At 44.8% G+C, this 135,741-nt stretch overlaps 5 protein-coding genes across 7 annotated transcripts; 2 read left to right on the top strand and 3 right to left on the bottom strand.

The window, feature by feature from the left end:
- The first annotated feature begins 1,309 nt into the window (after positions 1–1,309).
- LOC142767808 (uncharacterized) lies at positions 1,310–9,833 on the top strand. The gene is made up of 2 exons (XM_075870050.1): positions 1,310–1,549; positions 9,543–9,833. Exons 1-2 carry the CDS (start codon positions 1,310–1,312, stop codon positions 9,831–9,833), a joined length of 531 nt encoding a protein of 176 aa, XP_075726165.1.
- A 1,465-nt stretch (positions 9,834–11,298) lies between these two features.
- On the bottom strand, positions 11,299–17,560 carry LOC142767531 (uncharacterized). Of its 2 annotated transcripts, XM_075869395.1 has the most exons (8): positions 17,475–17,560; positions 16,434–16,563; positions 16,129–16,304; positions 15,612–15,671; positions 15,481–15,540; positions 15,311–15,415; positions 15,142–15,255; positions 11,299–14,845 (listed from the first exon to the last, which is right to left on the bottom strand). In XM_075869395.1, the coding sequence occupies exons 2-8, from the start codon at positions 16,547–16,549 to the stop codon at positions 12,684–12,686; spliced, it is 2,793 nt and encodes a 930-aa protein (XP_075725510.1). In that variant the 5' UTR covers positions 16,550–16,563; positions 17,475–17,560; the 3' UTR covers positions 11,299–12,683. The 2 variants fall into 2 exon arrangements, with proteins under 2 accessions (XP_075725510.1, XP_075725511.1); XM_075869396.1 differs by having other exon boundaries at positions 14,811–14,845; positions 15,142–15,415.
- A 9,281-nt stretch (positions 17,561–26,841) lies between these two features.
- On the top strand, positions 26,842–33,107 carry LOC142767807 (uncharacterized). The gene is made up of 5 exons (XM_075870049.1): positions 26,842–27,186; positions 28,513–28,716; positions 29,440–29,567; positions 30,888–31,116; positions 32,423–33,107. Exons 1-5 carry the CDS (start codon positions 26,842–26,844, stop codon positions 32,738–32,740), a joined length of 1,224 nt encoding a protein of 407 aa, XP_075726164.1. The 3' UTR covers positions 32,741–33,107.
- A 13,180-nt stretch (positions 33,108–46,287) lies between these two features.
- Positions 46,288–79,666, bottom strand: LOC119179162 (cytochrome P450 3A8). The gene is made up of 14 exons (XM_075870048.1): positions 79,578–79,666; positions 72,867–72,963; positions 70,779–70,831; positions 62,332–62,428; positions 61,694–61,819; positions 58,853–59,090; positions 58,062–58,192; positions 57,096–57,162; positions 54,987–55,059; positions 53,241–53,349; positions 52,444–52,535; positions 49,350–49,490; positions 48,273–48,435; positions 46,288–46,755 (listed from the first exon to the last, which is right to left on the bottom strand). The coding sequence occupies exons 1-14, from the start codon at positions 79,664–79,666 to the stop codon at positions 46,678–46,680; spliced, it is 1,554 nt and encodes a 517-aa protein (XP_075726163.1). The 3' UTR covers positions 46,288–46,677.
- A 17,438-nt stretch (positions 79,667–97,104) lies between these two features.
- On the bottom strand, positions 97,105–126,662 carry LOC119179642 (cytochrome P450 3A41). Of its 2 annotated transcripts, XM_037430761.2 has the most exons (15): positions 126,459–126,661; positions 124,667–124,763; positions 123,812–123,864; positions 122,763–122,859; positions 121,667–121,792; positions 120,440–120,677; positions 119,600–119,730; positions 116,255–116,312; positions 115,241–115,313; positions 111,203–111,311; positions 110,747–110,838; positions 108,589–108,729; positions 100,452–100,614; positions 97,300–97,403; positions 97,105–97,203 (listed from the first exon to the last, which is right to left on the bottom strand). In XM_037430761.2, exons 1-14 carry the CDS (start codon positions 126,548–126,550, stop codon positions 97,326–97,328), a joined length of 1,548 nt encoding a protein of 515 aa, XP_037286658.2. In that variant the 5' UTR covers positions 126,551–126,661; the 3' UTR covers positions 97,105–97,203; positions 97,300–97,325. The 2 variants fall into 2 exon arrangements, with proteins under 2 accessions (XP_037286658.2, XP_075725509.1); XM_075869394.1 differs by lacking the exon at positions 100,452–100,614 and having other exon boundaries at positions 126,459–126,662.
- Positions 126,663–135,741: the final 9,079 nt, after the last annotated feature.

Below are 135,741 nucleotides of genomic sequence, written 5' to 3'. Positions count from 1 at the left end.
AGCGACCGCCTGTGAACTGTGTGTGCTCACCGAGTGTGCTCGTGATTGTGTGCGCCTTCTCATCTTTGTGCAACTTCTTTTCTCCCCTTTATCCCTTCCCCAGTGCAGGGTAGCAAACCGGATGTGCGTCTGGTTAACCTCCCTGCCTTTCCTTGTATCTTTATCTCTCTCTCTCTCTATTGCGGTGTAAAGCACAGTACTACAAAAGTAAAACCAGCCGCAAGGTAGTTTTCTACTTACATTCACAGGGATTGATGCAGCTATAGGCATTGTAGTTCAATTCTGCTCTTTACACGTGTCTGGCAAACTCAAAATGACGCCCAGGAAAGCTCATGTTCAAGTTTATGCCAAACGCCGCCCAGCGGGCGCCATCGACAAGGCAAAACAAGAAAAAGAACAAGGCGAAACGCTTGCGCTCGTCTACGCTGCGTTTGACACTGTGAAACGCCAATGTTCCAAAAAAGGAACATCCACACAAAGCTCTCAAGCTGAAAACTAGATTGTCTTTGTTATTTTTTTATTGTATTGCCGCGTAATCCCGAACTATTTGCCGATATTTTAGTTCTGCTTTGCTCACTGCAACATTACTTTTTCCTGCGGAATAATGCAACCAACATCTGGTGGTCAAGGAGCGCAAAATATGCCTGTTTTTTAAACTTTATCTAATGATTCTCCGCAGGTTCATAATAGAAATTGAAACTGCTTCGTTTTTCACAAGCATCAATGAGTATGCGTAAACATAAAATTTTAATATGCGATATATTGGAGAGGAAATAAAAAAATTAGGTTTCGTATGTTCCAATTTTGGAACATTGGCAAGTAAAAGGTTGGCGTGTGTCAGAATACAGCCATGGGTGGAAAGAAGACTCCACGTCCTCGTGCTCAACGGCATAGTGGCATAGACTGCGACTCACACCAAAAAGCTATTTTATTTGTCAAAGTGGGAAGCCAGACAATACATGAACAATAATTGGTGCATTTGTGCTTTCCTTGCGAATGTCCTTTGAGTGCCACTTGAGACTGTAGGCTACTGGTATGCGTATGCCTTCTGCTTCTGTAGTCTCCTTTCCTAAAAGCATAACCTTAAATAAGGGATTAGAATGATAAAATTTCGAAGTTCTGAAATAGTTTAATTTCGGTGTACACATAAATGGAAAAACACAAGGTCTGCTTAATTAGGCATATTACATACAATATGATATGAAAGGTTGCGGTGTTCGCTTAAAGTTTCTGTTATTTTCCGCCCCAAGTGCATAGGAATACTATTGTCATCACTAATGACACCATTACACGTATGGAGTTATCGGGCATGTCACGTGGCAAGGAGATACCTTTGCACGATAACCTAAATGATATCTTCGAAAACGCTTTTCTGAATAACATTGCAGACTCCGAGAACAGTCATACACCGGCGGACGTACAAGTGGCTGCAAAGTTGGCGTCTGCAGAAAGGCTCGCCATACAGAAGCCGAACATAGGTGCGCTAAGGGCAGACGAACATTACGCTCACCAGCGGGTGACCACCACTGACGACGCGTCCTCACAGAAGGTACGACTTCTTAACTCGCCATTATGCTTGAATGTATGAATGAGAACCGAACGGTTTGAAATGGTGGCGGTGGACGTGGTGGTGAGGGTGGGGGGGGGGGAGTACAAAATTAATTTGTGGGGGCACTACGCATTCCAAAAAGTTGTTCTTGCCAGGTAATATGGAAATAAATGAGTCGCACTCTGATAACATCGGCAAAATGAATTCCGTGCTTTTATGAACGAAAACGAAGCTTTTACATGAACCACACGGTAGTGGGGCACTCCAGAGCTCCAGATTAGGTGTGACCAGCTGAGGTTCTTTACTGCGCACCTAAATCTGAGTTCACAGGTCACAGCCAGTCGCTTGAGCCGAAGTTGAGCGGCTTTCATTTGAAATTCATGGTGCGTCCTCGATATCAACAGCGCCCGACCTTAGCCTATGAGCTACCGTAGCGGGTGCTGCACAGCAAGGCGAACAGCCTTGAGCCAATGCTACCAGCACAGGACTGCCGCTGAAACTTGATCCCGTTTCTCTCACCTAGAAGTGTTTTGTATAGAAGCTGAATAAAGAAAAGAGTAAAAATTCTTCCTCATGCGTTCGCTCAGCGAAAATATTATATGGTCTATGAACTCCTGGCGTGAACTTAAGAACAGGTGAATCTTCTGCAGATGAGCACTTCTACCGTTCGGATGGCTGACTGCACTCCCAGTATAAAGTAGCAGAGGGCCTCGGAAATAAGCTCCAGAAGTGAGCCATTTAGTCGAAGCTAGTTGCAGAGGGCAAGGGTCGCAATTGTTCCTTCGTGAATGTTACGGTAGGAAGCACGTGCTCAAAGAGACAAGTTAGAGACAAAGCACCCAGACCATGGCCCTCGCGATTAGGTTCAGCCGCCCCCATCGCGCTGCCATAACTATTCGCGGACGCCACGACCATACGAACTTCGTAACGGCAGCTACCGACTGGTGCGCTCCTGTTGCAGCCTGCATATACGCTCTGCAGCGGCCACGTTTGAGTGCAGTGCTCCCGAATTGCGGTGCATCTACCAGGACTGACGAAATGCCAACGCTGGTGACGTGTGCCCAGTAGCAATGAAGATAGTGAAGGAACGCCTTGCGGATGATGCAAGTCACACTGAAACACCAAGACAGGCGCACGACCTCCGAGGAGGTCGTGGCCAGGCGACGCGTGGAAACGCTGAGTGTGTAAACACCAGGCGCAAGCAAGGCAGAAGTACGACAACGCGGAAACGAGGCGTACTGGTGACATGAACAGCACGCGACACGCCAGAGGGCACGGCGCGCGCGGTGGGGGAGAATTCAACAAAGATATGAACGGCATTAGCGAGTTCGAATTGTTGGGCCAGGTTATAGTTGGGTCGTTACGCCGGCGCACGTTGATGATGTAGATCAGTTTACAGGTTAGGAAAATTCCGCTCTGTGGAGGAGAATAAGTGCATTGCGTCGCTTCACGCTTCGCGCCTCAGGCACGCTTCGCCTCAGCATTTTCGTTGCTAATTATGTGTTGGCGCTTGCGTTTCTTGCACAGAAAAACTTCAGATCTGCTGCCCATCAATCTTCACGGCGTGGAATAAGGGTGTGATATTTATTACGAAAGTATTTAATTCCTGGGTCCAACAGGGGCAAACGTACCTTAAACCAACTATAGCTGGTTAAAGCACGAATCGTAAACATCGTGGAGGAAGAACCGCGAGCGAGTGCGATGTTCAACTAAGATTTGCAGGCGATACGTGTCTCTTGCGCGTTCAGAAGCTATGAATTAGTTTGAACTGCGCCAATCTCAGTGCTTGATAAGTTGAAAAGAAGTGGCATCCAAAATATGGATATCACCGCAAGGCCAATGTGACAGCAAGAATGGGGAATGTGACACGAAGAAGGATAAGCAGCTTGGTACTTGCATTGCTCCACTGTGGCAAAAAGAAGGACGCTTGAAAAGAACGTGCTGGTATATAAACAGGATAAAAAAGGGATAAGTGTGAACACTGAATATGTGTGAACTAGCATTTGGCACAGTTATTCTGTCTTTGTCTTTGAGGAATACGCTGCGGAGGTCGACAATGTTGAACCTGGTGCTCGTAGATACTTCTTTCTAAACTGTGACGCAATGAGTGACCACTGTGCATTTTAGGCAAAAATTCACTTTTTTAGAGTGCAGGGAAGGTTTCAGTAAGAAGGAAGAAAGGACAGAGTGCTCTGTCCTTCCTCTTTTCTTTTTCAACCGTTCCTTGCGCACTCAGAAAGTATATTTTTTTTCCAAAAATACATTACCGACCAGCCCAAGTAGCCACTCTTTTGCTGCGTATCATGCCCCGCTGTGTCGCCTGATGTAAGCTGCATCCAAGGCTGTGCCCATTATTTTTTTCTCTTTCAAGCACTTGTGGTAACAGAAAAGGGTCACTTTATTGGGCGTGGATCAAGGGCAGTGTGAGAGACGTACGGTCGTGGCCGGGTGGTTCGATAACGTGGGGAGCTCGTTTTTCGCCATGCAAGTTTAGCTTATGCCTGAGTTTTAACCACCCTAATTGAAGTTTTAATACCCGATCTAACGGCCACATCTAACAGCCGTACGCTACCATTCATGTTTTGAGCAGTTTTCAGTGCTTGCTTGTACTTGCGAGTTTTAAACAGATTGGTATGACTTGTCTAAATCCAACATTTTGTAATGTACATACCAACCGGCCCGTTTCAGTTCACTAATGAAGGTGAACTTTCTTCATTCTGCTTCTGAAAACACTGTTTACACGTGAGCGCAGCATGTTCAAGGCAATATATGTGAAGTTTATTGAAACATTTATGTTGAGCTACATTGCAAAAATATCACATAAGCAGGACCCAGAGGCAAGAAAAACTGCCGGCAACCTATTGTGAATATGCATGTTGCCTGATTGAAGCCATCCACATGAAGGCAGCAAGAGTGACTCCCAGAGAAGGCTTATTGTGGAAGCGGAGAGGAGAAGCTCCTTAATGCCTGGCCTTATCGGCTTCCGTCACGCTGCACAAAACCGAAACCAAAACCTAACACCTGCACTATGAAGAAGGAGAACATCTGTGTAAAAAACCACATTTTATGTGCACATATATAATCAAGTTTGTAACAGTAAGATACACGGTCACCTGCGTGAACTGTCGATATGTCCATCCGTGCATCTGTCCGTCCTTTATACCAGCTGGGAACTTCAACGTAGACGTTATAGACTTTAGGATCCAGCTTCACCCACTCATCATTCACTTCATGGAGATGCGTAAATTTTTTAGCAGTGAGTATTTTAGTTTCGCTAATCAAATATGGCACCTTTTTTCGCGTACTTTTACAGATATGAAGAAAGGGTGACGAATTTCGTTCTTATTTATTCATGTTGGTTTTTCACGCAATGTCATAGAAATATGCAGGAAAAATAACCTATACAACCATAGCAACCGTGGAGGCTACTCGAAATGTCTGCAGGTAGTAGTGATAATTTACTTCGCTCTGTTAGCTCTGCCATGAACCGCAGGTCTGTTTTCACCCTGGCAGATCAGCTTTTCTGTATGAACAGAGAGAGCCTTTACCACTCTTCGTAGTAGCGTATACCTAGTACATTTCATCGTGAAGCATTCTTTCTTAACAAAGATTCGTAGCATCCGGGACGGCTTTTTATTCTCCCATACTACAGTACTAAGTACTCTAAATCATTAGAAACTTTTTCTAAACACATTGGCTATCGTAATGAAATTATTCGCACTTGTACCATACATGCTGTTAGGGACATCTTACGTCTCTGCTTCTGTATGATACCTTGTAGTCTGAGGTAAAAGCCTTAAATGCCTCAGGAAATGAGAAAAGTGATCTTCGGCGTAGTAATTGCTGTCCTCAACAGAAATGTCCTCAAAGATCGCTATCATCAATATGAGCATTTTGATTATCTTCACTATAATAAAAAAATGTCAGCATATCCACGAAGTGAATGATGGAGAGTGGGGCGAAGCATTCGTCCGTCCATTCGTTCTTGTTTCCGTCCGTCTATGCGTCCGTCTGTGTGACCGTCCATGCGTCCATCCGCCCGTCCGTGCGTGCGTCTGTTCGTACGTCCGTCCCTGCGTTCATCCATGCATCTGCCCCTGCGTCCGTTCATGCGTCCATCCATGCATCTGTCTGTGCGTCCGCTCGTCCATCTATTCAACACTCCAAGTACCACCATCTCGCATCTTTTCATCATATATTCTCCATATAGAAGCCCCGTCATCCAGCGGACATTCCAAGGACTAAAGAAATGTTGTCACAGGCACACTTTTTTACGGCTTGCACTTCGTGTCTACTTTCCACTTTTAACCACCTCGAGTTCATGGTATATACTAGTTCACTGTATTCATGGCACAGCGGCCCAACGCTCGCTAAACCTTTCTAAAACCAAGGATGCTGCGCCCAGCGAGTATAACGTAGCAACCCTTTCCTGTCAGATAGTGCTCAATGTACATGCAAATGGCTGCTATTGGGAAATTAGAGACAGGATAATTCGGCTTTTCGTGAATGCGCACGCTGCGAATTTTTTATTGTTCAACAACGCACGGGAGAAATCTCCCAGCGGCACCACCTTGCAGGTCAAAACGTAATACTGGTTACACACTATGACTACGATGACTGCGAGAGACGAACAGCTGCCGCTTTAAGGAGCTTCGCCCCTAAAGAGATGATTACCTGGTAGCCACACCGGATAGGGTTCGCCTTCGAATTGTTGTCAGAGAACGCATGAAAGACAATGTGTGTTTTAAATGCGAATGCATTTCTTAGTCGGGATATGTCAGGCGTCCATCGAGATCCGTTCATCGCACTCTCCCATAGCAACAGCCATGGTCGCGCGATACCCTAGCAACTGGACTCCCCGCCATGTCACGCTTCGGCGTCAGCAGCTTTCAGCAAAAGCTGCGGGCGCGCACGCTTATCCTCGCCCCTAGAAAACGGAGCCCCCACCTTTTTAGTGGCCAAGCTCAATAAGCCATGGGTCGCGCGTCCACGATGTATGTAGTAGTAGTCGTAGTAGTAAGTAGCCACCTCCACGGCCGGACTAGAGGAGCGGCACGCGCGCACTCTATTGGATTAGGGAGAAAACCCGCGGACGTTAATCATAAATAAATAGATAAATGTTTTTGACAAAATAGCCCGCAGAGACGAGTATCGGTGTCTTAATCTTCAATAATATTCGCCTTGAATTTGATGCTTACAAAACAAAACTAGTTACAGCAAAACGCACTTTGAGCACTATCTGGCCACGTTAACCTTGCTGGGCGTAACATCTTTGCTCGTAGCAAGGTTTAGTCAAAGTTGGGCCATGAACTAGCGGCAGTGAAAGGTGGGAAATAGACACGAAGCACCGGTCGTAAGAGAGAGGATACGTGCACCTCAAGTTTAGTCCTTGGAATGTCCACTGGATGTCCTATATTATGAATGCATAATTAAAAAGATGCGAGATGGGGTACTTGTAGTGTTCAGTAGACGAACGGACGGATGGACAGACGCACAAGCAAACGAACGGACAGCAGACAGATGCGCGGACGAATGAACGGATAGACGGAAACACAGACGGTCGCTCTGAGGGATGCGCGGTCGGACGGAAGCGCGGACAGACTGACGAACACTTTGCCCCACTCATCATCATGTACTCCGCGAATATGCTGCCACCGCCTCAATGCAGCGCGTTTGAAACGCATTTCTAGCATTTGTACCGCCACCATTTGTGTAGCGCTTGTGTTGATCAGACGCTGAAATTATGGTTGTCAGGTACAATGACAGGTGCTGTGCTTCACCACTGCTTCTCTCGCCGTTCACTGGCTGATGAATGTGTGAATAAATGGTTACGGTACAAATCCTCGTCTCGTCAATAATTTACTTTTATTCAAATAAAATTATGCTCTCAGCACAAGGAATGCATTCGCATTTTTCCGCAATTTCCTCGGGGGGGGGGGGGGCATTTTTTTCGTAAGCACCACACACACCACTGTTCGTACAAGTTCGTGAAACGTGAGTAGCGAATGGTAAATCCACGTCGCTGTACGCGTAATTTTAAATCTATTTGGCTAAAGACTCCGCAGTGTCGTGACTTCCGCAGCTGTCTGTATAGCATAAAAATGTTATATTCAAATGGTATCTACTTTATTAATCTATGATACAACAAAGTATTTCAACACAACCCGCCTAAAAACATAAAAAAATCGTTCCATTTACATGACGGTAAAGGCCAATAAGCTATGTGAAGGGATAAAGTCTACCTTTCTCCAAACAAAGAAATATATCGCAAACCTATGTGCAGGAGAACTGTAATTTATTAATACACACTTAACCTAACCCACTAGTACAGCAGGCCAATACTTTAGCTATCGAGTGCAGTGGCCCCTTCTTTTTTATGTCATCGTGATTAGATAAAATGAAGCTGCGAAAATTGTGTGCGCATGTGCCTTGTGGACATGCATATGCCTGCACCGTTTATAGAACTTAAGTCATATCAAAAAGATACATAACAAATCACAGCATATCCATAGAGGGAATGACGAGGAGCGAGGCGAAGCGTCCGTCTGTCCATCCGTGCATCCGTCCGTTCTTCCGTGCGCCCGTTCATGTGTCTGCACGCGCTTCCGTTCATCTGTTCTTGCTTCTGTCCAGCTGTCGTCCGTGTGTGCGTTAGTGCGCCTGTGCCTCTGTCCATCCGGACGCACGAATAGATGGACACTCGGACAGAGGCATGGACGCACGGCCGGATGGACGGAAGTACTTACCGACGGTCAGACGGACAGATGGACAGAAGCACGATGCATGGATTAATGGAATCACGAACGGTCAGACAGATGGACGGACGCATGGACGGATATCAAAAGCACGGACGAATAAATGGACAAAAGCGCGGATGGACGGATGGACGGAAACACGGATGGCCAGGCAGACGGATGTATAGAAGCACGGACGCACGGATGGATGGACGGAAGCATGAACACACGCACAAACAGAGAGACAGATGAAAGCACGGATGGACGGATGAACGGACGGATGAACGGATTGACGGAAACATGCACGGACAGACAGATGCATGGATGCACGGACAGTTCGACACATGGATGCATGGACGAACGCTTCGCCCTACTCACCATTTACTCCGTAGATATAGTGTGGAAACCACTAATGAGATCTAGTTGTAATATTCTCAAGGACTAATACACACAAGACGCCACCTATTGAGCAAGCCATAAACTAGAGATGGCTTCATTCTACATACGGAGGAGGGATCGACCTACGCGCTCAGGAGCTTCGTCCCTGAAAGAACTGTGGCTCGTGCATGATAGTTAAAGAATTGACCGACTGTGCACGCGTTCTCGTTCTCGGCTCGCGCATATTCGTTTCAATATCATCCACATCATGGTTTGGCAATGTTTTGAGGTGGAGGACCGAGTTTCGATGAGCAGTAACGGTGGTGGCCGCACGAAAACTCGGAAATGAGGGGGGGAGGCATGGCTTTGTTGTAAAGCAGGAAACAATTTACCGATTTGGCATTAGTAATGCATAGGATTGAAATAAAAATCATAATTATAAATCTGAACTTTGAGCCACAAGGTTGCTATTTATGTACATGAGGCTAAATGAAAGAAAAGTTGAATGAAAATTTGGGTGCGGAACGCTCTTGGCCAACTCGCAAATATCTACAACACGTTTGCTCACCGAGAGACGCAGGGAGTCGTGGAGGTGTTCATCAGACAGTTCAGAATGGGAGGGGGTGTTGTAATGACCTCGTTCCGAAGGCTTCATATTACATTCTCGCTGCCTGCATGCGGCCCACGGATGGCCATTTGCCGACCTCTAATCAAGATGAATGCACTCGTGGAGCAGGTCGTAAATGCTTTTATAGCCCTTTTTGTCCCAGGACCAGTGTACTGGACACACATACACACGAAAAGAGATGGTGCAGAAAATGAAGAGACGATTTCTTTTCTCCTATTCCTGTAATAGAACCGGTCATGGCGTCTTTGTGCAGTTGGGAGGCCAGCAGAAATTGCCCGCCTTGACAGCAACAGTAGCTGGGACAACATGGCCGGAAGGAACGCTAGTCGCAGCCATGCCAGTCAACAAAAGCAAGCGGGTTTCCATCGATCCGCATCCCACCATCGAAGACCTCACACCGGAGAGCTCGTCGCCTACGCCGTCCGTGGAGCGTGGTGCGATGAAAGCGCCGCCGATGATGCGCCAGTCAGCCGACAGGGGAGCTGCTTCGGGAACCTCCAACCAACTCGGTGAGGCAGAAATCTCAAAGTCAAACCCATCATGAAAAGGTTGACGCTTGTACCTGGTAATGAGGATTCATTTCAAAATGTATTTACAGCGCATAAAATGATTAAGATGGGACAAAATGTCAGAGGAAAGAGCGCTATGCCAGTGCTCTTTGCCTCTGTTGTCTGGTTCTTTCAAAATCATTTTATTTGCTGTTGACATTTTGAAATGAATCACCTCGGCTAGTGGGACACAGTCACCAAGTTTAGTCCCAATAGGGTTGGGACAGACTGAAAAGCTGGTGCGCACGGGAGGGCGGGGGGGGGGGGGTAGCCGAGCAGAGAGTATGAGCGAAATGTGACCTAACCTTGTAATTTGAAAGATCTCTTTTTTCATATTCCACATATAGATTAAATGTAAAGAGAAATTTTAAGTCAAGTTTAATTAACGATTCCAGTTGAGTTATACATGGTCAACATAGTACTACAGGAGGGCCAAAACTTTCAGAGAAACTGACAAAGGGGACCACCTACGGCTACATGAAGGGGTTATTATAAAACATGAAAACATACAGCAAAATTGTACTAACGTGTGAGCAATGATGAACAACCTTGATCAACAATAACAATAGAGGTTTCAAAGAACATAAGGGTACTAATTATCTGAAAGACTAAAGTTTGGGTGCTGATTCTGAAAAATAAAACTTTCTTTCGACGTTGATGTTGTGACCTAGAGCCTATGTGTGCCCGTTCCCTTGTCTGTAGCTAACCAAGACACAGGCGGAAAACTTATGTGTGGTCTATAGCAAAGTTAGAAAACATCGTTCCGTGTGAATATGCGAACCGCATGCAGACCACATGCAGACCGTGGGTTGCATGATTGAGACCTCCCCCCCCCCCCCCTCGCGGTAAGGCACGCCTCTTTGGCGCTTTTACATATAGGTAGCTCGTTTCTTTTAAAACGGGCTCTGAAGAAAATCTGTTTGCTGGTCCCTTTTTGCTGTTACTCCCGTTAGTTACACTTGTGTATACATGGGAGAGCGTGGCGGCGACTATGGGCCTCCTAACCTCGGCCAGAGGGCGCCACGCCGCGCGCGTTTCGCCGCTTTTCTAGCATTAGCCGGTCGCTCGGTACATCGCTCCCGCCTTCTGCCTGTGCTATCTCAGCACGTTCACGCGCTCTGCATGCACTGTTACATAGAGAAATAAAAAAGGTGAAGAGTGGACACTCCCGTAGACCCCAGCGGCCCAATCGACTCTAGCACACCTAGTGGTTGATGAGAGCAAGTGGCTTGCGCTTCCGGTTTCGGTTTCACTGGCGCAACTTTTGAATTACTTTGCATAACCGACGTTTGGCTATGTCGTAAGTTCATAATTTCAGACCACTATTCATCGCCCAAATGGATAGTTTTTGTAGGTCGTTTTGATTTAGCGATTCCCTGTTTTGTTTTGTTCAGTGGTTCGTGCGAATCGGTCGTGACGTAATTTTTATTTTGATTAAGTTATAAAAAAAAGAGATGCAGGTAATGATAATTCACTATCGTTTTATTCATCGCGCTTGTGTTTTTCTTTTGGAACAAGTGATCAATGTATATATCAGTCAAAGAAACAGAGCATCCGCAATGTTTTATTCAAAGGCAAGGTAGAGTATGAGAATATAAAAAGCACAATATGACAAAGGTAGACAACAAATGCATCTCGCCTTACAAATAAATTGTAACAAATATTGTAACAAATACATAGAGAACACAGACAACGCACACATCGCTAGAGTTGGCAGAAGCCGAGAAACTGGTGAAGTATGACACACCGGGCCAGTGGGTAACTAAGGATCTATGGCAAAAACATAGCGCACAATGCTGATGAAGAAGGAAGAAGTGACATATACACAGCAATGAAGTCGCGAATCACGCCTGGGCTTAACTGAAATAATGCATAGAAAAAAAGAGCGCACAGAAACCACACGACACAATATAACAGAAAGGCAAAGGTGCAGTGTGCTGGCTGTGCTTAAGAACAGCTAGTCCAAAATGAAAAAAAGCAGACTTGATGCCTGCTTGTCCTCAGAAAGGTAGGGCTTTGCAGCTTGCTCACTACGTGAAAGACAAACTTTATGCTACAACACTGGCAGGTCTTGTGGCTTTTGTTATGCGTCGCCTTCATCAAAAACTTAAGATCCCAAGTGATTTGCGTTTGGGTGTTGCTGTGACGCTTGCGAGCTAAAATAGATTGTAGTCATCACTTTATCCAGAATTGTGGACTTTAATTGGTGCTACGAGAGCGGTATTACAGGGCTAATAAATAGCAGAAGGAAACCACTTTGGCTCATTATTTTTCACAAAGGCTCTACATCGTACGTTATCACTCACAAGCTATATAAAAATAAAATGGCAGCGTCCGCAGCCCCATCAAACACTACAAGTTTGGGTATTCTTTTGAAAATTTTGATGGGCAAGATGAGGAGGTTGATGAGAAGCTAAAATACGAAAAGCGTGATAACATGAACCGTGCCCACTTCATACTGTGTTCCTTACCCGCTCGAAGACATTTCAACAAGCGGTTTTGTTATCGATATATTACTTGAGCTGGAGAGATAAAGCATACACAGTGACCAAGCGACCCACAGTAAAGTGTACAGTTCGCCCGTATTTGCTACAAAAAATACAGACAGGATGCCCAACATTCTTTTTAAGGTTATGCAAATCACTTCGAGCGAATACACAGTGTTTGTACTCCTCATAGCGGGTAACCAAAACAATGAATGCAACGAAGGAGTGGTTAGTCCAGTTGAACTGAATATAAGCATATAAGACCATAATGAAGTCTGCTGTAACGAAGTAATAACATAACAAAGCTATTGCAGGATTCGGCTCAACTCCAATACTTTAGTGTAAACCCGCCGCTAATTGCTAACCTTTGAACTTGTCAAGCTGCATGCCCGAGATTGAAGACTGGAACCTAACCCTGTCTAAGTTTCGGTTCACAAAACGCACATGCCAACATAAACGAACCCGGCAAAACATTTTCAGAAACTTAGCGCGACACCCAGCAGAGCAGAAATGAAAATCGCCAACACTTGACAGATGGTGATACAAAACATCGCACACTTTCAGGTGATGTGCAGTGGCCTCAATTATGGCAAGAAAGCGAGATTCAAGTTGTTGTACGTATGCAAAAGCTGCTTCTGATGGCACAGTGAGATTCCCAAAAAGTTTGCTGGGGACGTGGTATGCTTTGAGCATTGTGAAATACTGGTGGGTACCCTTAAGCGTCTCACTGTCGTCTTTCAGTAACTGTGGGCAACTGCAACCGTCACATGCATTCCGAAGGAAGTGTTTGATGAGAAAACCAGCTACATAATATGCAGCGGAGTCATCGATAATATGGGAGTGAATGTTTGTCGCAAGTTCAGAGAGATCGTCTAGAGCGGGAAAGTCGTCAGGCTGTGGCTGTGCACACTCCTCATTATCCACAAGAGACGCACTGGTGAGGGAGAATGGCGACAGCTGTTCCTGGAGGAGGTCACATTCATCATCCTCGACATTTCCGTATTCTGACAGCTTGAAGAGTTTTCTTATGCAGATGTGCTTCAGGCCACAAATAAATTGTGCTACATTGGGGTTGGTGTTGCAACCCTGTTTTTGCCTAATGTGGCCAAATATGTTCTCCAGAGGATCCTGTTGAAGCCTGCGTGTTAACAGGTATTCAAAATTGTAATTTTTGGAGAGGTCGTCCCATAGTTGACAAATTGCCTGAATTGTAATTTGCCAACCTACGATGGTTTGTGGTTGACGTCTGCCAACAAACTGCCATGATGCAATCCAGGGAAGCTGGCCTCGGAGGAAGTCAATCAGCTCTGAATCATTTTTCATGATTGCATGCCGCAGCTTTTGCGAAGTTCTTTTTTTACTCGAGCTGTTCAAGGCATCGAAAATCCTGTCCATACGATCACAAAATTGAGCTGTAGTGATGGCCGAGGCAGGCAGCACCTTCGCATACACCATTGCCGTGATAGCAATCGAAACTGATGCACTGAAGACCTGAGTTGCTCTGCTGACCTTCATATTAGAAAAAGGTTTCTGATGAACGTGCCGTTCAGTCAACTTTGGAGCCAATCGCAACCGCAACTCATGTGAGGATTGGTAAAGGCTTACAATGTGCGACCAGTTAACGATGTCATCCCCAATGTATAACTTGTGTGCTTGGACATTATTGCGCGTTGTTTTAATTAAATGCGGAACATCAAAAATGTAATATACCCGCTCACCATTAACTTCAAAAAAAGGCTTTGCTACAGTCACTTTTAGTTGGTTAGCGAGACTTACATTTGAACTGCCCTGGTCACAAATGACTGCTTTCACTGCAATATTAATGCTCCTAAGCTCCAAAATGAGTGACACCAGCAAGTTATGCATAACAGATGATGGTGTTGATGTGTGCCCTATAGTAAAAGCAACCGGTTGAACCCACTTTCTCGAAACACCAACAAGAAGAAAAACCAGTGCTCGATCAGCGATGGTTGAAGTGCGATGAGTGCCATCATCTGTAAAACCCTGGACAACGTCTCTTGAAGCATCATAGTACAAATTCTTTTTGAGTGCTATTTCGTCGAAAACTAAAGCGCACACTCGGTCCCGTTCATTCCAAGCTTGAGTATTTGTTGCAATGGAAGAAAGGATTCCTGGAATTATGCCTGGAGTCATCTTTACATTAGCTAGCCACCTCCTTAATGAACGCCGGGAGGGCAAAGAAAAATACGGAGCCAGAAATCGGTATGCTCGCGGACCTCGGAAGTTTAAGTGAAGAGCGAATTTCTTGAACCACACGGGAAACCGCTTGCCCTTGCATTTGGGCCTCAAGCGAACATGTGCAGAAAGAAGTTTAAAAACCTCCTCGGTGACGTGCGGTCGGATAACTTCAAGGGCCTTCGTAGTCGATGACGGTGCTTGGTGAGGCTGTCTCTGCAGTCTTTTGATAGTTTTCCGCTGTGCTGCTACTTTGGCTTGCAGATGTTTAATGGTTTGCTTGTACTTCATTGATGGAGACATTGTCGCTGGCACACAGGAACGCACTGCAATAAACAAAAAAATTGATGTAAAAGCGAAGAACAACTAATCCCATACGAGCACTTTCCTCGCTCTTTCAGACCCAAGGTCTGAAACTTTCTGTGGTACAAAGTTTTCGATTCCACTACCTAAAAACAAACCATTCACAATGTTGACAATGCACAAAAAAAATGAAAATCACTGAGAGCCCACCCTTACATTTTGTAAGTGCACACGTAGTGTCCTTTTGAGGATAGTTTCCTCAGAATGTCCTAAACATAAAATAGCACATTAAAAACTGCTGCAATAAAAGCATAGTCACCATTTTCTCTAAGGCACTCAGGCGTGGAGCTGTTGGCGGAGACGTCTTCTGGAGGGTCTTGTGAAGCTTGTTCAGTGCCTCGGACAATGCTGTCGGAACAATCTTGCGAGCGGCCTGCGGAAGTCTCTATATCAATCCACTCTGGTGTTGAAGTGAACATACAACTTACCGGCCACACAAGTTCCTTTTGTGACAGCTGAACGACTGGTTAAGGTTTTCTCCGGCAAGACGAAATCATCAGAAATTCTTTCACCAGCTACAAGGGAGCTGCCACCTGCAGAGGTTTGGTCAACAGTCAATTTGGGTAAAAAAAAAAAGAAATCGCGACACTGAACGCACCCTGTTCATCGGGGCACCTCAATGTGTGGGAGCCGCTTTCTGAAGCCTCTACCGCAGGTCCTGAAGAGATGAAATTACGACAATGTGTCAGTAAGAGGCTTATAATAACACAAACTGAAGCTCATCCGCACCTTGCAGTGCAGCTTCTGCAGCCATGTCACAGTCACTACTTGAAGCGACGCTCAGAGAACCTGCATATATGTGCAGTTGGTACAAGTTACAAAGCTTGTAGCATGGGGAAGCTTAAACAGCTCTTTCAAACGCATAAATTGGTCGAACGTGGAAGAAAAGAGACGGCACCAACTAGGAAACAAGTAATTTGTGATTTTTGGAATTATCAACAGTGGCAGCTTTCACTGATGAAAGGTATACGTACATGTGCACTCAGGCTTGAAGATAACGTGAAATAGCCCTTTAAAGTCTTTCAAAACAAGTTGCGCAGGTCCAGAGCATCAAAAAATGACAGAAATGTAAAGCTGCTGTTAGGAAGGTAATAGCCCACAATTCACAGAACTTAAGACTTTCCAAGTGTTACTTCTGTAGTGAGGTTTCTCTATCGGCTACAGAGATCTTCACGGTTAACTGTCGCCACTGATTCAATACAAGTGGCTGCTATTGCACATATTTGAGTTTCAGTCAATCACTTACATGGTGCAGCTGGTTGCACACTGGGAACAGCCATTCTTGTAAGCCTTGTGTGCCCAGGGTCCATGAAACTTTGAGCAGTAAAATGGTCGCTACAAACCCTGTACGTTGCGTACAATAGGCTGGCCGGCTTACTCAGGAGATCATCGCGTCCAGCATACTGCATCCATGCTTTCATCCTGCATTGGCAATGAACTATCAGCTGAAAGGGGAAGTGCTTGAATAGTGATTTTTTATTGTTACCCTCACTTAGCAAGTACGAACAGTAAGCCTACAGACATGCAAACCATACAAAAGCTTTAACACACCTGCCGTCCCGTGGTACGCGGAAGAAACTCGTCCCAGGCTTCTTGTGGGTTCTGCCATTGTTGAAGCACCACGATACACAGCAGTAGCTGCCGTAGCTTGGACCGCCGGACGGCATGGCGTCAGCGCGGTCTGAAAATGTTAGTAAGTGGATGCTTCGCTGTCAAATTACAAAAAAGATATGTGCACGTCATAAGTGTACCAGCAAACCCCTTTGAATGATTAGCTAATCGATGCACAATACAAAACCAGTGATACATCTCTGACCCATAAAACTCTGACTTACAAAGATATACGTCAAGACCACGAACAAAGATCTTCAGAAGTTTCCAGGCCGCTATCCCTTGTAATGCAATGGTATCGCGGCCTGGGAACATTAGAACACCTTCGTGCGTACGCAGTATCAGCAGTACATTGGGAAGAAAAATCGTAGTTGAAATTTGTGCGGTAAAATTATATTGGAAACGTCAAAAAAATTTGTGGGCAGCTTGCACTAGTGGCACAAGGCTAGCGAAGAAACGAAGATGATGGCCACTTGGCTAGTCCAGATTTGCCTCCGGCACACCAAGAATTATTCGTGTTCCGAGCCTTCGGGAAATGCGTCGTGAAGCATGCGAGGCCCAACAAACGCTTCTCAATATTTTGCACCGAGCCTACGACCTAGCTGCCCAGCTATGCTCAGCGCACAGACGCTCGCGTCCGTGGCAGACGCAGCACGCGTCGCCTCGGCTTGACGCCGTGCCGCCTTTTCTATACTGCATACGTTGCACAATGTTCCCGTCTAACCGCCGCATAGAGCCACAAACTTTCTTTTTAGCGAACCTCCCAGTCCTTACAAGCTTCAGAAAAAGGTTACAACTGCGTGAATGACACGCCACGTAAGAAACAAACTCGCACACACGAAGCGCAACGTGTGTGTGTGCATCTTTCTATGTTTGTTGCATGGTGTCTTTTTCGCGCAGGCGTAACCGTTTTCTGAAAAAATGACCCAACAAGACCAACAACATGTCATTCAACAAGCTTCGCTTGAAAACGTGCCTCACCTGTTATCTCACGCTTGAAAACGCCGACGCAGCCGACGTTGACGAAAGCGACGAAAGCGTCTCGCCGTCAGTCATGCATGGGCTTGTCGCTGGATAGATGGTGTTTATGACAGTACGGCTGAAGAAAAATAATCGCGTAAGGTGTGTTGAATAAATCGTTTTTATGTATAAAGAACATACCAAATTTGGGCGTGTAATTATTAATTTGTGAAAACAATTCTGTTGCATTGATTATAACTGTGTTTTTTTTTGCGCTTGCGCCCTCTGACGTGTGGTGGGAGCACTAGTTCGTTACGTAGTCGTGACGCACTTCCTGAGGCCAGGTTTCGCGGAGTGTCCGCTCTTGTCTTCTTCTTTCTCTATGACTGTTATCTGGTCGCCCTCCACGTGCAGCATCACCTGTGACTTGCTTCGAAGGTTTCAAAAAATCTATGTAAAAACATTTTCAGGGTGTGAATCTTATCTGAATGGAGAGCGATCCCTTGACAACCTTTGCGGGACCAAGCAAGTCAAACACGATGTCTTTGAGCGAGTCCTATGTGAATGTCGATGGTGAACAGCTGCTTTTCTATGACATTAAAAGTGAGGTGATGGCCTGAATTCTTTATGTATGTTACCGGTAATACAAGCATTTGCTACGGCATTCCTGTCTGTTCAGAGCTGTTGGCAAAGTACCGCCATGCTTTCTCGTGCATTTGTATACAGCGTTCGGATTTCTATTGCTTGAATAGAAAGTTCGTCACGCGGCTTTCAACTTATTAGGAGGTCAGTGTGAAGGGACTAAACTTACGTCTGCCCTGTTCAGTCCCTGGCACCATTTGAATGCGGTGTGTTCAGTTTCATAAGAGTTTCACTTTTGCCAAGGTTTTCATCGGATGCTAACAAGGTTGTATCGTATGTTTCTAGCAGCACATGTTTCATTTCGGACAATATTCGCGCCTGATCACGCAGCGTGTTCACTGATTCGAATGTCGATTAGGTTGCTTTGACAGCTCTCTTGGTCGTTGTCATATCACACAATACCCACTAAGATAGAGTTTGTTTACAGTTACGCAGAGATGCGTCCCTGTCAACCGGGTCAAATTTCGTCAAACCATCGAAAATTTCATACCTGCCTTGGTACTTCTTTCAACTCGTTCTCATAGCGGACGCTGTATAGCGCCCGTAGCTAGGGCGCAAGCAAGGACGTAATATTTGACGTGCCAAAACTATCACACCACTAGGAGGTACGACGTGGTTTGAGACTAAAGATTGATTCTGGCCACCTGAGTTTTTTAATGTGCACCTATTTTTATTTGAAGTGTATACGGCAGGACTACCGCTGACAGAGGGTGCACACACACCGAGCGTCATTTCTTTTTACGTTGAGTGTCATACCACCGTACGCTGGAAATATGCACCACCAAAACACGCCCTGTCTGTCATTTTCGCACCAAAATCTGAGCGCGCCATTACTGCGTTTTGCTCCCGCGGTAATGCAGCTGGCGCATGTGGGAATCGAACTGGTGACTTCGATCCTAGCATCACAACACCTCATCATGCTCACTTAGCGGTGGGTGCTGCTTGCAATACCTGTACGTATAAGTGCTGAGCGTGACCCCGCAGCACAAATCTGTTTACACTGAGCGGCGACAAGAAGTCTACAGCAATCAACTGAATAAAACACTTGCAGGGCTCACAGTACGGTACTTTAAGTGTATTAGGCTAGCAAGCTTCCCCGCTTTCGCACTGTATACCAATGGTTGCCTTGGAAAGCCAAAGCCCAATCGCGAAACTTATGTACAGCGGTTATCTATTTGGTGTAGCTTCAGTTTACAAACACGCTTTTTTTCAACATGAGTCCAGTCATGGCATTTATTTCAGTAAATAATAGTTTGTTGTACTGTGCATAACAAAAAATTTTCAAAGTAACGAGACCGTTGAGTATCGGCGAACTGCCATAATCCACTCTGGACGCCTTTGCTTCTCGCACTGCTCGCACTAGAAATGGTAAAACGTGACTGGCAGTCTTCAGGTCTTCGTCATGTTTAAACTTTTCTAACAGCTCACGATGCAGCTGTAGTGCGTGCCTGTTTTCCAGAATGACGAAGGAGCATTGCCCATAGCGTGTAAAGTGCAAGATGATCGCTCCAAGCAATACGTTTTCCGTGCGCGCAATGGGAAAACCCAGCAAGCGCTGCCCGTCGGAGTGACCGGAGCTTCGTCCTTTTTCCGCGAGGGCAGTGAACGGCGCTGCGCAAACTTGAGCCTGTCCTCCCTATTCAGTGTGCTAGACGTGGTATGTATAAAAAATAAGAATGCGAAGTGGGCCATTAGGCATATTGTGATGTTTGATGTGTTTAACCATGGCGTTATGCAGAAAGGAAAAAAAATACTTGCAACTTCTTATCAATGCGACAGTTTAAGCACCCCAGTCTGCAAAATTTTACAATTTGCTGAAATATATTGTGTTTCTCTGTACATGCATGCTTAACGGAAATCTGCAATTTTTCTGAATTTTTCTTACCCGTAAGAGTTTGTATGGGCCGTATACTTTGAGTAATTAGCACATAGTATACGTACATGAACTTTCAACTTCTTCAACACTAATTTTATGGATGCACGCTGTACAAACCACTGAACGGTGACTGCAATAAATGTTAGTTGAAATAAATAAATGTTGAACCAGCACCAATGTACTACGTTGTCCGGACAAAGTACCGCAGTATGTTGACAACAAAATTATGTAAGGAAGGTCACTTGATAGAGCAAAGAAAAAAATGTCTTAATTATTGAAATACTCTCTGTTCCTAAAGAACGCAAAAATCCTGGTTCCATTTATAATCAGTCTGTTGGCCAGGCAACTTCTCACTTCTACTTTGCTTTGCACAGAATTCTCGCAATACGCTGCCATAAGACATCGTGCTGACAATTACAATACGGCAACCTATGTGAGATACGACTGCTTACGCAATGTCGCATGACAGCATGATATCCTATTGTAAACCTTCGAGCAAATGTTAATTGTTTTGTTCATTTTCATTGTATGACGAATTTCAAGTGAGAAAATATGTCTGATAATTCGGGCCTGATACATTTAAATGATTTCGACTTCGGACATTTAACGCCTCATGAATTAGGCTTAGAACGACGGGATTGAAGCGAACGCTGCGAATATGGCCCCATACAAAGAACGCACGTCGAGGTGTTTTAACTACCGCGAGCGCATCGGTTTGCAAGCTGCAACGTGGTCCTTCTATATAAAGAATAAAAGGGGCTGTGACTGTTTATAATTCAACAAATTAAAAAGTCCGAGTCTCAATGTATTCTGGTGCAAGAAGCTATCTTCGACTTGCGATAAGTTATGGTGGTCGACCAACATGCAATCAGGCTGCTTAATGCTTTCTCGATGTGCGTTAGATACTATTAGAAATCAACCGAACGGTCGAATACTGTTTAATGTGAGGCTTTGAGATCATTATCCAGTATGTGAACGCTTAACGAACACCGCACATTGTTGCGTATTAAGAAATGTCGGGAAGGTTAAATTAGCTCCATCATCCTCATTGTCATCAGCAATTTTCATGTACCCTGTCCTCAGGCGACTAATTCAGAGGAGGTGAACACCTTCACCGTAAAAGGAACTGCCGAAATGATTGGTTGGCTCGTATAAGGCGCATAGAGGTGCCAGGTCTCACGTCAAACATATAAGCGAGCTGAAATATTTGTAGATTCATTGACAACTTACCGCGTCCTGGTACTCTCTGTGCATTACCATCCCTTGTGCCACTCAACAGAATATATCATCGTCGTGTGAACGCTGCCAAATTTCAGTTTCAGGGACCGACGAGCAGGTAGAGACCACTGTGGAGTCGATCAAAGGACCTGTGCAGGCGATGCGAAGATCCTTCGCGAAAGGAAGAATATCACCAGGAAGAATGCGTGGAACACGCACTTTTGTGCACTCGGTTGAGTATCACGTATTCTATTGTACTAATAAGTCCCTTTTTTTGCAGCAAAGATGTTTTGTTTTAGCTCAAGCATTCTCAAACTGGGTCCTCTGGGCAGCGCACGTCCGTATCGTAGACAATAGTCCAGATGGCGCATCAATCAGTAGGCACAGCTTACTTGCTCCCGAGAAGGCGAAAAGACGCCGAGCGCTGATGCTGGAGTGGGGCAACAATCACCATCTTCATATTACTCTATAGTAGTATATGGCACGAATTTGGTGCAGTGACACTTGTGCAACTTATAAATTTTCATCAGATAGATGACGAATTTATTTTGCGTTCCTCCATGCATACACACTTAGTACTCCTTCCATCCCCTCTGCTCAAGACACTGTCCAGCTCTGTATTGTCGAAGAAATAGAAAACCGATGCTTCTGCTGATAATATTCGTGATAGCAAAGTTGAAAGTCTTGGTAATAGCAACCTTGGTAGCTTTTGTAATAGCCACGTTGACAGTCTTAGTAACATCAGCGGACTGTGATAGCAACGTAGACAGTCTTTGTAAAAGCAACGCTCACAGTCTTTGGAACAGCAACGCACGCATTCACTTCCTTCCAGGAGCCCGTTGTTCTGGAAATGCTGACCAACCGGCACCCACTTCTGTCGACAACGCTGGTAGCCAGGAGGAAACCACGTCAATGGAAACTCCTGGTGTTCGCCGTGGGGATCGTCGTTGTCTCCCTGTTGACGGCATTCCTCTCGTTGATGGTGATTGGCCGCAACCGTGTGCCCGTCGTGGCACAGGCATCCGTGTGTTCCACGAAGGACTGCATCGAGTACGCGCTCCACCTGAGCCTCAGAATGAACACCTCGGCAAACCCTTGCCACGGTGAGACTTCACAGTGCTCCAAGATTGGCGCTTATCACTAGACGTAGAGCACTCTTATCTCCACCGCTACTTTTTCTACTAAAGTGGTAATTTTGCTATCGCGATAGCGTGGCTTTCAATCTAGCTCTGAGGTGCCTTGATTGTATCTGAGAGAATTTGTGCATCGCAATAATGCATCTAATATTGTGGATGGCTCTAACACTGTAGGGCCGTTGTCCAAACGCATGCACTACCACTATACATTGTATAGCTGTGCCATGCTGTGCACGCAGTTAAATTTTAGCGCTGACTTTTGTCTCTCTCAATGCCACTACCATTTTCTTATGGTAGCCAGCCGAAACCACATCTTGCGATCCTTGCCTATCTACGCCCAATGTTCTCCTTCAATTTATTTATTTACCTTCTCGCTTTTGTACTTTTTTGCTCGGTCTTATCTCTGCCTGATTAAAATATGTCTTAATCTCAGGTACCCTACTTAGATTTAACACTATTTCCTTTTGTTATTATCGCCCTTTGGCTTTAATTATCTACGCGTTCATGTACACTTTCAAAATAGAGTTTCTTTTATATCTTTTAGTGCCATTCAAAAAAAAAACGTTGGCACTCCGTGATGACTCTGGTTTTCTCAATCTCTCTCTTTGCTTGGTTTTACTATTATTTTAAATACGTGGTGGCTGCATTACCATCTGTTCATTTATTTTGGTACCTTCATTTTAAACGCCGAGTCTCTAAAGCAAGGACGCCTAGCATTGGCCTTGTTTGATGAATTTTCTCCAATTGTGTTGTGGCACGTCAAGTTCTTTGAGTATTTGCTTCAGTACGTTTGTGCCATCAAGCAGCTGGGGCTTATAGCGACAATGCGCAGTGCATTGAGTTATTGAATTCACTTTACCTGTTGAGTTACTTTTACATTTATTTCGTTCTGCTGCCACAACTAATCTCCATTTTAGGGGCGAAGCTCCTTAGGGCGTGGGCTGTGCGTCCCCTGTAGCCTGTATGTAGCCACCTCTAGTTTAGCTCTTGCAGTGTTCACTAGATGGCGGTACCGTCTCCTGTATGTAGCCACCTCTCGTTTAGTTCTTGTAGTGTTTACTAGATGGTGGTACTTGTAGCTGATGATGAAAAGATGCAAGATGTTATAAACTAGAAAGCGGTACTTGTAGTTGATGAAAGACGCGAGATCTTATAAAATAGGAATGATGTCACATATGGCGCGTGTCATTGGTTGAAGGCAATCGTTCGATTTAGTGCGGCGACGTACGCTAGGGGGAGCGATGTAATAAAATCGAGTGGGCAAAATGTACAGAGGATTCATGGTTTACCAGGTTTACCTCCGGAGCTTCGCCCACTCATCATTCACTTCGTGGATATGGCGGAATTTTTTTTCTTTTGTTGCTATGTTTCACACGCAATTTAGCGTCCCGTTTGTCTAGGTATTGTTGTTTCTTTAATATATCTGCCTAAGTGTCCCCTGCCGATTATGATGATGGTGTCTCTGCGGTGGCGCAGACTTCCACGCTTACGTGTGCGGACGCAGTGATTCCGACGGCGGCACTCCAAGCGGGACGTCAGCTTGGCGTACGCGTCGGTATTCCGCTGAAATAATTCGTGCCCTGAGGCACCCTGCCTTCTCACTTTCATCGAAGCAGTCCTCCACGGCTGCATACAAGGCACTCACCGCTGTCCACACCTGCATGGCAAGGGTGGACGATAACTCGGCAGGACGCTTCGCGTCCTTCATGAGAGAACGAGGACTGCCGTGGCCACAAGCAGCCGAAGGAGTTACAAAGGTTCGTCGCATGGTGCTATTGCATTATCTCTTCTCACTTCCCGACGGAAGCGCTGGAAGCTAAGTCGGGAGTAGTGGCACGGCAAATAAAGTACCACGCCTCGTGGCCTTGAGCAATTTTTCTTCGAATGCGCGGCTTTTTCAGTCTGATCGCGCGTGCACACGTGGACAAGTAAAAGCCTCCCGCGGCTATCTCGGTAACTTGATTTTTCGGTCACAGACGGACAGATGATTTTTCGCTCACTACCAACGGGGCCGACGCCGGTGGTGGGTTTTCTGTGACACGAGCTCTTTAACACTATCGCGTTAAAACCGCTCACTGTATGCGCTCTTATTTCGTGCATACTGAGTTCATTGTCCACGAGTAGACCTTCTAATATCACTGGGGCCAGTCTTCACAAGAAAATTTCTCAAAAATGCAATCATTAGCATATTTTCTTCAATTTTTAGGGAATGGTGGGAATGGTTTGTGCACATTGTACCGACAAGTCGAGGAAAACACTAAAATCAGGCGAGATTGAGTTAGAGAAAAACAAGTTAGAAAATAGCTGTGGGCTTCACTTCTTGCAAACAGGAAGCAGATGCAGTAGCAGCACGGATAATGAAAGTTACAAGGAAAAAGTCCTCGTTAGAGTTTTTTTTTTGCCTATATGTGTGCATAGAGAATACGCATAGAGAGGTCTTGTGCCTGCTGAAGCAGTGCAGATATTAGGGGGTGAAATACCTAAAATTTCAGTTAAACTTAGAAAAAAGTGATAAAGAGTAAGATGTGGCCACATTTGGCTTTATCATTTAATGTGATTCTCTTTAGCCGCTTGACGGCTGTGTTTAAAATGAAAAGACACTATACGATACAGTGTATTACCTTGAAGCCACTAGTAAGCGGGTAAAATACGGTATACAGTATTAACCACCGACTGATAACTGCCCCAGTCGTGAAGCTCTTGATCCTCATGGAAAGCTACTGTATTCATAAAAAGGAAGATGTCTACACAGGCCGACTAAAGCTTAAAAACAAGCGAAGCTGATCAATCTTAGGGTTTTACGTGGTCTTCTAAGCTGATGCCAGGCCTTCCCACGGTGTCCGCAGAGTATAGAGTTGAGACGCAGCCTGTCGCAGACCTTGTCAAATTGCCCCAGCTACAGCGGGAAAAGATAAGGTGCCAGCCTGACTGTGGCACTCCTGGTAAAAGTGAGGACATTTCGTTGCTCGTACTCGGCTCGCGCCATGCCCTGCAGATTGGACTTGGTGGATGCGCGGACTGTCCCTGTCTGCGGGTGCGGCTTGGTGGTGGCTGCTTCTCGGCGCGTGCACAGCTAGACAGGTTAGACCCAGGTGGTGCGCAGCTGTGGCTGCGTTATTGATAGTCAATAGCGCGGAGGTTTCTTTTTTTCCTGGACGCCCAACGTTTTATATCTACTTTCAAGAGCTTCCCTCAAATAGACATTAGTATTAGGTGTGTTGGCATAGTATTATCTTTGTACGTAGTGACGGGAAAGAACGTATTATTGAAACCCTTAAAACTTGTTTGGGGTCAACTGCGAAGAAAAAAAGCGCTTTTTTGCTCGTGCTTTTCGATTTTCAATCTGTGCATGGTGTTTAGATCTGGCGATCACTAAATCAAATGATCTTTTGTGATTATCGCAGCTTGCGGGAGTGCTGGACATCCTGTTTGACTTGGCCGTCAACTGGCGGGTAACGTTGTGGTTCGACGTACGCGTCTCGCATCTCGGCGCTGACGGCGAATTAGTGATGACCCTGGAGGAGCCTGGGCCCGTTCCCCTGTACCGTATGGAACAACTTTCTGACCTCGATGAACGAACCTATGCGGACGTTGTACGCACTGTGGCTCTTTTTCTTACCGAAGGTGCGCAATGGCTGTAGTCTTTCCTTCATAAAATTATTAGGCAGATTGTACTCTTTCTGAGAATCTGTGTAATGTGAAGCAGCCGTCGAGTAAGTAAGTGTCCATGCTTTAATTTTTTTTGCTTTGATGCATACAATAGGAAGTGTATCGGCATTCAGGAAAAGCCGTATGAACTGCGGTGAATTGATTCGCGTGTTTTGCTTATGTTAACCTTTTGTCCTTTTTTCTTGTGATTATCTATTTTCTTTTTTTTATTCCTACTGCGTATATGGTCAACTGTTTTCGATAGTGATATTGTTTAGGAAACTGATGATGATAGTAGGAGTGGTTTAACACACCAAAATAACCATATGATTATGAGAGACACCGTAGTGGAAGGCTCTGGAAATTTCGAACACCTGTGGTTCTTTAACGTGCACCATAATCTGAGCACACGGGCCTACAGCATTTCCACCTCCATCGAAAATGCAGCCACCGCAGCCGGGATTCGATCCCGCGATCTGCAGGTCAGCAGCTGAGTACCTTAGCTGCTAGACCACTACGGCGGGGAAACTGTTATTTGACCAGTGAACCAAAGAACTCGTTCGGTTATGCAACGCAGAAATTGGGAAGCCTGACTAGCAAGTAAAAGCGAAGCCCAATTTTTTCCCAATGGCAAAAAGTGTCAACAAGATCATCAGCGAATCAATACAGAAAACCCATTTTAGTTTCCTAAATCGCAGTTATTACCTGTATTTCCTAATAAACTGTAGTTCGTATAATTATGAAGTGACACTTTAATCGCACAGGCAAGACCCAGCTCACGAAGGAAGCCGTAGACCAACTCCATTTGGACGAGGCAGCAATAAGGGAAGTCGTGTTGTCCAGCGATGACGACGAGCACGACGCCTGGATGGCCGCAAACGGCACGGACCTAGGCTTCAACGTCTCGGCCGAGGAGTGGGCGGCGCTCGTGAACAAGTGCCTGGCTGCCAACGGCATCTCGTCGTCCCACAGCGTCCCCGTCCTGGCGATCAACAAGCTCATTATCCAGGGGGTGGCGCGTCTGTTGAGTGGACTTCCCACAGATAGGCTCCTCGATGCGGCTGGGTGGACGATGGCACACTCGTACGCCTGGATCGTTAGTCCGTCCTTGGATACGTTCACGCCGGCTGACAACCCCGTGGCGAGTCCCACTGTCAGGGTCTCACTCATATTGTGTTTCTTGGCAGTGCACGAATCCTACGGCATTACGACAGTAAGCAATGGCTAGAACATTATGTGGCGATTGTTACGTAAGGGTATACCTTAACGGGCGACCAGAGTCGTTCATATCAGTTATAGTTGGCTAAGTTATGAGCGATATCGGCTATGGCCGGATAGTAATTGCTTGGATTGGCAAGTGTTTGTTTAGCATCAGCTAACGTTGCTCTGTATTGCCATGTATTGGTTAAATGATGCTCAAGATCGGGCTAATGTCGCTAGACGTCGGTCCAATTGACGACTATTCAGTGCTGTCGCGGCAACAGCATCTTCCTTCGATCATATTTGAATGATGCCATGCTATGAACATAGACAACGACGTTGCTTTGTTCTACCTCAATATTTTTTGTTTTGCTTCTGAAACGTTGCGAAGATGAGATGATGCGCACAGTTAAGCATGTAGAATTCTAGCACTGTGACGCTGAACGCAATACCGTAAATTATGTAAGCATAGGTGATTTGTGCGACCACTTACTTGTAGGTGTACTTTTCCTTTTGTACAAGCAGAAATCAATTTATGAATTGTTTCAGACAGTGTTACAGCTTCAGAACTTGCATGTCTAGCTCAACTTGTGACGCAGCCAACACTAGTTGAAGTTGTGGTTGCCAGAGGGTCTGCCTATGCAGCACTATGCCTTAATAAAACGCGGCCAGGCCGCACTTCCTGGTTTATTCATGAACGACTTTTATGCCCGGATTACTCATTAATGGTAAGGTTCTGCCAGTCGGGACGTTGGATGTTCGATTCGTGAAGGCAATTAGCCAATGACATTGACGAATAAGGAGATTTGTGGACTTGGTCCCTGTTGTTGAGCAAGATGTGTTTGGAAAGCGCTAGATGGATTGAGCATGATGACGATCTTTTGTCTGTTGGAGACTTAAATAATAGGAAATGGTGATGTGGGGCAAAACGAATTGGTTTTGGTTCCTTATAAAAAACCTGGAGTCCCCAGAGGAAGTCAGAGATTTTCCTGCGCGTGATACCAACTTAGAGTACACGTGGGAAATATAGAGTAAACAGGCAAGCTATACAGTATTAATTGAAAGTCAGATGAGTAAACAATGGCACTGAATCCCATAAGGGTAAACTTTGGCACTCAGGTGAACCAACTTTGGTACTATAAACTTAACATTGGCATTCTGATGAGTGGCCTTCACACAAAACTAAACGCTGACATTCCAACAGGGTTAACGTTTACAGCATGAAGTACACACTTTCGCATTGCATTGGGGGAACTTTGGCACTTTGAAATAAGCTTTTGCCCTACATAGTAAGCTCTCAGAACTTTTGAACTAAGAGGTTTTAAACTTTGGCGCTCAGATGGTGCCAATATTCCTGGAAAAGTTTTCCGTCAAGCAGCAGGAACGAGTTGAAAGCGTGCTCAAAAAGACCGCCGAAGCTTTGATCAGCGCTATAGGCATCTCCTCCACCATCGACCGTGAAGCGAAGAAGAATGCGACCGGGAAAATAGCGGCGCACATCTACCGAAACTTCTGGCCGCCGGAGCCCTTTTTTCATACTGAGGTAAAACTATGCACCACAATTATCTAGCCATTCAAAGTCAGTTATAGTAATGATACGACTAAAACAAACTGAACATAACTTTTCCTGTCATTGCCGAAAAAAAACCTCTATGGGCATGGCAGACTTCCCGGGATTCGTTAACGTGCTCTTGCATAATGATAAACAAGTACTTATGCATATAACGCTTATTAAATGGCTACCACCAAAGATAGAAATCCAGCATGCGTCTATTAGCACAAGGTACAACATGAAATCTGCCCATGTACATCGGTGCGCCCCTTGTAACCACCACTAGATGTTTGTACACGCTTGTGATAGCAATGACCGATATTTATTTCTTTCAAAAAAAGCCAGGCACGGAAATCCAGTCTGCGTCCTTGACCATGAACACAACAAGTAGTTTTGTACCAACCATGAGGTGTTTTTGCACGTTTGTAGCAGCAAGGACTGATATTTTACTTTTTCAACGATCTCTTTTCCAATACACCGTTATTTCATTGATGGTGGTTAATATAACTTTCACTTGCGCCCACGCTGTGCTTACGACTTGTGTAACAAATAGGATTCAATGACGTTTTAAAATACATTGAGGTGAGTGAATAGAGGCTGATTATTTGGGTCAGCGTCGTATTTGTTTGGAAGCCTTCGTCTCAGTCCTCGATCTCTAGAAGCCAGTTAAGATTTCTTGGTACTCATGGTGCTTTAATTTGTGTTACTTTACAGGTTCTTGATTTGGTGTATGAGAAGTTTCCCGTGGGGAGCGCCTCGTTTTTTGCCACATGGATCGATTCGCGGAAGGCTCTGAGGGCGTCCGTCACAAACCGTTACTACGGAAGCCTCATGCTAGTCAGGTAACGTCGGTGATGGCCTTATAGCCACTACTGTAGTGGTAAAAAGCTAGTTGATGTCGATAATGCCTGGCAAAATCGTGAGCACCCTTGAACTTTTCTCTAAATTATTTACTTTCTTTTTCAAAAAAAAAAGTAGAACGAAATTGCCGCGCCGTCCTGAATTCTCTGTACAAAAGGTTTTGACCAATGTATAGCTCTCCTTAAAATTGATTCATAGTAAAATAATTATTGTATTAAAGTTGTAAAACAGCCAAAAAGACTATATATTACGATATATTGCAGAAAGCACAGAATTGCAAATTACAACTAGGGAAAAACTTTGGTGCCTGTGTCTATGGCAAGTGCGACGCATAGCTCCTCAACCAGTACCGGAGTGATGAGTATTGAAAGAATTAGCCTAAGCCTCGTTTTTTTTTATCTTTTTGTGGGTACATGTGTCTTTCAGAGGCTGATATGTCGATGTGCCAGCAGAAAGTAGACGCCAACATGTGAATATGCAAAGTGTACATATTCATGTTTTATTTGTGACTCATGTTTACCTTGCAAAATTCATAAGTATATCTGTCCTTTTGTGACACATTTTTGTGTGGCTGTGTTTGTGTGAACCATCGAAAGTACATGTTCTTTCCATGTCATCTCATATCCATGCTCATGCAAATGAAGTCTGTTTTGTCATCAACGTTATTATATGTCTAAGAAGGAAATGTTGTGTTAAAATGTTATTCACTTCTGTGACAATTAATTTTTTTAAACAGATAAATGCAAGCAAAAGTTCATCATTCCTACTTCATCGCCTTGACCCCTTTAGGCTGACCTATCAAAATCAATTAGTGAGGTTGAAAAACAACGTTTTTTTACGCGAAAGAAAAGCCATCACAGAAAAATAAACAAAGCCACAAGTACGCTCAAGCGAGAAGACTATGAATATTTTTGTACTACCCATCATACCCGTAGGGGCTGAGCGATGGCAGCATAACAGTTCCCCATAGTTTATGTATTCTGGGAAACTCTGCCGCAAAAGTGAACGACGTTGGGCCTGTTACTGCATAACGAAAGGAAAAGAATTAACGCTTGACAGATAAGGTTGAGGAATTCTGTCGGTCTTTCTTGTCCTCGATTCTTAAGCTCGAGTTCAATCCTTTCGTTATTCTCTGGCAAAGATGCCACAGTTCTTCGCGCCCTTACAGGCGCTTAGTAGAAAAGCGTGTCAGTTTTTAGGAAAGGGAACGCGAGAAAAGGGGAGAGGGGGGCAGATTACGGCTACGTGACATTTACGAAACTATGCAGAGCGAGCAAACTCTTAGTCTTTTACGTGTCCAGGTGCCGGTGGCGTTCGTCGTCGGTGCTGTACCTGTACGCGCTGAACCTGATGTTGGTCGGTCTGGCCGCCGTCTTCCCGCCTTCGTACTTCCTGGGCGGGTCGCACACCATGACCTATGCGGGTTTGGGCTTCCAGTTCGCGCGACAGCTCGTGCGCACCGTAGACGAGAGAGGACGACACCTCGACTTCGCCGGTCGACCACTCGCCTCGCCGAAACATAACGACACAGTAAGTGCTGAAATCGTATCAACAAGCCACGTGGCATCATCGCTGTAGATTTGGAAAGAAAAAAAATGCGGTAGTATATAGTGACAAGTTTTGCGTAGAACGCTTGGGACTTTATACAGATGTATACCTCAGTTTTTAGGGGCGAAGCTCCTTAGGGCGTGGGCTGTGCGTCCCCTGTAGCCTGTATGTAGCCACCTCTAGTTTAGTTCTTGCAGTGTTCACTAGATGGCGGTACCGTCCCCTGTATGTAGCCACCTCTAGTTTAGTTCTTGCAGTGTTCACTAGATGGCGGTACCGTCTCCTGTATGTAGCCACCTCTCGTTTAGTTCTTGTAGTGTTTACTAGATGGTGGTACTTGTAGCTGATGATGAAAAGATGCAAGATGTTATAAACTAGAAAGCGGTACTTGTAGTTGATGAAAGACGCGAGATCTTATAAAATAGGAATGATGTCACATATGGCGCGTGTCATTGGTTGAAGGCAATCGTTCGATTTAGTGCGGTGACGTACGCTAGGGGGAGCGTTGTAATAAAATCCGTTCGCTGTTGGCGCGCGCTCGGAGTCGCCGGATGGATAAGGCTGCCCAGCGGAGAGAGCGCAAGGCGGCAGCAGCGCGCGCTCGCAGACAGAATCCCGGTGTGCGAGCGCGCGAGGCAAGGGACATCGCAAGCCATCCATCGTCTAAGAACAAATAAAAGTTGATTTGTGTATATACACACACAGCGTTTCTCACGTCTTTACATGATGATCGACTGGGCGAATCACACGGAAGATTCACAGTTTACCGATGAATCCCTCCGGAGCTTCGCCCATTCATCCTCATTCACCCCGTGAATATGCCGTAATTTTTCCTCCTCCGTTCCGCCCACTTCACGTAGCAAGTCGAACATGTTAACCAATGATATTGTCGTTACAGTAAACATGAACGGAAAACCCTGAAATCAAGAGGTACAATGGGGCGTCACTCATGATCATGTGATGGTTACGGAACGTTAAAGCCTGCATATCAATCAGGATATACAATGGGTACTGCTAGAGAATTGAAACTTTTTTTTAGATTGCGGACTTAGTGATATTTGGTTTCGTTAGATCGTGCTAAAATTTGGTTTCACTAGACCGTGTTTTGTCGGTATATGTTTTCCTGACATGAGAAGAACGCTAAAGTAAACCATTGTAGTACATGCTAATTTCTCCTAAGAAAGCGGTCTACGAATACAACTCTCGCCACGATTTGTCCAAAGTGACAAATATAGAGGAAAAGTTGTCATGCTACTGCTTAGGTGACGCAAGCGTTCCACACTTGCAGCGTCGCGAATGCCGACTGTCGATTGCGAAGACGTCGACAGAGAGGCGAGCAGTCGGAGATCTGTTCGCTCTCGACATCGCCATGGCAGCCATGAAAGAAGCGGAAGCCGCCGACTTCGTGCTGCTCCAGCTCAAGTCGCTGGAACACCTGAGTCCCGAGCAGACCTTCTACGTGAGCTATTGCGACCACTTTTGTGACGAGCAGCCGAGGGAGAGAGCTCGGTCGATGTGCAACGTGGCCGTGAACGCTTCGGACTTTGGCGACGCCTTCGGCTGCGAATCACGCGCAGACCGCGCTCGCGAGTGTCTGTTTTTCTGAACTGCGCACGTTGAATCGACACGGGTGAGGATAGGGTGTCCTTATCAAGTAGAATAGGGGCTTATGGTTGGATGCTCCTGCTTATAGGAGTATATGTCTGTCGAGTAATAAGCGTAATTTGTGTAGAATACGTATGAACTCATTTGGAAAGCAGGGATGAATCTGATGCGTATAATTTTAGAAATACTATCATTGAAAAGCACTGCTCGCCTCTTAATTTATTTCATGAATAGGACATCCTTTGTTACTTCTCGAGGAAGGAGCTTGATGGAAGTAGGAATCTGGAAATGATAAGAAATGGTTGAATTTAGGGACGGTTCCTCAAGCCAAGATTTTCCTATGTGGGCTCTTCTTTGTCAAAGTAGAGTAGCCGGCAGTAGCGACAATCCCTGTTCGATCATTTCAAACATAACATATCATCCCGATTTTAACTCCTGTCTCTGTGCTTCGTATAGCTCCATCGCTATGTTGACTGGGCGTGTACACTATGGTGGCTTCCCGTAGAAATATCGCTAAATTACGTAGAACCTTGACCAAAGTGCTCTGCAGTCGCCCCCTAATGTACTTGTTGGACACTTTTTTTCTGCAGATACTTCCCTGAATTCACCGTAACACAGTGATATAAACTTCCACTGCTCTAGCACGTGTGTTCTCCAGGGGCAGTTTTCGAATACACGATTGTTACATTGATACTTTACTTAATTTTTTATTTCAATGTTCTTGTATAGGGTACTGGCTATATAGAAAGTTCTTGCTTGGTAATGTCATCAAATTAGTCCTATTTACAGGTTTAGAATAAAACACGCTGTCTCTTCACCTGTACGCTTACTCATGTCAATTGGCAAGTCATTGAACACAGATTATTTTTCGATGTTCTGATGTTCTGTGACTATGCCTTGCTGAGGCCCTCAATTTCACACAAGTTGGCTTGATTATTTCTTCTTGACAGAAGGGGTTTTCGGTGCCGGCCAGATCACACTTGTTTTTTACTGAAGGGTAACAATCTGAAATATATTGCGTATATTGATTTAGGTTGACCACAGGGCATTTAACTGCTATACTCTACCTCCGTGTACTCTACCTTCTAGATGCAGTTAATTCTTCCTGTGCACAAAATACGACTGCTATGTTGGAGCGGAAATTCCATAAGTCATTTATTGCGGAGCATACTGCATCATTCCCACCTGAAGGTTGTGAATTTCATTGTGTTAGTGAGAAGTCTATGAAAATGATAGCTCGTACAAACATTTTTTTACCTTGTATGAAGGCCTAACGCTGTTCGTCATGCTTACCAAAACACACCTGTAGGAAACTGTGCAGGTATTTCATCAATATAGAACACACTGACAACTGTACGGATAATATTTTTCACATTAGGTCATCGCTCCAAAAAACATTTGTAGAAGGGACAAAGAAGACAAGAACGAATACTACATACTATATACAAATACTTTTTAACGATAACATGTGACATCGGCCAACAAGACGCAACATGTCACACTGATAAAGCACGTAATATACCGTAACAGCAAGTCACGTGTCTGAAAATCCATGGCGCAGTGGTGGACCGAGGATTATTTTTTCCAGCTTGGGCTCCCTAATGCACGTGCTTTTGTAGTTCTAATAAAAACGCCAGACCTGCGCGGAAGGCGCAGCACAGTCACGGCGAAAGCTAGAAGAGCAGCCTTTCACAGCCTTCTCAAAACACTCATTGGGTAACTACTGCAAGCACACTTGCTTGGTACTCACTGGGGCATTACAAATAAAAATTTTACGGCAGTAGGCCGGCACACTATGCTAGTTTTTGTCATTCTTCTGAGAAGCGTGGTATCTGCTGTACACTTGCAAGAAATTTTGTGCCAATTTTTCATGCAGTGACTGACGATGATGAGGAATTATGCCTGAAGTGGGTAGCCACCGTAGTTTATTGCTGAGCAAAAACAAGCTTTTGTAATGGTTTGGAGCTTTGGAAAACCCACTCGTTTACGCTATTTGCATTGTGCGATGACTGCTTGTTCTTTCGCTGTTTTAAAACACTTTATAAGTCGTAATAACGCGATTGCTTTCCAGACATCAAGCCTCTCTACGTCAAGTTTGCCAACAAGTCCAAGCACTAGCGTAACTCGGTGGTAGAATACTGGGCTGGCACACAGCAGACGCGGGCTCGAGCCCCACTGTGTCACTGGTGCTCGTTTTTTTTTTCTGATTTCGAGCGATGTGGTTACCGACGGTGGTGGCGGCGGACAGCTGCGCGTGACCCGAGTTGTGATCTCATAAAGGCTTTCGCCTTAGAGATATAAAGGTGAAAAACCAGCTGCATCGTGGCGTGAGGAAGTATAGGCGAATGCAACGAAAGGCAGTGCAACGTCCCAGTCCTGGTGGTAGGACAATACGTACACGAAGAGCATATCGGTTAAGGTCCGGTTGAATCGCTTGGTCAGTCCGTTAGTTTGCGGGTGGTAGGCTGTCGTAAATTTATGTTTTGTCTCGCAGGAGTGAAGCAGGTCATCGATAACTCGGGAAAGGAAATAGTGCCCACAATCTGTGAGGAGTTGGCGTGGTGCGCCATGATGAAGTATGACGTCGTGCAGGAGAAAATCGGCAACGTCCGTGGCTGAGCTGGTTGGTAGAGCCCGTGCAGTGGCGTAGCGGGTTGTGTGATCCGTCGCAACAGCTATCCACTTATTTCCAGAAGTGAACGCAGGGAGAAGGCCTAGGAGGTCAAGACCAAGTCGAAAGAACGGATCAAAGGGAACGTCAAGTGGTTGGAGGAATCCAGCAGGGCTCGCCGAAGGTTTTTTTCGGCGTTGACACTGGTTGCATGAGGCGACGTAGCTGCGGACCGAGCGATAAAGACTGGGCCAGTAAAATCGACGCTGTACACGGTTATACGTCCGAGACAGTCCGAGGTGACCGGCAGTGGCAGTGTCATGGAGCTGGCCGATCACGCTTGCACGCAAGTGGGAAGGTACCACAAGGAGCAGTTCGTTTCCATCAGGGCGGACGTTGTAACGGTACAGTGTGTCATTCTTGAGCACGAACAGTTGAGTAGACGGATCGGGTGCCGCAGAATGAAGCTTCTCGATGATGTTACGTAAGACAGGGTCTCGGCACTGTTCCTCACGGATGTTGCTTAAAGCGAAGAGAGACAGTACGCACGGTGCTTCATCGAACGCCTCAGGTAGGTCCACTGGATTCCGAGATAAGCAGTCAGCGTTATGATGCAAGCGGCTAGATTTGTAGGACACCGAGTAGCTATACTCTTCGAGTCGTAATGCCCATCGACCAAGGTGCCCAGTGGGGTCCTGCAAGGATGTGAGCCAGCAAAGTGCGTGGTGATCGGTTGTGACGGTAAAATGTCGACCGTGTAAATAGGGCCGAAATTTTACTACTGCCTAAACGAGAGCAAGACATTCCCTTTCGGTGATTGAGTAATTCGTTTCCGCCTGCGAGAGGAGACGGCTGGCATAGGCGATAACGTGGGCGCAGCCGCTTTGATGCTGGTACAAAACAGCACCAATTTCGTGGCCACTGGCATCGGTGCGGAATTCTGTAGGGGCAGCATTGTCAAAATGTTCTAGAACAGGTGGTTCCGTTAGCAATGCAATAAGTGTAGAGAATGCCGTAGCTTGCGCAGCATTCCATGCGAATAAGACATCTTTTCTCAGTTAAGTTTCTGAGAGGACGGGCTACTTCAGCATAGTTGCTCACAAAACGTCGAAAGTACGAGCACAGACCTAAAAACCTGCGGACTTCCTTGGTGCAGGTCGGAATTGGGAAGTTCCGCACGGCTTGCACTTTATCGGGATCTGGGCGTACACCAGAGGAGTCGACAAGGTGGCCCAACAAGGTTAGTTGCTGGCGTCCGAAGGGGCACTTCGACGAGTTCAGTTGGAGACCGGCATTACGAAAGACAGCCAGTATTGAGGATAGGCGGTCGAGGTGGGTCTCAAAGGTAGGAGAAAAGACGATAACGTGATCAAGGTAACATAGACAAACTGACCATTTGAACCCACGCAAAAGAGAGTCTATCATCCGCTCTCAGGTGGCCGGAGCGTTGCATAACCCGAATGGCATCACCTTAAACTGGTAAAGACCATCGGGCGTGACAAAAGCGATCTTTTCGCGGTCCATGTCGTCGACAGCAATTTGCCAGTACCCTGATTTTAGATCAATGGACGAAAAATATTTAGCGCCGTGAAGACAATCCAGGGCGTAGTCTATGCGCGGTAGTGGGTAGACGCCCTTTTTAGTAATCTTGTTCAGATGTCAGTAGTCAACACAGAATAGCTAAGTGTTGTCCTTCTTTTTGACAAGAACTACAGGGGAAGCCCATAGACTGCACGATGGCTCAATTATGTCTCTGGCGAGCATTTCGTCCACTCACTGTTCACTCACTGTTATTCAGCTACGTGCAAACCCCTCACAAACACATTTTAACCTAGCAAAAAATATGGCTTTCTAACGTACCGCGGGAATCCCCATGACTGATATTCGCGCTACCTAATAAGCCTTACTTTTTTACATCAGCGACATTGAGGAGTTAGAATCCAGCAGGCTGCACGATGGCTCAATTATGTCTCTGGCGAGCATTTCGTCGACTTCTGCTTGAATTATCTGACGCTCGGTTGGAGATACGCGGTATGGCCGTCGATGGACAGGGGAGACATCGCCGGTGTCAATGCGGTGCTTTACAGCAGTGGTTTGACCTAGCGGACGATCACAAAAGTCAAATACTTCCCCGCATGAATCAAGGACGTGATGGAGTGCGTCAGCTTGATGCGGCAAAAGGTCTGATGCGATCATTTTTTAACGTCAGCAGGTGGGCTTCCTTGCAAAGATCGAGAACGTGTAGCTACAGTGTGCAGCATCGTTCGAAGACAGAACTAAGATGACGCATTCGTCAGAGGGAGTCAGCCTGGCCAGGGCCATTCCACACGGGAGCACTTGTGGAGACAGAGCAAAGTTGAGAGCAGGAATCAAGGCGCGGTTCGCACGTAGCTGAATAACAGTGAGTGGTAAGGTAACACTGTGAGTCAAAAGAATGGATGTAATGGGCGCGAGCACATAGTCCCCATCGGATACAGGTGGTGAGGGCATTACGGTGATACAGGTCACAATTTGTGGTGACAAACGGACATGCTCAGCAGAGCACATAAGAGCTTGGGATGGACTGGGCGAATCAATCAGGCACGGTAGGTCAAGTTGCACAGTACTAGCTGAGCAGTCAATGAGGGCGGAATGAGTGGACAAAAAGTCGAGACCGAGGATCACATACATGGTGCAGTGAGAGAGAACAGTGAAGAGAACTGAAGTTTGACGACCGGCGATAGTGACGCGTGCAGTACAGACGCCAAAAACAGAAGCCGTACCACCATGAGCCACACGAACACTGCGTGAAGGGGCTGGAGTAAGGACTTTCTTTAAGCTGTCACGATTGTGCAAGCTCATCACAGAAATATGGGCGCCAGTGTCCAACAAGGCTTTAACAGATAAACCATCCACTTCGACGTCGATCAGGTTTTGATTGGTTGGCAGCGTCAACAGACGAATTGGACAGCAAGTCATATCAGCAGCGTCACCTCCAGGAACTGCAGCCGTTAGTTTTCTGAAGAAAACCGCCGGGCAGTGGATGGGGACGGGGAACGGGGCGGCAGCGGAGACCGGGAAAATCTACGTCGAGGTGAAGGTGAGCGACGGTACTGGGCAGTGGTCGCCGTGGTCGGGTCGTAATTAGCTGAGCCATCACGTCGTGGTAGTTCCTGGCCATAGAGATGGGCTGGTGAGTGGAGGTTCGAGAAGCTTGAGTTTGCCCGATACGGTGAGGTCCACGTGCTTCGGCAATGGCGGGAAATGTGTCCTACTCGTTCACATCGAAAGCAAATCAGCCTGTCATCAGGCGCCCTCCACGCATTTGGGTCACGGTTACGTAGAGCAGGGTGGCGATGATGCTGTGTGTGGCTGGAGGTAGACGAACTGACAGCGTCGGGACGGTGCACAGAACAGACTGCACGAATACCCGCGTTGGCTAGTTCTCGGCGAACAACGGTTTGTATTAGCGAAATGGTCGGATGAGGATCACTCGGTGCTAGTGCTCCCAAGAGTGCGGGTGATATGGCTTCGATTTCGCGGCGTACGATTCTCGTGATGTCACCGGAGTGTCAATTTAGCTGGGTCGCTATACGAAGATCCTCGCAAGTTGACGTCGCAGCAGTGTTGTGGAGACGCTTGAAGTGGTGGGCAATGCGATAGCTTTTAGCTTATTTAAAGCGTTGGCACTCCGAGGTAACATCTTGTACGGTAGAACAGCCTCTGCGCACAAGAAGGTTAAATGCATCGTCTGCGATGCCTTTGAGCACGTGCGCTACCTTGTCTGCTTCATGGTTCGGTAAATTTTACGGCAAAGGGTCAGCACCTCTTGTATACACGCCAGGTAGGACTCCATGGACGTCTGAACACGTGTGCCAAGTTCTTTTCTAGCGGCCTGCTTGCAGCCGGCAGATTGACCAAACAACTCGCGTAACTTGGTCTTGCATACGTCCCAGCTCGTGATCGCGTCCACATTGTTATTAAACCACGCCCTGGCCGTTCCTTGCAAATAAGAGATGATGTTTGCCAGCATCAACGTTGGGTCCCACCTGGGGTTTTCACTGACGAGTTCGTAGAGTTTAAGCCATTCATCCACGTCCTTGCCTTCTGTTCCTGAAAAGCTGCCGGGATCTTGGGGTGGAGCGGCCACGAGAAAAACAGGTGAGGTCGGCGCCGTTGATGCATTGGGCACGGCAGTTGACGAAGCATTGCTGCCAGTGGACATGTCCTAAGCAGCGACTAGGCGTCCGCTGCGTAACTCCGTCGTGCGTTGTAACCCAGCACCTTTCACTAAAATGTTACATGAAGGTATACGCGAAACTAGGCGCTTGAAGATATATTTACACAGCGCCAACGCACAAGCCAAGATGGAGAACGAGTGCTGTGCCCTACACCAAAATCACGTCGTCTCTTTCCGCGCCTATCTAACCACTTTTGTGGGACATTGTCTCATAACAATATAACCACTGCCACTGCCTTGAACGTGCTTGAAAGTGATATTGAACGATCAAGATTATTCTATTTCGTTATATTGCCCCGCAAAATGAAGTGAACAATTTATTTTTATTCCAACGAGTCCTCGAAGGGGGTGGCGGGAATGTTCGATGACACATGCAAAATCCCTACACGCCTTACTGCAGATCAGATTATTCGATGGCTGATGACTGTTCTGAAGAAAGTCAAGCCTTCTTTGCAGTCCTGCAGTGTAGATGAATTTCGTTGCTAGAGGGTCCGTAAAAAATGAGTTTCCAATAAAGCTTCATTCTCCTTTCTATTTTAGTGAAAAATTGTGTACGTATGCTGCTGCTGGATTCACCCGCAGGTCGCGGAATCAAATCCCTGCTGCGGCGGCTGCATTTTCGATGGAGGCGATAATGTTGTATGCCAGTGTGTTCAAATTTGATTGCACGAGCCCCACAGGTGGTCGAAATTTTCGGAGCCCTCCACAACGGCGTCTCTCATAATCATGTGGTGGTTTTGGGACGTTAAAACCTACATATAAATCAGCCTGCTGGATTCTAACTTCTCAATGTCGCTGATGTAAAAAAGTAAGGCTTATTAGGTAGCGCGAATATCAGTCATGGGGATTCCCGCGGTACGTTAGAAAGCCATATTTTTTGCTAGGTTAAAATGTGTTTGTTCTATGCGCCGAATTTTAGGGCACCTCGTTTGAACTGATTAGCAAACGTACATTTCTTCTACTTTTTTTCGGAACTGAAGTGTGGTAATAATGTTTACTCTCTGTCTGTCTGTCTGTCTGTCTGTCTGTCTGTCTGTCTGTCTGTCTGTCTGTCGGTCGGCTGTCTGTCTGTCTGTCTGTCTGTCTGTCTGCCTGCCTGTCTGTCTGTCTGTCTGTCTGTCTGTCTGTCTGTCTGTCTGTCTGTCTGTCTGTCTGTCTGTCTGTCTGTCTGTCTGTCTGTCTGTCTGTCTGAAGTGCGCGCCAGGAGACCACGTCAAGCCCATTGACGTTAAAATATTTATTTTGCTTCACCCGCCGCTCTTTTGATTGTCCTGTACCAGCTACTTGTGGTATCACAGGTACTCTGCTTTGAAAGATTACCAAGCAAATCCAGCTGGAGTCCTTTCGAGCTAATAAGGCTGCTTCTGGTGCGAGGTATTTTACCAAAGAAAAGCTCGACGTGGTTACTGAATTGAATGGCAACGCTTCATTGGCAATGGACCCTCCAACTGGGTCCACTTTCATAAACCTATTTCGACGAGTACACAGTAGGCTCCGTCTACATTCCGACACGGGCCAGGAAAGCAATTCTCGATGGAGACTGCAACGAATGTTGTAGGATGTGTAACTTTGCTACCAGAGCTCAGAATCCGAAAATTTCCCATCAGTGCAGTCGCAGCGTCCGAACAGTCACAAATGTGCTAAGAAAAGACAAGTTCCAACCATATCACGTTTGCTTTCATCCGGACATAAAGGAGAAGGAATTCGAACAGCGAATTGACTTCAGCGATTTGGGGCCTCATCAAAAATAATCGAGGATATGAATATTGCGCAGAATAAGTTCGACTGATGAAGTTTCGTTTGGCCGCAATGGAAGTGTTAATCTTCACAAAGGCCATTATTGTACAGAAGAAAACCCACGCTATAGTTGAAGTAGCACAAGCATCAAATTCATTGAAGAGTGATTGTCTGGTGCAGCATACTCGGGTACACAATTGTCGGACCTCACTTTTTTGGACAACTTGAACGGAAGGTTGTACACGGCAGAAGTATTACGTGTTGTCATTGATGAACTCGTCTGTGACCATGCCTTGAATGACCTGCGCCAAGCATGGTTTCAGTACGATGAAGTACCACCACATATCTCTACCAGGGCGAAAAACTTGCTGGACAGACATTTTCCACAACAAAGGATTGGGCGTACAAAAGCGATGTTTTGGCCACAGAGGTCGCCTGAAGTTTCTCCCCTTGACTTATTTTTTCTTTGGGCTAGGTTCAAGATCAAGTTTATGTAACAAAGCCCAGTGATATTAGTGATACGAAAGGCAGGATAACATCTGCCTGTGCGAGTATTGTTTCAGAAGTACTGCGCCGAGTGGTCGTGTCGACGCGCTGGTGTTTCATACTTCGCATTGCTGCGGCAGGTAGATATTTTAAACACTTTTTGGGGCACTGACGCCTTGAATAATGAATTGTTTTGGAATTTTCGCATACAAATAAGCTTATTTAGCAGTAGGAAATATGCGTCAGCAAAGATAAAAATGTTTCAGCTAATAAAGTAGCCGTTGTTGCTCTTGATTTCAATAAAAGTTACCGCTGTATTCACAAACGACCCTCGACTCGATTTTCACCCTCACTTGACACAGTTGAGCACTGCGCCACAGCTCGGCTAAAAAATGACTCTGCGCCACTCAAGAATCGCAGCTGATTATCGCTTATATGCAGTGACTTGCCATGACTAGAGACGGCGCTCCCATCGGCTTTCTCAAGTGATGGTGAAACGTTGAGTAAAGGGACGTTCTATAATATGGGGCTTACAGTACTCGGTCATGAGCAGTCACACTATTTGTGTAGTCCAGGCAAGGATCATGCACGCTTCTCTATTTATTGTTACGCACGCGCATTGGTGTCCGGATACGCAACACACACCAATATGCCGGCATGGAACTGTCATTAGGCTCATCACTGTTACTGGCTCTGCGATTGCGTGTTCGGTACTGGTTACAAGGGTTCATTATTTTCGATTTCACTGGCCAAAAGGGCAAGGGTAACTGTTATTACCACTGCCTACGCTTCCACCCTCTTACCAGCCTAAACGCCACACGCCAATGCCGCCTAGCGAAAAATTCAGGCCTGCTCGCTACTCCAGGCATGGCGTCTGACGTCACTCAGTTTTAGCCCGTGTTTTCCTGCGGAGTAGACGTGCGCATGTACGCTACCGCCGTTCGAGATGGCATGATTACTAAGCCTGATGTGGCCTGTCGCTCAGTGCTGGTGTTTCTTATGGCGAGTGCATGAAGATGGCCATGCGTATGTGAAGTGCTGCGTGGTGATGTGCTTCGTTCGCGTAATGTTCGCGTAGTGTACACCTGCAAGCCCTCGTAATAGGGCAGTGATGCGAGCCCTTGAGTGTCGGCGATACTGGCTGTGTGCTGAAGGTTCGAGTGTTTTCACTGCCAAAGGATGACTGGAAAGCGAAATGAGTATCTCGTTCAACGGAGTGCATCCCGTTCATCCATATGCTTTCAATCCGTGATTTGAAGGTATGTGTGTGTCTATACTGCTTGCTTTTTGAGTGTGAAAAGCACCAACTGTATTGCATGTTCGGTTCTTTCTGTGACATCATGTCATGTGTGCGCGCCTTAGCTGTTGACGGAGGCGCTGACATTAGACACTTCTTGACGAGCATTGCTGGCACTCGCACCCGCGACAACGTAGCATCCGGAGACAATGCTTGAAAATGCGTAGATGTCGCGCTTTTCAAGAGTGCGTTTGCCGAGACGGGGGCTGTCTCCTAAGCGATCTTGCTGAAAGCGAAGAGAGAAAGTAGAGCTGCTATGGGGGAACACGGAACATAAACTACAATACCTGCAGTGATTTCTTATGTTAAGGTCTCCAACAACCTGAAAAAAGGTAACAGGCTGTTATGAGGTAGCCATCCTGTTTTCCGTGCCCATAAAATTTGCTGCAGCTGTGTCCGAGAACTGCTCAGGAGGAGGCGAGCCATCAGGGATGCAGCAAGATGCATGGCACGACATACAAGAAATGTGCAAAAGGCGTGGTTTATCGAATTCCCCTTTCTTGGGGCAACTCGTGCATCGGGCACAGCGGACGCTGTTTTGATAACCTATTCAAGCAGCATGAATTAAATCTAATGAAATATGGTTTGGCGCATTTGCCTATGCATTGCAAAGCCTGCAAGTGTGATTCAGTTGTAAAGAAATCAAAATACTAGTGAAAGGAAGATATATAACTGCGCGTGAGTTGACGAAAGCCTATAACATTGAAAAAAAAGGAGAATCGTGTATTAGGGACAAAGTGGTGATGTTGTACGTATTGGAAAAAATATTTTCGATAGCTAGTAGCGTAAGGTTGTGTGAAAACTGCCCAGGCTTGTGTGTTGTATATTTGATTCTGGGTTTGTGCTTGGTCTACTTTAGTTGGAAGTGTCATCTGTTCTTGTTTCTTTACTTTGTGTTCATGACATTTCACGACTGAAGTATGTCATTAACCAAGTACCAATTAGGCCAACAATCAGTCATGACAAAGCATTTTGCTATTTGCGCACATCACTGTAGACTTGCATAACACCTCTCATTATTTTGCACAGAAAACGAAGGATGGCAGGTGCTTGACGTCGTACATCCGTTATGTAATAGGGAGTATTTCTTACCACTACTCCGACTATTCTTAGTGGTGTTTGAATTATGGGTCAGTCTCGTCAGCCCCTTGGTTCGAACTTTTTTTCTCTTGCAATATGTACTGCTGGTTTTCAACCGAATTGAAATGACTGCAGAGACTTCAAAGATTTTCTGTTTTGTACTTCTCTGCAATAAGGGAGTTGTGGAGCAGATTTCCTGCAATATGTTGCGCTTTTAAGTTTTCTGAAATGTGGTAACAGAGGTGAAGCTAGAAACATAAATTCAGAGGAGAAGAAAGGGGACAGGTAAGGCTTTTCAATCGATTTATTTATTGCTTACAAATAAATCGCTGAAAAATTCAAAGCGAGACGCATTCCTGTAAAATGACGCCGTTGTACATCTTAAACTCACCCCCCATGTTTTATTTTTCGCGGAAGACGATGGTAGCAGTCATCCACAGCCTCCTGTGCGGCGGGCATGCTCGGTCAAGACGCATCACGTCACGGTAGCAGTGAATATGCCTGAAAGCCTGAATTCCAGGTGACATTGTGCACGCAACAGATGCGTCCCTTAAGGGAGGGTCTTCGTCCTGACCTTCATCCTCTTGCATGCCTAATCATGCGGAATACAAACTTTGCAGCCGGATATTTAGGACCATAGGCCTGCAGAAATATCTCAAGTAAAACTGTACACAAACACCACCCCGCCGTGGTGGTCTAGTGACTGAAATACTCGGCAGCTGCTGACCCGCAGGTTGCGGGATCAAATCCCTGCTACAGCTACCGCATTTTTGATGCAGGCGAAAACGCTGTAGGCCCGTGTGCTCTGGGAGATTTTGGTGGAGGTTAAAAAACTCCAGGTGGTTGAAATTTCCGGGGTCCTCCATTACGGCGTCTCTCATAATCATGGCACGTTAAACCCCCCATATCATGTATACAAAAACAATTGCCCAATTTTTTTTTCAATACAGCCAAGTTACTGCCACCAGAAAAAAGCTGATCATTAAAATTTAGTTCATTGGGCTGCTGATAAAGATAATTATCTCGCTTTGTGTCTTCCTGCCCCCATAACATATTGACACAGGCGGTTTTCGCCTGCCTTCCAGCGCCTAAATAAAGAAGCCATTAAGGTTAACCTTGAACACTCGGTACGACGCAAACGTAGAACGCCTAATGTGCCATGTTGATAAGAATAATTGAGGTTGAAACAATGCGCAAGGACGGGGCGACAAAATTAAGCAAAAAAAAGAAACGTGTCACTTACTACTCTACATTTTTATTATCGCTTGACAAGCAGTAAATAAGAAGGCATGTGCAGCCCGCAGGAACCACGCGAACATTTGCTTTTGATGTTAAGGGGGCCTGCAACAGTTTTTGAGCATGGTCACAAAACGTTGCCCAACGGTAGTCGAGGCTGCCTAGAACACGCGAGCGAAATGGTATAGAAGAACACGTGGCCTGAAATTTACAATAAAATCTCAGTCAGCGAAAAATAGCTTTCTCTTCTCTGGACAAATCACGATACAGATTTAAAACCCCTACGTCAGGCCTAGAATCAGCATTGGCTAATTTGAAGCTGCCGTGGGAGGTCGTGCCTTGTCTACGCATAGGCACGCGATAGCACTGAAAAGCCGTGCTTTTGAAAAAAAAAGAGCAAAGGTAACCAGGCGACAATTGATCATTGTCGCAAGGCATGCGGGACGTATTTTCCTTCCGGGCTATCCTTTCTGGTTAGCTTCCAGCGCTTTCGCCGGGACCAGAGAAGGGAGAGAGCTATTGCAGCCCGCGACAAATCTTTGTAACTTCACTCGTACTCAATAGTTTATAAAAGTTTTTTGTGGCGGTAAATTCGCGAGACAATAAACTGCTTCAGCAAATACATTCTAGGCTTTCTGAGAGAGGTGTCGCAGGGACTCATTAAGCTTTTTTTTGTTTTACTAGCCGGAAACTCTACGCGATTTGGAAATCTATTTTATTGTGGTTGTTACCGTTTCACGTCTGGCACCTGCCAACTCCAAGAATCGGCAAGAAATAGTGCAGCTGTAGTAAGTAGGCGAGTATGCACATGCAACTAGAAATACAATTCTAAGAGATGTCGTTACATAGTGCACAGCAGAATAATTGAAGTTTGATGTTTATTTCAATATTTTGATAGTACATACATTCACATTTGGAGGCAAGAGATAGCAGTGATGAAATATATTTGTTTATTTTCGTTCAAGAAAGCGTATTTTATTTGCTCTATATATGATGTGATACGCTTGCATAATATATATAATCGTCATCACCATCATCAGCATCATCAAACTGAGTACGCTCACTGCAGGGCAAGGGCCTCTCCCCTGATCCGCCAATCAATCTGGTATTGTGCTTTCCGTTGCCACTATATACTTGATATATCTTCCACTGGCTGCCAAAAAGAAGCTTTGAAATAGTAAGTCCAAAAGCAAGCTCAGGGTCGCTTATGGGAATTTACTTCGTAGAACGTAAGGTCCAATGATACGGATGAGAATAAATATCACGTGGTCTTCAGATCCTTTGAAACTTTATGTATGGGCCGTTTTGTGGGGCCGACATCCCTGCGTAAAAATGGAGCTCGAGGTTTTTCTGTAAAACATAAGATACGAATATAATTTCGCATATTTATTTTCAAAGAAGCATGTAGTACTTTTTATGTTTTAATAAACTCAATATCTGAGCGTGTTGGTCAAGTTCGCTCATACGAACCGAACCAGGAAACCAGCGAGAGTAATAGAAGACGGTGATTTTGAACAGCTGTACAGGACAAACGCCAAATTAATTGCGTGTCAATAAAGTTGCACGTTGCACAGATATTTCAGGGCATTTCATGGCAATGTACCGTTAAACGCACAACTCTCAGACTCTATCAATGAGATGGCTGAGATAGCCTATTTGCACATGCGCTGCTGTTCGTTCTCGTGTGTGGGCTTCATTGAATGAATATTGTTTTAAGTCCAACGTGTCCTATGCGTTCGTTCCACATCGCTCCTTTCAATCTTTTTTTTTTTGCTGGCTCCCTCTTTCTATTGTCAAGGCCCTTTCAACGCGACAAAGTTTTGTGCAAATGAGAAACACATTTGCTTTTCGGGTATAAGGATACTGAATGTTAGACTACCCCCCCCCCCCCTAATTGTTTGATACTTACAACAAATTAAATGATTGAAATAAATAGTGACAAATTATGTCAAAAGAGGTTCGCCGCTTCTACTAGGGTAGTATAGTGAGGAGGTTACTGAAGGGGAAACACGCAAGCGTAGGCTCATCTCGACCTCCCCCCCCCCCCTATCCTTTCAAGGAGTGCACCTGATATTGATAAGCTCCTTTTCATGCTAATTTTGTTTCATATAGTCAGCGACAAGGTAAGAATAAAAAAAATACAGCTCCCTTTGCTATGAGCCAATGGTTAGGATGAGCCAATAAATAAAATCCAGTCTCATGCCCACCTACGCATCATCCTCACCGGTCGTCTTTCGATGCGGCTGAAAGTTAGTAATAGTGGCGCATTTGACGGGCACCGAAGCGGCAGCAGCTCGGAGCGTTTCGCTACACATGATCGCATTCAGTCGGTTCCGCAGCGAGAAGGAGCAACATGCCGGAAGCATGAAAAATAAGCCTAATGCAGCCTCATTGGTGAAGCGTATGCAGGCTGTCACCAATACTGTTGGCCTACAAGTATAGTTATGGGATGAAATGAACCATCCGTAAATACACTTACAAACAATACGGAAAAGTAGCACACTTTGGACTAGAAATAAAGGAACAATATGGATATAATAATCACTACTACAAACCCGCTATAGTGCTCCTTTCCTAAACACCTATCAGTACGTTATGGCTATGAATCACGAACTGGCCCGGATTTGGACGTTGTTCTAATAGCGACTTGGGGCCACGATGTCAGACTTTTTTTGTACTGTTGATGCGCGCAATTCAGATTCCGACATCCTTAATCCCACCGCAAGCTCGGCAATGCTGCCTGAATTTGGCGCGAAAGAGACCTACGCCCAGGGTAACCGGTATAGCCAGCATAGCTAGCCACTAATAAGTAAAGCTTAGTGAGCCTATAATGAAGTTTAGAAGAAAAAAAGAAGACTTTCCGATACCTTCTGAGACTCTCCTAGGGTCAACCTGTACTTCTGAAGCACTCTCGCCACTGTGTACGTAATTGCTAATATCGCCAGGCGCTCTCCGACGCAGTTTCTTGGTCCAGCACCAAAAGGTTGGTAGGCGATGCACGCCCTCGACGCTACGTTTTCGTCGAGAAACCTGCATTGGCAGATAAGTGATAGGCATTAAAGTAATGTAAATGAGGGCTTCCCCTAAATTCCTTTCCCACCGCCTAAATTCGTAGTGCTCCCTTTAAATTCCTTTCCCACCACTTTCTATACACAATATACGTGGCCGGGCTTGTATGCATACTATTATGCCTGCGTTACGACTCACATTTCTATGTTTTAGGCTCCACCTTTTGCTTCCACTAAACCTCACACCATTCTCTCACTTCTGCTTATCACCCCTTGCTGTACTGCAGTCCTGGGCGATGCCAAGCGGTGACGTGAGATGACAGTATACGGTAGTATAGGACAGCCTGGCCTCATCTGCACTCTGGGCCAGGGCCAAGAAGCAAGCTGTAGAAGCAAGCTGAACTGATGCTCTACGCTTACAATATCGCGTACGTCAACCCTGAAAGCACAACAGGAAGAATCCGGGAACTCCAATTATGTTCGAACTTCAAATAAAGGATAAGTTGAGGAAACAGCGTGTTTATGTGACTAAAACTGCTTTAGATTTTGTGAGTATGTTCGGACACAATAAATTGAACATGGTGCGGAAACGTTATTTCATCGCCAGTAAAGTGCTAATGAAATAATATGCAATGTTTATTATGAGCTGCGTGGAAAAAAAAGCTGATCAGAGGCCAACCATCTTGGTGTGCCGCCAGACGGTGGGCACAACTGGGACTGATTCGATTATTAATACTGATCTTCGATTCAGCTTTCATCGCTTCGAGTTGGTAAGTGACTGCAGCATCTAAGTGCACTAGAATTTCTGTTTTCCCCCCATCAAAATGTCTCTGCCGCTGTCTCAACCGTAAGGTCGAGTTCTGGTGCATACCGTCAGAGCTCCTGAATTACAGCAGTGCGTAGTTTTAATCGAATTCTGTCGTTATATACTCCTACCTCTCGGGGTCAAACTTGTGGGGTTCGGGCCAGTAGCGGGGATCCATGTGAATGTTGAAAGTTGGAGCCATGATCGAAGTACCGGCTTTGTACTTAACGCCGTTGTATTCAAAGTCGTTGATGGCACGCCTTGTGGTAAACCTGGGCAGGGAGGAGCACAAGGACAGAACATTTTACAGATAAGTTTTCTATCAGGACTTTTATACCGGGCAAGAGAAGATTGGTATCGTCATCTACAATCATGATTCTTGTTCATTTAGTTGCTTATATAGGTTAGACTATCCCATTGCACTTAGCTTCTGGTATGCCGCCCGGTCGTCAAATAAAATATCGGGGCTCGTTCAGTTTCACTTTTTACAGTATTTTCAACTACATTTAGCAGTTGGTTTTAATAACTTGGTATTGCGCCATATTTGAGGCACTTCTTCATATGAAAGAGCAGTAATTTGTGGCTTCCTCAGATAATACTGGATTTCGCTTTTTGTCTCAACGTATTCGTCAGGTTGTTGGCTTATTGTTGTTATGGCCATCATATTTATATTTGAAACTGCTACGTAAACTTATACTTTGTGAATTTATGGTGCATCAAGTGATCCCAGATAAAAATTGAAAAAGAAAAAGGTTAAGCGTGGCTTAAGCAGGTGCCAAGTCGTAAACACCACTGTACAAAGGGTCTGAGTAGCGAGATACGCTGACTTATTGTTGCGGGGTTGATAAAACCATAACTATCATCAAACAACTTGGGTTCGGTGGGGCTCCAGGGAACATCAGAATGCGACCCAAGGTTGTATTTTGTGGTCCATCTTTTCGCACACTACATAAAATACTTGACTTTGCTGTGCCGCGTAATGAACGTGTGAATTTCTGCATGCGATAATTCTGCAGGTGAGAGAATTATCACTTACTGTCATAGAAGAAGCCGTTGTAATCCCAATGAAAAGTGAGCCATTAGTTCTTTTAGTACGAGAAGCCAATGTTTGCGTGAGCAAGACCAAATGTTCAGAAAAGAATGTCTGTTGAACCCAGGAGGTCCGTGACGTTATTTTAAGGTGTCCGGTAAACCCGTAAGTCCAACATTGCCAAAATGGCCCCTTCTAATTTTTGTACGCTTTGCTGCATAGGACAAATAGGCTATGGCAAAGCTAACACATATTTGTTTTTATTGCGATAACAATTCTATGAACACTCTCGACTAGATTTTGCCACCGGCGTCGACGTCAGCATAGATGTCATGCACTGTATATGTGAACGTATCTATATATAATAAACCACAAGAAAGGAAATAGGTCCAGAAAAAAAAAGCTCCGGTGAGGGGAACCGAACGGGGAACCTCTGTGTCGTGAAAACAAGGCGTTAACCACTGAGCCACCCCGGAGCACGTCTTTCATTGTTCGAACGGCGAGCTATTCATATCTGACACTTACCACTGCTCACGAGCATCTCGGGGGGAATTGTTTTTTCTGCATTACCAGCAAGATGGCGCAATGAGCACGTGTACCAGCAGATGGCGCAATGAGCGCAATGAGCCTGCTCTAATCTCCTATGCGCACTTTGCACGGCTTAGAGATGGGGTGTGACGCTCTCTCACACACGCTTATCTCGCGGTTATGAGGAGGGAAGGATCGTACGCCTTGGCTGACCTCGGGCTTTATCTGGAACGATTGCGCAGTAGTTGCCGGGCGCACAAAGGTCACTGCAATCATTGCTGTCTCAATTTGCGAAAAAGCGCGTGCTTTTTAGACACGGCGAAGTAATAAATGAGACCCCCATTTGCGTGCATCCGCGCCTGTGTGCATGTTTCATGCGTCATTTTGGCGTAAGAAACGCGGGGAACGTTTAGATCTGCTTTCCATTCTGCACGTGACCTTTGAACTTCTTGCTATCGCGTTCATAGCTTCGCCTTCGCGGCAAACCTGTGACTTTTTTTCATATTATAGTTGTAAGGATATGGTTGCAGTTTTCGAGCACATATTGTCACGCAATAGAGGCCGTAGAGACAAGACAAGAACAGCGAGACAGAAAGACAACGACGTGTATCGTGAACGGAGAGGCTAACACACTTTGTCTTTCTCCTTTTCGCCCTTTTTTTGGCTGGCCACGGCTTGTCGGTTCATTACAACAGGTGGCATTATTCCCCTTCTCATTAAAGCATCGACTTAATGCTCATACAGAAGGGGACACGAGCACCACGTTGATTGGGAGCGTGACTGGTGCACGGATGACAAAGGTCCTCATTGCTTATTGCACATAATCTTCAATTTCAGGGGGCCCTTGATCAAACTTGAGTGGTGGTGAATTCGCCAGAAATCCGCGTGGTCCAAGTTGTCGGTAAGAACAATTTTGGTAGAGATGCTCAGCCTCGCCGCAGTGGAAGCAGAGAGAACGTCGATCTGGCGCACGCCAGACGTCTCATTACCACAAGGCCAGATGAGGTGTGTTGTTATATGGGCCGCTTGGACCGTTTTCAGCACAGCTGAGACTACGGTAGAATTGGGAATTGCAGGTATAACCGATTGCCCCAAAGCTTGAGCATACGATTTGTGGGGAAAGTTACTGGGTGGTTGATAATCCAGCATAAAAGGCGGTAATCTTAAGGCATTTTGGACTTCATCTCGGAAAACGCTGGACAACGAAGAGATCATGGGCTGCGAGGGCACGGACAACTTCTGAAGTTTTTCCCGAATCACTAAGCGTATGAGCTCTCGGAAAAAAGTCATATGGCCCACAAAATTTCCCATGTAGTCCGTATAGGTGAATTGTTGACGTACTATTCATACGACGAAGCCTGGTGCCTAAGAGTGCTTTCGCTGGTGACGACTTCTGTGAGAAATTCTGACACAGTCTTGGGCAGACTGCGCACAAGCTGGCTCTCAAAACCAGGTGACATATATGCAAGTAAGCATGCTTCGTCGAAGTTTTAACATTTGAAAAGGAAACACAGCTAGAAACAGGGTTAGCAGGACCGCAGCCTATCTAGCTTATAGACAAGCTGTTGAAGTTGAATGGACGAGACAGTTTAGCTTGTAAATTATTTACTAGGGTGAACTAAAGGACACTTGTTTTAGGCTTCATTTGGTGTTAGTACGGTACTCACGCTGTGCCTGGTGGGTAGATCCTTAATGTTTCATCAAGAACACTCCTTAAGTACTTCATTCGGGACGTGATGGCGTCGTAATTAATCTTCCCCTGTAATGAAAATTTGTACTGTGTTAATGTAACGAAATGATTATCTGAACCTCTGAGTTGAGTTTTCTCAAACAACAAACTCAAAACAACAAACTCAAAACAACAAAAAATTAGCTCATTGAAACTGAATTTGAAATCTGATAGCTTCGACGGGTAAGTATAGAAAGATGATTTTGATGCCCTGCAATGCTGCTTTTGCAGAAACTTTTCTTTTTATGCATATATATGTACGCATACACGATTTCATTTTCCGCTCATAGGCGCCGTCAATTTGGGATGATGAGCGATTGTTTTGGTGGTTTTTTACGTGGTAATATGAAACGCTTAGAGTCATCAATCAGTGAATGTCTCTGCCCAGGCGTTTCTGTGCGTGCAAGATTTATTGATACGGACAAAAAAACATGGCAGCGCTCAAGCGCTGCCATCTTTTTGCTGGTACCTGGCAGCGCTGCCATCAAGCGCTGCCAGGTACCAGCAAGAGATGGCAGCGCTTGAACACACACACACACACACACACACACACACACACACACACACACACACACACACACACACACACACACGCTGCAACTTAGAAATGTATGATTTGTGTATCTTTAAACGACAAATTAATGACATAAAAACCAAGGGCAATATTCTTCAATAAACGTATACATTCTCCTTATTCACACTGAAGTGTGAACTGAAAAAAATTGCTGCACTCACGTATTCTTCGACTGCAGAAGCGACATCCGCTCTAACCTTTTCTTGTATGTCTTGGTACTTGGCCAGAACGTAGAACACGTAAGCCATAGCCGCTGAAGTCGTCTCGAAACTTTGAAAAAAGTAGAAGGGTGGGTGCCGTTTATTTCTTCCCAGTCGCATCGCTTTTATTTGTCTATCTCCATCGTTTTAAAGCAACAGATATTCTGAAATACTGAACATCCGTCTGTGTATATACTCCTTCATGAGAGGCAATTTTAGGCAGACATATCAGTAGCTGCTGTTTCAGCAATATATATATATATATATATATATATATATATATATATATATATATATATATATATATATATATATATATATATATATATATATATATATATATATATATATATATATATATATATATATATATATATATATATATATATATATATATATGCTGAAGCAAGTAGATTTGATATTTTCGTTTGACAAAAAGTATTGCACTTTAAGAGATGCGAAGGAAGGTACTAGCAAAAAAAAAACTCAATTTGGACGTGCACTGCATGTTAAAGCTAAATATATAGCGTTGTGTGTCGTTTACACGTATAATAAATTACAAAATGATCTATACCAAGAATACCTAGGCGAAGTTTGTATATGCAGCAACACTGAGACAACTGTAGTGCAATGAAAAAAAATTAGAACAGAGAAAAAACCTTAAGAAATTATGACTCGTTCTATACCACATCGCGGGAGTAAACAACTTAGCCAGCCTGTTATGGCACACGTACAGCTGTGGCCCTATGATTTTTTCGAAGTTCTCGATACAATGCAAATGTGGCTTTTCTGTGGAATCACCATGGATCACAGTGTACTCCTTGGTAAGTTGGCTGTGACTTAAGCAATGCGTTCGCTGTGATTTCAGCGAGATTAAGGGGAAATGATGCAGTACGCGTGAAGCACCGATCATTTAGAACAGGCTCTGCGATAAACGCAAGGTCAACTCAACGATAAATTCCAACTTACGTTTACCGGACGCATAAAACGATTCGAATCGTCTACCAGGTGACATCGTTTTCATCTCTGATCACTCCCTCTCACTTCATTCTTTATCAGCTCACCTACTTCCCGATAGCTCTTAGTCATCCTATCTGTTTCCCCTGTCCACAACTTTCGGTCTACACGTATCAAGATGCTGGCCTTTTTCAGCCGGTTTTTGATTCTTCTCACTTCTTTTTAATTAAAAAATTTTTGTCTAGCATTTTATATCTTTATAACGTGCACTATTTTCTCTCTGCGATTATCTTAATTTTTTACGTTTGAACTTTGTTTTGTTTTACTGAGTAAACATGTTATTTTGCTTTATTTTTGTTCATGTATAAAATATAGCATGCTTTATCTCACTGTTTTGCATTTTTTATGTTGCAACCCGCTTTTATATTAATTGCTTTGGTGATGAAGGGTAACAATATACGTAAATAAATAAATTCTGCAATAAGTTTTTGTGCTACTTGCTGTGGATAAATGTTTCTTACGAGTTTCGTCCACATTGCGAAAATCCTGCTGTGTACACATCATTTAACGGCGCGGAGAAAGCCTTGCGCGACGCTCATTGGTTTGTCTTTTGGTGTCTTACTGACAACTGACGCGTCGAATAATATTCTGTGAGGTTTGCCATGGTGCGTGCTTGTGAGACATCACCAGTTGTTCGACTATGGCGCTCACGTTCAAGCAACAAGATTGGGTTCCACGTTCTCTACTCACCCGCCAATCAGATTAACAGTGGTGTTGAGCTCAACCTCCTGAAGTGTCATACTCGTTCTGTTCTTCGAGTCCTCTGTGCAGCATAGCAACAGATATAGAACGGTGTGATCAGCAACAACAAAGCATCCTTCCTGTTAGCGAGACACGAATTGGCTACACATAAAAAGAAATAGAGTTTGTGCTTCATGTCTTGAGAGTTTCAGATTGCACTTCATACGAGAAATGCATCTAACTTAGCAACCTTAACGAGATGAGTGGATAGGCTACCAATAAGAAACTGGAATAAAACACAAAAGAGTGAAATGATTACAGGAAAGAATGAAATTCTTGACACTGTGCTTGCCATTTCGGCATTTAGAAATCACGTGGAAGGTATGTAGATATATTACACGGAGAAAAAAAACAATGCATTGGGCTGCATATAAAAACGTAAATTTTTAATAAAGGATGATCGAGCGTAGCATTGAAATACTTTTAGAATCAAAACTAAAGCAGCTGAATTTAAGTGTTCTGTAGGCCAACTCATGCCACAAGGTCTTGATGCAAACATGCTCATATTAAATATGTGAATTTCGAAGTCACAAGTCGAATCTAGTTAGGCGAGTCGTTCCTCCAATTAAGTGTAGGTATACTCTTTGCACGGTAAAAGCCGCAACTGATTGCGATATTGAAAACGTGACCAAAACCCTAAAGCATTATTGAAGTTGTATAGGTTTCACTTTACATAAATAAAGCAAAATGTACGCTCTTGCTTTCAAAAATTAAAAAATAAAAATATGTATAGATTATGTTTTTCAGGTCCATTAGGTTACGCGAGTCTACATGAATCAGTGATAATATCGAATAGAATTTTGTAATGTCGTATCGTTATCAACCCGTTTGTACTTACAGGCTCATAGAGCCCATAATTTTTTCACAAACGTACAAACACCATATATGGGTTATGAAAGTTCCCAGGAAAGGCAAAGTGTTTTAAATGATACATGGCGTGCAAACAGGGACGGATGAAAGAAGCTTGGATCACTGTTTCAAATGAATATTTTCAAAATACCTTAGACTAAGGCCTAAATTGCCGTACTTTACCATACACAACAGCCTTTATTATTCTAAGTTTCACCCTACATATAGAAATAACACCGTGTAGCAATAATTATATTATGTGGGGTTTAACATTACTAAACTACTGTATGGTTATGAGAGACGCCGTAGTGGAGGGCTCCGGAGATTTAGACGACTTGGGGTTGTTTAACGTGCACCCAAATGTGAGCACGTGGGCCTACAGCATTTTCGCCCCCACCGAAAATGCAGCCGTCGCAGCCGGGATTTGATCCCATGACCTGCGGGCCAGCATCCGAGTATCTTAGCCACTATAACACCTCGGAGGGGCCACTGAGTAGCAGTGATAACGTACAGATGACGTACGCTCTACGATGTTCAGACGTATAAGGTGCCTCTGAGGTCGGCTTGACTATTATCGTGTGACGATGACACCTGATGACGCCGTCATTTGGCACCAGATTGCGATGTCAGAGTGACGTCACTGTGACTTCATGATGGCAAAAAATGTTGGGGACGTGTTTTGCCACCATGAAATCATGAGGCGTCATCATTAATCATGATGATTTTTGCAACACTTGCGTTGACACTAATATTCAGATTTTGTTATGATGGGGCATATAAAGTTTCATCTTAAGTGAAGCTGACCACCGGCCGTCAGAAAACTTGAAAGCCCCGGCATGCAACAAACAGATGGGAGACAACGGAGAGAAAAAAATCACAAAAAACAACAAACTTAGCACCAAAATGTTTTACGTATTACCTTTTATATTTTGTGCTGGTGACATTGGAAGTGAGACAATTCCAATTCGGATCTCTCTAGGAATGTAACTTTCGGATATGTCACGCGGATCGTCTACACTTTTCACTGATCAATGACGAGCGCAATGTTGGATTTATCCTACGTCGCCGCCCTACTACCCCAGGCAGACCAGAAAATTCCTAAAATACCCTATACGTAGAACAATTACCCGATAGGTGGCAACCCTGGTCTGTACACTCGAAACCCCCGAATGTTTGAGCGAAATAACCATTGCGTATTCTGTAACATACCATTGTGCTGGCGGTCTTCTTTATCACTTGCATCTAGCATGATCTGCAGCAGGTCTGGCCTTCTTGCCTGAAAAGACGAGCGTTATAGGTGAAGGGTGTTCAAATGAAACCATGAATTCCAAACGCTTCAGATTGCGGTTATTAGATAAACGCATCTCTAGTTTATTCATCAGTAGCTGGTGGCAAAATTCAAACAAGGACATTTTATATACGGAAGAAGTACATTCTGCTTGTGTATATCAGCACTATCTTATATGTGTATAAAAGAACATTCTATGGAGCTGAGTAAGTTTGCAGGTTTGAGAAGGCAGCTACATACCATTTGACCTAAACATTGAGGTTATTCTCGAAAAATTCTTACTTTAGACTACAGAAGAAAACGGTGCAAAATAGCAGCAGAACAGCGCTCATGGATTCAAATATATAAGTTCGTTTTTGTGTAACTACTAGTATGAGCAATTTATTGAGACAATCACGTCATGTCGCTTCCAATATGAACGCTATAGGTAAACTGTCGGATCAATTGTAAGTGTTCCAGTTTAAATCACGCTGTTATGACGGGAACCTGAGGATGTCAGAAATAAAAAAAAAACGTTCACTTAGGCCTATATTTTTGCGATTGCTCCATGTATGGGTAACCGTAATCGTAGTTTTGTAAAATGAAAAAAAAAATGAATTCACACATGGATCAGCCTGATGGAAGTATATGATCTCGCATTACTACCACTTTGCAGTAGTTAAAGTGAAATACTAACGTGCGAGGTTCTTGTTTTTGTGGCTTTCAAGTCTGTGAGTAAGCTATTGATTCTTTTGAATATGTTCGTCCCATAAAGCGCATTAAAAAAAGAAAGCTACCTGTTATCGAATTCAAATGCTAAGAGAAAATGAGCGAGACAAACAAACCGGCCCTGTCATCTATCATTCCTTCAATTGCTAGGTCTAAAGAAGACGGGGCTGATCCTTTACCTCGGGGTTGCGTAGTCTCATTTCAACGATCTTTTTGGTTTCCTCGCCGAAGGTGCTAAAGGTGAACGAGCCCAATTTTTCGTTCAACCAGAGAATGAGAGATGCAATAGCTGGCAGCGTACTTGTGCAATCTGTCAGAATAGAAAAAATACTGACATTGGTAAGGTAATATTCAATGTCATATACTCAAAAAGGTAATATTCAATATTATAGGCTTCAAGATGGCGGAGACTAGGCCACCACGGATGGATGGATGGATTGATGGATGGATCTGGCTGTACCCTTTAGATTGGGCGGTGGTTAGCGCCACCAAGCCGTAATACTTAATGAACCAAAAATTAGATTTATTTTTTTTTCTTTAAAAAGTGAGTTTGAGAATTCGTACTTTGCATTGAAGGGTTTAATTTTCACTCGTGCCTTGACTTTAGCCACCAATCAGATAACCTCCTTCTAGTTAAGTCTACCCGCTTAAAGTCTATTTTGCCCTCCCGGTCCCTAAACCCCAGTGCCCCTAAACCCAGGCCGCCGAAAGCGCGGAAGCGAAGAGGGTAAGGGCCTGTACACGCGCTATCCACACAGCCGCACCGCACGTGCTGGGACACCCGCCACACACAAGCGGTGGGCCCTCCACTCGCGTGCGGCAAGTGTCCCGACGCGTGCGGCAAGTGTCCCGACACATGCGGTGCGGCTGTGTGATAGCGTGTGTGCAGGCCCTCAAGGACGCAACGCTTTTACCGCATTTTCTGCCTAAAGTAATATTCGGTGCTTTCATTAGACACGACCGCACTCACGGGCGATCATATGAAAGGGTCCAGTCTGAACGCCGTGTATGACCTCGCGTGCTGCCTGCATGAATGGGTTCCAAGGGTTCCGCTGAAAGCAACAGTCGAGTCCGAAAGCTGCTCGACCAATGAAGTCCATGGCTAGACCTTGAAGAGGTTCGTGGATCGCCAACTCTCGTCTAGCGTCTGCCAAGTCGCCCAACGTTTCTAAGAACAAGTCGGCCGCTTCTGTGAGATGTGGCATCACCTGAAACGACGTGAGCAGTTTTGTAGGACAGGTCACGATGGGAAGCGTGATAAATATCACTAGCATTCGTCTAGTCTTTCTGTAAGATTCAGTTTCTATATTCAGATTCTATAAGTGCACAAAGCAGGCAATAAAAACGAAGGTATATTCGTCGGAAAATACGCTTCTGCTGAAAGGTCTCGTCCTACCATGTTAACGGTGGGCAGCAGCCATCAATGAAGCTTGTCAGAACAACCTGAAGCCGCCAATGTCTCTCAATGTCGTTTTGCGTATATTGAGCTTGTAGCGTACTCGCCCCATGGAGGTGCGAAAAGAAGGCACCTACACTCTTTGAAGTTTGGGACAAGACTAGTTTATTTTCCAAGAAAAACAGGCTTCGATAGCGACAACCAAAAGGGGCGTGGCTGCGTATTTTCCGTGGCCCTCCGGAGATAACGTGAGGCATGTTGGTCGCGTCTGAGCCGTGCGCCTCTTCATACGAATTGGTATGCGCACACAAATAAATTTATCGCCATCACCGGCGTCATCGCCCGCTACAAGCTCATAGGAGTGTGGAAGACGTTCGCGCATTAAAATATATCTTCCCACACAGCTGTTTCAACTCGTTTAACGTTATTCACTGATTAAAACATTGCTGTTAAGTGACATATTGTGGAGTCATTCACTAGAAGTGAATGTAGTATTAGGTGTATTTATGCAAAGAAACACAAACAATGCATTGACCTGTGGAAACAGCTGAGCCGTGGTTTTGCTATCATATCCAGCATGAATGCGTGGTGTGCCAGGGACAATCCATGTGATAACAAAGAAAAACTGAGTATGGTATAGTGTGTGCTTTAATTATTTGATGAAGTGACCCCACTTCTATGGTGAAATCAAAAGGGTGTTATGTTTTAAAAAAACGTGAGAACATAAACTTATGAATGACTAAAGCCAAATTCACGACGTGAGTGATTGAGAGGCACGTTTTAATCACACTTGTTGTCTTCAAGGACGATAACTCTAAGAGTGCACTGAGACCACAACTCAGCCTTCTTCTGATATCATCGTCATGAACTGTGACATCTGCATTGTCACCTTTGCGCATTGAAATAAGGTACTGAAATATCAAATTTCGATGCACTTGCCAAGTCTTTCTGAAGAGAAACATTATCGCACGTTTGAAAAGACTAATGCACGTAGACATTTCACATTTATTATTGATTTCACTGCACACAACCATGGTACAATCGCAAAAGTGCATTCTCGCAAAGAATATCAGTACACAAGGCATTATGTATGTCCGCAGCGGGACTTCCTGTTGTTTGTTTGAATCAGCGTCTCATCAGCGAGAGGGTTTCCATGTGTTTGAACTTGTCTAAATGGTTCGGTATTCACTGAAACATTTATATTCAACTAATTTTCGGCATCATTTCTTCCATAGTTTATCCTAGATGATGAAGAGCAGCAAACACAACGCCAGCAAAACTTTTGAGTTAGAGACAAATTCCACCGGACTTACGTCACGAAATTGTGGTGGTGCTCTCTTGGTAGGCAAAAGACGCTCTGCCCCTAAAGTTTTCTCATATACACTGGAGGGGACTCTGGAGCTAGTGTGTATGGGAGCTGCAACGCACGGCGCTTTAGCGAGCATGAGATTTCAAATGATGGGTAGTACACACATTTGTCTAATTTTCGTACTTCTGGCCTGCTTCTGGCTCCGTTTGTGTTCGTGTGGCTAGGAGCTGTTTTTTAACGAAAGCATAAATTAGCAAATGTTCAGCGTTTGCGCTTCAAAACCTGATTCTTTTAGGCTTATCATTTTGAATCGAGTGACAGTGTTCAAAAAGGGTTGGTTCTTTTCTTCAAAACAACACCGTAACCAGCAATAAACAAAGCCGCAAGTACGACTCGCCACCCGCAAGTGCGAAGATTAGGCAAATGTGTGTGCTACCCATCATTTCCCTGGTCGCTGAACGATCGCAGTGCCAGAATCTCCTCTAGTTAATTTTAGGAAACTCTATGGCTCTGCCTACCGCAGTTTCTGCTGAATTTTCAATGGTGCATGTGTCGTTCTTATTCAAGCAACAAGAAAAAAACGGTATGCCGACGAGCTGCGTCGCGGTTGGATGTGAGTCGCGTCCCACAACTTAGTTTTCTTTGCTGGCGCACATTGCAGCCCTCAGAACTTATGGCTTTCACAACGCTTATGGCGTCTCCAACGTCGTTTTGCTGGCGCACATCGCAACCCTCAGTGCTTATGGCGGAAGTTACGTGCGGGCGTCGCTATAATTTTACTCATTATGTCGACGTCGGCCTATCTGTGTTCACAAACATGGAATGGGTCTATAGGATGCCTGCGTCTAGAATTCAATAGTCAGGGGGTTCAACGAACCTTAACATAAGCATACCCTTTAACTAGCGTAAAAATGCACAAAAAGCGCATTTAGCACGTATTGTATGCTTTTGTTTTTGCGAATGATGGCGCAAGATTGACCGTGCAATGCATTCATGTGCCCTCTCAGTTTCTCTAGACAGTAAACTGCAAAAGATGTATACAAAGAAAACCAAGCAACAAATGCGAACAAACAAACAAATTAAGAAAAAGGGCAATGAGCACTTACTTGCTTCAGCTTGCTAGAAGTGAACGCTTGTGATATGCAGCCTCGCGTTCTTTTCCATTGTGACCCTTTGGCGTTTATGATGCTGTTTCTCAAAACAGTATGCTCTTGGTCTGTTCGCATGAGCATCTAACAAGGGATAAAAAGCTTTGAAATAGAATACGCTTAGAAGATTTGACCCAGTGACAACTTTTAGCAACAGCAACCACAAAAGCCTAAAGTTCATAGTCTTTGCAGGGTTGCAAATAGACTACGCTCTACGGAGTTAATCAACTAAGAAAAAGGGAAATTGACCATTGGTTTGTGCTTTACAATATTGCTCGTTCAGTACTTGGTTTGCAAATAAGCTTATACCCTTATGGTATCCGTGTCACTTCTATGTTTAACGTAAACGTTCATGGAGCTTAGGGAGACGCTGTTGGTCAGGTACAATGCTGTCCATGGGCATCTCACAGTCTGCGATTATCAGCACAAATTATTCAGTGTGTTCCTAAATAACGCAGCATTAGGAAAAATGACGCATTAGCTTGTTTTAATGGCCTCACTATACTAGACAGACGGAGGCAACGAGGGTTCAGAAGTCCCGCAGCAAGCGACGCGCTTTTTCTTACGATTGCAGATGCTCATGCCGTCATACTTACACCTCTGTCAGTGAAGTTCTTGAAATTCTTCACGAATATGTAAGTTAAAAAGTCCAAGTCCTTGACAACCAACATGGGAAGATCGCCATTGTAAAAGCTGTAAAAAAAACGAAAAAAAACAAAATAAAACCAAGGTTGACAGAATTAGAAAGTAGTACAGTGTCTGTTTTTTGAGACAATACTTAAAAAAAGGTGCTCGGTTTTCGGAACGCAACTGTTGGGCATTAGTTTATGCGCCGAGCGGCGTCGCTGTTGTCGGCGTAACAGAGAGAGCGAACGAGGTCGAAAGAGTGTTAATGCAGAGGTGTCTAGCCACTGTTAGCACTTGCAATGGCTCGTTTGGCGGTGCTTACTTGTGGCAGCGCTAGCATGCCCCACGCGTTCGGACACGAGAAGCTGTGTTTACGTGCAAAACTTCGGAGAAACCCTGCGTTAGCCGAAGGGTCACTGTGTGTGGAGTGCTCTAGTGGACTCTCATATACTTTGCGTAAAGTTTTGCTGAAATAAAGCTCACCCATTTTAAATTAGTTTCTGTGCGCTGCACCCAGACACCCGTTCCAGGTTTGAGCAGCGCCGGTGTCGTTGTAATCCGCAAAGCGGACGAAGACGAAAGAGAGCGAACCTGGAGTGCAGTGGGGGATGGAAGACACTGATAGCGAGGAGAGCGTGAACAGGCGAGAACGACAGTAGCAAGATTACAAGTTCCGCAGCGGCTACTCACGGCACGAAATAGTACGCGCCACCTTGTGATGACGTCATCGCTAAGGCATGCAGCGAAGGCGTCTATCGACACCATATATAAAATTAAAGTACTGCGGGAATGCAAGCATGCCTGCGGCGGCTGTTGTAAAACGCGACCACGAGCCGCCTACACCCTGGTCTCCCAATTATAACGAGGCAGTCGCGCCTCAACTTATCGCAGAATCGTGAAACCTAAATAGCTGTGCTCAGAACTCTCAATTGTTTAGGCAGTATCGTAATTGTCGGGGACTTTTTTTTTCTATTGCTGAAGCAGTAGCATCAATTCAGACTGCTCTGCCTAATGAGGAGACAATAAATATCGTTTCGAGCAGGTGACTCAGCTATTTTTAACAAAGTAATAAGAGCGACATTCGGAAAAACAAACGAACGAGTGAAGTAAATTGCACCGTAAAGTTCATTTTTAAAACTAACTTGCGAAGGTCTGTGTAGCTCGCCTGTGTACCGGGATGGATATCTATTAAACACCGTAGTAAAATCTTTTTTCGTTACACTGTTACTGGTGACATAAAACAAATATATGCCCAGTATTTGCGACCATTATTTCCTCGTAGGTGCACGTAGCTGAACTGAGTCATTTCGTTATTTCATAGGACCTTGATTGTTGTGGCATTTCACGTACAGCGCTTCTAGACTGCAGCAGTGGCCTGCGCCTTGTTGCAGTTTTGAAACTGATAGACGCGAAAAAATGAGCACAGTGTGAAATCGAGGGCTGCCGAAATTCGCTAAAAAAGTGTAGTTTTATATAATTTGTCTTCGAACACAATTTCACTTTGGATCTTGATAAAGTACTGGCCAGCACAGGCACTGTTACGAAGCGCACCGCCGACGAGGTTACGAAGGGCGCCACCAAACTCGCCACTTCCAAGGACGCCGGCCGCGCTGACTGCGAAGCGGCTCAAAGCAACGAGAGGCTTCTCTCGCACGCATACGTCGCCTTTTCTCTGACGCATAGGTCAACTGCTGGCAACGCGCCACTTGGCTTTTTTTATAGGCACCAAGAGGACCATTCGCGTCACCAATGTCCATCCAGAAGTGCCGCTAGCAATGATGTCAGAATCCTCCAATGGGGACCCGCCACTGGGCTGCGTCATGATCATCCGATTTGGAGTTGCTGCGCTTGGTTGCACCCAAGGACGAGTGGTGTTGTCACGCATTGCGCAAGACTCGCCAGACTGGAAGGCGCCGATTGTTTCAACGGGCTCGTGGGCTGAGGGAGCTCGCTGTGCGTTGCATAAGACAGACCGGCGCCGCCGCTTGATGACGTCGTTGAGTTGATCGCGTCAGGCGGGCTTGATCGCTGGCCTTGACACAGATTGCTTTTGCAGAGGCATTGACGTCCGGTGTCGACTCCGAGGCGTAACACATGCAACCCATACGTAGAATTCTACACACGACGTATACATGCACTAAGTCATTGTCCACAGCAGTGATCACTAAATGGAGGTCCACGGACTTTATTTAGTGTGATCCGCGAAGCCATTTTATATAGTTCACAAAACCCGTATATATTTCAGAATTTGGGGACCCTAACATCGCCTTTAAAAGTTGAACACGATAGCGATATCCTGCCCGTGATGCGTACTTGCACAAGTTAGTGCATGCTTTTTATTGTATGATGCTACTCGAGAAGTTTAAACTGTGTAGGATTACAATGTAATCTATGAATATGTAGGTAGCTTGTGTAAGTGAAACTTTCGCATATGGCTGCATTCGTTGTAATGCGTAGCATACTTTTAACCAAGTGCAATTACGCACGCGAAATGTTTTCCAAGTTGTATACCAACTACGTTGTCTTAAAGGGATACGCGCAGTAAGTAACCTGTGCGCCTTGTGTTATGGACGACCACCTTTAGAACGCGAAATCATTATGATAATCGTATGTTCTGGCGCCCCAAGCTAATGTACGCTTCTACCATGCATGCATTGCCACTGCGATATTACGCGTAGTGCATTGTGAAGCCTGCTTACAGGATGCATTATTTTTCAAGCGTGAGCGTTATTTTCGCTCCGTTGCCTAACAGAGGAAGCTATTTTCACCGTATTTCCAAGCAGACCCGTGCATTTGTGGTATAAAAACTGTTTGCCACGGAAATAGAATGGTTTTTTATTTTCGCTTGAACCCATAAAATTTGCTTGTTTTATTTGCAACTTTCCCGATTGTTTGGTCGCGGACAAAATGATAATTTTTTCCTCACAGCCGACGTACGTTCGCCACGCCAGAGTTTCTGCGCAATGAGCTCTTTACCGCTATCGCTTTAATAGTTTTTAGAGGCATGCTAAAAGCAGCACTGTCACGGACGGCTATTTTCGGCGACACCGCGTCACGGCAATTAACGGGCGCCGTACTCCCCGACTGACCGTGAGAAACGGCGGCACATGAAAGGGAACCGATAAGTGCAAAATGGGGGTGCTCTCCTTAGAACGTCGCCGCCGACAGTTAATCCTTTTGTAACCGTGGCGACGTCTGCAAGGTCGTAGAAGGCCGCGGTATACCCCGTACAAGGATTAGACTACAAGACGCCCGGCTGAGAGCTAAGTGGTTGACCGTTCTCACGGAGAAAAGCGTGGGAAACGCTCTGGTGGCCAAGCCGTATGACAACAACCCGACAGGTTGTCACTCTCGCTAGTTGCGGGCCCTCTCCCTATTAAAAAGGGGTGGGGTCAAAATATTTTTGGGGCGGAGTTTCCCCTCAATTAAACGCGCATGATTGGACCCAGGTAGAGGTCTCTTGTCCCCAAGGAAGAGAGCGAGGAGACACGAGGGGGATTTAAGCGCAGGATTTTGCCCTGCTAGGCAGACTAGTCGCTGACCAAGATGGTGTAGAAACAGATCAACAAGCATCTCTTCTAGAAGTTTTTAGTGTGGCTCTGTATCGGCTGGCCACCTAAACTTAGCCCTTCGTCTAGTTGTGACGCCATATTAACGTCTGCAACGTAGACATCGGGACTTCGCCTCGAGTTAGCTCAACCTGCTCGAAGTCACCTGCAAGCACTAGCCTCCCGGAGCCACCAGCGTTGCAACACCGCCGACATCGCAGTCGTGCCAGAACTCTCTTCGACTTCTCGCTTCCGATCGTCGGGGACGCAACGCTGCCGGTCATCACACGTATGCCTTCACCTGTTTATATCTTCGAACTTTCTCCTCCGTCGTTCTATTCTTGTTAGTTTGTGTAGTTTGTAATAGTTCTCTCTTGTAAGCTGATTTATTGTTTCTGTTATATATTTTTTTAGTTGTATTAAGTGTCGATGTATTTTGTTAGTTGTATTGAAGTGTTGTATTAGATCCCGTGTGCTGCAATATCATTCGAGTAAAGTTGTTTTGTTTTCTCACGTCTCTGATCTCTTCACTGTCTCTGCTTGCGTGCGGAACGAACCAACCTGCTGTCATTCCCGTCGCCGACTTCGCGCTGGCGACGCTAGAGTGGCAGCTTGTAACAAAACTGGCGTCCGCGACAGGACGTTCCGTACAAAGAGTAAGACAGTGAGGGGTGAACGAGAACCGTGCGGACAGCGTGGTGATAGAGCCGCACAGTTGAAGCAGTTGCATCCTGCAATGATTGCGCTGTTTTTATAGTGGCATTATAGTGACACTTGCAGTATGGAGTGTATGGATCTTGATAAGTGGATCGCGTACGGTAAACAGTTAGGCCTCGAGGGCACCGAACTGAGACAATGGGCTAAGGAGCAGCAGGAACAGGCGCAGGCGTTAGCCAGAGAAGAGCGGGCACTGGCCCGGGAGGAAAAAGAAAGGGAGAGAGAACGGGAGGAAAAGGAAAAAGAAAGGGAGAGAGAGCGCCAAGAAAAGGAAAAAAGAAAGGGAGAGAGAGCGCCAAGAAAAGGAGAGAGAGCGCAAAGAAAGGGCGAAAGAACGAGAAGCAGCAAGGAAAGCGGCTAGGGAAGCCGGAGAACGGGAAGTGCAGTTACTGCAATTAAAGATTCGCCTCATCGAAGGTAGCAGGGTTAGCCGATCCAGCAGTGAGCACGGCGATGCCGGCGAGAAACTGTCATTTGAGCGAGACACATGGTGTCAAGGGCTACTCACAGTTCTGCCTTGCGAGGCAAATGAAGCTGTTGCGCGACGCAGTCAGCAGAACGCGAACAACGAGGTAGTTAAGGCAGAGATGTTCCGGACGTTCGGAACTTCGGTCTCGACAAAAGAAGAGCAGCTCAGACAAGAGTCTGAAAGACAGCGCGAAACAGAAAGACAGCAGTCTGAAAGCGAGGCGCATCGGAAAGCGCTGGACGTTAAAGTGTGGCAGGAAACGCCAGAACCAGAAATCGCGCTAGAAAAGGGCCCGCATATTCTCGAATGCCTCCATATAAATGATGTAGAGAACGAGGCCTTGGCCGGTCTCGAAGTAGAGACAGTATCAAAAAACGGTCCTAGCGAGGATGAGGTGTGTGCCAGCAGCCCTAATGGACTCAGTAAGAAGCTGGAAACCATCCTCATGCCTCGAGAGGACGTCTCGAGATCGTCACATGCAGATAGGGTTAGCACAGTGGCTAAACACAGCGAGAACGCGACGCTTCAGGAGTGCAGCGATGCCATCGGAGAAGGCCCAGTTAATGGTTGCATCAGCATTAACAAAGATAATTTGGCCCGGCAGTCCGTCGTGACACCGAGTTCAAAATGTTTGAGCGTGGGGCAAAATGTAGCACAAGCTCCAACGAGCTTCCCGACTTCTGAGGTCACGACACGACATGATGATGGCATCGAGAGAAAAGAGGCAAGCAAACATCGCCGAAAAAGAAAGCGAAAGCGTTCGGCACTGCCTAAGCCTAGGACTAGTCCCACCCCGTCGCCAGAAAGACGAAGAGGTAGGCATTCAATCAGTTTTAGGAAACGTCAATGGTGGCGTTCAGCCTGGCACAAGCGGCAAGCCAGCTTTGGAGGAGGAAAGGGAGGTGCATCACCCAAACGAAAGGCGCGTTTTAGTTCGACAACTTCAGGAAGGCGACCTTGTCCGGAAGGTCAACGTCGAAAGATCACAAAAGCTAAAAACCGCGTCGGGGCGAACACAAAGGGACAGTGGCCCCAGTTTTCCCCCTGTTTCTGGCGTCCCTTTCAAATTCCTGAGGGGAACAGGCCAAAGTGGAAAATGAGGTGTGACGGCAGTGCACTGCTTAGAGTTTGTGGATTTTGTACCCTCTGGCGTGTTCGAAAAAACCGCCGGGACCGCGACCCCATCGGGTGCGATTCAGGCGAATCTATTGTAGAAAAGGGGGCACGGTCAGTTGAGTAATTGTTGCACGCGCGTACTAAGTATAATTATTCAGTGCAACATAGGAGATTCATGTTTGAGTCGTTTTAATTTTGTATAGGTTACAAGATTTGATGTAAAGTTTTCAAAAGGAAAACCGCCGAGCCAAAAGCTGAAAGTTAGCATCGAATTAGTTTAATCATGAGTGCGAAAATTTGCATAAGGTAAAACCCGAGAAAATGTGTCATTTTTCTAGTTGTTTCAAAGGTTTAGTGTGGCATCGTATGCCTCCACTGCCATGGGGATGTGGCATGAATGAGCATTTGAGGAAGATGTTAGCATAAACCGAATGATTTCGTAAATTGATTAAGATTGGCGTGACCCGGTACAGTTGTCGTTGCGCGCATTGAGACTTGAGGTCTATGAGCATGTTGTTTTTTTTTCCTTCCGTCGGTTGTTTTCTGTTTGTATGTACGTATTTCATTGTATAAGAAGTGTATTTTGAGTTATTTTCTTTTTGCTTGGTGCATTGGTTGTTTTACTTGTTGTAATGCACATTGAAAGGTTGCCCTACAGTAAAGGAGCGCTCCTGTTCCGTTTTATTTCGTAGTATACATTCGGGCAGTGTATTCTGTATTGATGGCTGCCGTACACGTCTATTTCCTCTTCTTGTTTGTATGGCGCATTGATATTGTTGCGTGTAAATGAAGCTGGTACTCTAACCATTGTTTGTTTTTTCTTTTGTTGTTACTTTGATGCACTCTGCCTAGTTATGTTGTGTATGAGAGGGACAGCCCTCATGTCTCCCTTGTTGGTGGTGTTTTGTTCCTTGTTGTCGGAAAAATTCCCCTCCGTGTGAACAAATGTTATGAATAACATTCTGAAAGTGGGGGGCAATGTCACGGACGGCTATTTTCGGCGACACCGCGTCACGGCAATTAACGGGCGCCGTACTCCCCGACTGACAGTGAGAAACGGCGGCACATGAAAGGGAACCGATAAGTGCAAAATGGGGGTGCTCTCCTTAGAACGTCGCCGCCGACAGTTAATCTTTTTGTAACCGTGGCGACGTCTGCAAGGTCGTAGAAGGCCGCGGTATACCCCGTACAAGGATTAGACTACAAGACGCCCGGCTGAGAGCTAAGTGGTTGACCGTTCCCACGGAGAAAAGCGTGGGAAACGCTCTGGTGGCCAAGCCGTATGACAACAACCCGACAGGTTGTCACTCTCGCTAGTTGCGGGCCCTCTCCCTATTAAAAAGGGGTGGGGTCAAAATATTTTTGGGCGGAGTTTCCCCTCAATTAAACGCGCATGATTGGACCCAGGTAGAGGTCTCTTGTCCCCAAGGAAGAGAGCGAGGAGACACGAGGGGGATTTAAGCGCAGGATTTTGCCCTGCTAGGCAGACTAGTCGCTGACCAAGATGGTGTAGAAACAGATCAACAAGCATCTCTTCTAGAAGTTTTTAGTGTGGCTCTGTATCGGCTGGCCACCTAAACTTAGCCCTTCGTCTAGTTGTGACGCCATATTAACGTCTGCAACGTAGACATCGGGACTTCGCCTCGAGTTAGCTCAACCTGCTCGAAGTCACCTGCAAGCACTAGCCTCCCGGAGCCACCAGCGTTGCAACACCGCCGACATCGCAGTCGTGCCAGAACTCTCTTCGACTTCTCGCTTCCGATCGTCGGGGACGCAACGCTGCCGGTCATCACACGTATGCCTTCACCTGTTTATATCTTCGAACTTTCTCCTCCGTCGTTCTATTCTTGTTAGTTTGTGTAGTTTGTAATAGTTCTCTCTTGTAAGCTGATTTATTGTTTCTGTTATATATTTCTTTAGTTGTATTAAGTGTCGATGTATTTTGTTAGTTGTATTGAAGTGTTGTATTAGATCCCGTGTGCTGCAATATCATTCGAGTAAAGTTGTTTTGTTTTCTCACGTCTATGATCTCTTCACTGTCTCTGCTTGCGTACGGAACGAACCAACCTGCTGTCATTCCCGTCGCCGACTTCGCGCTGGCGACGCTAGAGTGGCAGCTTGTAACAAGCACATTCTGCTTTTTTTTGTAACCTTCACTGCATAATAATCTTGTACTGTGACCGAGCTCATATGTGCTTACCCTTCTGTACGCTCCGAGGCTGCCAAATGCACAAGCGCTATTAGTGGCCCTCACACAGGTGCTATTAAGGCAGTCACTGAATTCTTGGTGTTGTACCTACAATTAGCTCATTCGCAAGTTTTCAGGAATGCTTATGTGACCTATTGCAAGAGCTAGCAAACTATTTGCTTTGTGCTAGAGAATGAATTTATTTGCTTTGTACATGGTGAATTCTATTGAAGTAGATGCAACTATTGCTGCAACAAGCACTTAAGTGTAGTACGATTATAGGACCATAAAATGTTCATGCTCAATCTCATTTGGAGGTTCAGATGAGTTATGAAAAAGATCCTGTGATTGCGGTTCAAGAACAGTAACGCCACTTACCCGAACACGTCCCCATACTTGGCGCCCCACTCTGTGACGGAGTGCACGAAGCCCTGCATGATATCAGATGCGAAAACATGCACTATCAAGTGTGTAGTGAGCGCTCCAAAGAAGGCGAGCGGATGCTTTACCTACACGTAATGGCACAGACGTGCTTCAGAGTTTCAGCACTGATTACATCATGTGCTACTCGAATTAGTATGACACACAACTTATGTTACCCTTACCTTGACCTGCGGTAGCGGAGGGATCTACTTGGACCCAGCTGTTCACGCCGTATATTGGAAGGTAACGCAATCGCGCTATAACAGGCACCATACGAAATCGGTGAGATCCCATGGCTGGATGCCAAAAGTGGTGAAATATTGACAAAAAATGCGTATTGAAGGTCTGCCCAAACATTTGAACGGGAAGACGAAATCTGGGTGACTTAAGTAGAGTTAGCGCATCAGGATTTAAGGTACACGCGTCAGTAATAAAAATGCAGTTTTGTAAACAATTTCCAGCACTCACTGGTATGCTATTTATTAAACACCTATAGATTACAAGGCTGTTAATATTGTGGGTAGTGCCCATTCAGTTAACATTCCAGTACAATTTAAAGTAAAATGCATAGCATCATGCACGCACAGCGAGATACGCACACATCCCACTCGATAAGCCTGGATATTCGCACAATTCTCAGTGAACAGGTATGTGCATGCTTGCCGACTTCCCAATTTTCTCTTATGTGCAGTATTTTGAAACAAAACAAAAACAAATGCATCGCGTTGAGTCGCGTGTTCTTGATATAGCGTAAGCTCCACTATTATGTAAGACGACTTTCAACGGATGACTGCGAAAAGAGTGTGTATGAAGGGACCTGCTATGTCGACTAGCTTCACCTTTACAACCACCGAAAATAAGTTTTTCGAGAAATATTGGGTGCTTGCCGCTTGTTACGACTGCTCAGAGTATAGCCTCTTTAAACCACTCAGACGGCTGCAGTGCGATGCAGAAGCAGGTTTCACCGGCTGCCAATGATTGCTGGTTGGAGGCTTCCTGTCCACATTTGTCGTCTTGATGGCAGATGACAACCACGCTTAGTGAAGAGAGATTGTTTTCGACGCTGCCGTTTAATGAGCGCAAAGTTACGCCCTCTATACAGCGTACGGTGCCTGTGGAGGAAAGAGCTCAGCCACTTCAGCACCGCGGCAATGGTGAAGCGGCAAAGCGCTTTCATGGATGACACTGACGACAAAAACATCAAATTGTTTTGACTTCTTGAGTAAATATTATTTGCGTCCCCCGTCCCATCACCCCCACCCAACCCCATATTCAAATCTCCTTGCGCCTCATCTAGTTTTTTTGGCACGTTTGGCATTGTGGCATAACCAGGGGGTGGCACACCACGCCCATGCCCCGTTCCTCCTCCTGCCTTCTTTGATAATTTTTTACCTAAATAGTGCAGGAGGAGGAACGGCTCTCGCTGCTGGTTAGGGTGCGGCTCAGGGGGGTGATCTGAAACGCCATCAGGAGTTGACCCAGGTCTGCAACCGAAAAGGTAATGACATCTGATTGCCGAATCTGTAACCACCCCTTCTCGGCTTGATATTCCCCCGTGGCTCGCAGGCGCCCTGTCCGGGGCGCGACACTGTGCAAACGGGCTTTCATCATGTTGGCTCATAGATACCACTGTTTCCTGAGCAGCGCTCGGTACTATCGAATCAGTGGCGTTAGCTTACAACTTCGTACTGCTACAGTGGCCAAAAATGTGAAGCATAACCTGTTTGCATTCGTGTGCATGTCCCTATACATGAACTCTACGAGGGCTACTGTGCGTGTCACAAGCTCACTCGGTCTGGTGTTTCCCATCACCTCATCTACTTTTCGAGGCGCGTCTGAGAGCGCTCCAGCCCGTGATGGAATCTTTCGTATCTCGTCCTTGCCCTTCCTTCCTTTTGAGCATATCATGTGGCACCGTCCCCCCCCCCCCTCCAAAAAAAAACAATTGTCTACGCCTTGGTTCAGGCGACCACATATGGAAATGAACAATTAAAAATATATCAGGCTAATTTTTTTCACACATCTTTAGACAGTGGTCTATACCTTCTTGTGGTACTCGACAAGATTCCCCCATATGAGGCTTGGTTCTGGGCCTGGTATTCCGATTTCCTTGAAGTAACTGAACGTCTTTTGGCGGGACCTGCACACAAAAAACAGATCGTCTCTTTGCTTTGCTGTGGGTTATACCTTTACGTAATCCATCCCTATTGCAAAAACCAGCGCCACTGGGTACCAGTATTCAGCGCCATGCCTGATTATGGGCCCAGTATGGCACTGGTACCAGCGCCTCCCAGCGTAGGTACTGCGACGCTGATGCGGCAGCGTCCCAGTACTCTGCGCAAAAGGGCTTCACAGGATTAAAACGGGGATGCCCATTCGCCATAAATAAGTAAATATAGAAGTAACATAGCGCGCATTCACAATAAAATTCAAAAAATAAAAAATTTGAAAAAAATAAAACACCGCTTGACGGGATTTGAACCTGCTACCTCCTGATCTTACCCGAGTACGCTACCCATTGCGCCACGCCAGACTTTTTCTTTCTTTAATGAATGAAATTATCACCAGTAAAGTACACACAGCATACTTCATCAGAAGTCAGGCAAACACACACACAAGCGTCAAGAACGGGAAGCCACTCCGGAACGGGGTGAGAAGTCTCAACAACACTGCGCACTTGAGCAGCTGCTTCTCGGAAGACAACTCTCGGCGACCGTGGTGGCTCGGCGTGTCTATCAATATTGCAACGTTTCTATAGTGAATAAAGTCCCAACAACATGAACAGGTCATAAGGAGTATTATCAGTCAGACTCTTTTTGAGTGGGAGAAACTTAATGCCATGAGCTGTGATTGAAAGTTCTTTTCTTAATATTCTTTTTAGAATGTCCAAAAAATAAAAAGGTAAACGACAATGAATAAAACAACGCTCTATAGTCTCAGGTTGGTTACAGAGTCTACAATTCACTGTCCAGGGTACGTATATTCATTTTTCATTCAGCCACGTTTTCACTGGCAGCGTAGAACTGTGCAGTTTAAAGAAAAATGTTTTCGCTGAAGGAGATATCCACATTCTACGTACACGAAATAACACATCGTGACCAGGCAAAAGCGAATATGGCTTTCGATAAACAGGTTCTGGGAAAAGGTTATTCACAAGTACAGCGGTTAAATTTGTTCTGTCAATAGTATACAAATACTCTAAGCTAAACCTGGCTTTCAAAAAATTCACAGTATCAACAATTTCTTTCACGAACTCCCACAATGGCAATTCCTTGGCAACGCTTGTTGTGACATGAATAAAAGGAAGGTGGTAACATGGACGGTTACGAAGAACCGTAAAAAGAAAGGGGTGACACACATCCTTTAGGTAAAAAATCGCAACACCAACTGTCGCAAGAACAAATGCACAAGGTCGAGGCCACTCTTTTCAAGCGGAAGAAAAAGAGTGTCTCTTCTCATGGGTTCCCAAGAAGAGCTCCAAATAAAGCAGGTAAATATCCTATGAAAGACTTGAATGTGTACACGTGAGCAGTGCAACACCTGCAGAATTTAAATAAGCTTTGATGCAAGGAATATATTGCACGCTTTTGCTCTGGCAAAAATGAAAATCTCCCGTTCTTGCCATGTTGCCACCTATCGGCATATCGTAGTTATCGCAGCGGTTCAGTGTGGGCCACTGTTACGATAGTTATCAAGAGGCACAGCAGGGTATTTCATAGGAGTAGCATTCCAATAAATATTTGCCAAGACCGAAGGAGTTTGGGCCCACATGCCTAGCAAAATCCACTACTTTTATCATAATTTATGCTTGCGCCAGCGACTTCACAGAAACGTAACGTAGTGTTGACTGCTTTTTGAACGCTGGGTTTATCAGCGCAAAAGAAGGCAATGTCATCTGCATAAGCTAGAACTTTAACTTCCTCAGCATCATATCGGTAGTCTCTGATGATAGACTTTAGAAGCACACTTAAACATAATGGTTCCAGATAAATTGCAAAAAGCAAAGGCGAGAGTGGACATCCCCGACGTACAGATGAATTTAACTCTATTATATTTGAAACTGTGCGATTTACAATTAGCCTAGTTGTGCACTTCTTATAACAGAGTGAAATACTATTGTACACTACATCACCCAACTGCAGGTAATTGAGGAGCCAGAACAAAAAAAGGATGCTGTACCATATTGAATGCTTTTGCAAGGTCTATTTGAAGTAGGGCTCCTTGGTCCATGCTACCATCAACACACTAAAGAACTGAACGTGCAATATGAATGTTTGTCTGTATAGAGCGACCAGGAATTCCACATGTTTGGTGGTCACCTGCACATTTAGTAATCACTGTCTGTAGCCGATTTGTCAACAGTTTAGCAAATATTTTGTAGTCAACGTTACATAACGATATAGGTCTATATTCATTAACTCTCTTTAATGCGTCAGGACCAGCACTTTTGGGTATTAATATTGTATGGCTCTGATAGAAAGAAGGAGGAAGTTCATCACGGTCTTAAGCCTCTTAACAAGTTGCACAAGGAAAGGTATCAGAAGTTCCTGAAGAGCTATGAAAATTCGCCACTAAGGCCATCTGGGCCAGGAATTTTGTTTTTCTGCAACGTTGTTATTGCAAATCTACTTTCCTCTCTGGTTATGGGCCCATCTACAGTGAGTCTATCATGATCTTGTAACTGGGGCACAAGGGCAATGAAGTGGTCAGCTTCTTCCTCAAAATTCTCCTGAAACTCAGCCGCGGTGATCAAACTTTTGTAATAATCTTCAAATGCGGCTCTTATTTCACATGTCTCTGTGCAAAGGGAACCCCGCGACTCAATTTGCAGTATCTGTTTAGAAAGTGCATATCTCTTTTCATCCCCAAGGGATCTTTTAGTGGGTTCCTCTTCAGTGAAATTGGTAACAAGGGAACGAATCTTTGCTCCTCTGTGTAAATCTGTATCATGTTTTTGTATCTGTGCTCGAGTCACATTTATCTCGTCCGCGTACAATCCCGGCTGTTGACTTTCAAAAGCATGAAGCTTAAGAAGTAAATCATAAAGATAGCGTTTTTCAGCTTTTTTTTCTTTGCGAAATTTCACATAAAATACTAATTGCCTGATACTTGACTCTTTCTTTGATTCTTTCCCATTGAGCTCAAATTGGGTGCTGTCGACACTGTGTTACGTCTTGTACCGATTTTTTTACTATTTTAACAAAACAATATTCGCGCAACAACAGTACGTTAAGCTTCCATAGGTCCCAATTTAGAGGGGTTTTACGAAAATTTTCAGAACACCAAGAAACAGTGACCAAGCAATGGTCTGTAAAAGATATGGGCTTTACAGCATAATTATGAATGTGAGACCATAAGCTTAGAGATACATATACACGGTCAAGCCGAGCATGAGAGATGCCTTGAAAGTGCGTGAACCTCACCGAGGAAGGTGCATGTGCTCCCACATCTATTAAATTGTGGTCATTCGATAATTTCTGCAATAAGGTTGCACTTGCATCATAACCATTTGTTATATATGAATGATCTCTGACGTCACAAACACAATTAAAGTCTCCAAAAAGTATGCGCCAGACCATACGTGTGGGGTTGTAAAATGACTATCCAAAGAACGCGCCGTTCACCTTCATGTTTACAAGTTGTACAGTGAAGACTGACACAATATTCCTTTTCAAATAACAATTGCGTCTTGATTCGACAGTGATGAACGGCTTCTAGGCACCGAATGACGTCCGGATATTAGCAAGATCGCAAAGTTTTTTGAAGCATCTATATCTTAACTATGAAAAATGTCAAATTGACTGGAGGAGCGGCTACACATTGTCAGCTGTTGCTGCCGATAGTTTGTTTTTTTCCCCTTTGATAGTCGGTTCAAGCACTTTTGCTACTGGTCAACAAGTACAGGTGATTTACATGTCTTGTTTGATAGATATCCACGCCCACGAGTGATTATTGAGTATTTTTCATTCGCGCAAGCGACGATGTAGCAGTACACATCCGGCGTGCCAGATTACATATTTGCAGTTATAGCGATACCTGCAACTAAGAAACCGCCGAAGAAATGACTAATGCAATCCGCTGAAAAAGTATGCCAGTATGTTAGTTCCCTAACGCATACCAAATTACCAACTCAAAATTGCGTGTTCTTACCTACGAGTCAGAGAAGTACCGGCTCCATTGCTCAGAAGAAGTCTTTCGGTGACGGTCTACGTTGCTGAAAGCTCGACACATCGATCGTCACCGCTCCTTGTGCGGGCATTGCACACGCGGATAAATAGTCGATTTAGGCTCAGGGATGTCTAAACTGTACTTTACAGTCACTTTTACACTTTAGAATTGAGCCTACTTAAAGTAAAAAGCACCGGCAGCAGGTACACCGACGCGGCCGGAACGATAGGCCTTGCTGTACGGGGCACCGGGTAAGGCTGTTTTCGAAGCAGCTGAGTTGCGATGCTTGAAGTTTCTGCATTTGAGCTTCGCAGTATTTCTAACTGTTGCCTAAACTGTACCTTAAGTAAGTGGAAGATCAATCAATGCCAGAAATGCATTTACGGAGCGGCGATGGCGAGTGACAACCGTTTTTCTGGCCTCCGCTGGCAGCATACAGTGGGCGTGCCAGTGTACAGATATATGCAGTTATATCAATACCAACAATTAAAAAAACATCCATTAAAATACCAATGCGATCCGCTGAAATCGTATGCCAGGGAGTCAGTCCACGAAGGCGTACCAAATTACTAACTGAAAATTGCTCGTTGTTACATATCAGTCGGGGAAGTACCGGCTAAGTGCGGCCAACAGCTTTCGGTGACAGCCCGCGTAGCTGAAGGCGTGACGTTCGATCGTCAGCGCTCCGTGTGCGAACATCGACACAAGACAAAATAGTTGATTTAGGTTCATGGATGTCTAAACTATACTTTACAGTTATTCTCACACTCCAAAGTTGTGTGTACACGAAGCAAGAAGCGCCGGTAACATACCAACGTCGCTGGCAAAACAGGTGTAATGCCCGCTGGGCCGCGCACTGGGTAAGACCGCTCTCGACGCGGTGGGTTTGTATGGTTGAAGCTTCTGCATTTGAGCTTCGGAACATTTGTAACTCTTACCTGAAGTAAATAGAACGATAAGCATGGCCAGGAATACATTTATGCGGTGTGGCGGAATCGAACGACAGCTTTTTTTTTCTCGACTCCGCTGTGAAACCTTGCGAAGCAATCGAGAGAGCTCATTTACGTTTCGTCAACTTCGCGGCAAAAACAATTTCCTGTTTCTGCTAGAAGTGGCGTGCAGCTCCAGGCTTACAAACACTGCAACTTGGAAACGTCACAGCAATACACGGATGATGCGAATATGGCCGGTTTGCGCGCGGGCATATGCGAAAAAGGTGCATTACATAGTTGTTGCGATACGTACGTGCGCAGCAAAAATTGCGTATGCTCGGTATCTGTTAGGGCAGCATCTCTCCCTGCCATCGAATCAAGTGTTTTATATTCAATGCCACCGAAACAAACCACGGCACGCGCTACAGTAACATGCACGCTGCAGCTGCGCTGGTAGAAACAGTGCGTGCTCCAGTATTCACCAGCGCTTGCCAGTGAAAACTCCAGCGCTTCGCAGTGCGCACCAGCATCCCAGCGGTTGAGCCAGCGCCCCTACCACTGCGACACAGATTTTTCCCAGTGCGCCCAGCAAAGTGCCAGTAATTACAAGCGTGTACCAGTGTCTCCAGCGTGTACCAGTGCCATAAAATTTATTGGCACCACGCTGTTTTTGCAATAGGGATGAGCTCACCTATAAGTAGAAGAAGTGGTCTTAGTCGGTTAAATTAAAATTAGCTTTTTTAATTCAAGAAATACCTAGTGAGATAGAAAACTGGTTAAAAAACCCAGCTTCGCTTCGCAAGCACCGATGAAGCGGCGAAGCTGCTGGCTCCAGGAGGGACAATTGGGCGAGCTGGTGCACTTCCATCTTAAACAAATATTAGCGCGACGAAAACAGGAACGGGAAAGAAAAGACAAACTACAGCGCTGTAATTTGTCTTTTTTTTTCCCGTCCCTGTTTTCGTCGCGCTAATGTTCGTTTAAGTTGGAAGCTGCTGGCGTTCTCCTTGTCAGGCTAACTCATTTTGATGTTCTGCAAGCCTTTCAGATATCTTGCACCACTGCTATCTTTTTAAGCCTGGAGGTAATAAAATAGACTTATTGAATCTTTGTCCTACCACTATTATACGAAGGTTTTTGAAAAAAATATTTGCTTTAGATGTTTTGATTTGTTGTATCGATCTCTTTATTCAACACTCTTGGTTAGGCTTTGAGGTGGTGTTATAGCCACCGCCTTTTATTACCACGATGTATCACATGCCAGTCCTGTGACTATGGCGACGCGCACACCATCTGTTGGGCTAAGCGTTGCTTTGTCACTTTTTAGTGGACGTTGGGTGCAGTAGAATTCAGCTAATTCACTCCATTTACCCAAAGAAGCTATATTATTTGTTGTTTTGAAAATAATAGGCCAAGCAATCAAATGTGCGTAGGTGCATGAATACACTAAATGTATACTAATTCAAGGGTGATGCTGCACACCAATATCGCCACAGTGACTGATGAAGCGAGTAGTGAGCGTAGTTTATGTATCGCAAACAAATTGCCGACAGGCTGGAAAAGCGCGTAAGTTGCCTACAAAGTTTTCGTAGTAACAGCACTCCCTTCTTTGCTATGCTTCAACGAACGCGTTTTCATTCGGACAAACGCTTACCTGATCAACCTGACGAGTACGTAGCCAAAGATAATCACTACGGCCGTCCAGCCGAAGGCCTCGTAACTTCGCAGCGAAAACTTCCACATCTTGGCGATAACTTAAAGCGATTGACTATTGCGTAGCTAAGCATGTATGGCTCAATGTTGGTACAACAGGTCTTTGAGCACATCAGGTTTCAATCTCTTTAGTTCATTTTTCTGTTATCCTTTTGGCTGAATGTCCATTGTTGAGAAATGTAAGTAAACTTATCGGATGCAGTTACTCAATGTGCACTTTCCCCTTGCGTATAAGTGTGAGCTAACACTCGTGATGAGTGAAGCGCGCTGTCTGGCATAAGTGGCCCATATAGATAGCGCACGTGTGTGATCGGGGGCAGGAGTTGAAGAATGCAGGCAGCTCTTGCAGATATCCTTTTGCCTAGCTTTTGGAAGTAATCGGAAAACAACACGCTGTTCCGGCCACTTGCGTGACACCTCTGCCCATGTTGGGGGGAAGCAGTTTGCGTCTTATATATTGAACTAACATATCGACTCGCCACGGTGGTCGGCCAAAGCCCTCGGCTGCTGACCTGCGGTATGAAATCCTGAATGCGGCGGCCGCATTTTAGATGGAGGCGAAAATGCTGTTGGCCCGTGCGCTTACACTTGGGTGCACGTTGAAGAACTCCAGCAGGTCGAAAATTCCAGAGCCCTTCACTACGGCGTTTCTCATAATTATATCCTGTCTTTGGCACGTTAACTCCAATAATTTAATAATGACCTAACATATTGAAACAAGAATAACGGCAGTATAAAAAGTGTTAGGAAGTTCAGCTGATTTGCATAATAAAGAAAGTATACCATTAGGAGTGGAGGCGTTCAAGTTTTTCGTTGCGCCGGGAAGTGCTAATAGGAATCATCGTCATCTTGAACCAGAGCGCTCTGCGTTCATCACCTGGGACTTTTGCTTGGCTCCCGCAACACGTGCTTTGATTTTGTCTGGCGTGAAATAAAATATTTGTGATGACGAGTCTGTTACGTGACTGAAAATCACGCAACAACACTTAAGAACTATAACTAAAATTATGTAAGAATGTGTGAGTGAAGTGCCATGAGATCACACGAGCACAGTCATCTGGATAATTATCACCAAACGAGACGCAACATTTCACCTGCCCTATCTACAGAATGCCGCGTAACACCAAGTCTCGTGTGTAAACATCCATGGCGTAGTGGTGGACACCTGGACTGCGGCTTCCTAATGTCCATGCTTTTGTAAATTGACCCCACCAAAATGCAGCCCCTGAGTCGGAAATGAAACAGACTTCTTACGCTGCAAGCCACATTCTTTCATTGCCATTGATACGGAGACAGTGACTATACGTTCATCAGAATGCTTGTTAAGATGCAGGAAAGAATAAGAAACGTTTATTTGCGAGGCTTACGGGAGTCAATATTCGATTTGTTGAATTAAATAGCAACGCATTCAAACGCAGTGATAAAAAAAGTGTGACCGTTATCGTTAAAAGAACTGTGAAGGGGCGATGAAAGAGGGAAATGAACGGTCTTCTATCTGCACTAGGGTGAAGCGTGGTGAGGAGGGAATCATACACTGTTTTGAGAGAGATTTTTAGGAGCGAAGCTTCTTAAGCCATTGGTCGTGCGTCCCTGATGTACGTAGTAGTAGTAGTAGTAGTAGTAGTAGTAGTAGTAGTAGTAGTAGTAGTAGTAGTAGTAGTAGTAGTAGTAGGTAGCCAGCCACCTCTCGTTTAGTCATTGGAATGTTCGTTGGATGGCGGTGATTTATATGATAGATATGTGGAGTTTAAAATCCCAGAACCACCATTTGGTTATGAGAGACGCCGTAGTGGAAGACTCCGGAAATTTGGACCACCTGGAGTTCTTTAACGTGCACCCAAATCTGAGCACATGGGCCTAAATCATTTCCGCCTCCATCGGAAATGCAGCCGCCGCAGCCGGGATTCAATCCCGCGCCCTGCGGGTCAGCTGCCGAGTACCTTAGCCACTAGACCACCGCGGCTGGGCTGGCGGTACTTGTATATGATGAATATATGATGAAAAGATGCGAGATGGTGGTACTCGGAGTGTTCACTAGATAGACGGGTGGATGGACGCATGGCCAGACGCACGGATAGATGCACGGACGGACGCATGTATGATCGGATGCATGGACGGACTGATGGACGCTTCGTGCTACTCACCATCATTCACTCCTTGGATATGCAGTGATTTTTTCTTGATGAGGATGAGGTACTAGCCTGAAACCACACCGTATGTAGGATAGGGTGTTTCCGGCGGAGTAACGCCGTCAGAAAATGGGTTTGAATGCAGCTTACCCTAAGCAGTTTCTTATTCTTATTTTTGCTTTCATGCCCGGTTTCAGATGTCTAAGGCATTTAGAGATCTGTTTTCCAGCTCTCCCAACGTTGCTGCTCTGTTGTCGTGCGAACTGTCACCTACTTCATTTTTAGAGGACCGGTAACGAGTGGTGGAATTTAACCTCTTTCTGGCGTCTACCTGGGGCCTAGGCAGACATTTCTTTTTCGGCAGGGGAGGGGGCGATACCTTGATCTGAAGTGGAGGCCGCGCAGGAAGATGGAGTTGAGTGCAATTTTGTGCTCTGTTTACAATGGCAACAAAATTTCGGGGGGGGGGGGGGGCATGGGCCTGGTATTTATATATGTCACTCTATGGCAACGCCACTGGTGAATACCCATTTATGACGGACCGTGACGACATTAGACGCTGAGAAGCCAAGACTTCAAGAGGCTTCGCACCAAAAGTTTGATTTATAAACATCTTTGTGGTGCGGCTACATGCCGTTACCACGTAGATTTTGCGTGCCCAGTGTGAGGTTTAATTGGGGAATCTATAGTTAGGCTTTAAGGAAGTACTGCAGCAGAGATTCCTAACAATCGGGCCAAGTAGACAAATCATAAAGTAGCAGCTGGGAGTTGCGATACGGTAAACCCGGTGTCGATTCACCTTTCTTGAAATAGATTATGTTCCAGTCAGATTGTTTCCCAGGGCACGACAGGAACACGCGGGCATCTAAAGAATACAGTCGTTCAGGGCAGCGAGAGGCTTGAAGAGATCGGGTGTTAAATAAACTTATTTATTGGATTAAATTATACTTTGAGCCCCTTTGTGCGTAACTGGGACGAAAGACAAGAGCACACATCAACAAGCGCAATCCAACCATGCGTTTATTTTTTCGCAAATGTTGTTGCTAAAAAACCCAATGTGGCCAGTGGCATTTCATAGCAGAACACACTCGCTTGTATAGCAACCACTTGTCACCACAAGGACACGTGTATTCGCGTCCACGATAACGGAATCCGTCAATTCACATTTATAGTAAACGTCGCAGATGATATGTCTTTAAAAGAAAATGATGGCGGGAGCGCAATTTTTTTCCTGCAAATCGATTGAAGGATGGCTTATGCCATTGCCTTTTAGTTTGAATGCAAAACAAATATCCACGATTTTTCTCGCGGTTTTGTTTGGAAGTTCAAACGTGTGCTCTGTTTCCTCTTTTACTTGCTTATTGCTCACGAAGTTGCAACAACGATGAGAAATCGTTTATTAAAAAACATGTTAAAAACATTTGAAAGAGTGCTCTGGAATGTATTCGATCCATAAGATACACAATCACCACCTGTCCTTATCAAGTGTTTTCTCACGATTTCTCAGCCGTTCTTGCAGCGAAACTCTCATGTTCAAAGCTCGCCGCGTGATGTAGTACTTCGAGAGATTCCGGAGTGCGACTTTCCTCAGGCCCTGTGGATTCATGACCTAACGCAATGCCTCCCCCATTCTACCCTGTTCACGCGGACGAAACTCGCGTATGACCTGAGTACATCTCCACTCTTATCTCCTTATCTCTATTTTTCGGCCTCCTTCAATGCCCGATTTGGCATGCCCCTTATGTCAAGCCCCCCCCCCCCCCCCCAGCCCTTTGTATTGCCCTCTTCTATTCGCGCCTTTATTACCTTTTTTTCTTCCTGCATTTCTAGTGGTTGAGGAAACGTGAGCAAAGCGTACACAGTCACACCGCTGGAACAATGTGTGTCGCATGTTCGATACGTGCAAGGTTTCATTTTGGCAGAGCGATAGAGAAGCAACACCCGCACAGCTATGTGTATTTTTTGTTTGTGAAAGACTTCATTGATTTCGCAATTTAATTGTTCTGTGCGCTTTCTTGGTGCACTTGTTTTATCAGTAGCGAGGGCTTTCCACAGGCAACGCCTGCGAGGATTAACAAGAAGACAATTGGCCTTCCGAGATAGCACGCATGGGGAGGTTGCCTTTTCTTGACACACAGATTAACGCCACCGCTTTAGTACTACAGCATGTATAAAACCTAAATATGTTACTTTTTGTATATTCGGCGGCCTGTTGCACGCATTTTGACCCTTTGTACTTTTTTCTGTATTGCTGGACTATGTTTGTGTGGTTTTACACTCGTGACCAATGTATAGGCGGGGGCTAAGAATTCACTAGGCAATTGCATTCCTTTAGTCTTTCTATCCCAGACAATGTCTCTTTAAACATATCAAAATTCAGTTTCATTCAGTTTAATTGTAGCAGCTAAATGTTTGTGGGACTTTATTCACAACAAAAGAATTAAAATTTGGGCGTGTTGGAGGCTGTTGAAGAGACTGCTTGCCGTCCTTCACTGCTTTTCTGTTTTGCGTAGCATAAAAAATGCGTACCATCTGAAATATCTAACTTTGAAGCGGTTTTGCTAGAAAGCGTGTAGAAAACATTAAAACACAATGTTCTTTATCTGCGTTTGGTCTCCTTGCATCGGTGCGATGAGAACGCACAACACTGGTCGACGGAGGCGATGACAGTTGTACGGCCGGTGGAAGTTGAAAACTGAAACCACGTGCGGTTTTTTAAAGGACTAATAAAGAGCCCTGATGTCCAAAAGCTTTTAAAGAGAAATATATGTGCAGTTTTTTTTTTTTTTGCGAACATGCTGCCGCAAGAATTTCGCGAATAGTGCTATATTAAGGAAGTTATAAGGGGTTAGAACACCGGCTAAGCTGATTAAAAATTTTCTCGCGGCCTCGCTCTCCTTCTCCCTTCCATAAAGGGGAAGGCGTAGCCCATCGTCGTGACTCCGCCCACTTCGGCAACGAGACACCACGTCACCGATTGACGTCATCGGCGAATTCGGTCAGTCGCAATGCACTTCTGCTTCCTGCGAAGCGTGGTTGTTTGTTTACTGTTTGCCTCACCAGCCGTGGGTCAACCGTGTAAGCATCAGGTGCGAAGTGTCGACCACAAACGATCAGGTCCCTGACGTACGCTGCATGGCCGACTCTCTTCCGCCATGCAGCACGCAGGGCCCCATCGTGAGGCACCCGATGGCGATGCTTCTCCACTGCCCTGTCGCTTCATTTGCAGCCGATGACACAGCAACGCTTCTTACCCGTGTTGCTCATGTCAAGGGCGAAGTACGTTCGTACATGCGCACAGGCGCTGTAGTTGAGCGAAGAGTGTACACGTGCACGCGACAACTGCGAGGCTGGTGCTTTCACCGCAGTGCCAAGAAACAAGGGGCAGTTTCGTAGCTGTGGGTGGGAACAGGAACTGACGTTGACTTCAGTACTGTTTTTTTTCACACCTGATTTAGACCAATCGGCCAGCAGCTTCGGTGAGCTGCGGGCTACGGCACGTCGCCGATCCCCGAGTTGACGTCACTGCGCGTGCAAGAGGGTCGGTCAGGCGTAGGAAAGATGCGCGAGAATCGTTTTTCGAAACAAAGGTGCCGCGCTGCGCGCAGCGCTGTAATATTCAGAAAACGTGATCGCTGCCGTCTAATCTAAGAATCGGCGACCTTGTATGGGGGGTGTAAAAAAAAAGTCGCAGCCTGTTTACTGGCCCTTTAAGTTTGATCGAGTTTTGTTGATTAAGAAAACAAATACCTTAGTGCATGGTCGTTAAAAGCATGAATGCAATTTTTTTTCTTAGTAGCAACGGCTGACGCCATGCTGGCATTTCTCCGTCATTTGTAGACAGGTATGCAGGCAAGCGAACACACCACTGGCAACGTCACCCGGCGCCTATTGGAATGCGTTAGAAAGAATAAAGCGAATATTAGTCTGTGGCGCAACTAAAAGCTGCCGGAAGTGCGTAAAATGCAATTTCAAGTTATACAGGTTTGTTTTTAAGCAAAATCAGCCTACCTGCGACGATTCGTTGTCCTGCCAGTAAATTGATCTTATTGTTGTTGGGTGACGCTAGCGGTCATTTTTAGTAGGCTTTTAGGATCAAGTTTAAAATATAATTCCTCTTATGTGACGAAAACATGCTCGTTGCCACCGAGACGATGAACGGGCTCATTTGCTCCTCAATCAGAATTTTTTTCCTCAGTGGTAGATTGTCCTTCGAAACATGTTAAGTGAATTTAGCGCCATAAAACGAGAGCAGAGGTAAAAAAGAGATACGAACACCCGCGCTGGTTTCATAACTAACTTTATTAGCACAGAAACACATATCTCAAAACACAACATACGGAGGGGTAATACACTTAAATGAAATAATAAATGAATTAATGATTCAGTGTATGTATATTACTGAGGGGGTGTATGCGGCTTGTAGCACTGAAGCGGCGTGCAAGTTATCGGGAGCCGATATATGCAATCGAAACGTTATATCGGGAGCAATGTGAGCATGAACACCGAATTTTTTATTTGTAGTTCTCCTTCCGCAAGAAAACACAACTCGGAGTAAATTGTTGCAGTTAATTATAGAGGCGACAATTTTATATTCATACATTCACTGATAAAACGAAAGGATATGTCCGTGACCATGAAAATGACACGAAACTTATGAAAACGAATCCTACCCCAATAAACTGTTTGGGGTGGCAAACAAAAAGTCAAAACCAAGCACAAAACTTGTAATAGTTTAATCTGTGACTGTGTTAATAGTAATCTGCACGCCGTTTCGAAAATTGGCCCCAAGTTCGCGACGCGGCCAAAAAAAGGTGATACTATACAGTAAAAAAGCTTGAAATATTTACGCTGCACACACGAGAAACATTGGTCAGCTGCCCCTCGTCACTTTATTCTCACTGTCAATAAAAGTTTTTTTTTCCTTTAGGATTGCTTTGGAAGGAAAACACTTTCCATACATTTCAAGAGTGGTTCGTTCCTTGTGTGGCACGCAGCATGCAGTCGTTTTGCGGGACTTGCGACGAATCAGACGGCCGACAAGGCAGCAGGCGCCGCGTACAGCGTGAGCCAAAACATGGCGGACACGCACGGAGAGGTGGCGTCGACCCATTCAAAGAATGGCCGCACTCTGAACGGAAGCACACGCATCGAGGCATTCTAGCTCGGCGTAAAGGTCGGCGCCCAGTTCGACGCTACAGTCTACTATTCGCGACGAGGTCGGGCTATAGGTGGCAGCACCATCCCCGCGCAAGTCTGAATAGGCGATCGGTGGCGCGTATACAAGTACACGCATCGGCTCTTCGTTGCGTACGGTCTGAGCCGTTTGCCGGTAAATGAAATGCATTGACGACAGTTTACTGCTAACATACGCTCTTTTCTACTGAATCGGTGCACGACGTGTATGCAGCGTAAACATTGCCTGCGAGTGAAGCGCATTGTGTCTTTCATAGGAATGGTCGTCCTGGGTGTCTTTCTTCACACTTTTGCACTACATCACGTGTTTGCTGTGTTGTTTATATGCCCTTAGAATGTGTTCCACCTGCTACGCATGGCTGTAGCGTGAGTGAACTACCTATTTACATCTTTGTCATCTGCATACTAGAAAAAAAATGAAAAATCGTAGAAAGCCGGCATATCTGTATGATTAGTTCAGTACCACCGTTCGCACCCTATACGCATATGAATTTTTTTTTAAAGACGATAGACTTTCTTGGGGACCTTCGACGGAAAAAAATTTTGTCTGTCTGTCTGTCTGTCCGTATGTCTGTACATTTGTCTGTTTATCCGCCCTAACAATACCTCAAACGGTATCAAATGGCCAAGACCATCCACATTGCCCACCAATATTGCTCAAGGTATAGCGGTCATAGTTGTGCGATTGTCAATTAAAAAGCAAATATTGCGCCTATCTGAGGCACCACAACAACGCTTCGATGTTTTTTATGTCTGCGTTTATACTAGAAGAGGCACACACAAGTAACTCTAAGGAATGTAGCGTTTAATCGCGCTGCGCTGACAGTGCAACGCGATGCTCTAAAATATGTTTCCAACGCTTTGCTACGAGGTCACGGTGGTGGCACCTGCCCGCGGCTTTGCGTTCTACACCTTATCACCTCCGAGACTGCCGCGCATCTTTCTCCGCGGGCTGCATGCCTTCGTTTTCGAAGATAACTGCCAGATGGCACTTGTGTCTAACGTGCCTAGATGCGCTCGTTCGCCATCGCCATACGCTCTAGGCACTCTACCGCAGCGCCTGCAGAATGCCATTCACCGATTTTCTTGCGCAGAACATCAAATAAACGTTTTGTTCACTCTCACCAGACGCAATACTATCGTCTTTTGATGGCATTTACAGTGTAACATGTAGATTCGGGCTAATGTTTTTCTCTCATTCTGTTAACCATGAAATGTGGGACAATCGTTAGGTCTATTCAAAAAAGCTCAATGTCTGACGGCGCTTTGCACTACACTGCGTTTACCACGTGTAGGCACATGTTCCTGCACCAGTATAGGTATAAAAGTCTCATATAGGAGTTCAACAGAAAGCTTTCATCTACGGATTACGTGCATGACAGTGCTACAACAAAAGCCTTGTTAATGGGAAAGGCATGTTTTTTTTTTTTCAGACAAAAAAATGACCACTGCCTTCCGTCGGTCACTAACAATGTCAGACAAACGCTGAAGACTGTTAAAGAAAGATGAAATTGTCCGTGAAATTATACATCATAGAAAAAGCACGCCATCTGTATTATTTTTCATATCTGGGCTCTTTAAAGCGTTCTTGAATTCGTGCACATGGTTGCACACGGTAACTCTTTTTCCAGTATAGTTTAGGTACGGATGTGTCACACTTTGATTGATAGTTATATAAGGAGCGAAAGTCCTTATTGCGGCACCTGTTCGTCCCTCGTAGCCGTTGTAGTGCGTAACAAGTATAACATTTTGACCTCCAAGGTCGTGCCGGTGAGAGATTCTTTTCGTGCGTTGTTGCACAATAAAAGATAGTTCTCAATGTGCATACCAATGGCTGCTAAGAGGGGATGAGAAACAGAAGCATTCGGCTTTTAGTTAACGCGCACGCTGCGATCCTCAATAGCAGCTATTGGCTGTACATCGAGCACTATCTGACAAAAAATGGTTGCTACGTTATACTCGCTGGGTGTAACCTCCTTAGTTTTAGAAAGGTTTAGCGAGCGTTGAGCCACAGAGCCATGAATACAATGAACTAGTATATACCATGAAGTCGAGGTGGTTAGAAGTGGGAAGTAGATACGAAGCGCAAGCCGTAAGAAAGTAAAAGCCTAATTATCCTGTCTCTCATTTCCCATTAGCAGCCATTGGCATGTACATTGAGCACTATCTGACAGGAAAAGGTTGCTACGTTATACTCGCTGGGCGTAACCTTCTTGGTTTTAGAAAGGTTTAGCGAGCGTTGGGCCGCAGTGCCATGGATACAGTGAACTAGTATATACCATGAAGTCAAGGTGGTTAAAGGTGGGAAGTAGACACGAAGCGCAAGCCGTAAGAAAGTGTGCGTGTGCCACCTCTCGTTCAGTCCTTGGAATGTCCGCTGGATGGCGGTGCTTCTATATGGGGAATATATGATGAGAGGATGCGAGATGGTGGTACTTGTAGTGGTGAATAGATGGTTGAACGGACACACAGACAGATGCATGGATGGACGCATGAACGGACGCACGGGCGGATGCATGGGCGAACGCACGAACAGACGCACGCACGGAAGGGCAGATGGACGCATGAACGGTCACGCAGACGGACGCATGGACGGACGGAAGCAAGAACGAATGGCGGACGAATGCTTAGCCCCACTCTCCATCATTCACTCTATAGATATGCTGCAAATATTCTTTAATGTAGTGGTACCACAGCCAGATAAATAAACACAACAAAGGCTTCTCGCATGATCGATAAAGTACAGTGCCGTAGTGTTACACCTAACAACAGCGCGCAAGTACATGGCCTAGAGCCTTATTTTTTTAACAATCAAGTCACTCTAAAACGCTGCATTAATACACCATTTAATAGTGCTCAATTTCGGGAGGATGCTAGGAGCATTTTGCCATGTGCTTGAAACAGAATGTGGCAGCCACTCTGAAGTTATTCCGATGACTGGAGGGTACGACGACAGTAAACATCACTCTGGAAAGTTGGACTCACCGATCTTATTACAAGGCATTAGCAGCCGAGCAAGACCAAATTCTTACGTACGTTGTTTCAGGCATACGTCGAAACAGTTGCACTCACGCTGACATGACCGAACAAACCACACTTTGAGAAAGTGCATGACGTACGCGCTAGAAACACGACATGGCTAGCAAACGGCGCACAAAGCAACCCACACTTCGCCTGTTCGGCCAGTTGCCGCCAGGCGATGACTGGGCTTGATCTCGCGGCCAATAGAGCGGACAAATGGCGGTCTCTAATGCGTGCCGCAGTCCGCTTTGGTGGAACAGTGACCACGGTGCTTGGCTGTTGACCCGGAGGTTGTGGGTTCGATCGCAGCCGTGGTAGTCATATTTTAGAGATAAAGTGGTAAGAGGTCCATGTACTATTTGATTTCAGTGCACCTTAACAAGATGGTCCAAATTTACGGAGTGCTCCTTTACGCCGTCTTTCATAATGATATCGCAGTTTTGCGACATAAAAGTGTGCGTTTTATTTATAGAAAGTGCCTCGTGATAATGTCTCATTTAGCCCAGTAAAGTCAATAATGTATACAATTGAGGTATCATTAGACTGAAAATTGGGGCACCTTTAAACTTCGCCTTAAGAGTTGAACGCGAAAGTGACATCCGGCCCCTGCTGTGCCCTTCAACCGCTAAGTGCGCACCTATAATTGTGTTTTGTTACATACACACACGCGCGCGCGCATGCACGTACACACACACACACACACCCACACGCACACAGTATATTGTGCCAGCGCGCGTGCGCGAATTGTACATGCAGGTTTTTGATACAAAGCAAGAGTCACATGGCCTCGAAGATACGCACCGCGCGCTTGCCATCTCGGAGGTCATAGTCTCATAATGGCTCACAGATAGCAGCTAGCGTTTGCTGTTTGCTTGATCAATGCCTCTGGAAAGGCATAATATGTTTTCCGCTAGATGGACATAGTGATCCATATTTAGAGCTGTTTGAAAGTTCCTGTGTGTCTTTAGCGGTGATGGCTGCACTATCCCAGCCTTTTTCGTGGTAATTTGTGGCTTCCCAAATGCGCCTACAAATCGCCGAATGGACTCGTTTTTGTCGTGACGCTTGTTGAACAAAACGCGTTAAAGGTGCCCTGGAACACTTTTTCAAGTAACCATGGAATGAATTCATTAGAAGAGCTAATTGCCTCACGAACTCAACGCCACAAAATATTTAGGAATCCGTCCAGGGTGAGTGGAGTTGCAAAGGTTTGTCGCATGCTGCAATTGCACACTCTAAGCCGAAATTCGGCAAAGTTGGACTAACTGCAGTCGTTAAACCAGTGGACGAACGGTTCGTCCAACAGGGTCTAAATGTGTGACAATGCGTGTCTTGCGCAAACGCCCGGCAATGAAGGGGCCAACGGGGAGGGCAACTGCGCCGCGATCGCCTCCTGTCGATGCTGCACTGCAATGCTCGGCGTCGTCGGCGATCATGAAAACAAGTTAAATAGGCTATACGCCACTGTGAAAGTGAAGCACTATGAAACGAATAGAAGATGTTATTAGAGGAAAGTAGTACAACACGCTGTCAGTGCACACAGCAAGTGCCCTCGCGTTTCCACCATGCCGGCACGGGCGAGCCGAAGCCAAGTGAAAGTCTCCGCAAACACGGGCAATGCCGAGAACTCGCTTTGATGTGCTGAATAAGTTCGAACTACGGTGAACACTGACAATGCTAATAAAGGTAAGCTGTTCATCAGCGGTCGTGTACCCACACAGTGACCACAAGTTCAAAGCGATATATAGGAAAAGTAGGCTTCGTACGTCATCGGTATCAAGCGGGCTGCCGGTGTGAGTGCATTGCCGGCACAAGCGAAGGAAACGTCGCGTACAAGTTCACAAAAATAGTAGCTCAGACAAACTTATGTCTTTTTATCCATGCGACAATCATTATCAAAAATCCAACGTGTAGGCGATCGCGGATACGACTAATCGTGCGGCCAGCGGTACACAGGTTGTGCCTTACCAGCACGATGAAAGAACCGTGCCTGCGAACGGTCTCGTCGCTGTAAGTATACAGATATCTACATCACTCCGTAAGACACAGCGAACATGGGGCACTTACTTATTGTTCATTTGTGACTATAAAATAACGACGACGAAAATTTCACGCGAGCCGCATGTTGCGATCGCCGGCGGTCGTTCAGCCGTACTCGTCGTAAGCCTAGCGACGCCGTCGGCAAGCCGACACGGTATGGCATCGGCGGGGCGCCTGCGGCTGCTTCGCCGGCTTTTCCGCACAAGCGCCGCTGCTATGTTTGTGTTTGCGGACTCGTGCGCCAGCACTGCGAACGCTGGTTCGGCCGACATGATCGAATACCAGCTGATAATTCGTATTCTCGGGCTGGAGGCATGTTGAAGATTAGATGGATCCATATTAAAAGATCGATGCGCATCGGTGCTACGAATAAGCCCATGTAAATTTTCGCGTTACGGTGTCAATATTTATTGTTTTCTTAAGCCGACTAAAAGTCGCCCACTGGCACTAGATGGGAGGTCAAAATACTGTGCTATATATACCCGAGAGTCTGTTCTCTGTAGTACAGCGCGGGCAGTCAGTGTTTGTGGTGTTTTACTTTGAAATAACGGTGCGTATGTATGTGTGTGTGTGTGTGTGTGTGTCTCATGAATAACATACTATAATCTTCAGTGTTGATTAAATTGGAATAAACATAAAATATACTGCACAAACGCAGTGTCGCAATTTTTTTTTGCCATTGGTCCAGACGGTTCAACTGTTAGTCCCGCTGGAGCATTCTACTGGGGCCAACATTTAAACCAAGTGGAGTAAGTGCTTGGGGTAACAGTTGAGCCCTTGCAGTTACTCCCGCAGTTAGTCCAAAATTGGTTCAAAATTTGTGGCAGCGCATTTAGACCCCTAAAGGACCAATGGCATACCCCACTTTAGTCTTTTTCGGCTTAGAGTGCAGTATCTCTTCTCTCGTCCCCACGAAAGCACTGGAAGCTAAGCAGGGAGAGGTGACAGGGGAAAAGAAACTCCTGCACCTCGTGACCTTGAGCACTTTTTTTTTATTCGAATGTGTGGCTTTTTTCAATGTGACTGCGCGCGCACGCGTGGACAAGTAGCAGCCTCGTGCGGCAATCTCCGTTTGCTTTTTCGCTCACACATGCACAGACGATTTTTCGCTCACAACCAACAGGACCGACGCCGACGGCGGAATTTCTGCGACACGAGCTCTCTAACGCTACCCCGTTGAAACAGGAACAGTTATCAGAAATCAACCACATAAATTAAAACCAGATTGGCTGAAACCAACCACGTGAGTGCTGCCACCGTTCCGCTCACAAAATAGTCGGTGGCAGTCCGCTTGATACGTCGGGCGCTAGGACAAGATCTGAAGTGTCTGACTCTGTAGCACTGATAAGCCTGAGGTATAGTGTTCCAAAAAATCAAATAGGCCAACCAAAAACAAACAAGCACGCTTTATCGAATCGCTCTGCCCTATTTCGGCATGCTCTGACCTCTATTTGTACCAGCGATAGCACAACCACAATCGTAGAGCAAACAGTTTCAGGGGCAGCTATGACGTACACGCTCGGTGAAGGCCTTTCGTATGGGTGAGGTTTGTTATGGCAACTTGCCACTTGCTTGATCTAAATGGAAGTGAGGTCCTTTGTGAAATCGTTTTGGAACGTCCGCTATCTCGCGCATTACTGATTATTGGGTGCAAGCTTCTTTCACAGGAGAGATTTGTTTGGGCAACTTGTGCCATGCGTAACCGATATCATATAGCGACTTTCTTCCTTGGCTTCTTTCAAGCGCACGTTCAGTTCCTCGGGCATACAGTTAATTCTAAAAGAAGTACGTGCATTTCACCACTAGGACATCTTGAAGGGATATGGCTTATCGGGTCCCCGCCACTGTGGTCTAGTGGCTGTGTTACATGGCTGCTGACCCGCAGGTTGCGGGATCGTTTCCCAGCTGTGGCGGCTGCATTTCCGATGGAGGCGGAAATCCTGTAGGCCGGTGTGCTCAGATTTAGGAGCACGTTAAAGAACCCCAGGTGGTCTAAATTTTTGGAGCGCTTCACCATGGCGTCTCTCATGGTGGTTTTGGAATGTTAAATCAAACATATCAATTTATCGGGAGTATTGTCCCATCAGGTGTTTATTCTGGGCTGATCAACTGATCAAGCGAAAAGACTGATTTATTTGAGATAAACGTTTCGTACACCTTTCAAGCGATAGCGAAAAATAAAGCTCCCTTTTCCAAATGAATTTCATCGATATGTATACTCTGTTTCATACATCAGGTGCAACGCTGTGAAGGCTAGGCGAGTAGTCTGTAAAGAAAACACGAGGTGTTGATACGCACGGTTTCGTAGCCGAGTGGTCTGACGCGTCGCTGCGGAGGGTTCACCGTAGTTTTGAAATGCATGGGTTCGAATCCACGTGGTGCCATTTTTTTTATATATTTTGCGAGTTCAATTCGAAATCTTGCTTTTTTTTCAGTAACTTCAATTTACTTACTGACAGCTTTGATGTGCGAAGCTTCGAAAAAATTCGCGCAAGAGAGGTGGTCGAGGACACAGAGCTGGACGCCATTTTTTCGAAGCTCCATAACAAGTAAAAAAAAACGGCGGCGCGGGTCGCATGGAGAGCGAAAACCTGATACGAAAGCAACAAACATAAATTACCAACTCGCATATTTGGATTGTTTATCCGACAACACAGGCGTTTGTTTTTTAACCTGATGACAAATATGTATGCTTAGAAGTTTCCCGAGAAGCATTTATTGATTCTCGTACACCCCAAGCGACGCACTACTTTTTGGTCGCGGCAGTACACAGCGCAAACAAGAGCGCTAGCTTTGACAGCGTTGCACATGATGTATGAAACGGAGTATAGGTCACCGCGACAAACTCAACAAAAAAATGAACCAATGAAATACCAGCTCGGCAATACTTATCCACAGTAGCATTGCGATAACACATTGACGCCCGCAACGCTGGCGAAGGCAGATGTCACATTGAACTCCGCACATTCCTGTAGAGCTGTTTTCCTTTCTTCTACAATAAAGCTACAAAACTGGTGACATCTTAGTGGCGTATCCTAATTTGCCATACATTTTTTAGGTTCTGCTTTCATTCTTTACCGCAGGTTGCATGAAGGTTGATCATCTCTGGGTCAGAAAATTATCATGTAGTTTTCCTCAAGAAAAATGAAACCATAATATTTCCATTTTTTCCCTTCATTCTGTATATTTTCTGTCTCTTGCGGATCAGAAGTTTTGCTGAAGTACGCAAAGTTGTATGCGATGTGTATAAAGTGTAAGGGAAGAACATTGACGCTTGAAGAAGACTAGTCAACTTGTCGCAATGTAGGCTTGAACATGCCGCCTTTGTTAAAAATATTTTCATTGCAAGCTTCCATCATTCTTTTCCTGCTGTTTTTATGAAAAAATCACACTTCACTGCCTGGAGCTACTGGTAGTACCTCAGTGTTTTGTGGAGCCTCTCAAGACATACCACCTATACGTAAATTCTGCATAACTAAGCTGGGCTGCATGAGCTCATAGGCTGAGATTTGTTCACACAATATACATGGCAGCGTATTGTACAGTACATTTCCTCCCAGAAGTGCATGGCGTGCTAAATGTGTCCCATACGGAGTTACGGCAGTATATATTTGCGGTAAAAAGAATTGAAAAATGTCATAACGATCGTAATTTCTCAGTGCCACCAGATATCAGGAAATAATTTTTTGCGACTTTTTTCCTGTAGCCAAAAAAACATTGCGAGATAAAATATAAATAATTGTTGTGGACATCCCATACTTGAACATTCACTGGCCATTTTATACATGTTCGTCATACTGCTCTACGGAAGGAAGAACTTTCATTATATTTGGTGTGAACTATAAAAAAATTATACTACGGAAATTTATTACACTAGGGGCGGACTATGGAAATCATAATGATTGTGTCAACTTTCCTACCGGATCTCTTGCACCCACAAAAAACATGTCTATTTGTATGTGCAAGCATGAGACCCCATGCAATATAGGGTTAAACACAACAATTATTTTGTGACATTTTGATAAAGTGTCCCCTGGTTTAAAAGTGCATTTTTTAAGGCTGGGTGATTCGCATAAAGTTTTTTAAAGTGGAGGGAGGGGGGGTTTGTACGGAATGTGCGTGGCATATCGAAAAAATGAAATGCCTGTTATTTATTTACAGTATTGATAAAGATACATTTTAATATGTGAGCTGCATTTGTTACTTTTGTTAAGGCGCTTTCTTTTTTACCTCAATAAAAAATACTTCATTCAAGTGGATATCTATTGCTTGTACTATTTCGTATATTTATAAAGTACCTTATTAGCAGAGTTGTCTTTGCGTCTCTTACAGGTGACAACATTTTTTTTACAAGGCTTTGCATATGTCTGCTGAGTAAGGTCCTCAGTGGAACTGTGGCCTTCGACTCATCTTCTCACATCATTTTGCTGTTTCTTCCAACCCCTTGTGCTACCTCTGAGCATGGAGGTTTTTCGAAAAATGGGGTGGTGTAGAATAAGGAAATTTACAAGTGAAATAATGTCCTGATAAACGCCCACACGTTATCGGACGAAGTTCGAAGTCCCGTTGTAGTATGGTGAATTGAGCAACCACAAAATATCACAGCGTATCCACGGAATGAATGATGATGAGTGGGGCGAAGCGTTCGTCAATCCTTCCGTGCTTCCGTACATGATTCCGTACGTGGGTTCGTTCGTGCGCCCGTTCGAGTGGCCGTTCGTGCGTCAATCCATTCGCACGTGCGCGCGTTCGTGCATCCATTCATGCGTCCATCCGTCCATCTAGTGAATTCAAGTACCATCATCTAGCTTTCTTTATTTATATATTTATACAAGTACCGCCATTCGGCGGACAATCCAAGGACTAAACGATTGTATGTACCACACGTCTGCTGTCAGCGCTTTGATAACGCCGAGAGCATAATAACGATGTCGTGCTATGTTTGTCGTAACACGTGGACATGCGTACATGTGTCCGAGGGCGGGTATGTGCCACAGGTGACGCATCTACAACGGAGGACGCACAAGCCAAGCCATAAGGAGACCCCTAAAACCACCTTATAAAAATGACTTACGACTGGAATCAGTGACAACGCCTTATTTTATTATCGGGCTTGTTGAAAATGTCCTCTTTAGTTTTTAGGGCAGTAGATACTCTTGCGGTGGCTCTGAGGTACGTCGCCTTGAAAAAATAAAGAAAAAAAACATTTTGATCAGTATCATTATTGTAACTTGGGGGCATTTATTAGGTGCCCCTCATAACGTCCAGGCTATGTACCTGATATATCTGAAGATAACTGGTCGTCAGATTCTTTGAAACTTGATGTATGGACCGTTTTTTGGTGCAGCCATCGCGGCATAATATCGGCGTTCGAGGTCACCCTGAAACGTTTGCAACAAAAGACACATTTTAATTGATGGACGTTTACAATATAGCTGCCGGGACTTAAACTTTTGAAAGCTTTATTTATTCTTTTTTTTCGGTGTGAATTAGGCGCCGGTCACTTGATGGTAATATTCGATGTTATTGGATGTCATAAGAAGCTGGTGTGACATTGAGAGTCTCTGTTCAGTGTGTTAGATAACAAAAAACAGTATTTACTTATTTTCCAGCAACACTAGCGAAAACCTTTCTTTTTCGGTATTCAAGAGTAGTGCAACCGTAAAGTTTATTTGATATATAATTGTTGTGGTTGGCTGTCGTAATATAGTGTTGCGACGTTATGGAGGTATGGACGAATTAAACTGTGCCAATATAAAATCGCATTTTTTTGGCGGGGGGTGAGGAATATGGTAATAAAAGCAGTATGCATTTTATCTGCTCACTTTTTATGTAAAGAAAATTACAAAGACAACTTTTACGAACGCCTCCGTTTATCACTGATGTTATTCGTAAGCTTATTGGCATTTCCACGTGTGAACAATGGCATGTATTGAACGCGGTCGAAACGTACGAGTGACAAATGAGCAATTCACAATCACCGGTCATGAATGTGCGTTTCTTATATCGTGGAGATCTGTATAGTTTACTTCGGTTTCACCAGACCTGCGCGTACATGCGTCATTACGCTTGCAACTGTGAGAAAGCATGATGCACAATTTCAGTTCAATTCAGCCCTGTTACGTGGCGGTGTAAAATATAGAAAGAAAATATTGGGGATAGTTTACTATTCCAAATGCCACATGACTGTCGCTCGACGGTGGCCCGGATACCATTAGTGTTATCTATATCGACGGCAATATACCCGCACTCCCACTTACAGTGCTGGTTATAGCTGTGGGCGACTACTTCTGCGCAATCTCCTTGCCTCCGAATGCATTTTTTCTCACGAACAACGACAATCCTTCTCCTCTCTTATATACCCTCACCTGAGTCCTATAGCCTAACAGGTGTGTCAATACACCTGTTTTCCATGCTCACAGCATCCTATTGCGTCGTGTGAGATCAACGTTATACAGCTATATTCGCTCACACTATACAATGTGGCAGACACTCTCGCACAGCTCGTAGGCAAGAATCCCAGCGCTTCAAGCAGCGGCAAGCGATGTGATGCGTGGGAGGCTGCGATTTCCTAACTGGACCTGGCCGACGAATGTAAACTCAACTCGTTGGCCAATCCCGGTGCACGGTCCAGGCCAGAGGGTTTCTGGAATGAGAGACTCCCCCACCTTCACTAACAAGCCTTTATGCAATAAATGTTTCCTCTCTCTTTTCCATTTGCTTACTGTTCAGCCTTCTTGCAATGTGAACACAACTGTCTATTAAAACACCTGGCATAATTCGTGGAGGTGGGTAGAAAATTTGGAGAATGCTTAAATTTTGCCTCAAAAGTGCAACGTATGCATCACACTCTGAATCAGCCTTGCTTCACCTTCTTGTGCATCCTTCAATCGAGTCACGAGAAATGGGACGCCTGTTAGAGCAACAGTGGCCATATAAAAGTAGCCTAAAATGTCTACTGCAAGTAAAGTTGCAAAGTATTTATTACGTCATAATCTTTCCCTTTGCGAATGAGCCAAACAGCCATTGCATGTTTATGAGGTGAAACGTGAACCTGGTAGCCAATTCGCATGCCTTGACACTTGGCGTGACTCTACGCTTTCGCCACGTAACAAGACGTACGCTAAGAGGACTTGGTAAATCACTGAACATTCACTTAGAGTTGTTTTTTTTTTTTGAAGCAGTTCCAAGCATTTTAGAGCGCCTGTGTGGTGCAGCACCTACTTGCCACACAGATGGCTTCGGTTTAATTCCCACTCCAACCGAAGTTGGTGACCAATTATTGATTTCAAAGTCGACAGATCAATGCATAACCATAATGTTCTCTATCAAAATTTCACTCATGAACAATGCTGTTTTTTTGTTCTCAAAGAATGACGCTGACATCTGAATTTCCCGAGACGAGAGCTTGAACGCCATCGCAACAAAATGCACGTAGAATTTGAAGAACAATGAAATTCGGATGTATTTGAGCACATTTTCTTTACGGCCGATAAACGAAAATAAAGGGCACCTATAGACTTCAGGCCCTAGGAATTCGCTGCGGGGAACTAAGAGGTTGCGTGAAGCAAGTCTCCCTCGCTAACAGACAGAAGCAGGCAGCGGAATCACGTCATATTCACTCGAACGTATGTCCCACTGCCAAGGAAAATCTCCATGATGCGTTACTGCAAACAACACGAAAACAATTTATTTAAAGCGCCGCTTGTGCATCCAAGCAAAGTAACCTCCACAAAGTTGAAAGGACGCAAGAATGCTGACGCGTGCACTTCTTCTAACAGCGAAGCCGTGTAAGCTAGCCGTAATCTGCGCGTGCGTCCTGTCACAAAACTGTCATCATTCTCGTGAATTGGTGTGTGGCACGGAAATACGCGAAATTCCAATATTCACGGCTGGTTGAAGAAAGTGAAAAAGCCAGTACTCAGGCCAATAAATTGCGGCGAAGCGATGACAGGTAGCAAAGAACCTGACTACGTACAAACAGAGACCCGGGAAAGCCAATGGTGGCGGCGAGTACACTCCGAAGTGATGGAATGCCTGCGCCAATGACAACACGACTATATATCTATGAAAATTTTTAACGCTTGGTTTCGGCATCTGTTTTAGTCTCTGGAGTTTTAACATCCTCGACGTGTCCTTGACTCGAACTTCTCTGTGCTGAGCCTCAGCGTTGAAAAAACCTAGCATCACCTAGCTTATCTTACCAGCAACGACGTATAAACAACCAAGAAACTACCTCCATAATCTAAATAAGGCCTAGAGATAGCCTACAGAAGCAAGCTCAAAATCGTCCAGTTTCCCTGTTTGAAGTCTTTTGAGGCTCAGTGCAAGTTTCGGCATTTGTTCCATATTTTTTGTATAAATTGCACCTGAGAACTCATAATCTTTGCAAATCAGCGATGAAGCTTGAACACGAAGTATTCTCATACCTCTTGAGACTCTCCAAGGCTCATTTTGTAGTTTTGAACCATTCTCGCCACTGTATACATAACAGCTAAGATGGCGAGGCGTTCTCCTATGCAGCTTCTCGGTCCAACACCAAAAGGTTGGTAAGCGATGGATGCCCGGGAGGCCACGTTTTCGCCGAGAAACCTGCTTAAACAGAAAAAATGATGGGCATTGATTAAGTGTGAAAGTGTGCTGAGCGATGTATTGAATGTGCTTTAAAATATTCAAAAAAATAAATTTGAGTGAGTTGCAACAAATCGTACGGGCGTTTTATCATGCAGAGCAAAAAACATGTGTGACTGTGACGAAGCAGGGAAAGCGAGAGCAGACGACGGAGTGGCCGATCGCTGGAAGGCGAGAAAAACGAAGGAGCTCGGGCTGCAGAGAAGATTAAGAAGGGCGCGCGCAGGCGAGACAGTTTTTTTTTTGGAACGCCGGCAGAACGGGCGGCAGGTTGTTGGAGAACCCGCATCTACGCGCGAGGTTCGCATACACAGGGCGCCTGTCTTCGGGACAGCGAGCGCCTCACGGTCCTCGCCTGGCAAGACCTGGGACGCGGCCTGCTGCTCTCGGAGAACCCGCACCTACGCGCGAGGTTCCAGATTGTCCACCGCCGTCGAGACGAGCGTCGCAAGGTCCTGGCCTGGCGCGGACGAGCCCTGTCTGGCTACCGGCTACCGAGCGACGGTTCGTTCACTCGGCCCTTAATCCCTGCTGCTGCTACGTCGTTGCCACACCGGACATCTACCCGACGACGATTACGTCATCACAGGGACTCAACCAGCCCACAGCCTCCTGGTCCCCAAGCACCGCCACGTGAGACAATTGACTAGTAGTGTACGCTGCCACTTTATGTATTTCGTGTGTGTATGCTGTCAAATACAATTGTAGTGTGGTTTGTTAACGTCAGATACCGTCTCCTCCATCCGCAACGCGTCACACGCTCTGCGGCGCGACGAACCTCACCAACAAACATCACATCTGGCGTCCGCGCGACAGGACCGCTCTTATCCTATAAAAGAGCAGCGCGTCGCTTATGCGGGTCTGACGGTTGACGATGGAGACGGACAAGCTCACAGCAATTGGAAAGGAACTGGGGTTGAGCGGTCCAGGGCTAAAGCAGTGGATCGATGAGGAGCGCGTACGTGAACGAGAAGCGCGGGAAGTACGTTTAGCCGAACGCAATGCGGCAAAAGAAGCTGATGCCGAGGCACTGGCGAGGCTACAAGCAGAAAAGGAGGTTCTCGAACTAAGGTTGAAGCTCCGAGAGTTAGATGCGACAACGGGTAGCGTGACTACAGGTCAATCAGTAGAGGGTCCGCACATGGGTTCTCCTCAAAGCTACGAAAGTCCGCACAAACTCATACCGCCCTTCAACGAAGTTCGCGACGAGCTGGACGCGTACATCCAGCGCTTTGAACGCGTCGCCAGGAGCCAGGATTGGCCGCAAGACAAGTGGGCCCTTTCACTGAGCCTTTGTTTGACAGGTGAAGCGCTAAGTGTTGTTGGCAGAATGGCACCTGACCATGCCATGGATTACGCAACGTTAAAGAAAACGTTGTTGCAGCGCTTCCGGTTTACAGAGGAGGGCTACCGCACTAAGTTTCGGTCGGCGAAGCCTGAGGACTGCGAAACGGGTCGACAGTTCGCTGGGCGATTACTAGGTTATTTCGACCATTGGCAAGAGATGGCCAAGACCGAACGGACGTACGAAGCTCTACGAGACGTTATTGTTTCAGAGCAATTCATCACGCAGTGCCACGAGAAGCTGGCAATCTTCCTGCGGGAAAGGGATTGCCGAGGAATTGAAAAGCTAGTAGAAGCTACTGATCATTATATGGAGGCGCAGGGTTTCGTCAACCTTGGTAAAGGTAAGGACGACAAGGACCATAAAAAGCCACCAGATCGAGCGCAGGCCGCACTACGGAAAGAGGAAAAGGACAAACCACATTGTTTGCTTTGTGGAAAGCGCGGTCATAAGGCCTCAGATTGCTGGGCAAATACTAAAGGGCCAAGGACAAAACCAGCCTTCTGCGGAAAATGTAGACGTAGTGGGCATAGCAAAGAGGACTGCCCTAACAAGGGAAGCGGTAAAGCCTCGTGCCTGAAAGAGCAAGCAGAAGGTCCGAAAGCATCAAACCAGGAGACACAGGCTTCCCGGCAAGGTACTGATTGCTCGAAACGTACGAGAATCAAGTGGGAGGACAAGTCTATGCCTACGGCCGAAGGCGTCCTTGAAAACCAGCCCGTTACGGTCTTACGGGATACAGCATGCGACTCGGTTATTGTGAGAAGGTCCCTTGTACCAGTCAGCAATCTGACGGGGAAAGTTTCCTCTGTGTGTCTTCTTGATCGAAGGGTACTGAAACTGCCGGAGGCAGACGTGCGAATTATTTCACCCTTTTTCTCAGGCAAGACTCGCGCGATCTGCATGGATGACCCACTGTATGACGTCGTTCTGGGAAACGTCCAAGGGGTCCGTGACGCCTCCGATCCTGATCAAGATTGGAAAAGACACCTACGTCCAGCTAGTCCGATGAAAATATCATCTAGGGTGGGAGCGGACGACGGATCGCTGACTGGGTCTTATACTACAGATGCATTCACTTCGGTTGCGAGGCAATCAAAGGAAAACGAAGTCGCCACGACAGTCGGACGGAGTTCTCGTCGCCTGCCGGTACCAACAATAAGTCCCCTAGATATGAGTGCACGTGACTTGCAGAAAAGTCAGAGGGATGACGCTAGCTTACAGAAATGCTTTGAGGCCGTCGATAAACCCATCCAGACCAGGTTTGCCGAGATTCTTTTCTTCACAAAAGAAGAAATTCTATACAGGAGGTACAAGCTCAGATCGAAGAGAGAAACTGAACAACTTGTTGTACCTACAGCCCTCCGCCATTGTGTAATGCAAATGGCTCATGAAGGAATTCTTGCGGGCCATCAGGGTATAAAACGCACAACAGACCGTATCCTCGAGGAGTTCTATTGGCCAGGGGTACTTTCTGACATCACACGATTTGTGAAATCGTGCGACACGTGCCAGAGAACTTTCCCAAAACACTTAGTTGGGCGAGTACCGTTGGGTAAAACCCCCGTCATTGATACACCGTTTAAGAGAGTGGCCATTGACATTGTGGGACCATTATCTCCCAAGTCAGAAAAAGGGAATAGATACGTTTTGACAATGGTGGACATGGCAACGCGGTATCCTGATGCGGTGGCGCTGCCAAGCATTGAAACAGAAAGGATCGCTGAAGCACTGTTGGAGATGTTCTCGCGAGTGGGGGTACCTCAGGAAATCATCAGCGACCGAGGCACGTCTTTTACGTCCCACCTAATGCGCGAATTCAGCAGGCTTCTATCCTTCACACAGTTGCCGACGACACCATATCATCCCATGGCAAATGGTCTTGTCGAGAGGTTCAATGGCACACTTAAACGAATGATAAGACGAATGTGTCAAGAGTGCCCGAAAAGTTGGGACCGGTACTTAGCGCCTTTACTTTTCGCCTATAGAGAAGTTCCGCAGTCAAGTTTGGGCTTCGCCCCGTTTGACTTACTGTATGGCCGTTACGTCAGAGGGCCCATGTCAATATTGAAAGAGATGTGGACTGGTAATCATCTAGATGATGAGACGAAGACCTCGTACGGCTATGTAGTTGACCTGCGGAGACGTCTTGAAAACACTTGTCGTCTAGCCAAGGAGGAGCTGCAGAAAGCCAAACTTGTGCAGAAGAAGCACTATGACATGAAGACTAGACCACGGCGTTTAGCTGTTGGAGACAAGGTGCTGCTGCTACTCCCGTCGGACAACAACAAACTGATTCTAACATGGAAAGGGCCTTTCACAGTTCTAGAGAGGAAGAATGACGTGGATTACGTTATTGATTTAGGAACGCGAACATCTCTGTTTCACGTCAACCTCCTCAAAAAATATCAAGAACGACCATCGGTACCACAGCCAACAAAAGAAGCGTCAGTCGCGTGTCTGGCTGATGATACTGAGCACGACGATCTACCATGCGTACCTTTTCAGCAAAAAGAATCTGCTGCCGATGTGAACATATCGGAAGCACTCTCTACTAAACAGCGCACGCAGATCGCTAGAATACTGCATACCTACGAGAATGTATTCACCGACATTCCCGGCAGAACACATCTCACCCAGTGCAAGTTGAATGTCGCAACGGATACACCAGTGAACATACGGCCGTATCCACTACCGTTTGCTACCAAAGAGGCAGTTCAACAAGAAATTAGAGACATGCTGAAGCAAGGCATCATCGAGCCATCTGAGTCTCCCTACCAGTCGCCGATAGTAGTTGTCAAGAAAAAAGACGGGACAATACGTCTATGCATTGACTTCCGGCAACTCAACAAGATACTGCTGAACGACAATGAGCCCATACCTCGAGTTGATGTTATTTTTGGACAACTGGGGAAGGCACGATATTTTTCTAAGTTCGACTTTGCTAAAGGGTATTGGCAAGTCCCGATGCATGAAGAGTCCAAAGCAATGACAGCGTTTTCTACATCAGCAGGCCTTTATCAGTTTCGTTTCATGCCGTTTGGCATTAAAACCGCCCCAGCTGTCTTCAACCGTCTAATGAGGAAGGTGGTAGCAGATATACCCCATATTTACTTTTACTTCGACGATGTGCTCGTTGCAACCGAGACGTGGACAGAACACGTGGCCACACTTGAAGCCTTTCTTCAACGAGTTAGCGAATCCGGGTTGACGATTCGACCAACGAAAAGTGAGATTGGTCAGCGGTCAGTAAAGTTCCTCGGTCATCACGTCGAAAATGGCATCATCAAACCCCAGATCGAAACCCTTGATAAAATACGGGCAGCCAAGCGCCCACAGACGAAAAAAGAAGTACGCTCTTTCCTTGGACTTACGGGCTATTACAGAGATTTCGTCCACAAGTACTCCGAGATAGCAGGACCATTAACTGAACTGACTAAAAAGAGAGCCCCTAACAAAGTAATTTGGGGAGTGCAGGAACAGAAAGCCTTCGATGCACTCAAGACCATGCTGTCTACACAACCTGTCTTGAGAGCACCCGATTTCGCTCAGCCTTTTGTACTTCGCACCGACGCCTCGTCAACAAGCGTAGGTGCCATACTTATGCAGCGGCATGGTGCTATGCTACACCCAGTGTCGTACGCTAGCCGACGACTGCAACCACGAGAAACTGCCTATTCGACAATCGAGCGCGAAGCCCTGGCACTCACGTGGGCCATCCAGAAATTTCATATTTACTTGTTCGGGCGAACGTTCATACTACAAAGCGACCACAAGCCTCTCGTTTACATCAACTCCGCCAAACACATCAACAGCCGTGTTCTACGTTGGAGCCTCATACTCATGGAGTACGACTTCAGCGTTGAATATATAAAAGGCAGTGAGAATGTAGGAGCAGACTATATGAGCCGGTTGCCAAGCGCATGAACATCATCGCTACACGGCTTGAGGATTTCGCAGTGTCGGGTATAATTGATGGAATTTTTTTTTTTTTTCGGTGCACATTACTTACCGTGACGGACCAACTTTCATCTCGTCTTGCGAGTACCTTTGAGAGTGTCGGGTGTGCGGGGCCCTGAACACTGGTGACAACTTTTGTGTCTCTTATGTGTGCCGAGTGTGCGGGGCTCGGAAGTGTAGTGCAGTGCTCCGAGTGCGCGTGTACTACGGTGTCCCAAGGGATCCAGTGGCAGCTGCAAGTTCTTCACAGCGAAGAACCTTCTTAAGTGGGGGGGTAATGTGACGAAGCAGGGAAAGCGAGAGCAGACGACGGAGTGGCCGATCGCTGGAAGGCGAGAAAAACGAAGGAGCTCGGGCTGCAGAGAAGATTAAGAAGGGCGCGCGCAGGCGAGACAGTTTTTTTTTGGAACGCCGGCAGAACGGGCGGCAGGTTGTTGGAGAACCCGCATCTACGCGCGAGGTTCGCATACACAGGGCGCCTGTCTTCGGGACAGCGAGCGCCTCACGGTCCTCGCCTGGCAAGACCTGGGACGCGGCCTGCTGCTCTCGGAGAACCCGCACCTACGCGCGAGGTTCCAGATTGTCCACCGCCGTCGAGACGAGCGTCGCAAGGTCCTGGCCTGGCGCGGACGAGCCCTGTCTGGCTACCGGCTACCGAGCGACGGTTCGTTCACTCGGCCCTTAATCCCTGCTGCTGCTACGTCGTTGCCACACCGGACATCTACCCGACGACGATTACGTCATCACAGGGACTCAACCAGCCCACAGCCTCCTGGTCCCCAAGCACCGCCACGTGAGACAATTGACTAGTAGTGTACGCTGCCGCTTTATGTATTTCGTGTGTGTATGCTGTCAAATACAATTGTAGTGTGGTTTGTTAACGTCAGATACCGTCTCCTCCATCCGCAACGCGTCACACGCTCTGCGGCGCGACGAACCTCACCAACAAACATCACAGTGACTGAAGACAAAAAATAAGCCAAGAAAGCAGATGTAATGAAACACCGAACACCAAACCAGAGCTCGCTGGAGTGGTTCAAGTATGGCGGCATTTATGCCTACACTAGTAAAAAATATACGTGTATAATAACAAAAATTGCCAGATTCCACATACAGTGGGAATCGACGATATGATATACGAAACACGAATCAGGAAGCTTGACATGCCACTTTGAAATCAGCACAACGTTACGAGGTGGAAGTAAATTATTCCGTACATGACTTTCATGCCGTGACTATCATATTTGGACGTGTGATTTACCTTCGTCATCTATGCACGTCACGTAATAGAAAATTTGGTATATGTGAAGTTGGCGAAAATGCCGCGAGCGCATCTTGAGCATAAATGTTGTGATGTTCTTACATGACACGCTTGTCATGATTATCATGTTTGCACCAATCATATATCTTTATCATCCATTGACGTCACGTAACACCAAAGTGGGTATATGTGAAGCTAGTGAAACGACCACGAGGGCACTATAAGCGTACTATGTAGTCGTGTTTTACAAGACACGCATGTCACGATTATCATCTTTGGACGTGTCATTTACCTTCGTCGTGCGTTCGCGTCAAGTTATGCCAGATTTGGTATATGTGAAGCTAGCGAAACGACTGCAGGTGCACCATGAGCTTGGCGTGTAATCATCACCTACGTGACTGTATGTCATGATTTCCACGTTTGAGACTGACGTTTGTGTTCGCCATGCAGTCATGTCATACCACACCAGCTATGTAATATGAACGTAAACACCGCAAGAGCATCATGACATTTATGACACACATATCATCATTTTAAAGTTATGACTAGTCACTTTTGTTCGCCATACAGTCATGTTATGCCATACCAAATTCGATAACGATACCATTATCGAAACGGCCATGAGAGTTAAATGTCATAGGCGGCTTAGATAGATAGATAGATAGATAGATAGATAGATAGATAGATAGATAGATAGATAGATAGATAGATAGATAGATAGATAGATAGATAGATAGATAGATAGATAGATAGATAGATAGATAGATAGATAGATAGATAGATAGATAGATAGATAGATAGATAGATAGATAGATAGATAGATAGATAGATAGATAGATAGATAGATAGATAGATAGATAGATAGATAGATAGATAGATAGATAGATAGGCTCAAAGTTACCAAACTTCGCTGAGAAATCGCATTTAAAAATGAATAAGCCTAATACATTTTCTCAAACATCAAGAAGAAGTACACCGTAAAAATTAGCAAAATTGTCTTATCGAAACTCTCTTATTTCGTGTTTTTTTGTAGTCTTGTAACGCTGATGGTGCGATAAACACAATTTGATATTGGATAAACTGCTGATTCCTTCCTAATTGAAATTAAATTTTCGTCCAAGTATCAGAAAAAGAAAGGTTAAGAGCCATTCTATGATGTTCCACATTGGATTAGTTCTGACGTAAGGGGCTTTCAAAGTGTTTCTAAATACAAGCTAACTACACTCTATAGAGTTTATCAGTTGTGTCAGCCACGGTTAGAATCAAATGTGCAATTACAGGGTTAGCAGCGCGGACATCCATCATCGCTACGCAACATAAGCCCGCAACGTGCTGAGTGCCTTTGAATGTTGCTGCTCGACACTCGTACCTCTCGGGGTCAAACTTGTGGGGTTTAGGCCAGTAGCGATGGTCCATGTGTATATTCATCGTCGGAGCCATGATCGAAGTACCGGCCTTGTACCTGACGCCATTGTATTCGAAATCTTTGATAGCACGCCTTGTGGTAAACCTGAAGAGAGATAGAATGAAGGCATAAGTGTTTTGTAGAGATCACATGCGAAAATATAGGAAGACTGCCACACACATTCATATTATGAGCTTTGTTTGTCGATCACATTTAGCCATTTTCTGTATTCATATGGTTATCTTGTATATCTATTCATTTAGTCATTACTTATTAGTCATTTCACCGATCTACATTTTGGGGCTCATCCTTTTCATGTTTTTGTGGTAAATGAAAGTTCTCATCGTTTTACGAACTTTTTTATAGTAAAGAGTCTTTTGTATTTGGAGCGTTTAGGTAAAACAGGACTTTTTGTTGTTTGTTAATTTCTTGAGCAATTATATTGCTATAATTGTGCTCGTTATGGATAGTGGCGGCTTATTTTCCTCGATGGCAACCGCGTACTTCTTCTTCATGACAGAGCAAGGTATCACGTGATGCGAAGTAAACTTTGAACAGGCGAGACCATTGCGCATATGTGGATTGCTTTAGGGGACAATATTTCTGCTCGCCATCAACAGTGCGAGAGCTCTGCGCTAATGTACGGTTCATGTCACGAAGTAAGCCCTCTTTTAAGATAAACAATGAGTGGTCGAACATTTTCGATTGAATAGTTTCTTCTTAATTTCCAGGGTAAACGGAATTTTTTTGATCTTACATACACACACTTACGAAAAAGGTTATTTGAGGTAGCAGAAACGCAATATTTTAAAAACAGTACACTAGTTTCAAGCTGTCAAGTGCGTCGGCTTAAACAGGCGCGCAGGAATATTTGAAATTGCAGATGTTGAATTTGATTCACAAGGCAATTTTATTATTATAAACTGTGCATACACTACTAAATTTACAAAAATAACGGAACTCAGCACAAAGAATTCAGCATGTTTGCTGAATTTCGCACAAATAACCAAACTAGTTTCAGCGGTCACACTTTCTCTGCCCTGCAAGTGAGCTTTTTGTAAGGCCATGCTGTATTGGGTAAAAGAGTGGCAATCTGTTTCAGACCAAGCACAACACTGCGACGGTGTGCCGAGAATATGCTAAACTAAGCCATCGAAACAAATGCGGAGCCATTTCGATTTAAAAGGAAGTGTCTAAAAAGCAGCATTAATTTGGACTATTCTCAGTTGAAGCACCTGCCAGAAACACCGTCCCGATCAATTTCTGTTGCTTTTCCTATTCCAAACAGCTTGCTTTGGAAATTAGGTTCTCAAGTCGAGATTCAAATGCCAAGATGAGTTTGTATAGAGAGAGGCTATTTTTGTTGTTCGGAGAAATGGTGACCAGTGCAGCAGTGTTACAAATGAACACAGGAAGTTTATATGTAACTGGAGGTCAACACAATTTGTGATCCATTTTGTATTTCGTTCTCGGAGATTGAAGCTCCCGTCGCATCAGCATAGCACTCAGCTGACAGCTAGAAAAGTAATGTGGTATATGATGCAATGCAACAAAAACTTGATCACTGATGAAGCGCTTACATAGATCGCACCAAAGTAAGAAGTTTGTATTTCCCCCTTCATTTCCTAATGCGAGTTTAAAGTTGGAAAATCGCATCAAAGACCAAATATTTCTCTTACGCATACTGAAGGTACATGCAAACGAAGGTGAGGGGAACCATCTTTATGGAGAGCGGTAGCAATAGCGATGAAAATCGTACAAGATTGCACATGTCAGTGCATAGATACATCGCTATTTCTCAGAAGAGACAAAGAAGTGGCGATATATACAGGTGAAGCAATTATTCCGCATTTGTGTAGTCAGCTCAGAAAAAAATGTCGCTCAATTGGAACCGGAAGGCAGTGGTGAGTATACATTAGAGACAGTTTTTAGTGTTAGACGCGTTTCCTAGAGTATTACATCTTAATGAACAGTAATATAGAGCTCTTAAGACATAGCAGCAAAGTTTCTACAGACAGGCTGCTCAAGAAACAATAGTTATGGTGTTAATCATTGTTTGTTACCACTATAATGATGCGCTAACGAGTACAGCTTACCATCGTACATTTTTGTGTGTACTTACAAAGTGCTTGGGGGGTAGATCCTTAATGTTTCATCCAGAACGCTTCTTAAGTACTTCATATTTTGCATGACAGCCTCGTAATTCAACTTTCCCTGTAATGAGAAAGTAGACCATGTTGCTAAATTGAACAAGATGAGTTTTCGTGTCATTTTAGGTTCAAGTACAGCCTTACATAAGTCATGCTATCGTACTGTAAAAGCTTGAAGATCCAAAGCTCAAATGAAGTTGAAGGAATTGATTTTCGTACAACGCAATAATATTTTCAAGAGTTTTTGGGGAGGGGGGGGCAGTTTAGCTGATCAATGCAGATGTAGTGATCTTTTCCAACATCTTGTGTAACGCTTGATTTTTAGATCATTGCACTTTGTTTAGCTTATTTATTTGAAAAACCATTTACAAAAATAAGCTAAAACATGTTCCATAAAAACACGTGTTTTGAGCGACTAAAACACTCACATATTTCTCAAGTGCTTCGGTGACTTCCGTTCTGACCTTTTCTTGCACATCTTGGTACTTTGCTAGAACGTAGGCCATGAAGGCTATCGTCGTCGAAGTTGTCTCGAAACTTTGAAAGGAGACGAAGAGAAAATACGACTGAATATTTTTACTCACATATATATCAAGTTACCTCCATAAAAATTTTACACTGCACTAAGTGTAAAACTAGAGACCACTAATTTGTATGCAAAGCTACTAGCAGTTGCAGCAAAATATGGAAATTACTAGGCCAACACAAGCTTTATAAAATCATTGAAACACTCAAAAGTTCAAGATATAGTCGAACAAGTACCATCGTCAAAAAAGTGATAGTTTCGCTGCAACAGCGAAGCAATGAACGTGATAGCAAAAAAAAAAATCTGCAATGGGGCAGAGCAATAGGAAAGAACACTGGAATAGGGCTGATCACTGCTATAAAAATAATGCGCGAAAAAACTCACACGCAGGACTAGCGCGAGCTAGCAACTTCCAAAGCTCAACAATTAACGCGCTGCTCAAGCACAAAGCACGCATGAAACGAATACGCACAGGTACGTTTCAGGATGTGTACACATAGGGCAAAGTACACGAGTGGGCCGCAGATTGCATCCTTTACGCCATCTTGTCTGGACAGCTGAGAACACGCTGATATTCCCTCCAAGATCGGCCTAGCGCCAGGGGTGAATGGTTTATATATAGTGGCTCAGTGGCTAATTCCGCGCGATGTGGAGCGAGAGGTCGCCCCCGGTTGATTTCGCTCGTGAAAAAATGTCTTTCGAAATTACTTTGTGTCTTGTAGATTATATATATATATATATTTATATATATATATATATATATATATATATATATATATATATATATATAGCATTTGAAAAAAATAGCGGCAATAATTAAAAAATAACTGAGTGCACAGCACTGCAGCTGCGAAGGCCACTGAACAACTCAAAATAATCCCAAGTGTAACTACCCTTCCTAAGTACAGCTGTCATCTGTTTCTGTTTTTACCTCACCATCCAATCAATTGTGCCAAACATGACATGCCCAACAGCAACCCTGTGCACAGTCGGGAGGCCCCTACTGCCCGCGTAACCCAGAAGCGGTCAAGAATTGTCATTGCACCCGCTTGCCAGCCTCTGCGGCAATACGCGGCACCCCTCTTTCAACGACGAGATGTCGACGGGGCGCTGAGTAGTTAAAGGCGTAAACTTCTTTAAAAAGCTCTTTTTTTCCCCACACCGAACCGCCAGAGCCAGGAGGCGCCGTCTGGTCGGGAACAATGCGTTAGTGAAAGGAAGGATACACAGACCGCAGACATCCTAAAGGTGAAAAGGAGAAAAGATAGAATGATGGAGGGGGAGGGGAAGGAAGAGTGAACGGGGGTGCCCGGGGTAGTCCACCTCATATTCTCCTTTTTTTCTTCTGTTTTCTTCCTTTTCTCTTCTTTTTTTTCTTTTCTTTCCTCTTCCTCTTTCTCCCCCTCTGATTTCAGATTGTATAAAGCTGAGCACCAACAAACTGTACCTTCAGTCTTGATGAAGGCCAGACTCTAGGCGGAAACATCGAATTAAACCACGTTGTGACCGCTCACGGAGGATCTACATGACTATATATATATATATATATATATATATATATATATATATATATATATAGAGAGAGAGAGAGAGAGAGAGAGAGAGAGAGAGGGAAAGAGGTTGAGGGCGTTGACAAACGGCGACTGCGAGGCCAACCACTAAAATCTGTGCATAGTGTCCTAAAATTGCTATCGCAATAAAATAAAGGGATACCTTTATCGTTACGGAAAATTGGATTGATGGCAAAAGTGGGTAGATACGTAGTAAAACTAGAAAGTATTGTTTAATGAAATGCAAACATAGATGAACCATACAACAATACACAAAGACATTCAAATGTAAACTGTACTACGATGAATAAATAGGCATAAAACCATATAAAAAAGTATAGTAACCACCTTTGCAGCACACTAAGGCGTAGAAGTTACCTCATGCAGCTGTTGTAAAAAAAGTACAACATTCATAAGAAATAAAATAGTGTTTCTGATAGCTCGCATAGTAAAGTATTGCGTGATATCTCCTAGAGGGGGTAGTAATTGGCTGATCTTAGTCATCATATTTAATGCGTCTGGAAAGGCTAGCCAGCCTAACAACATGAAACAAATTATCACATCACAACAATTCAAACGGATCGTTTCATTCTGTGGTTCACGCAGTGGCAGTTTTTCAGAGGAATTCGTATTATCACTTTCTTTATTTCCCCTTCTTTTGCTCTGCTTCTTTAACAAGGAAGCTCTCAAAGCTCGAGGTGAAGCGTCGGGTGCCCCCAAAAAACCTTCCACGCCACTGCTTATCACGTACCCTTGCTTATCAGCCGCGCTCACCGAGAGAGTCCGCACAGTCACCGCACGGAGTTCGCCGGCGAAGCGCGAGACGATAACGAGCAACCAAAGGCTTGTGCTTCGACCAGGGGTGCCACGGCCAGCTTTGCACCTTGCCTCTGGCGCAGGAGTTTCAACATTTTTGTATGACTCCTGAGAAGCTGTAATACGCTACTTTGTCGACGTCAAGGAAAGACCTAGACACGAAGGCCATGTCAAGCCCGTAAGATCAACCAGTCAACCAGTTTCTTCCCTTTTTAGATGCGAGGCAGATCACGGCGGGGGCAGCGTCCGTCACACCCTCGTCCATCCCGAGGCTTCCATCCCCACTTTCTCCCCGTCCTTCTCCACGCTCCCCCTCTCTCCATTCCTATAACGTTCACACCCCCACAGCGCATTCGCGTCCCCTCCTCCTTTCTCTCCCCTAGAAATCCTATCTACTCACCAGAGCGGCGCGCACGACAGGTGGTGCGACAGCTGCATACTCCGCACTACGGCACTACGGTAGTTCTGCGGTATGAAATGACGGAGCGCGCGCGCTTCATTTCTCTCCTGCGCGACGCCGCCATGAGCGTCAACGCCACCACCAGTGTAAGCGTTAGCGCCTGCACAAGCTCTCAATAAAGGACACCGTCTCCCATCTGCTTCGCACCACACATGGTTTCCTTTACCGGGAGATGGTGTTATTTTTTTAAACATCATCTTTTGATAATCGTTTTTGTCCCTGACACCTTTCACAGCGCAGCCAGCCTGTCTAAATGCTGGCTAACATTTTGTATTTTCGCTTGTTTCTCTTTTCAATCCAATGCTATTTTCGTCCAGCAATTGACTTGAATATTCTGTTGGTGACTTGTTAAGCTGATTGGCCTTCATGATTCTCCACCATACAGTCTTATTTCGTTTTTATATATACATTTACTTACTTTGGCTATATTACGATTTATGAATGTAGTTATAATGTGGTCGAATATGCGGCAAAGCATGCAATCATAAAAACTTGATATAAACCAAATTTGCAGCTCAGATATTAAGCTTTAACTGTGGAAATGGCTTTAGAAAAAAAATACAATGGGTATAGGGGAAACAGTTGTCGTAAGTCATTTTCGAGTCATATTTTTGCTGTAGGAGAAAGAAGCAAGGGCTTTGTTATTTGACCTCGACCTCGTCATGATGATCAATCACATTTATGAGAATCTGAGTATGACTAAAAGACGCTAGTATTTCTCTCCTAGCAAAATTTTAAGACCAAGACACAGACACAAGTGTAAAACAAGAATACAAAATTGTCGTTGGTTCTCTTTTTAGTGCCTGCCTCATGACTTTTTACAATAAATCGAAGCTAAGTTATTGTGGTTATGAGGTGAAATTAAAAAAATACAGTTTTAGATACATTACAAAGGGATGACTGTTCGAGCTTTTTGGAGATAATAAAAAAATCAGGATTGATGAATACAAGTGTTGGTTCACTGCCCTGCTCACAATGGTTGAAGCATTTCCCGTCATTTCATCAGATATTAACTACTAAATAGCTAACTTAGAAATGATTTCCTTAGGGTAGACTGCAATGGTTGTAATCAAAGCATGAGTGGAGTGTGCATTGTTTTATTTTCGCTACTCACCCAGCAACCATCATCACAGTGGTGTTGAGCTCGACTTCTTGAAGGGTCATGCCTGCTTTGCTTTTTGGGTCAACTGCGGATGGTCACAAAACATACCACATTGAAATATCAATAGGAAGCTGCGGTTCCTTTCAGGATTACACAGGTCTTACAGAGTGCCAAGTAGTACTTGTCCTGAAAGTTTCATAATTTCAGGAATATTCGTACAAAAGCTGTAGTTTTCTCTCTTTGCCAGCACAGGAAGATTTACGTACAAATTGTGAATTGGAAATTCGAAAAAAATGTAACGCATAGTGAAATGATGATTAAAAGACGGTAACAAATCATGACACTTGCAATTTGTGGTACTAAAGTACAGTACGCAATGTATGTATTAATAATACCACCAGACAAATAACTATAATAGATTGCTAAAAGAAATATGTGGCCTTCATTTGAGAAACGTGATTTGCATTTGCAATATTTTCTTCGAGAAGTAAAACAAAAGCAGCGTAGCTGAATTATACAGCAGAAACATCAGTTTGGCAAAGTTATGACGAATTTGTACATAAATTCAAGGTGTGGTTGTGACGTTAGGCGTCAACGATTTCAATGACTAAAAGTTTTATTGGACACCCAAATATTATGGAGCTATGTGTGCTAAAGTGGCAAAAATTTTGGTATATATATATATATATATATATATATATATATATATATATATATATATATATATATATATATATATATATATATATATATGTTTCCACAGTTCTTAAGCAGAAGGGAATTGTTTTATCGGAATAATTAGTTCGCAATGTTTTTTTATATTTAAGTCACAAAGGACAAAGAGGATCTGTGGTAATCTCGAATGTAATGGTGATCCTTTCCCACCGATCCAGAGCTAACATTCTTCCCAAGCTCACGTCACCAAATAAAGTATTAATACACTTACGAACAAAATCTTGACTTTCTATTCTCACAAGGAATCCAAAGTGTTTTAGCGAAATACCAGGTGCGTAAGTTGGGACATACCATCATTTGCGCGCTCAGTTGCGTCTAGCATAATCTGCAACAGGTCTGGTCTTCTTGCCTGAAAAGGTGAGCACGTGTTGATGGAAATGATGCTTAAAATATCAATGATAAATTCCCACTGCACTTCTATAAAACAGCTTCTTCATTTATATATATTAAGTGTGTTGGTGTGGACAACAGCTAGTAGTAGCTTTCAACTTTAGCCATTCTACGATTTTCGAGGGCAACATCACTGTGCGACCATTTGTGAAACCTGAACTGTGTGTGCGGTGTGTGTGTTATGTGCAATGTGTATCTTCTCCTCTCCCTTTTCCTCCCTAATTTCCCTCTCCGCTGTGTAAGGTAGCAAACTGGACTTAGCGTAGTTAACCTCTTTGCCTTCCTGATATTCTCTCTCTCTATATATATACCACTGTTGAACAAAAGAGTACCTAATAGATTTTGCCTTATGCCTGTCAAAATTATATTGCGTGCACGCGAAGGCGACGTCACTGAATTTGTTTCTTAAGATTAGAAGAAAATGGGTACCATTTGGCTAAGACTCAGAGGTTATTACCTAGTATTTCATGATATCCTAAAGAGGATCACAGCATCAAGAAGCAGCGGCCAGCCAGGCCGCAAGAGTGTACAAAGTTTCCCACGTAATTTGAGCCACAGTTTAAAAATACCCTATACCCGGAACACGTAATTACGACGCGACCAAATTTGTGTTGCTCACCGTTGCCTGGAGTTAGACAATTTTTGTGTACTTAAATATTACCCATAAAATCTGTTTAACTAACAAATTTTTGAAGGAACCAAGATGGATAAAAAATTTCAATGAGAAAGTTGTAGATCTTTTTGCAAAACGTCCGAATAGATAGTTCTGACTTTATATCTGTTAAATATTAGCATTTTTCTGCCAATTACGAATGCCATCAAAAAAGCAAAAAAATACCGCGTGACAAATCCTCTCGCACGTCGGTGCGCACGATGACGATAGTGCTCCCTAACGTTCCACGTACGAACGACACGCTTCCCTCGCAATGATTCAAGAAAGCGATAAGCAGGCACAGCGGTTATCATTCTGTGGCCGATCGCAAAACGTGTTCATCGTAAAGCCACCACCATCGTTGCAGCCCTGCCGAGACAGCACGATGGCGAAATGCCATTGTCGTTCGTACGCGGAACGCCAGGGAGCACTAGAACCATTGTGTGCACTGGCGCACGTGCGGGTTTGTCACGTGGTATTTTTTGTATTTTGTGGGCATTTGTAATTGGCCGAAAAGCACTAACACTTAACAGATATAAAGTTTAAAACTGTCTAATCGTAGGTTTTGCAAACCGATCTACAACTTTTTCATTTAATTTTTTATCTACCTTTGTTTCTTGGAGAGTTAGTTAATTAAACATATTTAATTAAAAATATTTGAGAGCACAAAAAATAGTCCGACTAACTTCAGGCAACGGTGAGCAACATGCATTTGATCGTGTCATAATCGCGTGTGCCGGCATATTTTTAAACTCTGGCTAAAGTTACGTGGGACACCCTGTGTATTCAGTATCGTGCCCCCCACCCTCCTACTAAAAGACCCTCTTGGAGCCTGTAAGATACCTTGAAATAAAATAAATAAGAGCTTGAGGGGGATAGTCAGAGTTTACAGCTAGAAGAAAGTAAAGAATCTGATAGCAACGAATTTCAGTGTTACCCGTAGTAGCGCAAGTAGCTCATTACTTGAGAAATTGCGGACGTTGCATGCGGACGGAAAAGTGAGCTCTGTGCTCTATATGGCTTCACCGCGAAAACTGCTAGGAAACCAGAACACGCATCCATTCTATTCAGTCTTCTATTCATCCGCTCTAAAGATAACGCCTGGGCTCCCGCGGGACCCACGCTGTTTGGTCAAAAGACGCATTTCGGGCTGCTGCCATGCAGCAAATACCTCCGGCTTTGATCTCCAGGTGCCTTTCGTGGTATCAAAAAAAGACGGGCGGTGCGTTTCCACTCTCTTTCAGCCGCGACTGTCAGTGGCCCTACAACACACTCACTCGCACATGGAACGTAGGACACAAGTGTGGATGCTATCGACCTGGACTTTGCACGAAACATAAACGCGAGACAGACGGCACTGACAAAAACGCGAAGGCCTCTTCAGCCTCACCTTGAGGAGCAGAACGCGACAGCGTTATCAGCCACCCCGCGCATCGCTTTCTCGATTGCTAACATAGCTTGGATTCTCGCTGTGTGCTTTAACCGTCCCATAGGGAAACGAACTGTGCCCGTGGAATCGACCTTGCCAAAGTATCCTAGAATGTCTACTGCAAGTACAGTTATTAAGTGTCCATTATACAATAACTGTTTCTACGTGAATGAATAAAAAGCTCACCACGAGTTTGTTAGAATGCACACGGATACGAGTTTGAGCACTTCCTAATTAATGGGCCCTTGAAATACCAAACATTTACTCAATCCGCGTGTTTTTATGCCTGGTGTCATTGTACGCTTCTGCCACGCTATACTGGGTATACGTCAGAGGAGACCCCTTCCACGATCACATTCATATCGCGTTTTCATTCCGGATCACTTTCGAGCAATCGCGTTGATCTGTGGTGTAGCGCCTGCTTGTCACTCGAAGGCCTGGGTTTAATTGTCACTTGGACCGAAGTGTATTATTATGTACTTGTTTGCATTTTTCCTGATTTTTCCGTCATGTACAAGGTAATGATGTATTGCTCGAAAGCAACGATGCCGACACTGGAATGGAAGTTCTGAGAAATGGGGTTTTTAATGCTATCCTGTTATTGCGATCAGAGCGAAACGTGTGTTGGCATGCTCACTGAACGAATGCTAGTGTCACTCTGTAATGAGAACACTGGCAGACAGGCACCGTAGTGAGCAACAAGAACGCCATTTTGTCAACTTCGCAGACACCTTTCAGTATATACGCCGTACTGTAAGAGTACATGGTACTCTAGCTAGGAGAAAGCAATGTAAGTTATTAATATATATACATATATATATATATATATATAAGTTTGTTTTACAAGCTTGTGTGCTTCAGTGTCATGACAATAAGTAGTCATTGAAAGCTACGCAATAGTGTTAAATAATATGCTCTTACCTACAAGACTGCACAGACAAAAGCGACTACGTATGAGTTTCTGGTTTTCGCTGCGCATCATTTTTTTGAGCTAGCAGGAAATTTTCTTCATTTTTATCTCCTCAGTGCACTGACCCACCGTTTTTACTTTTTCGAGAAGCTGCTAAAGTCCATTAGCACAACAGAAAAACCAACCCTGTCAGTAAAGTACCGTCTTTTGGTGGGATCAATGAGTAAGTCTCAATATACAGGCAAAATCATTCACCTCTGGACGGCGAAGTCTCATTTCTACGACCTTATTGGTTTCCTTGCCAAAAGTGCTGAAGCTGAAGGAGCCAAACTTTTCGTTCAGCCAGAATATGGGGGATACAATATCGCCCAGTGTACTTGTGCAATCTGTCAAGAGAGGGAAAGAAAAAGCTGTGGAATTATTACTTCATCTTCAAATATTATTGACTTCTTAATAACTCGCACTCAATTATGAAATTTCAGAAAGGGATAAAATGCTACAAGCAGATGCACGAAACGCTGAGGCTCAGATCGCCGCTTGCTTGAAACTCAAAATATGTGTGCTGCACAATATAACAGCGTGCGTGAACACATGTTAAGTCCACCGCGCATTCACACACACACACACACACACACACAAAGAAAAAAGAACGTTTTCCAGATCAGGACGCGCGGCCAAAAAGCTACTCTCCGATGTAGCTTTTTCACCCTTAGCCAACTCCTCTTCTGTGTGTAGCTTCCGTAGGGCTTGGTGACACAAGATAAAGGACGCTCTTGCTTTGTGTAGCTTACGTAGAGCTTGCTGGTACAAGATAAAAGACGCTCTTGGTGCATGCGACGAGTTGCTGTAACTCCGTTCCTATTTCACGGGCTCTACAAATTTCGCAGCAGTTGATTCATAAGGCAGAGAAGTATGATACTGATGTTTTTCGATGATAATACAGAAAAGCTTTGCAGGACCTCTTTGCGGCATCAACGCCCGTTTACAACGTTTGTGGCAAAGACAACTGCTAGTATACGACGCAGTTTTTTTTTTCGTGTAGGTTTTGTCAAAAGATAATCGCTGGAGCTCTTGCTATAGGCTCGATCTACTCACGGGCAATCATGTGAAATGGTCCAGTCATGAGGCCATGTACAACCTCGAGTGCAGCTCGCATGAAAGAATGCGAGAGATTCCGCTGAAAGCAGCAGTCGAGTCCGAAAGCTGCTCGGCCGGTGTAGTCTAAGGCCAGACCTTGTAATGGCTTGTGGATTGCCAACTCTCGTCCAGAGTCTGCAAAGTTTCCCAGCGTTTCGACGAACAGGTCGGCCGATTTCTCGAGATCCTGCATCATCTGCATTGCACACGGAGAAAATTTCTGAACAAAAAAGTGATATTTACTCACGTATATAAAGTGCGACTGACATTTTACGAGTGCTGTTTCTCAGGCAAGTATGAAACCATTCTGGAAAGGGTTGCCCTTGGGGACACGCGTTACAGGAAAACGCAAAGACAGTTCCATCGTTGTGTCTGCGCTCCTTCCTTTAGTCTGCTTGTTTGAAGGGCTAGACCGTAAAGAGGAGCACCTGTGTTCGCACGCGCGACCATTTTCAGACTAGCATTTGGAGAGCAGTTGTGAGAAAGTGTTGAAACTTCAGCTCTTGCGAAATTCGTTGTTGAACGTTTGCTCCCATAAAGCGTCCGTCTCAATGAACTTCTGTTTTTTTTGCACAGTTCGCTAGTTATGAACTGTAAAAATTCATCACCATCACGTCTTATATCAAGATTTCTTTGTACGTGAAAGTACACAACACTAATTATGCCCGTACCATTTGGCTGGTGGGTGGTCTAAATTACTGCTCAATTAGATGAAAAGTTGTCATTGCAAAGTACATAATTTATATAATCAACAGAAGAACAAAGGTAAAATGAAAAGTAGAGAGAGGCATACTCAAGACACGACAATTTCAAAACCCTACATTATCAAGTTATGTGCGTTAAATATATTTCATATACTGTGTACAAATTAATACAGCATTGCATATAAAGCATATCATGTGAATTTGTTAGGTTGTCTATGAATTTTTGATTGAAGCAAGAACAGTAAACGTGAGCGCTATTCCTATCGCTTATTCATGTTTCTTTAAGAAAACATTTTTTATGTGCAGCTCTCTTCGACCAACACAATCATGCGGTTTCTTTTGATGTCAACCAAAATAAAATATTCTATTTTCCATGCGTCTCTTGCTTTGCGCACTACAGTCTGGTTTTCAGTTATATTACGCCCCATGCTTGTACCTTGACTCAGACGTATGGAATGAATAAGTAAAAAAAAGTACTCACTTGTTTCAGCTTGTTGGAAGTGAAAGCCTGTGACATGCAGCTCCGTGTTCTTTTCCACTCTGCTCCTTTGGCATTTATGAGGCTGTTACTCAGGACGCCATGCTCTTGGTTGGTTCGCATGAGAACCTAATAAGGGAGAAACAGGAACTTGAAGGCGATTCTTCCGGAGGGTTTCGCAACGCGAAAAAGTAGAAGCGAAAAACAACGAAAGTCGCACTATTCATCATGTGTACTGTTTGGGCCGTAAGTGATGTTTGTCAGAGTTCGTGCAATAAATTGACATGAAGGAGACATACAGTACACTTAACACAGATATTTATAAAAACGAATTATTCATATTAGATGTGTTACTTTTAAGCGGCATGCTGCTCCGAATAAATCTACGAAAACTCGAGGGGAGGAGCCATAAACAGAACTGCGTGTTCTTCATGAACATTTTGCGATTTATAACACAAACGATAACTTCATTCTATCACTGCAATACCACAAATATCCGAAACTTCATGCACTATTCATTTTACATACAATCTAGTTGAGGAAACTTGCATCAATGTATTTAAAAACGAATCGCTGACTGCAGCCTCGTGAAAATAACCTGTGGTTTGCCGTAATGTGCGGCTCTTCAGAATTTTTTTCATATTCTGTCTAATAAGTTTGTCAGGATCAAATGATTAAGCTGAACTCTGCATTTTAATATTTAGTAGAAGTGCCAGGTGGACCGACAGGCGCACACACACGCAAATGCGCATGCGCGCGTGAATACGTGCACAAATAGCCAGTCGTTTCTCTATCCCCTTCACAAGTAAAGCGCACCATGCCCAAAGGTTAAATTTAGATATGTTTTGTAAGTGATCGTATATCTAATCGACTGATAAAGCACAACGTAATAAGTAATCTGAAGAACGCCCCCTAGCGACAATCCACGTGTACTTTCGTCTTAACTGTTGTTAACCATTCTCTTTTTTTAAACAGTTGGTTAAAGTTACTTGAAACGGGTGTCATCTATTCGGCAAGCAGTGACGTTAATTGTGACACAGCGAGAAGAGCGATATGACCTTTCTTATACTAAAAGGGGTGCCTATACCGTCAGACTTACACCTCTATCAGTGAAGTTCTTGAAGTCCTTCACGAAAACGTAAGCTATGAAATCCAAGTCCTTCACGACCAGCATTGGAAGATCGCCATTGTAAAATCTGTACAAAAAAAGTATGTTCCAAGATTAACGAACATGAAAGAAGTGCCAGAAGTTTGACGAAAAAATGGTGAACCAGTTACCTGTCCTTTTCTGAGCAAAGTTATCACACAGCGGTAACATCTAGATGGTTTCTCTGGAAATTTAAAATATTACCGGAAGTTTCTTGTCGCTTTGCCGTTGACGATGCCTGAGAACTCTGTACCTAACAAGTGGTCGTTCTGGTTTTCGTTACTTTGCATTTAAAAGTGCTGAATCACGTGCCCTTGCGTCATTACCGTAACCTATAATGTTCGTTGAATTGCAAAATTTGCGCCTGATGTGGCCTACATTTTGCCGGATGCTTTAAAAGAGCTAGTAAGAAAGAAAATAAAGCATAGAATGAGGGAGTTTTTTAATGTTCCGCACGTTGCGAAACGTTGCGCACCGCTGCACCGCCTGCAATGTACGCACATTGTGCGCGTTGTGGTGGCAGCGGTCATTTTCATCAGACGTGCACTACGCACTGCTACCGCTGCATCAACCCGAACGCAAGAAGTTTGTGAGGGTTTCTTAATGCATGTCGTAGGATTGGCTTGCGTCATTTCACCGTCGCTTGCGTTGACCGTGAATGAGGTTAATTATCTCCTAGTTAAGCACCTCACTATTCAACATAGAGTAAGACAAATTCACGCGTTTTGATCTCCCTTTTCTCTGCTCTCTCCTGAAATGCATTTACGTTCGTGTTCCCATAAAATGAAATTTTCGTTTGTAGCTATTCATTGGTTCTGTCTGTTTCTTTCGTCCCATCACTTTTTCCCGCCACTTGGTAGTAACAGAACGATGCCGAAAGTTCCATCCTCAACCAAATCAAAGCATTGAAACATTTGAAACATCTGGTAAAGCTGAGCTACAGCATTATTGTCGGTACAGGAAATCGCACGTGTGTTTTTCAAGAACAGAAACGCACTTACCCGAATACGTCCCCATACTTGGCGAACCAGTCTGTGATGGCGTGCACGAAGCCCTGCAGAATGCGTGAGATCTTGCCTAAGCAAAATTATCAGCACCTACATGTGCGCATAGAGCGCTTTTTGAACGCCCTTCCAGATGTTATGTACAAGAACACTGTGTACAATATCAAGTAAATTTCTACAACAGAGCGGCAGAGGCGTTTCGGGTTTTCGTTACTCCTTCTGTGTTGTGCGTGTTGTGCCACGAGAACACAGATGACGTAGGAAGTAAGCGAAACTGAGAGAAGCATCGGCTTCGACACTGTTTTCGTGGGCATGCGTGTTTCTGCGAGCGCTGGCGCTCCTTCGATTTCCCCTGTTCTTCCTCCGAGCGAAGGACACGATAGCATAGTGAGTTCAGAGGGGAAACTGCCGATGACAGTGCCAGCACCATCTCTAACCACCGTGTCCAGAAGTGCTCCTTCACTTGACCTTGACCTGCAACCGTCTTCAATGCTGTGCGTTTGAAACGCGTTTGTATGTTTGTGCTGCCTTGGCACCGCTATGAAAAGTCAACCCGTTCGCGACGCGTTTCTGCTGCAATGAAGGCAGTTAATCCGTCTTGGTAGGAAGCACAGCAGCTATTACAGGGAACTCACAACACAAGCGTAATAGTTGCTGCGCTTCCTACCAAGATGGATTCATACCAACAGGGTCGATATAATTACTTATCGAGCTAATTAATCTTTAGAAAGCCGGCACATTTCGCTTCATTTCAAGGGTGTCATCCCTTTAAAACGCGTTGTGAAAATGTAACAGTACTTCAGTAAAAAAAAATTACGAATGCTTTCAACAAAAAGGGCGTTGTCTTTATACCTTCGTGTGGTACTCGGCAAGATTTCCCCATATAAGGCTTGGCTCCGGGCCCGGTATTCCAATTTCATTGAAATAGTTGAATGTTTTTTGGCGGGACCTGTGAGGGAAAGAAAAATTGACCGAGGTTTTACTCTTGTGTACGTATAACGAGTGAAATGTAAATTTAGCATGACTTTTAAGAGACTGCCCCAGCAGGGAGTCTTTATTGTTAACCGTCAAGCATTTGCATGGCAAGCAGCAGCGAGCCTCGATGGGTGCGTGTTACTGCAACGTCTTCCGCAGTGGATCACGTGGGATGATGTTCCGTCTGCCATACTTGCGCTCCAGAAACTCAAGGTCATTGAGGCGCGACGAATGGCCTTGAGAGACGCGGTGTAGCAGACCTCTCACTAAAGGGTCGGGCAGTCGTAGCATTCTGTGATGTACTTCCGCCATTATGCAATTGATGAACACCTTCATAAGCACGGTGTAAAGTGTTATTGACTCGATGATGGTCCACTCTCTGAGTCGTAAAGCGAAATACAGAAAGAGACAATAACGTTGAGAGCTGGGCTACTTCGTTACTGATCGTTATACCGTACAGTGAAGATCACTATGTCGTACGGTAAAGAGAGAGGTGAGGTTCAGCGACTTCAGTATGACGTGGGACACGCACGAAGCGCAGTAGACTTGACACAAGGCCGTTTAAGAGACTTTTGCAAACTCTCTTTATGCGGCTATATAAAAAACAGTGCACAGAGTGCAGTGTTTAAATGTGCACACATGTATCGAAATGATGTTATTGCGATTTGTGATTGTTAGCGTACGATGCCATGTACGTGCTCAGTGCCCTGCGCGAATACATAAGCGAGTGCTTGCAGATAGTTTTCGCTGATTATGATGAACTACGGCTGGTGCCATCGTATTGTTTCCGCTGCATTCAATCACCTCTACGTTACGAAACTCGCATGGACCGATGCCATGCTTCGATTGCACACCTCTTCGCCACGCACTGTTTACATAGTGGCGGACATGATTCATCGCCGTACGCGATGGTCCTACAGGGCCTCATTTTTAAAACGAATTCGAACACGGGCGTCACTAAGTGGTTCCGTAAGGCACCTCCGTGTGTGGAATGATGAGCATATGCGTGTCTTGAAATGTAGACTAAGATCAGCTGTAGTCTAGCTGTTGTCCCCTGTGGTTCGGTAGTAGTACGTGCTCATTAGAACACAGGTGGATGTATAATTTTAGTATCACCCATCCGAACTAAACGTGTCAGCATGTTATTGGGGCCAGATCGATGGCTATAGGATTAAGGCGTAAAAATAGCTCAATGTTTAGATAGGTAATTAGTTTGGCGCAAAGAAGAAAAGTTGTAGAAAACTGTGAGCTGGAACAAGGGTTAGTTCTTTCTCAGCACACTGATACCTGCACTGTTTATCAGCGTGATGACTTTTGGCAACATGCATATTAACTAAGGCTTCGAAAGACTCAATTTGGTTTCCTGCTTTATTCATACAAAACTCACAGTTTTTATGAGGCTCACGCCCCATAACTTCCACAGTGCTGAGAAGCTTGGGTGACCGATGAGTGCAGTTAAAGGGATTAAAAAAAATTGCGTTGTTAGACTTTCATACCGATGACGAGGGTTGCCCGCAAAAACAACCATTTATCATTCACACAAAGTCATAGACAAAAAGTCATGGACGAACTGTTCTACAATCATTGTCTGAGTCAAGTTTTAACAACTACATGAGTCTAGGCCCTGTCTTAAACAAAAGGCTCATTTTTTATTTGACAAGAAACTAACCTGACCAGCCTGTAGAGTACGTAGACAGCGATAATCACAATGGTGGTCCAGCTCAAGGCGTCGTAATTTGAAAGCACCGAATTCCGAATCATGGCGATAACCTGAAGGCGACGCTGACCGATTCCTCTGAAGCCAGGCGTTTATGACTCGTCGAGAGAGTCTTTCTTTCCTTCTTCCTTCCGTTATCGACTCGGCTGAAAGTGTTCTTGGCCCGTCGCGAAACCCTGAAACGGAATACATATCTCTTTATACACACTCGTTCGCTCTTCTTCGGCTTGAGGCAACATCCAGAGAAGCCGTTGTCTCTTGGCAAATAGCGCTCGCAGAGATAACGTTCGCGGGTGAAGAGTGGTTCAACTTTGGCAATGCAGACAGGTTGGGTAAATAAGAATTGTCCATTGCGCTGCGTACACCATCACTCCCAGCCCAGTTACATCGGAAGGACGTGTCACTGCGAAGTCAAGCGTACCAGCCCAGTAACTGAAACACCTTCTTTGATTATTTGTCCGCGATGAGTATTCGTAAAGAGCATGGAGATGCAGATGACTGTGCTACCTGACGTGATAAAGCACGTACATAGAGCCGTAACTTCATCAACACATAACTGCTGAATACCGTAGTTTTCACCTATGAGAAAAAGTAACTGAGCAAATTAACAACTGAGAACATCATGAACGTACAATGTAATTGATAATGTTTGAAGCACCAAATTTCGGAATGCCCACAACAAGGCAACAAGCTTCTCTTCACTTGTGCTGTGTGTTTCCGCGTCTTTCTTGTTCTTTTTTGTTGCACTTGTTATTAGCAATTACCAACAAGCTAAAGAACATGCCCTTGTCCACACAACTCCCGACAGAAAACGCAGGACAAGCGCTCACCCATAAACTAAGGATTTATTCAAAGGAGACAAATATACTCAGCGAAACACGCCAACATAATCATCCTTGTGTACTTCAGGAAAAATGAACACTATCTAGCCAGCCCGCATATTGGCTGTACTTGCACATTTTTGAAAAAAATGTGGATGCTAGAATGCCCAAGCTTTCATATGGCGTTCCAGCAGAAGACTGTTGAGATTGACCATGAGTTTTAAACCGCGGCTCACAGAGTGCAGATGCTGCCTCAGGCAAACAGCTTCTTGCGATGCGCCGTGGTGTAACTGAATGAACGCGTTCAACATTGAATATTTCGATGCGCTTCGACCGGAAACGTTTCAAGGGATGAATATGTCATCAGTTTGGAACGTCGCAAAAAATTATTAGTGTTGCAGGGGGCTAAAGAAGCCACGAGTCTGATTAAAAAACTACAGCTTATCCGCGCAGTGAATAGGGGTGAATGGGGCGAAGCATCCATCCATGCGTACGTCCGTTCTTCTGTTGTCTGTTTGTCTGTCTGCCAGTGGATATTTCATGCTGGCTACGTGGGAAAGATGGACTGCCCTAAACGATGAGGAGCTTCACCTCTAAAATGGCATGTGCTTCAGGCGTACGAAGGAAAATAACAACACTTCCAGGCACGGCACTCATAATGCCATCACGACTTTCATGCAAACACCCGAAGTTTATTTTTTAGGTATTTTTAGAAGGCAGAAGGAAATGTGCAACGTGAATTAGAAGCAGTCACCTGGACTAGCTGAAGCTGATCCAGTTAGCACGCTGACGGCTTGTGACGGTTTCGTTTTGAAGATAACCAGGTGGCTGTTTGCTTGATACTCTCTTTATTTTAAGGCGCTGATGCACGCTGAACACAAACTGGGAAAGATAAATCTTTTTTTGAGTGAACTTGTGCCCAGGAAATTGAACAGAACTCCCTGTAGGTGTGAGTCACAGTAGTGGTGCACCAACAACGGGTATATGGCCGTGAGTCGTCGAATGATGTGATCTTTAGCGCAACCTTTCGGTTTTTATGCATGAAGGATGACGGATTCTACAATTATCGTTGGTGGCTGTGTTATTTTAAGGATAAACTCAACTGTTACCATGTGCTCTCTATCTTATCAGAAGAGTCTTCAACCCTGATGAAAGTTTTGTTGCATCCCCCGCCAAGCAGTGGTTACGAATGTGGAAGGCCAGGTGCATAAATAAAAAAAAATCAAGCATCGAGGTATGCTCTCGAATATGAGCATTTTTGCATGAGTGTGCTGAAGAAGCACGCCAATAACACCTTAGAAAGCGCGCGAAAGTACCAATAAATATTGGCATTCACAGCTTCCCCCTTAACGGATACGCAAAGCTTTATTACAGTGCTGTCCACCCTCCTCCCCTCTTGGCGCCACCCAAGAGACAACATGCTTCGCAATAGAACACAACATGAGGCAAGCAATGACATGCTTCTCACAATAGCCTTTGTTCGGTTCCTAGGATTCAGGAAGTGAAGCTGGCAAGTAAACAGTTCTTGGAACAAGCTTTCAAGTGCCCTCAGCCACAACCATTGTCATACGCCGGCGCGGCATCAACCCTGCTCTTAAAACAATGACCGAGCAGGTGCGACTCCGCAGCGCTATGAGGGATATTGTATCTCGCACCCTCTTATTATAGAAATATGGGGAATACTTACCTCGCTTCTCCATCAGTAGGGCTATGACTGATGACACAAAGATATATACTAAGAAGGTACCCTAAATTGCGTTACCCTAAATTTTGTAGACTTCAGTCGTTCTTGAAGTCAGAGATACGAATTTCGGGGAGAAAGACTTTTCAGGACCATTTATGCCTTTTAGAAGCAGCAATGACGTATAAGGCACACGTGCAAAAGCTTATCTGAACGTTCATTATGCAAACTCGCCACTTGCGTAATCCATACGATAGCAAGCTTCTTCATTGAAATGGTTTCAACGCACGTGGGGTATGCAACTAAGAAGACCCGAAGGTCGCGGGTTGAAATCCCGGCTGCAGCGGCTGCATTTCCGATGGAGGCGGAAATGTTGTAGGCCCGTGTGCTCAGATTTGGGTGCACGTTATAGAACCCCAGGTGGTCGAAATTTCCGGAGGCCTCCACTACGGCGTCTCTCATAATCATATGGTGGCTTTGAGACGTTAAATCTCACATATCAATTGTCAATAAACGCAACTAAGAAGGTTCATTCTAATATAGGGGTCTCAATATCCGTCGCTCAGCTGGTGGGCCGGTGTGAAAAAGAAATTAATCTAAGGGCCCAGACACCTACGCTACGAGGGGGGAGGGGGTGTCGAAATAAACGTTTGAAAGAGGGTAGTCTTTTGGCGTATCTCATATGCAGATAATTTCCGAATGGAATTTCGCGTTATAGTATTCTAACACCATTTGAATTGCTGTCTGTGAAAGACTAAAACTTCGCCGGTTCTGCGAGACTGTGACCGAGAAGTTCAACCTCATAGGACCCTTGTGAAGAGTATTCGGGAAGCTAATCACATCTGCGTACCACATTTTAACTAAGTTCTAATAACGTCAATAGAAGAGAAATAAAAATTCAGGAAATCCCACGTATCGATGAAATCGATGTTATCCGAAGCACGTGCAGAGGAGGTGACTGAGGTATAAGTTTGCTAAGCGAAACTTTTCGAAATGACTGTAAACATGTATAAAGATGCTGTACGCACTGGCGTAGGTTCAAAAGTCGCATATGTTTTATACAGTCAATGCTCAACGGCTGCATAACAATGCCAACAGCAAAGAGGGTATTATTAAAACTACAAATGATATAGCTTATACGTGGTGCTTGTGCTTTCGAGCGAGGCAACCAGAAGTGGTGCTACGTAGACGAACTTCAGTGAATGAAGCTTACCTAAAATAGACTTTAACCCAACGTGACGATGTAATGGTAGTAAAAATGTAGAATATACAAAATGAGACAGCAACCACTGAAACCACCAATGTCATGTCCCTAGCATGAAGCCTGTATTGAGTCTCTTTCAAAAGCCCTTCAAGACCTGGTGCTGCTCTGTGGTAGAATACTTGCTTGCCACGTAGAATGTTTGGGTTTCGTTCCTGATGGGACCCTGATTTATTCTTTGTATTCGCCAGGTCAATGCCACCATGTCATTTTCTCCTAACGCTTTCGCATTTAAATTGCAATTGTTTATTATTGTAGTTGTTGGCTAGATATTAACTGTAAAAGTGTCTGATGTTATATTTCAAAGTGAAGCTCCAGAAGGAATGTATATTATGAATGCATTTTTGAGGAAATAATTTCTCCCATCTTCCCAAGGGTTTTGTGCTTGTTGGTGTTCGACAAGAAGGTTTCATCACCCCACTGTTGTTCACTATATGGTTATAAGCATTTACATTAACTGCACTGGACATAAAGTAGAATAAAAAGTAAGAGAGTAGAGCTAGGAAAATTGCAATTTGCTGTCACATACTATTCGTCAACGTGACATTAGGGCTATCTGGTTAGTGCATCGAAAAGTGTCGCAGTGCTGATAGACATGAACGAGGAAGACAATGGTACGAGCTTTCACTTTCAACGGAACGTTTATTGTTAGAAGCAAGAATATGGATCTGTACAAGGAAAAAGTGACAATCACCTCACATTAAACGTGCCGCCTTCACACAGGTGAATCCATGTGCAATCAGTACAAGAGAAAGGTGGCTGAACCATTACAAACCCTCACTGTCAGGACGTCTTCAACAATCGCTCACGTATTTCTTAAGCGCAGCATCTTATGGTCTAAGTTAATCAGTTAATCACGCGCATCCCTTCCCCTCTCTTCTCCCTTACGCTCACCCCCTCTTTCGCCTCGCAAAGCCACCGTAGGGAGTGTCGCTAACAAATGCTTCGCATTTATAAATTTGGACGGAAGGTAAAGATAAATGTGCTTTTTTGCGGTCCAAAAATTTAGCATTTAAAATGCCACGAATTTTCATTTCATATACCTGTAGGATGTGTAAAAACGTATTGGTATCCAGTTACTTTATGCGTAATCAATGTGATGCATCACTTCCCATTTTCTGGCATGAAGGTTGGCATAGGACAGTCAAGGAGATGTCTGACGGGTAAGAGAACATGAGCAGAATTTAGCCCGATTACAAGATCATGACATATCTATGCAATATTGTGATTGTAAGATCAAGTGTTTGTTAAAGGGGCTGGCTGTTTTGGACATGAATGCAAATAAAATGTAGCCAAGGGATTGTTGAATTCACCTTGATAGTGTGGGACGGTAAACATTTGTGCGAGCTGCCCTTCACTGGTGCTAACTGCAAATAATTTCGGCTTTCTTGCGACAGCATGCCCTTATCTACGTTGATTGGGCCATCTTCTGTGCAGGGACTAGGTAAATATACAAGCTGTTATTTCTGGCAATACACATTCAATGGAAACGAAGCGCTCATGTGATTGTGTCAAGCTCGTACCTGTATGCTATCCCTACCAAACTCTTTTCAGAGAGAAAACTTACCAGCAATGCTGGCAACGAATCAGAACATTTTATGTAGTACTTTGACCGAGAAAGCAATAACATAGAGCTAAGTTGTGTCTGATAAAAAAACATTAAAATCATGAACCTGCATGGCGAAGTAGTTAACGACTGAAAACGAATGCATGGAGTCTTTGCGAGACTATTTGTACACATCAGCCAACTACCAACAAGAACGCCTACTCAGGAAAAGGTTCTTATCTAACCGCTTGCCATATTAATTGTCACACCTTTTGTCCCATAAATTGACCCTCATTGCTATAAAATAGTCCTTAATTGCACACTTAGGTATAATGTACATTCATTGCTCCAGAAGAAGAAATTCATTGAAAAACAAGAGTTGGCTAAAGTAATTATGGCAGCTACATCCTTAAAAGTACAGGCAATCTGCCACTTTCCTTAACACTTTTATTCCCAGAGCTGCATTTTTAGTGGGAAGCGGAGCTTTATTGAAAAACAAATGGCGTGCTTCTTTTCACAAAATGATTTTCTGACAAGGCGGAAAGTGGCAATTTTAGTTGAAAAAATACGCGGTTGGTCACCTGAGGTGACCACCATGCAGTAAGGGTCTGCCTGTCTCTTTCGGTGAAAGGTCGCAAATCACTACTTTTCTCGCCGGAGCAAAGGAACATTGTACAATACAAAGCGCACATTCATCTCAATCATAAGGATGATTGTGTATATCTTGCAAAACTTTTCCGTAAAGTGATAGAAAATGCATTGCCACAATCCTACGTCTTTTTATGCATGGCGGTCACCCCAGGTGACCACCAACTTCAGCGACATGGTGCTCAGTATACTGATTAAGGACAGTTTTTCATTTCTAGATTTCTCGATATTAGCAACTCGGACGACATGATGTCCTGCGATATCAACACAATAAAGACAATTCATAGGTCACGCAGTTGCTTTGGGGGCTTCATTGCAGTATTTCGTGTTCACGGTCTAAAGGCGATCTGCTGGACAACGCATCAGTTCTATATCAGAAACTGCCCAATTCAGGACAGATCCTACTTGCAGAAGATGTATTGTGGGGTTCTGGTGGATGGCTGGACCGGAACCTTTAAGTACGAGACCACAGAGCAAAGGGCTCCATCTTTACTCGTCCAAGCCTCGGCTGCTGAGCCCGATCGTTCATCGTTCTCTTCTATCGTCAGTGCAACAACAGGCGCGGCTCCAATAATATTTGTAATCGCCCTTTCGAGACCCTACATGCATGGTAGTTACACCATAGGGGACCACCAACTTCAGTGACATAATGCTCGGTACTGACTGAGTACAACTCCTCATTTCTCCATTAATCAGTGTAATTACTGAAATAATAATGACAGTACATAACTTCATATCTATATAAATATCTTCGTTTCACTGTCTCAAGCGCCTTGAACACAATGGCAGGCGGAAGAAAACAAAACGTAACAAGTTCATTTGAAGCCCGAACGAAGTGGCGTCATCTGTGTCAGAATGTTGAAGGATTTAAAAAGATGTGAGAGCTCAAATTCAACACGCGGTGCTCACGTGTAGCAGGAGAAAACATGACGATTGGGGGTGACCTCAGATGACCACAGTTCTGGAAATAGTTAAACAAAAAAGCGTAGAAAAACTGCGCACTGCTAATTTTTAAGTGCGGGACTCCCACATAAACAAAGAAACTAAAGAAAATTTTGAGCACTTCACCTATTGAAAAAAAAAAGGGGGCCAAGCAAAGCTCGGCTTGGGTGTGCCTGACCACAGGCAAAATAAATATTATGCAAGGGAGCAAACACAGCATCTTTCGGTGCTATCCGCTGTTGGCAAGATAAGGAACAGCAGATGACACTCAATGGAAGCATAGTCTAATAAAAGAAGAGTATACAGTACTTCCTGCAGAGCCAGTGAACAAGTGAACCCTAAATGTCAGATGCAGTTACGTGGGTGGGAACCCTAACTGCCACAAAAGTCACAAAGTATTGTCGTAGTGAAAGTAGGTGGAGAAACGAACGTCAAGGCCCTGAAAACGCTTAGTGGGCAGTATGATCGTACTTACCTGGTGCATTAAAGGGTCCCTGCATCACTTTTTGATCATGGTCAGAAAATGCTGTTAATTAGTAGTCATGACTCCTCAGAAAACAAGAGCCAAGTATTATAGCGAAGCGAGTGGCTTGGAATTCAGAATAATTTCGCTAATTAGACTCTAAATTGCATTTTATTCTCTCAAAAAATGAATTTGTGAGCTCAAAAATCTCTTGTCAGAGCTGCTGTATCAGCAATTCGTTGATTTGATCATGATCTGCTCGGTTGTTACATTAACCACCCAAAAATGTCGCGACTTGTCTACGCGCGCACGAGTGATCACATTGAAAATATGCGTAATGAAAAAAAAAGTATAGAGAAAAGTGCTTAAACTCACAAAGCGTGCGTGAGGTGTTTTCTTTCTCGTGCCGTTCCTCCCTGCTATGCTTGCAGTGCTTTCGTCGGGACGAGCGAAAAGAGAATGCTGTTGCAGCGTGTGACATTCGAATGCAATCGACCAAAAAGACTAAGCAGGATTTTTTATAGACTACTCAGCGATCGAGCACATTTATGTCATCAATTGGGGGATTATGAATGCTCAGAGTACGCCCAACCCCGATACATAGCCTTCATCATTTAGGGGAAGGTATTCGGTTCTGTAGAGATATCAGCACTCATGCAGGCACCGTGGAATCAGGCCGTCTACGAAGCATATATAAATATCCTGGAACAAATCTATAATGGATCAACTACCACCACAGCGCCACATCAAGAGAGAAGAATAATAATAAAGAAGTGGGTAAGGTAAAGGGATACGATGTCGCCAATGATACTTACCCCGTGGTTACAGAAGGTTTTCAGCGGCCAAGAATAGCGACAATTAGGTATACGGGCTAAGGGAGAGTACCTTAGTAACTGAAGGTTCGTGAATGACATTGTATTGCTCAGTATCTCAGGTGACGAATTGCAATTCTCGATTACTGAATCAAACAAGGAAAGCTGTAAGGTAGGCTCTAAAACTAATCGGCAGAAAATGAAATTAATATGCAACAACCTCAGAAGAACAGCGCTTTGAGATAGGCCAAAATGAACTTGAAGTTGTAAAAGAGTACGCCTGCTCAAGAAAAGTAGTAACTGTGGAGATGAATTGCTAGATTTAGGTAACTAGAAGAATAACAATAGGATGGAGCACATTCGGCAAATATCCTCAAATCACGAATGGTAGATGACCACTATTTATCAAGAGGAAAATATATAACAGCTGCATCTTACCGGTACTTACCTACGGAGCAGAAACATTAAGGATTAAAAAAAGGGATCAACTTATGTTAAGGACGACGCAGCGAGCGATGAAAAGGAAAATGATTGGTGTAACCCTAAGGGACAAGAAGAGAGCAGAGTGCATCAGGGACCAAGCGAATGCTAAGGACATCATAGTCGAAATCAAAAACAATGGGCAAGTCATGGGCAGGGCACGTAGCGTGAAGACAAGAAAAAAACTGGTCGTTAAGGCTCGCAGACTGGATTTCAAGAGAAAACAAGTGAGTGAATGGGACACAGAAATTGAGGTGAGCAGATGAGATTAGGAGCAAATGAGATTAGCAAGCACAGGACCGATTTGACTGGTGTAACAGGGAAGAGGACTTTGTCTCAGTGGCCGTAGCTAATGATAATACCATCAAGCGATGCTTAGAATTGTGGGAGATAAAATTAACCTGGTGCCAAAGTGGCAGATGTTTTTTTTTTTGTTCGTAAGTTGCATTTTGCCACTGGCCAGGTGGTTTCACCAATCATGTCCCACAACGTAAAAATCGCCTATGTGAAGAAATAGGTTTAATACACATTATATCATATAACCTGTATGCAGGACTGAAGTAGATAGATAATTATGATGA

The sequence above is a fragment of the Rhipicephalus microplus genome, chromosome 7, assembly GCF_043290135.1.
Source record: "Rhipicephalus microplus isolate Deutch F79 chromosome 7, USDA_Rmic, whole genome shotgun sequence".
NCBI classification, from domain to species: Eukaryota; Metazoa; Arthropoda; class Arachnida; order Ixodida; family Ixodidae; genus Rhipicephalus; species Rhipicephalus microplus.
This window is presented reverse-complemented; position numbering and strand designations above follow the sequence as displayed.

Bases quoted from the DNA above. Each gene is read 5' to 3' on its own strand.
- LOC142767808 (XM_075870050.1), top strand. From the start codon at position 1,310: ATGTCACGTGGCAAGGAGATACCTTTGCACGATAACCTAAATGATATC. The intron at 1,550-9,542 runs GTACGACTTCTT...GTCTTTGTGCAG, and splicing joins ACGACGCGTCCTCACAGAAG to TTGGGAGGCCAGCAGAAATT.
- LOC142767531 (XM_075869395.1), bottom strand. From the start codon at position 16,549: ATGCCGTCCGGCGGTCCAAGCTACGGCAGCTACTGCTGTGTATCGTGG. The intron at 16,305-16,433 runs GTGTGTTAAAGC...TTGCCAATGCAG, and splicing joins CGCGTACCACGGGACGGCAG to GATGAAAGCATGGATGCAGT. The intron at 15,672-16,128 runs GTAAGTGATTGA...ACATATATGCAG, and splicing joins TGTGCAACCAGCTGCACCAT to GTTCTCTGAGCGTCGCTTCA.
- LOC142767807 (XM_075870049.1), top strand. From the start codon at position 26,842: ATGGCCGCAAACGGCACGGACCTAGGCTTCAACGTCTCGGCCGAGGAG. The intron at 28,717-29,439 runs GTAAAACTATGC...GTTACTTTACAG, and splicing joins AGCCCTTTTTTCATACTGAG to GTTCTTGATTTGGTGTATGA. The intron at 31,117-32,422 runs GTAAGTGCTGAA...CCACACTTGCAG, and splicing joins CGCCGAAACATAACGACACA to CGTCGCGAATGCCGACTGTC.
- LOC119179162 (XM_075870048.1), bottom strand. From the start codon at position 79,666: ATGTGGAAGTTTTCGCTGCGAAGTTACGAGGCCTTCGGCTGGACGGCC. The intron at 70,832-72,866 runs GTATAGACCACT...GATATCATGCAG, and splicing joins TTGTCGAGTACCACAAGAAG to GGCTTCGTGCACTCCGTCAC. The intron at 46,756-48,272 runs GTATCGGAAAGT...TATGTTTTACAG, and splicing joins CCCTAGGAGAGTCTCAGAAG to AAAAACCTCGAGCTCCATTT.
- LOC119179642 (XM_037430761.2), bottom strand. From the start codon at position 126,550: ATGATTCGGAATTCGGTGCTTTCAAATTACGACGCCTTGAGCTGGACC. The intron at 121,793-122,762 runs GTAAGTCTGACG...CTCCCTTATTAG, and splicing joins AGAACTTCACTGATAGAGGT to GTTCTCATGCGAACCAACCA. The intron at 97,404-100,451 runs GTATGAGAATAC...CAAACGTTTCAG, and splicing joins GCCTTGGAGAGTCTCAAGAG to GGTGACCTCGAACGCCGATA.